The sequence below is a fragment of the Gouania willdenowi genome, chromosome 16, assembly GCF_900634775.1.
Source record: "Gouania willdenowi chromosome 16, fGouWil2.1, whole genome shotgun sequence".
Lineage (NCBI taxonomy): Eukaryota > Metazoa > Chordata > Actinopteri > Blenniiformes > Gobiesocidae > Gouania > Gouania willdenowi.
The window spans coordinates 37,390,198-37,510,582 of record NC_041059.1 but is presented as its reverse complement, the minus strand read 5'-3'; the positions used below and the strand labels follow the sequence as shown (position 1 = coordinate 37,510,582).

General features: G+C 38.3%; 4 protein-coding genes and 1 pseudogene across 5 annotated transcripts; 4 read left to right on the top strand and 1 right to left on the bottom strand.

Moving 5' to 3' along the window:
• The first annotated feature begins 7,129 nt into the window (after positions 1–7,129).
• Positions 7,130–18,812, top strand: hjv (hemojuvelin BMP co-receptor). Its single transcript, XM_028470901.1, has 4 exons — positions 7,130–7,247; positions 14,743–14,849; positions 15,777–16,312; positions 18,062–18,812. Exons 2-4 carry the CDS (start codon positions 14,777–14,779, stop codon positions 18,641–18,643), a joined length of 1,191 nt encoding a protein of 396 aa, XP_028326702.1. The 5' UTR covers positions 7,130–7,247; positions 14,743–14,776; the 3' UTR covers positions 18,644–18,812.
• A 6,922-nt stretch (positions 18,813–25,734) lies between these two features.
• LOC114478465 (putative nuclease HARBI1) lies at positions 25,735–26,965 on the top strand (annotated as a pseudogene).
• Positions 26,966–28,830: 1,865 nt separating this feature from the next.
• Positions 28,831–79,296, top strand: LOC114477963 (dolichyl-diphosphooligosaccharide--protein glycosyltransferase subunit STT3B-like). The gene is made up of 16 exons (XM_028470700.1): positions 28,831–29,367; positions 39,074–39,182; positions 40,235–40,522; positions 43,387–43,452; positions 43,815–43,914; positions 44,889–44,987; positions 47,293–47,439; positions 49,666–49,714; positions 54,785–54,939; positions 66,219–66,430; positions 71,523–71,710; positions 72,492–72,663; positions 75,387–75,560; positions 76,384–76,497; positions 76,577–76,786; positions 77,809–79,296. Exons 1-16 carry the CDS (start codon positions 29,093–29,095, stop codon positions 77,887–77,889), a joined length of 2,439 nt encoding a protein of 812 aa, XP_028326501.1. The 5' UTR covers positions 28,831–29,092; the 3' UTR covers positions 77,890–79,296.
• An 843-nt stretch (positions 79,297–80,139) lies between these two features.
• Positions 80,140–84,178, bottom strand: kiaa1143 (KIAA1143 ortholog). Its single transcript, XM_028470996.1, has 3 exons — positions 83,970–84,178; positions 81,261–81,408; positions 80,140–80,527 (listed from the first exon to the last, which is right to left on the bottom strand). The coding sequence occupies exons 1-3, from the start codon at positions 84,081–84,083 to the stop codon at positions 80,319–80,321; spliced, it is 471 nt and encodes a 156-aa protein (XP_028326797.1). The 5' UTR covers positions 84,084–84,178; the 3' UTR covers positions 80,140–80,318.
• A 4,266-nt stretch (positions 84,179–88,444) lies between these two features.
• Positions 88,445–119,096, top strand: LOC114478316 (palmitoyltransferase ZDHHC3-like). 2 transcript variants are annotated; one of them, XM_028471308.1, is made up of 7 exons: positions 88,445–88,542; positions 95,163–95,580; positions 97,754–97,878; positions 99,217–99,313; positions 99,772–99,853; positions 105,867–105,997; positions 118,370–119,096. In XM_028471308.1, exons 2-7 carry the CDS (start codon positions 95,233–95,235, stop codon positions 118,616–118,618), a joined length of 1,032 nt encoding a protein of 343 aa, XP_028327109.1. In that variant the 5' UTR covers positions 88,445–88,542; positions 95,163–95,232; the 3' UTR covers positions 118,619–119,096. The 2 variants fall into 2 exon arrangements, with proteins under 2 accessions (XP_028327109.1, XP_028327110.1); XM_028471309.1 differs by lacking the exon at positions 118,370–119,096 and adding an exon at positions 111,940–113,190.
• Positions 119,097–120,385: the final 1,289 nt, after the last annotated feature.

The following is a 120,385-nucleotide window of genomic DNA, read 5'->3' as shown; positions in this document are numbered from 1 at the left end:
CTCTACCCCCCACAATGCACCATTTATTTAAGCAACTGGCCATGCCTATCAATGAATGTGCCTCATATCCTGACCAAAATGGTGACTCTCCATAGTTTATGTGGAATAAATTATAGGTTTGAAATCATTCTGAAAAGTCCTTTAATGTTTTATACAGTAAACACATTTGTTGTTAAATGCATTTTCACAACAGCTTCCCTTTAAGGAGGCTTACCTGATGGTCGGATGATGATTCTGGTTCTAGGTCTGGTTCTGGTGAGTACCCCTAAGTCAGGGAGGCCGGGACAAGTGCAATATTGTAGTACAGACAACAATGCACTGCATCCTGGACCTTCCGGACCCCGGGAGGAACACACACACACACGCACACACGCACACACACACACACACACACGTGATTGGTTTAATCCTCTGCTCATATCGTGTGTTACATCTGAACATGTGATCACTTAAACATGAATTTCTGACATTTAATTAATCTTTTGAAGGTGTTTAACGCTCCCTGTGAATATAAAAGCCCATTCAACACTTTGACTTAAGGAGATTTTCAGAATAAAAACAGTTTCTGACGTAAAAAACAACAAACTCCAGATGACGACAACAGCAGCAGGTTTTTGTCACCTTTAAACACTTCAGGGGTTGTTGGAGTTTAATTAGAAGCGTTTAAAGCAGAAAGGAGAACTTTAGCACAGCCATTTTCACTCACCGAGCTGCCGTCGCCTCTGGTTGGAGTCCAGATCAGATCTCCCCTATTAACCAGTAACAAAGGCTGGAGCTGCTCAGTGAGGCGAGCAGAAAACCAGTGGGAGTTTAAAGGAACATCATCATCATCAAACCAACAACCTGCTGCACTTTATTCTGAAGGAGTTCAGAGCCTGCTGAATACTATGGGGAGCAGATTGTAAAGTTGCGCATGCTATAATAAACAGCAACTTTTTGCGACATTTAGAAAGAAACCACGTTCATAAAACATTACTTTTGACCAGATTTACAGCCATATTTGTGAAATTTGTGATTTTTTTTTTGTAAAAATATGTAAATGTAAATGTTAAATCTAAATCTCAATGTTAAATACTAATTCTAAATGGTACATTTGCGTATTAGCTGAATATTTAGTTTCACCCGTGACATTTAAATTTAACTTTTAACATTTAGACTTATATTTAACATTTAACATTATGATTTACATTTAAAATTTAGATTCAGATTTAACATTTTTGATTTATATTACCATTTCGATTTAATATTTATATTTAACATTTTGATTTATATTAACATATAGATTTCGATTAAACATTTTAGCATTTAGATTTAAAATTTAGATTTAGACAGTTAAACGGTTAATATTTAGATTTAACATTGACACTGTATTTTTATGAGAAAAAAAATCACAATTTTTTTAACTATTATTGTAAATCTGGTCAAAAGTTAAAAAAAAAATTAAACATGATTTGTTGCTAAATGTTTATTTTAGCGTGTGTAACTTTACAATCATATAATATAGCTTCCAAAGAGAACTTTTAATATTTGACTTTAGATTCTAATTGTTGTAACACAACAAATAAAATATAACAAAACAGATTAAAAGCATCTTAACATCTTAACTGTGCTGCTCCCTGCTGGTCATCTGATGACACTGCACGTTAGGGGCCATTCTTTCTTACTTTTTTCAATGCAGGAATAATCCATTTCGATAGATATTTTGAGGATTTTCTCTTTTTCATCAAAAAAACTCTGTGCAACGACAAATCAAACTTTTTTAATAAAGGTTTTAAATATACTGTTAATCACTTGCACACAGATTCTTCTTCTTTATGTAACATTCATTCATTTATTTATTTATTTACAGATTAGCCAAAGTAAAGAATTTATAAAGAATTTAATATAAATTTCAGTTTCAGTTCAACCAAAAAAGGAAATCACCTGACGTAGATTAATTTATAATAGTAAATATAACTAGAACTAGAATATTTGCATTTCCTGAAGAAATTGCAAGTGAGGATGCAGGTGCTGGCTTGTGTCACACTGCATTAGCTTAGTGTTAGCATTAGCTAGCATTAAAATTTCTTAGCATTAGCATAATCATTAGCATTAGCACTAGCTAGCATTAAAATTTCTTAGCATTAGCATAATCATAATCATTACCATTAGCATTAGCTAGAATTAAAATTTGTTAGCATTAGCATACAAACTCGTACTGGGCTTAACCTTAGACCTGTTGATCCCAAATACCTGTTTTAGATATTACCACTCACTCTTTCCCTATGTCCACAGCCATCACCATTATACCTAAGCTTCATACTTGTCACCAGACTGGCTTGATTACACAACACAACAAGCACAACATGCACAACTAAAACTTCACGTCTCACTTTAAAATAATCAACACCCTTTCCATTTCCTACCATGAGTGTCTCCTCCCTCCCCCCACCCTCTCATCTAGGTGTAACACTGCCCTCTCTTTTACATCCTCCCTATAATAAAGTATTTCTTACCCTTCCTTAGGGGGACCTGGTGATGGTCACAATTATGCAATAAAATAAATTCATTTATTTAATTGCAATAACATGCTGTCTTGAAAAGGTTGCACTTCTTGTATTGTTGACCTTTGACAACATGTGCAGACAAAAAAATGAAGGAAAGCTTTTAACTAGATATTTGAGGTGACATATATGGTGGTTTTGTACTAACCTCTATGATCTGAACAAGCCATCGGTAGAATTTCGAGTGGGATGGATACTTAAGTTCTTATGGCATAGCTGGGTTTGCGTAAATTGTCAGGGCAGTACGCTAAATGGGCAGAGCTTGTTACCAGGGCTCCTCCCACCGGACCCTACTGTGCAGCCTCTGGCTCCAAATGATGTCAAATTTGCAAGATGGAAGCTCCCCTAAGCGCTGTATTTTGGTTTGAAGAACGTTGAGTGGGAACAGCTACAGTGCACACCCACTGGTCCAAATGTCTCAATTACTGCCTGAAAATGTAGCCATGCTAATATTGTTGAAAAAGAACATGTTTATATCTTAAGTCTTAAATCTATGCTGTGTCGACTGTTGTAGTTTGATGTTTTAAAAAAAAAGCTATAATGCAAAATTCATTCACAGAGAGAAATATTAATTTGAAGAATGTCATGATGACATGATTTGGTTTTAATTTTAGTCCGTCTCTGCTTTTAGAGCTGTGCTTTCTGCACTTACAATAGAAAAAAATATTTATGTTATTGTTTATTTTTTTATTGAACTGAAAAGAGCACACCCAGAGTAAGTACATACTGTAAGTATGTTAAAGTCAAATAAAAGCAGGTTACTTACACAACTGCAATTTCCCCCTTCATATTATTATCGGCTATCGTATTGTGAGCCCCAGGGTTGGGGTCAGTTCATGTTTGAAATTACAATTATGCCCTTGAGGGGGGGCTGACTTTAGCAATAACTGAGGCTCATCACACATGCGTTATCGATAAAAGGTGATCTGGGGCAGTCTGGGGGAGCACGGCTGCTGTGCCTGGGGGCCGGTGGGGCGACTTGCTTGGTGCCCCAGGTGGCTGAAAATGTGGTTGTTGTCCTTGGACGGGCTACTGCTGGTGCTGCTTCTGTTCCGGTTCCTTCTGGCCTGGGGTCTGGTCCTTGCTGGCTCTGGGCCTGTCGGCGAGTGCCCACTGGCCCACCAAGGCCCCCTGGCCGTGTGCAGGGTCTCGGGCTGGGGGCTCTCTGGGCCCCTGGGTGTGAGGGTTTGGGTGGGTGTGGGTGGGGTGGTGGATGTTGGCGGGGGGCCTTGGGGTTGGGGGTTTGGGTCGGTGGCGGGGTGCACTGGGTCCTTGACTCCTTGGGGCTTTCTTGGGTGTGTATGTGGGGGCGGTGGCTGCCTCTTGGCTTGGGATCTTGGGGGCATCTGGGGGGCTGCTCGATCATGGGGGGGTGGCCTGGGGCTTCTTGGACCCTGTTCTTTCTGCTGGCCTGGCCGCATCTTCGGGCTCGGGACGGCTCTTAGATTTGCAGTAGCGGTTCTTCCACATACATTGGTCTACAATGCACTGGTCTTGGGCTCTGGGATAAAACTCGTATAGGGTTTAACCTTAGGCCAGGGGTCTACAACTTTTACTCTCAAAGGAACCATTTTGCCTCATCTCACCTGGATTAAAGTCCTCCCGGAGCCAAAAAATACTCAATGAAGACAATAAAGTGTATTAAATTCTATACAGTTAAAATTGTATCGAATAATGATTGATTTAATTTGATTTGATTTATATTGATCATGTAAATGGCAACTGAAAAACAGTTTAAAATAAAATAATGTAAATTGACATCAAGAAATAAAACACTATCTTGCATCTTCAAATTCTTACGCATCTAAGTTTATATGAGCGCAATGTTATATAAAGAAGATTTTTTTAGTTATTGTTAGGGGTGCCGATTTAAAAAAAAAAAAGGATTTTTATAGATGGGACTCTAGAGACCTGAGAGCTACCCTTGACGCTCACCATGGCTGGGGACGAAGTAAAGGCAAGCAGAGTGAGGGGCCCCAGGTCAAAGGACGACCTAAGCCACCACCTCGCTCCTGACGCCAGTCCGGGTCCGGCCTGCCGCTGCCTGGCTGGTGCACTTCTCACAGCTTGGAAGACGCTGGGTACAAGCCCTGGGTCATTTCTACAATGACCCAGGGGTATTGTATTCAATTTTCCCGCCATCCTCCAACCTCAAAGAATCCAACTGTCTTTAGAGTAGTGAATCCAAAATTCAAGACTGTGCTCCAGGATGAAATTTCTACTCTGTTGGAGAAAGGGGCCATCAGAGTAGTTCCACCAGGCAACAAGCAAGCTGCGTCCCCAAGAAGGACGGTAATCTCCGTCATATTATAGATCTGAGAGGGCTAAAGAAATATCTCTGACATATGCCGTGCAAGATTTTGACTGTCCTGAGGGTGAAACAGTCCATCTGCAGAGGGGATAGGTTTGTCGCCATCGACCTGAAGGATGCCTATTTCCAGATCCACATCTGAAAAGGGCATTGATGGTTCCTCAGATTTGTCTTCGGAGGCTAGACTTACGAATTTCAGGTCCTCCCATTCGGGATCGCGCTTGCTCCCCGCACCTTTATCAGGTGCATGGAAGGGGTTCTGTCACCGCTGCGACTGAAAGGGAACAGGATTTTGAGCTCCGATCTCTCTACTCCAGGCAGAGAGAGAACGAGGAGCGCAGACGCTCACTGGTATGTCCGGTAAGGGCACTACAGATATATATGCGTAGGACACGGACTAACCAGAGGACAGATCAGTGGTTTGTCTGTTTTAAGCCAGAGCTTATCGGTAAATCGTTGTCAAAAGCCCGTCTTTCCAACTTGATTGTAGAGGCTATCCAGCAGGTATATGTGGGCACAGGGGTCCCTTGTCCCTCAGGGGTGCGCGCGTACTCTACCAGGGGCATGGCAGCCTCCTGGCCGTTATGGCGTGCTGCATCTCTGAGCAAGATATGCACCGCTGTTACTTGGTCGGGCCCATCTACATTTGCTCGGTTCTCCCAGATGAACGTGGCTGCAAGCATGTCGTTCGGCGAGCGGGTGCTTGGTGTCACCCAGCAATAGTGTAATTTTTACTTTCTCCTTGTCCGTCAGCCTGACGTAGCTGTTCGGAGTGGCAACTTCACCTCTCCAGTCGAGCCTTATCGTCTTGCAGGGAATGCTGGCCTTGGTAGCGCCTGGCGCCTTGGCATCAGGCGGCAATGACCAGCAGTCAGCTGTGCTTGCTAACCTGGGGGTGTGTATATTTTGTACATTTGTATATAGTTTGTTGACATCCATGTGGTGATTCTTTTGTACGGAGCACTGGTGGCGGCAACGTCTCATTCGAAGGACACACAGTTCATGATATGGGCGGGTGCTGCTCTATCCCCTTGCAGTGTGTCTTACAGAGCCCCATACATATGAAATATGTAGTGGAGAGATATTCTCCTCACTCAGAGAACCATGGTTACACTCTGTAACCTCTTACCCTTTCTTAGGGAGGGCTGGTGATGGTCACAATTATGCAATTTAAAAAAAAAAATTATTTTATTGCCATAACAAAACATGCATTGCAAAAAAATGCACTTCTTGTTGTGTTGACCTTTGACAGCATGTGCAGACAAAGAAAATGAAGAAATAAAATTAAATTGAAATTGTCTTTAATTATCCATGTTGAATTACAATTCAGTCATGATTACCTGCATTTTTTTACAGTTACAACTAAAATTACAATAATTATTTTTTTCCCCTGAAAGTCAGTTATAATTAGGTTCATAATTAATTAAGCTCAAATTCTATTGATTGCAATGAATGAATCTTTAATAAATAACCTCATAAAACCTGACCTTGCTCTTGTGTTAGCTTTCTGTTAGCATCTGTTATGATAATTGGTTTATTTTGTCTGAAATCAGCTGTAAAATACACTAAAAATATTATCTACATCCATTATTATTATTTACATCTCCTGGTTACCCTGTTAGGCTTCTTTATACAGGAAAATATAGGTATTTATATTTTTGGTGTGGGCGTCTGAGCCTTTTTTCTGTCAGTATACCCCTCGATTAAATGTTTTTTTTAAATGGTAAAATATTCCTGAAGAGCACTAACAGTTAGTGGAAAACACTACATGTGTGTAAACCATAGAACTGTAACAGGTTTGCCTTTAAGTACATTGTAATTGAAAGTTTTAAATAATCTCAAAGCCAATTACAATTACAAAGTCAATTATCTGAACGATAACAACACCAAATTTTTTTTTAATTTTGATATTACAATTCTAATTACACAATAACTGTAATTCATGATCAATTATGCTATTACATATATAACTGACCCCAGCCCTGGTGAACTCTGTCTATGGTCCCACCTCTAGTATGTATATCTATGTGTGATAGTCTCTGTCCATAAAGTTAGAATCAAATATTTTTGTCCTGTGGAGCTCAGCTTCCCCGAAGCCTAAAATAACGCTGCACTCTGTGTGTGTGTGTGTGTGTGTGTGTGTGTGTGTGTGTGTGTGTGTGTGTGTGTGTGTGTGTGTGTGTGTGTGTGTGGGTGTGTGTGTGTGTGTGTGTGTGTGTGTGTGTGTGTGTGTGTGTGTCCCAGTTGTCATGCAGCAGGTGGTTGTGGGTGATTTATTTAGAATGGGCTGAAGCTCTGAGTCTGTTGCTGAGCGTGTGTGGAAAAGGCTTGAGATGGAGCAGAACGTTGGTTTTTGAGGACATGAATGGACGATGACTCAGGAGACACTGGAGGTAAATATCAATCAATCGATCAATCAGGCTATTTGATTTGTGTCCGATGATAAACCAACAACTTGCTGCACTTTTCTCTGGCCTGGTGAATACTATGGAGTGCCAATTGTAAAGTTGCGCATGCTAAAATAAACAGCAACTTTTGCGACATTTAGCAACAAACCACATTTACAAAATGTATGCAATTTGTTGATGTTACTTTTGACAAGATTTACAACAATATTTGTGAAATTTGTGATATATGTTTCTCATAAAAATATGTCATTGTTAAATGTAAATGTTAAATCTAAATCTAAATGTTAAATTCTAAATCTAAACAGTAAATTTGCATATTAGATGAATATCTAGTTTGACCCTTAACATTTACATTTAACATTTCGATTTAGATTTAAATCGAAATGTAGATTTAACATGTAGATTTAATATGTAGATTTAACATTTCGATTTCGATTTAACATTTAACATTTAGATTTCGATTTAACATTTAGATTCAACATTTAGATTTAGATTTAATATCTATTATATAGACTTAACATTGACATTGTATTTTTACAAAAAAAATAAAACAATTAAACTAAATTTAAACGTGGTTTGTTGCAAAAAGGAAACGCTGGAGGTAAATATGAATCAATGAATCAATCAATCAATCAATAAGCTTCTTTGATTTTTGTGTGACGGTAACAAATGTAGATCAATCCGATCAATAAGGAACATTCAGCAGGTTCTACTCTGCTCAATCTAAACCGGGGTTCTAAAATGGAGGTACATGTACCAGATAAAGTATGTGAGTACATCAGTCCCTGCAGGATTTTCACTTAACTTTCACTGATTTTGGGAATTTGTCGAAATTTTAGTGGAATAATTAAAATATAAAAATATAAAAATTCAACAATTTGAGATGAAATATTATGGATTTTAATTGTTTTTTTATTATTATTTGGAGGAGCTGAGATATAATTAGTTGGTAATTTACAAAACGTTTCATGTTTTTTCTGTCATTTTTACTTTCTCGATCGGGCCGAATTGCAAGCTTTAAAGGACCGGATTTGGCCCCCGGGCCTTAAGTTTGACACTTGTGCTCTAGGGGTACACTACAGGGCATAAAAAAATACTTACCTTTACCAGCAACACATAAAATGACAACAAACATGAGAGAAAAATACACAAGATCACTACAAAATTACACAGAAATAACAGAGAAACATACAAAACGACACAAGAAACAACTAAAAACACACACACGGAGATAGAATAATCTAACTAATACCAACAACAAAAACACACAAAATAAGAGAAAAAACTTACTAAATTATAAAAAGAAAATACGAACAACAACAAAAGATAAAAATGATCTTGATTAGAAAATTAACTGAAAATACAAGGATCAGTCTGGGTCCCACACCAGGAGGGAGATGACCGTAAATGATTGAAAAAAAATATAGAAATAAATCTATTCAGGAGGAACTCAATACTTTTTCATTCCACAAAATTAGATTCTTTAAAATGTGCGTTAGCTGAACAAAGGGGGTACTTACATATTCAACAGTAAGAAAAAGGTTTGAGAAGCACTGCTCTAAACTATTTTAATGTTATTGTGCCTCAGGGATAAAGACTATTTTATGTAGCACTGCCTTCGTTCCTCCACATCCTTGAAGACCTTGATTAGAAACAATAATCGATTAATTTTCTCTGCCTCGATTTATCTTCATTTATTTTATTATCATGCCTGCATTTTGTTCCTGTATAAAATATTTATATGCATGTGTAATTTTTCTTTTTTCTTTGCCCAATACGTATGTATTAAAGGGAAACCAATTGCTTGGTTGTATAAATGATTGGTCTTGTTTTTCGTATATTTAAATTTCAGCCTCAATTGAATGAAAGTATATATTTTATAGGATTACCCAAAAAAATCTATTGAATAATCCATCCATTTTCAGACCCACTGGTTCCTTTCTTCAGGGTGGCGGGGGTCTGCTGGTGCCTATTTTCAGCTCTTATTGGGCGTTAGGTGGGGGTACACCCTGGATACAGCACCAGTCCATTGCAGACAACCACTCAAACTCACATTCACTCCTATGTGTAATTAGCTTTATTGATGTAGAAGTTGCAAATACAATAAGAAAGAATAACTTTAAACTCTCGTGGAGGTCGATGTGTTTGACAAACTGTGATGTAGTGATTACTCAAGGAAGTGAAACATTCAACTGGTTTGATGAGGTTAAAAGCATCTGATGGTTGCCATGGTAGCACAGACTTCCTGTTTGAAGGTGTTTTTCTTGTCTGAAGGCGTGCATGGATCTGTAGTGAGATGGATGATTGTGGTGTCCAAATGATGTGCCAAAAGTCCCATAAGTGTTTATGGGGTGATTGGGGGGTCCTTCATCCCCCTGCTGTCTCTGGCCAGCACTTGCAACTTTACTGCCTCCGACCCAGTGGCAAGATGTACTGCTTTATGGCAGCCCAATACAAACTAATGCTAGATTATGACTAGCCCCGTGGCTGTTGTCTACAAAATTCACTTTTCTCAAATGGCAGAACCAGCAAAAAAAAAAGGCAGAGAAGACCTTTGACTGAGGAACGGAGAAACTCCATGCAGTGACAGCTCAGCAGCAACACACAGCAATCACACACACTGTCGTCGTAGTGTGTGTGATTGCGCAACAGGCACGCACACACACTCACACTATATGTGTGAAAACACCCTTAGTGTCACTGTTGTATTAGGATTTTTTCAGTGATCGGTTGTTACTGTCTTGGGAGAGCAGAGGTGCGCATGTAGCTGTGGGGTGGGGCAGGTGACGGGGGGGTGCAGAGTGTTTACGACATAACCAAAAGGGACCTTTAGTGGGAGCAATAAGCACAAGTTACTTAGTTCTGCTTTAAAGGTCCGGTATTTTGTTATTTTTCACCCATCTTCATTTGTTCTAAGAACCCCAAAAACATAGTATTTGAGGTTTATTTTCCCAAACTCGTCTGTTTTCCAGAGTTTTAGCCTACGAAAAGTCCGTTTAATGACGCTTCTAAAAACGGGTTGTTTTTGGTCCTTCATGCATATGCATGTAGACACTGACCACACAACAGCTGATCACTATAGTGATTGTCTTTTGCTATCCACACACTCTTGTTATTGTTTTCAGCCAAAAAACTGCACATTACAGTAAAACACATGAATATTTAAGCAGCTATTGTGATTGTGAGTCAGACAAACGCTGCTCCACGGTGTGTGTTCATCACATCAGTAGCAGTTTGAGAGGGAGGAGCTCACATTCTTGTAGGGTAGGAGGAGCAGGATTGTCAGGAGGAGGAGTTTCCGCCATTGTGACGTCACATGGCGAGAAAAATCCAACTCGTCCTCTTTGAGATGACTTTTTACAAAATGTGGAATAACAATAGCAACAACTTTGTCCCTCTGAATGAGGCTAAAGGAATCACTGTAGCAAAACCATTATAAAGTGCATTTTTCATAATACTGCCACTTTAAGAATAACGACAACATGTTTAATTAACTGATGATTCGGAACTCAGACACCTTAGACACTCTATGGGAGCACAAATACCACAATGTGACATGTGAAGTCCAAAAAGGCCACGCCCACATCTAAAAGGATATTAAGTGTGTTTGAGGCTATTATATAAAGAGTTTTAACGTGATTGGTTGGTGACGCTTTAAGCTCTCGAAGCAGCAGCAGTTTAAATTTAACACAGACACACACACACACTATGCCCCGCCCACTGACTAAACGTCAGCTGACTACTGTCCATCAAGTCAAGATTTTTTTTAAAGAACCAGTCAAACCAGTCACCCTTTGACGAGTATATATATAGGAGTGGTTCTCATCCTTTTCAGCCTGCGACCCCAAAATAAGGGTTTCAAGAGAGCGGAGACCCCAACTGTAGCTGAAGGTGGTTGAACACAGACATGAACATTGAAGAACAGTCATGTGGAGACAGGACCATCTATAAGGGGGAATAAAGGGGAGAGATTTTTGGGGTCCATCCATAAAGTCAGTAAAATGATGGTCCATTGTTCTATGAATCTGTGATAACCACATTTATTTATTGATCTGAATAATTTCTACTGTTATCCGGGAAGTTTATTATTATTTGGGTCATAGAATATTGTCATCTTAAAGATGTAAATCCTTGTTTTAATCAGAAATAAAATGGGTTAAAAGCAGTGACGTGCAGTCAGGGTAGGCAAGGTAGGCAGTGCCTACCCAAGGGTGAATTGATATTTTGATTATTTGTTTTGATTATAATATAATTATATATTATTTATTTTTCCATTTCTGATAGCATACAGTACCTATAAGTTTGAAAGTGTCAGTATTTTGTGCTTTTCATAGCCTAAATGAATAAACATCAATATTTCCTGGTACGGCTGAGATGCTGCACTGTCTCACTCTGCTGTAAAGCAGGAGGAGCAGCCAAGAGGGGGCCACATCCCCTCCCAAAAGTACATTGCTGCTCTGCCTCTGTTTCCGTAGCGTGTTTATGTGTTTGCTCATGTGCAGTCAGGTCCCCAAGATGAAAACCATTTAAGTAAAAAGGCAGCTCTCTACGCTGCCTTTGGATGTAACCGTGCAATGCTAAATGCTATATGTACCTTCACAGTGCATTAGTGAATTGATATCACGTGGCCGCTGCTGCTACGTTCTCTAGCTAGTGGGCGGGATAACACTACAGTCAGGATGACTGCACTCGAGACGATAAAGAAGGTTTCTTTTGAGGAAAAACAACAGCTTTTAAAAGATGTGAGACCAACACCTGAGTTACCAGAGCTTCAGCAACGATAAGGTCAGAAAATTGTTCATATTTTCCACAGTGAAAGGAAGGATTGACTTTGTGGATGCTCCTCACTGAATCTGTTCTGAGTTGTTGTTGTTGTGATTTTCTCCATGTTTCTGTGTTTCCAACACAAACAACGGATGTGCTGCCGTGTCATGAGATATATCTTGTTGGGAGAGTATGGAGGCTATATTAAATAATTGTTTATGTTTATTTAATGGTGTTTATGATGTTGATTTTGTTAGAGGCTAAACACTTGTTCATGTGAATCTTGTTGGGTTTTTTCTTTCTTATTATGAATTTTATATTTTGATAATCGCATTGAGATGACTTTGTTGGAAATTGCGTTATACAAATAAAATTGAATTGAATTGAATTGAATTGAATTGAATTGAATTAACACTTGCCAGCAGAAACATATGAAATTGTCATTGGTGTCATTGGCTAATGCTCACGGCACGTCACTGGTTAAAAGTGACCAAAAATGGTGGAAAAGGTGGTGAATATGGGGTTTTAAAAACCTCAGAAATTGGTTAAAAGTTGCAAATTAGAGTGGATAAAAACAGACAGAAAAATTGGCAAAAAGGGTTCAAAGTGCCAACATTGGAACAATTGGTAGGTTTAATTAGTTTAAACTGATAAATAATGGGTATGATCAATCGTGAATGTGAATAAGCATCAAAGATGGTCAAAAGAGGTTAAAAGTGACAATAATGGGACAACATAAGCAACATTAGGTGTAAAAGTGGTGGAAAGTGTTTATAAGTGCTGAAAATGTCTTAAAAGCTGAAAAAATGTGCAGACATTTGATGGAGAAGTGTCAGAAATGTAAGTAATGTAAGTAATGTTTTTTGCATTAAAAGGAGCAAAAAGATCTCACTACCCCAAGGTTGAGAACCACTGACTGACTGACTGACACCAACTATATATATATATATATATTATATCACATTGTGTTTTATTTAATTACATGACACCATATATTATATTATATTATTATTATAACATGTACATTATCTTTCATGTCATGCAACCAAACATGATTTAATCACGTCATGATATAATATCATGTAGGCTACATGACAACATATCATACTATCTTACATTGATGTTATATTATTATCTAATTACTCTTTACTCAAGGTCTGCTGTGTGTTTATCGACCATCAAACCTCTGATTGTACATTATTACATCGTTATTTTAGGGAATGATATTTGTATTTCAAATCAAACCCCAATACATTAACCAAGTTAATCTTAATGAAAGTTTAGACTCCACCTTATTCAACCCTCCCTACAGATGTATTGGAGGAGTAATTATGTACTATTTTATTGAAATGTCTAATAACCAAAATCATGGCCAATTCCAGGTTTGGCCATTCTAGATTTTGTGCAAAACTCGTTCAGGGTCTGTTGGAATCCCTGGCTCCGCCCCTTTCAGCTGTTTGTACAGCAGAGAAAAAGACAAACAGACAAGAGTCCAGGTTCCAACAGACGGAGTGATGTTGCAGAAACATGGAGGAGCAGAGCAGAGCGAGTCCTGGAGCTGTCGGTAGGCTGAGGATGGAACCATTCCACACCTCACATGGTTCAGTCCTGCAGCCGCACTTTATCTGCACCATTTTATCAGAAATAACAGATATAAATGATGACGACATTAATAAGGAGACGATCTTTGAATTTCAATGAATAATAGAGCAGGCCTGCTTCAGTGTGGAGGAGCAGCAGCTCTACTCTGAGCTCCATTAGTACAGAACAGAGCAGAGACATGGACATGGACACACTCTTTACTAGGTTAGTTGTCTTCACAATGTTAATTATGTTGTATTTACTTGGTCATGTGTCTTTACTCGGGTTAGTTACTTTACTAGGTAGTTCTTTTTAGTTAGCTTTCCTTACGATGTTATAAGTTTCCTAAGTTAGGTGTGTTTTCTCAGTTAGTTCCTATACTTGGTTAGCTTTTTAAGTTTGTTTTCTTTACTCAGTTTTCTTACTACATTATGTTAACCTACTAACTTAGTTACTAGGTTAATTGTCTTTACTCAGACAGTTTTGTTAGTTAGTTGTTTCAACAATCTTTTGCTTCCTAAGTCAGTTGTCTTTACTAGGTTGTGTGTCTTTACTAGTTTCTTTAGTTAGTTGTCTTTATGATGTTAAGCTTCCTAATTTAGTTGTCTTTGCTAGGTTACTTCATATACTTGATTCGTTTTTTGAGTTAGTTTTCTTTGCTTTTTTTTTCACTATGTTATTTTTCTTGAGTTAGTTGTTTTTACAATTTTATACTTCCTCACTTAGTTGTATCTACTAGATTAGTTTTCTGGAGTTAGTTGTCTCGGCTAATTGTCTTTCTTTGGATTTTTCAGTTGTTTTCTTCAACATGTTAGTTGACTTTACGAGGTTAGTTTTTTTTAGTTTGTTGTGTTTTCAAAGTCCAGCTGCTTAATTCAGTTGTCTTTACTAGGTCAGCTGTCGTCACTGAATTAGTTTTATTGGGTTACTTGTATTCACCTATTTAAGTTTGTTAAACTAGTGGTCTTTACTCTATCAGGGTTCCTAAGTTAGTTGTTGTTGAGATGTTAGTTTTTTTAGTTAGCTGTCTTTACTTTGTCAGATAGTTTCATATTTGATACTTTGTTTTCTTTGTTTGTTAGTTATCATTACTAAGTTAACTTCTAACCACTTCTGTCTGTGTTGCCTTTCCAAGTTTGTCTCCTGACCTTTGAACCAACCACCCGCTGATGGAGACTCGGTGTCCATGGAAACGCTGCATCCACTTCACCTTGCTGCTGGTCCAGCTGGGTTTACCAGCAGGTTAGTCAAAAGATAACTAACTTTATCCATTCACTGCAGCGCTCACTCACTTTGGACCAATCACTGTGGTCCTCTGAGCATCAGGTGATGGTTTAACTGGACTGGTGATCCTTTTAACTGGTGACTGAGTCTGAGTGTTCTCAGATGGAACTCATTGGTTAAAATAAAAGCTAGTTTCACCCAAACACCAGTGAACCTCCAAGCTGCTCATGTTAGATAACCCACAGTTGGAGGACAAGGGGTTTTTAAAAACATATTAATTATTATTAATATTAACAGTAAGATTTGCTGAGGTGCCATACAGAATTGAGTTAAAGTGTCACTTAAAGAGATCACTTTATGAGTTATTCATTGATACCTTGTCCTTCAGGGTGTGAATTCTTGTGAAACTATCTACTCTTCTATAGCAAACAATATGGGTACAAGTTTAAACATTTATTCATCAACAAGTTAAGTTCATTTACACACTAAAGAGCGCTACGCTCACTAAGCTAAGTATAAAGTTAGTGCAAGAGAAATTAAAACATAGCATGTGATTCAGGTGTGTGTGTGTGTGTGGCTATCGTGTGGTCAGTATGGGAATGAGAACGTGTGTGTGCGTTAAGCATGAAGTTATGTGTCTGTTGTTACTTTAAAGCCTGTTTACAGCCCAACCTGAGCCTGTGTTAAATATAGAAATGAAGACTGAACCCGACCAGGCCCATCGAGCCCCGACAAAAGATCTTCGGCTCTAGTCCTCAGGAAATATAAGATCATGGAAGTATGTTGTATGAAGTAGGTCATGACGTGTGCAAGAAATATGTACTTTTAAAATATGTTGGCGTTCGTCTGAAGCTCTGACTCATCACAATCGTCCAATCAGGAGATCTCAGCTTATTGTAGGCCAAGACGCTGTGACAGCTGCGAACGTTTGCTTCCTCTGTGCAGTGCTAGGTTCCTGTCGGATCCAGAGGTGTAACTCAGACTTTGTGGCAGCGACGTTGGACCTCGGCAGCAGCAGCACAGGCAGTGTTCCATCAACAGGGGGTGCCGCCCCCAACAGAGAGGCGGTGAATGCAGGTTACTGCAGCGCCCTGCGCTCATACGCCACATGCACCAAGCGTATGGAGCGAGCGTGTCGCGGGAACCTTGCCTACCATTCGGCGGTCCAGGGCATTGAGGACCTGCTGATCCAGCACCGCTGTCCCCGAGCCGGACCCACCGCACAGCCTAGGCCGCTGCCCCAGGGCACACTGTTTGGGGATGCCTGCCTCTACAACAGCAGCTTCCTCAGCAGGGAGGGCCGCCCGCCACAGTACCTGCACTGCGGCGTGTTTGGAGACCCGCACGTCCGCACGTTCAACAACGACTTCCACACTTGTGCTGTGCAGGGGGCGTGGCCAATCATTGATAATGAGTTCCTGTACGTGCAGGCGACAAGCGCACCGGCCAGTAAGGGAGTACACGCTACAGTGCTAACCAAGGTGAGTCCAATGACGGTGACCTGTGTGGGTTAGCTAAGGTGAGACAAATGAAGTTGATACAAGACATAACAAATCATGACAGAGTAAAAGACAATGAGATAAGACTTGTTAAAGAAAGATACGGTGTGACATGATACAATACAATTGACGATACTATTTATGCTAGGATTGACAGTTAATATACAATGAGGTTTACAATAGGATTTGCGGTGCATTTTACCCCTTGGTATTTTGATATGATTTGCGATTAGAGCTGCTGTGGTGGTTTATGATACTAGTTTATGTGTGATTTACAGAACGGTTAGTGATAATACAATACGGTTTACAATACGATTTATAATGCTATATACGGAACGGTTTGCGTTTCTGATTTACGATGTGATTTACGATAACAATAAGATAGAACACCATATGATCAGAGTGTATGCCTCTCATGTGCGCTTCATCCCTGTCTCTGAGTCTCTTTAAGTGAAGTGAAGGAGTTGTGAGCACAAAAGCAGAAACGGTTTTTCAAAATAAAATTAGCATATTTGGAAAACAACTGTATTCCTTTTTTGCGACCTGGTACCAAACGATCAAAAATAAGTTATAATGAAATGCTACAAGATGTGAAAACATTAGGGTTATAATGATTCGTTTTAGCAACGATTCAATTCGATTCATGATTCGTTGTTGCCGATTTGATTCAAGGACATTATTAAAAAATTTAGAAGGATTCGATCCAAAACGGTTTAGTGACTTGAAATCGATTCAGTAACTTTTTAGCCAAAATAGTGATGAGTGAAATAAATCCTTGAATAGACAGTACATTTTCATATATTCCTGTTGTTTGTTGTAAGGGAATCTTCTATGAATTAATTATGGAAATAAACAAACGACTTAGCAACATTTAATGGCAAATGTTGTTAAGTCGTTTATTCACATATTTGAATAAAGTCCAAACAACACTTCAGTTAAAATTAACAGGACGTTAACCTTTCCGCTCTCATTGTCAATGAAGATACATATTAGGTTTACCTGACTCTTCTGCTTATTTTTTCAACATGAAAATAATACAGTGTCAATATAAAAAAAATAAGTGCAACCAATATCTGTTCAGGTTAAATGAGCAGTGGTTGAACCTGATACTTTTCTTTTTCACACAAAGGTTATATTTGAGGCTTTCTACAGAGCTAATGCTAACGAGCTAATGCTATATGTGCTGCTGCTGCAGTGAACACTGTCAGAAGGTCCCGGTGGTGGACGGTAGACACAGTGAGCGACTCCTTTAGAATATCTATGTTTGTGTTAAAGCCAAAGTGTTTCACACACTGGACCCAAAGGTGGTTCCATGCATTTCTCGTTCTCCATCTTGTTTTGTTTGTAACAGTAACGTCTTTATTATTAAAACACATCCATATAAAGTCTGCTGTGCTTAAATCCAATGCGTTACTTCCGTGTTGATTACCATTGAAAATGATTTTAGGTCGATTAATGTCATCTGGATGATGAGGAGCACAGATCATTGTAGTTGGATCGTAGGAATATAAATCGATTCATCGATTTAATGGATGAATCGTTATAGCGTTAGAAAACATGAGACATATAAAACAATAAAAGATATGAAAAGTAATGTTATGATAAGGTTCATGTGCGTGAGCCTCTACGTCTTGGTTAAGAAAACTTTAGTCTAAACTAGTTTAGTGTTTGCCTTGTGAGAAAGTTTAAATGTTGAAAACTAAAGACTGAAAATGTCTGTCTTCCTGTCAGATCACCATCATCTTTAAGAACTGGCGTCAGTGCATCGATCAGCAGCTCTACCAGGCCGAGCTGGACAATGTTCCCGCCGCCTTCTCTGACGGCTCGGTCTGGAGCGGTGAGCGCCGAGGTCAGCGCAGCCTGTCGGTTCGCACGCAGAGTCCGGGCCGACACGCAGAGATCCACGCGGCTCATATCGGAACGCTGCTGGTGGTGCGTCAGAGCGGTCGCTCGCTCGGCCTGTCGGTCCGCGCCCCTCGAGGCGTGGTGGAGGCCTTTGGGCCGGAGCAAGACGTCCAGCTGTGCGTGTTCGGCTGCCCGGACTCGCAGAGACTCGGCGGGCTCCGCCCGCCTCCACCCGACACCGTGGCCCACTGCAGGGCGCTGCTGCCCACGCCGGACGTCTACCAGCAGGCCTGTGTGTTCGACGTCTCCAGTGGAGACCTGAACTCCAGCGAGGCTGCGGTCAGCGCCCTGAGGGACGCCCGGAGCATGATCGAGGACATGAATGCGCTTCACCTGTCGCCCGTTGCCTCGGCAGCTCGACCACGATTCGCTCTGCTGCTGCTCGGCATTCTGGGAGCTCTGACGTAACCTTTTATACACACACAGGACTCTGGCTCAGCACAGAAGACTCTCAACTTGTTTTTTTCATGAACAAAAGAAAATAAATGAATACGGGGTTGGGGTCAATTACATTTTTCAATTACAATTACAGCTTCAATTATCCATGTTAAATTACAACTAATTTACAACTTTGTTGACCGGCATTTTTTCCTATTACAATTAAAATGACAATTATTATTTTTCCCCTGTAAGTCAATTACAATTATGTTCTCAATTACTAAAATTACATTACAATTAATCAAAATTACTGAGCCTTTAATAAACAAGCCCATAAAACGTAACCTTCCTCTTGTGTTAGCATCTGATGATAATGGGTCAGTTTGACCCATGTTTTAAATCAGCTGTAAAATACACAAAAAAAAAATATTATCTATCATCAATTTGTTTCTCATCTCTTGGTTACCTTGTTTGGCTTCCTAATCAATAAAAATATTGGAATTAATATTTTTGGTGTGGGTGTCTGGATGTGGGTGACAGGTAGTAGGAAAACTTCATATGGAACATATTTTAATAATTGTTACAATATCTACGTATGTGTAAGACATACAGGGATGTCCAGAAGCGTAGGCGTCAGGCGGAATCGCCTACTACTCTCTTTTTGGCCGCCTTCTACTCTTAAACATGTTCATAAATGATTCCTTATCGCTTTAGCACCGAAAAAATATATGTAATCTTACGTGAATATCTGTAAAAGTCAGGTTTTTCTATTAGCTCTGTCTGCTAGCGCGTAGCATCTCTTCTTCACTGCGCAGAAAAACTGTATCCCAACCAAACACTGGATTACCAGCGCCCTCTGCTGGTCCAAACAAATATCTGGCGGCTGCAATTGAAGAAAAACAATCATTCTCTCGAAACATTTACCCCAATAACATAATAAATCTTAACATTAACAACATTACTGAATTCAACTAAATTAAATAAACATCATCTTTAAGAAAGATTCAACAAAGAAAAAAGTTGCTGGTAAAAAAAAAAAAAAATTATTCGCAAATTTTTTTAAAAAATATTCAATTTTTTTTGGAATTGAATATTAAAAAAAAAAATTAAAAAAAAAAAAACATTAATGATCAATATCATCATGAATCATGAATTAAAAGTCCTGCGCCCAGGGTGCTGGTTACTAAAATCACAAATTATGAATATTAATGGGCTTCTGTTAGACATATTATGAATATTAATGTACATTGATACTACTAAATATATTACCAAAACCAACTACAACCAAACCACACAAAAAGTATGTTAATCATGCAGATATGTTGCAGTGCTAGACAGCATTCTACAGAGGACTACTAAGAGACCAAGCACCCATACTACTGCCTTTTTTAACTGGAAAGAAGTAAACTGAAAATGATGCTCAATTCTTTGTCATCATTACCATGAATACCAGATTTCAACTTGTAAATGCATCAAAAACTAGATGAGAAAGTACATTATGCTAAGAAAAGTGCTACAACATATACAAAAGAAAAGCCACAATTACACTAATATAATGCACCAAAAGCCATTATTTTTGCACCTCCCAAGGTGTTGCGCATCATCGGCGTGCAGCGGCGGCAACTTGCTACGAGTCTTAGCCTTCTTCTCGTTTTTTTTGTAGCTTACTACTTCTTTTTGCTCTCTGGACATAGAACTTTAACATGGTTGAACAGCTTTGCGTTCAATTAAATTATAATTGATAATTTTTATACAATTTCCATACCAATTACAAATATCTGAACTCAATTACAAGGGAATATTGGGAAAATCCACATCCTCAGCTCATCAAATTCCTTTCAAATGTGGTTCCATTTAAAAAGATTTATTCCCATCAACATCAACTCCTCCATCAATCAGATTGTTAGATTTCTGAGTGCTTTTCTTTGTTCACTTCTGCATTTGCTGTGTTTTCCTGACTTTACTTCTGTGGTGCATTAACAACAGCCTCTCAGAAAAAATTTTTTCGACTAATTAACCTGGGTTTGGTGCTGCTTTGGATTTTGAAACCACTCTCTTGGAGCTTTGGTTCTGACGCTTAAATTGAAATGCTATTTTTTCATTACATATTTCATATATTTTATTTGTTTTAAATCTTCCTGTCATCATTGTTTGTGGGATTAAACTGTAGTGGGATTCAACTGTGGCTTTACGTTGTACACAGTATGAAAAAGTGAAAATTACACCAGTTTCTTAAAGTTAAGGAGTTTCTCATTGAAGCCAATATCAATCAATATCTGAGGCAGACGCTTGATTCAATAACTTACGATGGTGTATTAAGGCCAAATTTAATGGAGAAAAATATTTTAATAGAGTCAAAATTTCGACTTTAAATGTAATGCAATGGTTTAAGTCATACTTAGAGGTACAAAGTTATTTTGTAAGCATCGAAACTTTGAATCTGACAGATTACCAATGTCCTGTGGGGTTCCTCAGGGCTCTGTTCTTGGACCCCTCCTGTTTAGCCTTTATATGCTTCCTTTAGGACAAATTTTACAGAACTGTAAGGTTGATTATCAGAGCTACGCAGATGACACACAACTATATCTATCACTGAACCCAGATGACTATGGTCCCATAAAGGGTGTTGTGTGACTGCTTAGAAAAAGTAAACTGATGGATGAGTGAAAACTTCCTTCAACTAAACCATGAGAAGATGGAGGTGATTGTCTTTGGTAACAAGGAAAAAAGGACTGCTGTCAGCAATTATCTTAAGTCTGGATCTTTAAAAGCTAAAGACCAAGTCAAAAACCTTGGTGTTCTGATTGACTCAGATCTTACATTCAGCAGTCAGATCAAATCTATCACAAAAACATCTTCTACCACCTAAAGAACATCTCCAGAGTGAAAGGTTTAATGACTCAGAAAGATCAGGAGAAACTGGTCCATGCTTTTATCTCCAGCAGACTGGACTATTGTAATGGTCTTCTGACAGGAATCCCCCAAAAGATCATCAAACATCTACAGCTGGTTCAGAACGCTGCAGCTCAGACCTTAACCAGAACACAGAGGTCAGAGCACATTACTCCAGTTTTAAAGTCTTTACACTGGCTCCCAGTCAGCCTCAGAACAGACTTTAAAGTTCTGCTGCTGGTTATAAATCTGTGAATGGGTTTGGTCCAGAATATATCAGTGACATGTTAGTCAGGTATGAACCCAGCAGGTCTCTCAGATCTATGGACACAGGTCAGATAGTGGAGCCCAGAGCTCACAGTAAACATGGTGATGCTGTGTTTAGTTGTTATGCTGCAAAGAAGTGGAACAAACTGCAGCAGAGCTGCAAAGGAACTCTTTTTCTCTACTGCATATGATTGGGAGGAAGCTTTTTGGTCATGTTGTTGTTAATGTAATGTGTTTGTTGATGATTTTAATTGATTTTACTGATGATTTTAATTGATTTTACTGATGATTTTAAATGCTCTCGTTGATTTTAAGCTGTTGAATGTTTTCTGTTGCACTTTTTGATCATGTAAAGCACACTGAGTTGCCTTGTGTATGAAATGCGCTATACAAATACATTTTCCTTGCCTTGCCTTAAATATAATTATTTTCTCCATCAAAAATTGGCCCTAATCCTCTTCCTTTCTACTGACTACTCATGTTAGCTCAGATGTTTTTTTTGTTTGTTTGTTTTATCACATCCCTACTTTTTCATTGACCTAAAAGTGAAATAAAGAGGACATTTGTGGCTGTTTTGCTTCTTTTTATGCAGACTTTAAAATACTGGTACTTGTAATTTTGATACTTGAGGTTTTTTTCACAAGATACTTTTGATACACTAAATGTGAGCTGTTTTAAGAGTTTTACTCAATTGATTTTTTAAATGGGGACTTTTACCACAGTAATTTTCAGTTATTAGGGTCCAAAGGAGAAAATGGCCAGAAGGACCCTAATGTATTTGCTTAAATTTAATATTAATATTATTCAGCATCTGCCTTTGATTGCTAATTTGACCCCCTGAGCAAGCACCTCAGGCCTTGTAAAATGTTGATAACTTGGCACAATGAAAAAAATGTGCGCATTATAGACGCAAAAACGTGATGGAACCGAACAACCGGCAGGTTTCACCGATTCATACAAAATTCACCACATATATTATTGACCCTAAGATTAGCAAAAAGTTACATCATGACCCTGCCAAAAACCAAATCGGAAGTCAGCCATCTTGGGCCAAAGGTCAAAAATGGCATTTCGCCCTGGAAACACATTTGTTCAAATTAGTTTGAGGGTCTTCACCTGATTTGCTTCATACTTGGCCAGAACGCTTAGGATCCACTGAAGATTAAAAATCTTCAAAGAAATGTGCGTATCTCTAACAGTTTGGTCTTGGCTCTGCCACAAAGTTGCAATGCTAATTTTTGTTAGTACGCCACAATTTCAAAATCTCTATAACTCTGACACACAAATTTTGACCAGCTTCAAATTTCACACAAATAACATTTGCCAAAACATGAATGCATTAAAAAATTTCCCTTTTTTTGCTTATGTTTTTGACTGGCGCCTGTTATGGTCATGTTCACTGTTAGCAACGTTAACGCAAAATGGCTGCCCACTGCTCCTCAGGGATGGGTTAAATGCAGAGGACGAATTCCATTAATGTACTAACATTACATGGCCAATTAAAGGCGAAAGCCCCGATTTAATCTTTAATCTTTAATCTTTAAACAACTCTAGCGAAAAGATATGTCATGTTGACTTCAAAATGCTGTTGGATGAATCTCATAAGATGGGAGCAGGTCGCTGATGAAGAAAAAACAAGCTGTAATCAGTAGGAGGGGCCTATAATGTTAATTATAGAGCGCTTTTCACAGGTAAAAACCACAAAGTGGTTTACATAAATTTCAGTGTCATGTATCATCCCATCTATCTAAATGATTTATCGATTTGATGCACACACACTTTATTAGTTGACTAATGTCGGTCCATCAGATATAAATCTCTATGTTTCCTGGAGGATGTCATTGGGTAAATGAAAGGATTGCATCAATCCCTAAATATTCTCTTTCTCCTGTCAGCGTCACATCAGATCCACACAGCGATGTATTCACAGAATGATCCACCTTTTATTGAGCAGGTCATTTTCCAAGAGAACTGATTGGTCAGGAGGCGGGGCTTTCATACTCGCTCATATCATAGCCAGAACAAAACCTGGTCCAGACTAGGGGTCTCATTTATGAACACAGCGTACTTACAAAAGAAATGCTACATATAAGCAAAGTTTGGGATTTATACAAAAAAAAAACCAGAAGAGATAATGTGCGAGCCTCCACGACAGCTCTGACCCTGCCGTACGCACAAAATCATGACAAACGGGAAACTGTTTGCAGTTGTCCCGTTGCCTTCACATGAGAAATTTCCAACTGTGAGTGGCCTCACATGGGCTTGAGGGTTTTGGTTACGCCAGAGTGTGGTGCTGCTCTGCGCCACCTTCTTGACAGACGGGGTGCCTATGGGCATCGTTACATCCAGGAAGGTGATCTCCACGGATGCCAGCCTGACAGGCTGGGGTGGAACTCATGAGGGCAGGGCTGTGAGGGGTTGCTGGGATGCGGTCCTCCAGCGCGCTCACATAAATTACTTGGAAGTGTCAGCGGTGTTCCTCTCGCTGATCCACTTCCTTCCGTCTCTCAGGGGACATCATGTCCTAGTGAGGATGGACAATACCATGGCGGTGGCGTACATCAATCGTCAGGGTGGGTTGCAGTAGCGTCGATTGCTGTCACTGGCACGGAGACTGATCCTGTGGAGTGTTGGGCATCTCCTCTCGCTGAGAGCGACGCACGTTCCGGGGATCATGAACGTGGGTGCCAACCTGTTATCCAGGGGCTTCTCCCTGCGCAGCACGAAGGCTCCCCTCGCTGTAGACGCACTAGCGCACGGTTGGCCACGTGTGCTTCTTTACGCGTTCCCCCCGTTGGCTCTGATTCCCTCCACGTGATAAAAACCACCTGTGTCTTACTTGATTGGATATTGTACTGACAGTATTACCCCACGCCTCTGTATATAAGTATAATCCTAGTGCTTTTGGGCCTATGTTAGGAATCTAAATTGGATTAATCTCCGTTGCTTGAACTAACCAAACATTCCCAGGGGGGTATATCATCAAAGTGTTCTCAGTAGAGCCAGGTTTATGGTTTAAATGTGATAGGATGAAGGCACCAGTGGAGGAGGAGGAGGAGGAGGAGGAGGAGGAGGAGCAGCAGCAGCATCATCATCATCAGAAGATGATGACGCTGATGATAACTTTGATGAGGAGACTGTCTCTATTGATTCAAGAAGGCTTGAGGTATCATGTAAAACTTGTGGAAGTACTCATTCAGTCTATAATGATGGAAAGTCGTCATGTGGTGCTCACACAAAATGTCATTTCTGTAACCGGACCCAGATGGTGTACGAGGTGAAAGCCAGCCTGGAAAAATAGTGAGTATTAATGGAAGGATATTCTCATTATGCAGAATTCCCGTTGTGCTAATTGTCATGTGTTCACAGAGCTCACAGGCCATCAGACGCTCTATGCAACACATCTAAAGAGGGAAATTCAACTATCAGAGGTCAACAATAAATGTAAAAATAGACAGATGGCAGACGTCTCAGTGGAGTCTGAGATTAAAAGGAGGACACTTCAAAAATTAAATTTTGAAATAAAAAAACTTGAGAGGGAGGTGAGTTATGCCTTCAATGCACACTGTATGCTGACTGTAACACAAACAATGTATTTATCATTATTATGTATTTATTCTCCTTTCCTCCCCAGCTACAAGAAGATGAACAACAGTAAATAAAAGTTGACATGACATTTTGGTGTTTGCTTGTTTAATATATGCACAGTTAGGGCTACTGTAGAGATGAGACTTGCAATGTACCCGAAATGCAATTTCTCCAGAAATATCAAAACACTTTATGACACAAATTGAATAGTTGGAAGGTTGGAGGGAACATTTTAATCATTCTTTAAGGTAATAGGTATCATGATTAAATAACCATTTGTAGCTTGTGAGGCTGCAAAGGTGTTCCTCGTGACGTCAAGCAATCCAATGGTCTATAAGAAGGCCCAAAATCATGAGTTCCTTCCTGCTCTAACAATGGCGTGCCCATTTCTGGAAGAGATCATTGATGAGGAAGCACTCGTGCTCAGGAGAGCCTTCAAGCGGGAGAGGGTCTTCTGGGACAGGTCAGACCCATTGGTCTTCACTGACGACTACCTGTATGAAAGGTATAGATTTTCAGCAGATGGCATCCGGTACCTTTGCAGACTGCTGTGTCCCAGGCTATGATACCAAACAGCACGCAACCGTGCTCTGAGTGTTACACAGATGGTGTGTGTGGCCTTGTGCTTTTTTGCCAGTGGATGCTTTCTGTACTTTGTGGGGGATGCAGAAAGTTTGAACAAGGTCACAATTTGCCGCACTGTGCGCAGTGTGTATGTGGCCATTAAGTCGTTGCTAGGTGTCTTCATGTCGTTCCCTGGCCACAGAAGACTCCGGCACATCAAGGAGGATTTTTATAGGATTGCAGGTAAAAGACATTACAAATTACATGACAAATGTTATCAGTCATAGTAGGATACTCACTGTGTTACAGGTTTCCCCAATGCCATTGGCACGATTGACTGCACCCACATAAAAATAGAATCCCCCTCAGGTGCCCATGAGGGAGATTCTATGAACAGGAAATCTTTTCATAGCATTAATGCTCAGGTAAACATGATGTGCATTGATTGGTTTATGTTCAACATCTTATACTTTCAGATGGTCTGCAATGCTGACTGCCTGATTAGTAATGTTGTGGTAAAGTGGCCTGACTAAGTCCATGACTCCAGAATCTTTAGGTCCTCTGGCATCTATCAGCACCTGTCACAAGGTAAGCCACATCCTCTATAAATAACCACTTTTAACTACATGGCTGTGTCAAACATGTCACTCTATAAGATTGTAATTATGACATTTTGTATTCAAAGGGGAATTTTCTGGTGTACTGCTGGGGGACAGAGGTTATGCCTGTGAGCTCTTTTGCCTAACACCATTCACAGACCCACAGGAAGGACAGCAGGCCTACAACAATGCTCATGCCAGAACAAGGGCACGGATTGAAATGACCTTCGGCCTCCTGAAGGAACGGTTCCAGTGTCTGCTCCACCTGAGAGTCAGCCCAGACAGAGCATGTGACATTATTGTTGCCTGCGCTATCCTCCACAATGTGGCCTGCCTAAGGAAGGAGAGGCTCTCAGAGTGCCAACAGACATTGACTGGGACAATCCGGCCATCTTTCCAGATGATGACAGCGGTCGGCTGGTCAGAGACCAATATGTGTTGAATTATTTCAGTTAAGATCGATTTTGTACATTTAAGTTACATATTGCCTGCAATTGCAGAGGAATTTATGTTGTGTTTTATTGATTCGGCCTATTGTGTTATTTAATAATAGCAAAATCATTTATCTAAAATGATTGCAATTAATGATCACAAATTTTTAAATAATGACAGCAGGTCTAGTTAAATGTGATAACAATGTGTAGTGGGCAGTGGAATGAATATTGGTGTCCATTTGTGGTGACAGCTGACTCAGATAAGGGATAAGATTAAACAGATCCTGGAACTTAGCCTGGTCTGGAGCAGGCTAGCTCCACAGAATAAGTCTCCATGGTTACTTATGTCATACCATATCCCACTCTCCCCTATCCTACTTTTATGCAACCGGATCACAGATAAGTTGATCCAGGATAACCAACATATCCCAGCTTAATCCCTGATCCTACTTTTATGCAACAGGCCCCTGGTCGGGAGCAGGTTTGACCCACAAACTGTGTTACTATGGTAACCAAGGTGTTTTCTTGTTGATGAAATCGCCGTTCCATAGATCTGATTGGTCAGGAGGCGGGGCTCTAGGACTCGCTCACATCCAAGCGACCAGGCAAGCCGTTCAGTATTAATTGCCATAGTGATTAAGCTCCAACGAGCTTTGTAGGACAGCACACACTGATTAAATCCCGGAAGTTAGTGCGATAAGAGAGAGGGAACCAGCGATAAGAGGTCATCTAGATTTGTAGCATACCCCCTTAGAAAAATTGCCTATTTTATTGATTACCACAGGCATCTGTTCTGCTCTCTTGAGGAAGACTGGGTATCACCTGCTAGTTGAGTTATGGTCAAAGGATTACCTAATACATTTAAATTACTACAAAAATAAACAATAAAGGAAAACATCTTCAAATGTTTTAGTTTTTCCTTGAGGAAGGAAGACTAAACTATTGATATCCTTATACATTAAATGAATTGCTTTAATAACATCTTTTTTTATTTGTTATTTTTATTGACAAATACATACAAGAATAAACAATGTTGGCATTTTACAATTTACAACAAAATACCAAAATTATGAACTTGCAAAGGGAACAGCAACTTAAAGCAACTTATAATTTTCTCAATAACTCAAGATTAAACAGTATTATGGCAAACAATGATAGAGAACTAAATAAAACAATAAAACAAAACAGAGAATATCGTTTGTGCATATTTGTACAAAAAAGAAAAAAAGAAAAATCACATCAAAAATGTAATAATAGCACGCAAACATGAATCAAGATGCTATTCATTTAGAATAAAAAGATTTAAAAAAAAACAAACAAAAAAACAAAGCAAAAAAGAGTAATAGACAATAAAGTTCAAGAGTTCAAGGCAATCCTTGGTGCAAGAGGAAATTCAAATCAATTTTGACTATTTAGTTCAGTGGGGAAAGTATAATTTATTTTTTTGTGCTGGAGTATTTAAAGACTTCATCTAAAAGTTTGTATAAGAAAACAATTTTGAATACTGTACCAAAAATATACAATATACATTTATGTATTTATATATACAATATATAAACATCACATTTGGTTTGCAATAAAGATTTTTTGGAAAAAGCTTTATTCATTATTTCCGTTCGTTCCGTCCGTATTTCCGCTCACGTTCATTTATTTCATTGGCTCGCACCACGTCAGCGTCAGTGTGCTGTTCGCTTTCTATTGGCTCTCTCACCCGTCCATCACCCATCGTCTCAGGTTCCCCTTTAGTCATTGGCCGCCTCGCGCCTCAGTCAAGAAGGCGCTCTTTGATGAATGGTTTACTCTAGAGCAACGCCCATACTTGCTGTACATGTCTTGTTGTGATAGGCTTGTGGTTATTCTTGGCCCCGCCCCCTTACATGTACCGAGAAAGGCAGGAAGAGCTGATGGAGCCGCATGTGTCACTTCCAGAGGGCTGATCCTGTATGATTTCATGTTGTTGTTGACACTCCGCGGTAAACCCTGCAGCGGAAGGTGATTCCAGGACGTTTGGGATCTCAGTGGGTGTTTAGAGGCTGAAGTGGAGAGACGGTGAAGAAAGGAGGGGGACTTTTCGTCGTAGCGTGATCCGTAGCTCGCTTCGCCCGCCCTGCGACGACGGGACTGACGGGGGGAATATGGCGGAGCATCACCCGGCGTCTGAAAACAAGCACAAATCCTTGCTGAACTCTGGAGTATCGTATTCGGGGAACGGGCGCAGCAGCAGCAGCAGCTCGGTTCTGGCGGACGGAGGAGGAGGAGGTGGCGGTCTGTCCGGAGGCCTGTCTCAGCCGGCCGGCTGGCAGTCCCTGCTGTCCTTCACCATCCTGTTCCTGGCCTGGCTGGCCGGGTTCAGCTCCAGGCTCTTCGCTGTCATCCGCTTTGAGAGCATCATTCACGAGTTTGACCCGTGGTAAGAGTCCCCAGACCCGGGAGAGCAACTGACAGCTGCTGCTAATTCACTGTCAGTCACACTGTATGCTGATGATAATAATACTACAGTCACACTGTAGGCTAATGATAATAATACTACAGTCACACTGTAGGCTAATGATAATAATACTACAGTCACACTGTAGGCTAATGATAATAATGCTACAGTCACACTGTATGCTGATGATAATAATACTACAGTCACACTGTAGGCTAATGATAATAATACTACAGTCACACTGTAGGCTAATGATAATAATACTACAGTCACACTGTATGCTGATGATAATAATACTACAGTCACACTGTATGCTGATGATAATAATACTACAGTCACACTGTATGCTGATGATAATAATACTACAGTCACACTGTAGGCTAATGATAATAATACTACAGTCACACTGTAGGCTAATGATAATAATACTACAGTCACACTGTATGCTGATGATAATAATACTACAGTCACACTGTAGGCTAATGATAATAATACTACAGTCACACTGTAGGCTAATGATAATAATACTACAGTCACACTGTATGCTGATGATAATAATACTACAGTCACACTGTATGCTGATGATAATAATACTACAGTCACACTGTATGCTGATGATAATAATACTACAGTCACACTGTATGCTGATGGTAATAATACTACACTCACACTGTAGGCTGATGATAATAATACTACAGTCACACTGTAGGCTGATGATAATAATACTACAGTCACACTGTATGCTGATGATAATAATACTACAGTCACACTGTATGCTGATGATAATACTACAGTCACACTGTATGCTGATGATAATAATACTACACTCACACTGTAGGCTGATGATAATAATACTACAGTCACACTGTATGCTGATGATAATAATACTACAGTCACACTGTATGCTGATGATAATAATACTACAGTCACACTGTATGCTGATGATAATACTACAGTCACACTGTATGCTGATGATAATAATACTACAGTCACACTGTATGCTGATGATAATAATACTACAGTCACACTGTATGCTGATGATAATAATACTACAGCATTAGTCTAAACCTGTGGTTCCCAAACTTTCCACAGTCCGGTAAACCTTCAGACATTTAACCTAAAGCCATGTAAAAAACATAATAATGTAATGTCATATATAATGTAGCACTACAGTGAAATTTGTCTCTGGATTTACCTATCCTGTAGAGGAATAAAATATAATAATAATAATAATAATAATAATAATAATAATAATAATAATAATAATGATAAAGATTTAGAATATGTAAAATCTGTGTACCTTTTTATTATTGTGTTTTAAATCCATATCAAAATAACAAATAAACAGTGTGGTTATTTTGTTTTACTGACTTAGTGAAAACCAAAACAATTGCAGAAAAATAAAATACCAGATAAGCAGTGTTTTTCTGGAAAAAAAAAAAAACTGAAATCCACTGCACCTTGGTTTTCTCTGCACACAATAGGACTGTTTAGGATTTATTTGTATATAAATGTATATACGCATTTAAAAGGACCAACTTATAGTATAGCAGTAGTATGGGTGCTTGGTCTCTTAGTAGTCCTCTGTAGAATGCTGTCCGGCACTGCAACATATCTGCATGATTAACATACTTTTTGTGTGGTTTGCTTGTAGTTGGTTTTGGTAATATATTTAGTAGTATCAATGTACATTAATATTCATACTATGTTTAACACAAGCACATTCATATTTATAATATATCTTACATGTACCCTTACATTTGTGATTTTAGTAACCAGTACCCTGGACGCAGGACTTTGAATTCATGAATCATAAGGGTGTAACGATACACAAAAATTACGGTTTGATACGTACCTCAGTTTTGAGGTCACGGTTTGGTTCATTTTCGGTACAGTATGGAACAAAATGCTAAATTTGCTTGTTTATTCAAAACTTTTGTAAACCAACAATGTACTAGCGCCTTGCATGGCAGTCCTGTCCCATTGGTGTGTGAATGTGAGAGTGATTGGGTGAATGAGCTGATATGTAAAGCGCTTTGAGACTGTTTCAGTGTGGTGATAAAGCGCTATTTAAAATCAAGTCCATTTAACATTTAACATTATACAGAATATGACAATAAAGGTAAAAAAAATAATACAAAACTTGTAAAGTGCTGCTTGGTAATAATATTCTTAAACAAAAAATACATTAAATATTATAGAAATAAGCTCACAGCTTGTTAACAGCTTTTAACAAGGAGAAAGTACAGCACAGTTCCAGCATGTAGCCCTTGGTATAGACCTTCATATTTTTGGCCAGAAAAATGTACTTGTCCACATTGTCTACAGTAAATGCAGATCTGCTGGTAGTTACAAATGCAAAACATAAATTTTCTTGTCCATTCAAAACTTTAGTAAACCAACAATGTATTTAACATTATATAGAATATGTTAATAAATTAAAAAAATAATATACTTTTATAAAGTGCTTCCTGGTAATAAGAATAATATTCTCAAACAAAAAATCTATAAAATATTATTTAAAAAAATAAGCTCCTCACAGCTTGTTACCAGCTTTTATCCACTGCTATAAAGACTCTGATGGCAGTTGTTACAGCTTTGGCCAGATGTGAATTACTAGGCAAAAGCTGCTTGAATGCTGACGTCAACTGCATTTGCACTAAGGACGTTTTCTTTCTTGTCGCAGTGATTTTTGCACTCGGGTGGTGCCGTTTGAAGTGAGTTAGCATGTTCGTTGTGTTCCCGGAAACATACCTGATCTCAGCTGAACAATGTCGGCACACTGCCCTTGTTTTATCCACTTGTCTTTCTCCGTTGCAATATTTCACCCAGAAGCCGATGTCTTCCTCAACAGGAGACTTTGGCGACAGGGGAGGGTCCTCTAGCTCTGGTTTCTCGCTAGTGTTAGCCATGACGTACGGGCTGCACGTGTAGCTGCAGGCGGAAGTAAACAGACGCAACTTCCGTTCCGTTACGGGAACTCACCCTTGCACAACCCTGTACCTGAACCGAACATTCTGTACCGAAAAGGTTCAATACAAATACATGTATTGGTACGCCCTTAATGATTCATGATAATATTGATCATGAATGATTAAAAACCCCTTCAAAATTTTCTTTTTTCAAATTTGGTCTGTGAATTATTCTTACCAGTGGCGACTTATTTCTTTGTTGAATCTTTCTTAAAGATAATGTTTGTTTAATTTAGTTGAATTCAGTAATGTTGTGAATGTTAAGATTTATTATTGTTATTGGGGAAATATTTAGAGAGAATGATTGTTTTTCTTATTTCTTATATTTGTTTGGACCAGCAGAGGGCGCTAGTAATCCAGTGTTTGTTTGAGATGTAGCTATTCTGTGCAGTGAAGAGGAGCTGCTATTGCTAGCAGACAGAGCTAATAGAAAAACCTGACTTTTACAGATATTCCTGTAATATTACAGATATTCTTTTGGTGCTAAAGGGGTAAGGATCATTTATGAACATGTTTAAGAGTAGAAGAAAGTGAGTAGTAGGTGATTCTGCCTGCCGCCTACGCTTCTGGACATCCCTGCATACAAACAGAAGATTTGATTTTAAAACAGGAACACGCTGCTTATCTAGTTTTTTTATTTTTCTGTTTTGGTTTTAAGTCTGTAAAACAAAACAATCACACTGTTAATTTGTTATTATGATTTGGTTTTGAAACGGAATAACCAAAGAACGAGGGGTACATGGATTATGTAAGCTCACAGTAAAACATCGCATTCAAAATGATCACTTGCTTGATTTAATTAATTAGCCTACTGGCATTTTCTGTGAGAAACAATCTTTTATTTTGAAAAAATAAATCTACCATCTACCTTTGTTGATTGACCATATAGGAGTAAAACAACATATTCATCACCCTATAACTGTGAAATACAACTCACTGCAACTTTAATAAGAGTGAGGTTGACAGGATGCACAGAACTCTGCAATGTTTGGCTGAATTTGAGAGTATGAGTCAAAATCATTCTCCACACAAAGTATTTTTTCATGTTTTTTTTGTTTGTCAAAGCTGATAATCCACTTTCACTTAAGTACTTGGTGGCAAAGGTAGGGCCCTATAAAATTCGCGTTAACGGAATCGCGGACGGAATCACGGAATCGACCAATAAAAACATTTAAGGGGGAAATGGACAAAGTCGGCATGAAACACCGTCACTGTGGCGCAAAGAACGTTTTTTATAGGGAAATGTTTCTTTGGAGCGCTTATTAGGCGCACCGCCCTCTCTCCTCCTGTCCTGGCTGCATTAAACTCATTTTAAATCACCACAAACACCGTCTAAAACAACGCAAATCATCACTGACTCCTCACTACAGAACCTCTAGTGTAAGTTTAACTTTGCTTTGTCTGTAAAGCTCCGCCCGTGTTTCGTGTAGCGCAGCGGTGCTCCGTGAGAACGTGATTAGCTTTAATCATCTTCACCTGCTCAGTGTTAGAACTGTTATGCCTGGTTAACTAAGAATAACTCAGTCCGTGTTGTAGTTTAGTTCTTTATATTCCAGCTGTTCGTCTGTCTCGTAGGTTCACATTCACAGTCAGCAAGCTACCTCAATTACAACCGTTTCAGTGGGAACTTCCGGTTTACAAAATAAAAGTCTGTTGGAGCAACGTTATTAGAATGTTACATTCAAACATCTCATCAGAGTTACAGTAAAATGCATGTTGAAATAATGAATTAAAAAATAAAGGAATTAAAAAAATTAAAGTGGAAAAAACTGAATTTGAAAAAAAAATAAAACGGATTTTATAAGGCCTTACAAAGGGCATCAAGCATGTTTGGCTAGCACAAAGCAATGTAGCTCTCGTGATATTTTTGCTTTTTTTAATGATAGTTTCTCTGTCACCACTAGAGGGCAGTCTAACCGAGGCCCATATGTCATTTGTGTTAATGCATGGAGGCTCCTGACTGCTACATACCCCCATGACAATTTGTGTACCCCTGGGGGTTCTCGTACTTCACTTTTGGAACCTAGGGTCTCAGCTTGTGTTTATATATCTGAGGCATTACGTGCGATCGCATTTAATCACATGAGTTCCAGAGGTGAAAGTAACAATTATTTACGAAGTATTCATGTTACTGTAACTGAGTTGCTTTTATGGGTACTTGTACTTTTTTGAGTGTATTTCTAAATCAGTGGTTATACGTGTACTTAAGTATGTTGTTACATTTCTACCCTTACCGACCATTACTGAGTAAATTTTTCTGTTTTAAAATGATCAACGGACATTGTGAAACTACAAAAAATGAAATGACCAGGCAACAGACACTGTCTTCGGTTCAGGTTGTGGTTTTCTACCAATTAAAGTATGTTGTTATGCACACTTTTATAGTTCATAAATGTAGCTATACTTAAAACCTGAGACTTTTTATTTATTTTTAATTAAATTCTGATGCCATTTTATTTAAAAAAGTTGTTCATTTTGACAAATGTTTTATTTTATACAGATGTCTTTGTGGAAAATAAATTAAGTTCCAATAACCCTTTTCGCACTCTGGAACTGTGCATGTGTGACCTGTGGGGGGTCATAGGTTGAGAGGGTTATAAATGTAAACACACCTGTTCACTCTGTTGATATTTCCAACCTAACAGTGTTTGTAATGTTATTCCAGAGATTGTTAGTGTTTTAATTATGTTCATATTATTAATATTACACATATTCAGACTCGATGAGGTGTTCAGGGTTTTCCGTTGATGCCAATTTCGGCCAATCTGAGCACTTTTAAAAACCGATGGAGGCAGCAGTATCAAAGCAAGGCAGTCCCCTCGCTTCCACACCGGTGACCCCTGGTGAATAAAAACACTGACTACCTGGTTCTCCAGTGGGTGGATTAGGACTCTACCTGGGAATGATGCACTTATCCAAGCATTTTTATAAACAGTATCAAAGCAACAGACCTCCTCTGTTTCCACAGTCCTTCTACAAGCTTTTAACTTATGATTGTTATGTATTTTCCATTTTTACCTTTATTGTTGTTGGTTTCTTTTTCTGACTTGTGTAGTTGTTTTGACAACTGTAAAGTGTTTGAGTTTTTGAAAAGCTCTTATAAATAAAATGTATCATTATTAATGGTGGGACAAGCGAGAATTCCGAGTGTGAAAAGGACAGTATGAGTTCTCACTTTGAAAAGTTAAATTAACGAGGTACATCATTCACTAACCAGGGGCATGATTATTTTTATTAAGCTATTATTTATAATTCAATTTACAAATTTGAAGGAAGTACACAGGACGGACACTAAACAGGCCGATAAGTGAAACATTTTTGAAAAGTCAGGAAAAACCAGAATCTTCAGCCCGTGTAGAGGGCTGCAATTATCGATTATTTTAGTAATCGATTATTCTATCGATTATTTTAGTAATCGATTATTCTATCGATTATTTACATTTATTAATTGGATAGGTATTTTACTTATATTAAAAAACTAAATATCACGACTTGAGAGCATATTTTAAATACGTATAAAACAAATTACCACAATTTTATGCTTGCAAGAACATCAATACTGAAATGTCCTTTTTTTTCCTACAGGAGAGCAGTCGTTTAAATAATAAATAAATAATAAATACCTGAGTGTAGCTGAAAACTGAGTTTAAAAAAACAATACAAAAATAATTGGTGTAAGTATGACAATTGCACAACCATTGACATCATTTTTATTTTATATTTATACTGCCTTATGTCAAAACTGAAAACTAAAAAAACCTCAGGCTCAGCCTAAAACAATAGTTTAGGATTAAAACTCATAAGCACAGTAACAAAAGTTACCATTGGAATGAAAGTACATTTTGTGGAGTGCATATGAACAATGTAAGTAATGAATAAGAATACTGTTTTAAGAGGGTAAAAATGTGTGTGAAGTGGGTCCTAGATGGTAGTTCATATCGAGGACTGAAGTTGGTATCATTTGCTTGAAGCCCTGCCTCAGTCACTAACATAGTCAGGATACTGTTCGTATGTCCTGCTGCTTCCTGTGGTGTATGTGGACGGGTTATTCTCAAGAAGCTGTCTGTACGGGCTGAGATCTGCTGAATGAAAGGAGGAAAAAGTGTATATATATATATATATTACACACAATATAAGTGTACTTCAAAGTTATTGTTATTTTTAATATCGTGATTAGTAAATATGTATCTTTCATTTTCAAAATATAAATGAAAAGCTTTAACTAATTGTATCTTTTATGGCTTTAAATGAACTGTTAAGATCAGCAGCCAGCATGACTAGTAGATTATTAAAGTTAGCAACCAACCAGATTTTCCACCAGCTACATTTTTTCCATTGTAAATAAACTACATTATGAGCCACCGAATAGATTTAAGCATTCATGTTTCTTTAAATAGTTTTTATTTTAATTGATTGCAGAAACACATTAAAATGGTAAAAATATAAACATTTAATTTAAAAACAATGTTGTAACAATGCCTAAAAGGTGTAATATGGAGCTTAAGTGTGTCGGTGAAGTTAACCTTTTATAAAGTATATTATCATAACTTAATAACTTAATAAACTTAACACAGATGAAAATTGGATCCTGGAACACTGAAGTTAAAAAGATAAAATAGAAGTAATCAGTACTAAGAATTACATGTACAGTGGAGAAAAAATGTTTTACGAGCATTCATGCTTAATGTAAACAAATCCCACTCCCCACAAACTGTATAGTGAACATTTTAAAGATGAACAAATGATCGAATACCAGCCAATCACAACCTGACGTCATATTTCTTCTGCTTTTCAGATCCTCTTTCACCTTCATTTTCCCCTGAGTCAGCAGCAGCCTTCCTTTTTTGTAGTTCAGGTTTTTCAAAACCCGATAAATATCTCCACATGTTTGTTTTTCTAACTAATTTTACAACTTAATTTCAGCTCCTATTGTTTGTTTTGCGCCGTTCGGTTTGTCTTCTCCGATATCAAACCACAATCACCCTAACATAAGCACATAGACAATTGTTGTATGACACGTCAATGTGCCTTTTACCTTGTTTCTGGTTGTTTGGTTGTTAGATTTGCTGCTAGATGCTTTGTTGCCAAGTGCTGCTGCATGAATATCGTGCTACGTCTGGCAATGCACACATTGTACCACGTCTATGTTGTCAGTCTTTTTTCACTTAAAATGCTCCCAAACTTTTGACATTTTCTGTCGTTTTCATTGCTCCTTCTTGTTTTCTCCATCTTTCTCCATCATCGCTGTGCACTATTCCCAGCAAAACTCAACTTTGTTCCGACATGCCCACAGACGGCTTCGCCACTCTAGCCTTGCCCCGCTTCTGTTTCCGGCTGCTGCCGTGTGGAAACAAGCTCCACTAAAATTACGGGCACTACGCGCCGTCAGATTTTAATTGATTTTAATCCACCACATTATTTAAACGAGTCATTGAGGCAACAAAATAGTAATCAAAGCTTTTTTCTTTTTGAATTCATAGATTTAATTGATGAATCGCTAACTCTGCATTTCACATGAATGCGACCAGATGAAATTTTCACTCGCACACACTGACAATATATTTGCATATGCGACCATTTTGGGCGCAGTCCCAAGCACTGTGTCTGCAACGGAACCACGTCAAGATTTATTAGCAAAAATAAACATGGGGGGGTGAAAGTAACCAATAACGTTTTCCTTTGAGTATTGTTTAATTGAACTACTTTTTACTTGGATTTGACTATTTTATGTATGACTTACTTGTACTTCGGTACAATTTCAATCAAGTAACAGTACTTCTACTTGAGTAGGCAGTACTCTTCACATACCCTTTACACCTCTGGTGACTGTATGCTGATGATAAGTAATACTACATCATTAGTCTAAGGTTGTGTTTACATGTCTGAGGCGTTATGTACGCTCACTGTGCTCACATTTAAACACATGAGCTCCAGAGGTGTAGAGAGTACTATTTCCTACTCAAATAGAAGTTTTTCATTTTGGCAATATAGAAAATGACAATATTGCTTATGTGTGTATATATATATATATTATTATTTTTTTTTTATATAGCTGACTTTGTTTTAAATTACTTGTTTTAGGAGTCGTGACTTTCACTACTTCTCAGAACAGCATGAAAAACACAGTTAGATGGATTTCTGAGTGCGTCCTAACCCAGACCTCCCCCTAAACAAGCCACAGTACAGAACTCACTCACACATGCTGTCCCTTACATGAGAACAAGTCAAAAGTGGCTGATATTGTGCAACTGTTTAATAAATGTGCTTCTGTGGCATTTTGCATCAGCAAATTTAACCCAGAATTGTCTTTCTTCATTTTAATTGAAATTATTGAGAACTATATCATATATCGCCATTGTGTGAAAAAGTATTTAGATTGGTCTATATGGCCCAGCCCTACCTGCATTACGTCCAGGTTTGATGGGAAACCCAGTCAAACTCCTGGACAGGACGTGAAGTGGGACATTGGATGTCACCTAATAGTCTCAATGGATGTAACGAGGTTAAACCAGACGATTTAGGTCCAGATAAAGACAACTACCACCAAAGGTTGTGACTTTTTTTTACACTGTATTGTTTGTGTTTAGCTGTAACCTGGGTAACATTTAAAACTCTCAGCTTGTGGATCGGTTGCTTTGGTGTTTGTTTTTAAATGAAAGCATGGGTGGAGCCTCTTTCTGAAAGCGCCTCCGTTTGTTTCTTTATTCATGTTTTAGGTTCAACTACAGGTCGACTCACCACCTCACGACCAATGGCTTCTATGAGTTCCTCAACTGGTTTGATGAAAGAGCGTGGTACCCTCTGGGCAGGATAGTCGGGGGAACAGTGAGTATTACCTTTTACTGCTAGCCTCTCCAACTACAGTCTTTGGCCGTGTTGTGAATGTCACACTAACGTACTACTCATACTAAGTCTGATGTCATAATCAGTATGTAGTGCATTCACATTAGATAGTATGAGAAGATGAGCATGCAAGAAATACCCGGATATATGCGATATCGGGACACACTAGTCATACTCAACCTCCCCACCATGCATTGCGAGCGGAATGTTAAATGGTCTCAAACATCCTCTTTTCAAAACAAAAGCATATTTTTTGTCTTCCAGTAAACCCCATGTTGGGTTATGACCCCAAGGTTGCTCTAAACTTTTTGTTTGATTCTGATTTATATCTAGGATAACTACCTCATGTGCATTTAAAACAACATGTTTGTATTGTTTCACAGGTATTGTTCAAGGTTTTACAATAAGATAAGATTGGAACATTCAACATGTATAATGTCAGTTTGAAAAAGGCTTTTTAAAGATCTGTGATTGGCCATTAAATTGCTGACGGTGCAGCTCTAATCCAAATAAATGTGAAGTCTGCAGAAACCTTTGAACGATCTGATGTTTATTGTAAAATTGTAGTCGTATGTGGAACTTTTTTTACAGTGGTGTGTTTTGTTGTATCAATAACATAAACGTTAACGTCTTCCCCTTGCAGTCCTAATGAGCTGCTCTATGATTGGTCGGTTGGTAGCAAAGCCCAGTTTTTCAAAAGTAATCAGCTCGTAGTCTGGATAACGGATTGGATCAAATCTTGAAAATGGGTTTTTCAAAAGATTAGATCATGTAATCCAGTCTTGGTTTTGATCCGGATCAAACCTTACGTTTGGGATTGTCAGAATTTTTTAGTTGGATTGGGATTACTTCGATTCAAAAAATCTGGATTAAACTGATCCAATCAGAATGGTAGATTCATGCGTTCCTTGTTGCACATCCTGTTTGCTGGTTCTCGTTCTGGTTTTGTCAGAATGCAGGAGGTTGCTCAGGGTCTCCAAAGGCTTGAAGCTCCTTCATTGTGTGTGTGTGTGTGTGTGCGTGTGTGTGTGTAGGTTTACCCTGGCCTGATGCTCACTGCAGGCCTGATCCACTATGTGCTTCACTTGCTGAACGTCACCGTGCACATCAGGGATGTGTGTGTGTTCCTGGCCCCTGTGTTCAGCGGCCTCACCTCCATCTCCACCTTTCTGCTGACTCGGGAGCTGTGGAACCAGGGAGCGGGGCTGCTGGCGGCCTGCTTCATCGCCATCGTTCCTGGATACATCTCTCGTTCTGTGGCTGGTTCTTTTGACAACGAAGGCATCGCCATCTTTGCTCTGCAGTTCACCTACTACCTCTGGGTTAGACACACACTGTGGTCACATCCCTTTGTTAGTCACCACGTCCAATTGGAGCTCATTTATCACTGTTCATACGATCAGATCAGATCGTACGCTACGAGCACATCTGACGCCAGGTCTGACCTTGTGTACACAAATATGAGTGCAAATAAAGCATTAAACAAACCCCAGCTGTCATTTCAGCATAAGCAGACACCTTCAGAACAGATCAAAGCAGATTATTAAAACAAATTAAACAAAATATATATATATATTTTTTTAAAGCCCATGTTATTGCTGAGGAGGAGACATAGCATAAGGAACAATTGTTTCAAGTTTAATAACCAAACTCAACCAAAGAAAAAGGAAAAGAATGATGAATAAAAGCATGAAAATCATATTATGGGCTGGGCGTGTTCAAATTTAAATTAGTGATTTAATTTAGGAACGGTCCCCAAACATTTAGGATCTTTGATTCCAGTAAGTTAATTTAGTCTCTTATTTTTAATGTTCACATACAAAGATCCAAAACACTATGTTGAGGAAGTTTACTTTGATCTCCTGACATGTTTCAACTGTCAACTGCTGGTCTTCTTCAGAGGTGTCTGCTGATCACTTTGATGTGTCAAATGTTTGGACACAGTTTTGTACATGACTTCTGCGTAATAATTCCGGCAAACTTTTATTATTAATTAGTACAATTTAAACATGTCAAGAGATCAAAGTAAACTTCCTGAAAATAGTTAATCTGAATAAATGAAACCATAACACATTGTTTTGGATTTTTGTATGTGAACTTAGGACATGATGGTGATTTTCAGGACACATTGCCTCTCATTTATCCATCGTTTGTACGTTCAGATCTGAACGTACGACGTGCGTTTGACCAAATTCACGCAAGCCCCAGTATTAATTAGTTCTGACTTGATTTTACGCTACGATCAGATCTCACGTCTGGTCTGACCTCGCGTACGCAAACCTGCGTGTGTGGATTTGTGGTTCAGTACAGCCTATAGTGACTAAGACTGAATATAAAGTATTTAAAAGGGGGTATCATGTTTTTTCAGGTATATAGTAGCATTCTATAGCATACCCAAATAACTATGCTACACAAATCTTTTGAGAAAATGCAGCAAATATTAAAAAAAAAACTTAAAAGAAATTTCCCACTGTAGCACATGGTTCATGATGCCTCGATTTTTCTTCTGTCTCTTTAAGAAACTTAAAGCTTGTCTGACACGCCCATAAACACTCCCCCTTCAGTACTTATACAAACACACATGGATGTTGTTTACTTCTGTTTTTCTGTGCACTGTATTTGGATACTTTCTACATTTTTATATCGCTACAATACTCTAGAATGATTATCAAAGTGAGGAATGCTAACGTACGGACGGAGATCTCTGTCACCGACACACACGCTTACCCATGCTGCTGCTGCTGCTGCTGCTGCTGGCGCTATAGTCCAGAATAGGGATCACATTGTGTCTGTGTACTTTGAATCCACTTTCAAATAAGCTCTTGTTTTAAAGCAGTCATTTTAAAAGTCAGGAAGCTACTACGATGAGCAGAGTAAACCTTATCGACACGCACGTTACCTCTCAGCTGTTTGCTGTGACTGCAGCTGTTTTGATGTCGCTGGAAGCGGGGGAGGGGTACAAGTTTTATTTACATTTTTTATTTTAATGTGTACATCAATGGGTACAGACAACATACGCCATGGGTTTCTTACAAAAGTATTTAAAATAAGTAAATGAAAAGCTAAATCTGCAGAGGTGGGCTGAACTAAGGAAGAGAACATTGGAGGGGGAGGGGCTCTGCTGTGGAGCAGTGGGTGGTGACGAAAGGTGCGAGGCATCTCTAGGAGGTGGGGGCGTTCCTAGGAGGACTCAGGCATTATTACACCTAAAATGGATGCCGTCAGAGCTTTTAAAGATTACTCAAACATACATGAATGAACCAAGGCAACACTCAGGCATGTTTTTAATGAGGGAATGACATAGTAACATGATATAGTAACAAGATATATAATACCTCCCCTTTAAACTAACATAAGAAGACACACTTTTCTATATCGCGGTTCTATATGAACAGAGGAAGTATGTGACATGCGCACAATTATTTTTTCTGGAGTTATTGCCCTTGTTTCGTTTTTTTTACTCTGTTCGAGGTATCGTCAAAGGGGATGGCTTTTCTAAGAAAACGGTTCAGATAGTTAATAATTTTATATTCTGATGTGATAATCTTTTCTTATGTATACATCTAAGTTCTTAGATTTAGGACATTTAGGAAAAGGTTGTCAGTTATAATGAGAACCAATCTGGTGGGGGATGTTGATGACTGTCTTCTGGTTTTAACCTGTTTGGTACAACATTGCATTGGTGAATGGAGCGAACACGGACTTGGCAGAACAAACAAACAGAACAATTTCAACAGGAAACGATTCTAATCAATTCCATAACTCAAAATATATTTTTACTCAACGAAAAAAAGATCAGTTAGGCTTTACAGCAGAGGATGGTAACAGCGTACAGAAACACAGATTAATACAGCCCAGCTAAACGTTAAAAAAATAAATTAATTAATTAATCCACAACTTAAAAAAAATTGTACGCACGGTGCGTACAGGATTCCAGCTGGCGGCGCTAATGTGGTGAGATGAATGTTTCATAAGTCGCACGCTGGTCCTGTCGTACCAGGACCAGTGTGAACTCAAATTTACACCCGTTTTCACGTAAGATGATGAATGAGGTCCAATGTCATTTTGCACTGGGTTTATTGTTCAGTAATAGAGAATGTTTAGCTTCATTCTGCTCTACTTCCTCTGATGCTCCTCCCACTTTATGTCTGTGTCCTTGTTAATAATAAATGTGTGTGAACTGCAGGTGAAGTCGGTGAAGACGGGCTCTGTGTTCTGGGCGATAGGATGCTGCATCTCCTACTTCTACATGGTGAGAACCTGCAAACTCTACTGCTCACACACTTTCTGACCTTTCGTTTACCAGGGTTGGGGTCATGTGTGTTTTCAATTATCTATGTTCAATTACGATTACAGTGACCACCATTTTTTCCAATTAATCTGAAAAAAGTGTGTGCGTGCGCATGTTCCCTGATAATTTCAACACAACCCACAAAACACTTAAGAATTATTGATATCTTTATACAGATACTAAGAGGTTGGTTTTAGCCAATGAAATACAGCTTTTGTCTTTGGTGGTGCATTGTGGGGAGATGACTGTGATCATCATGTATTCTAAATGTTTACAGCCCTCTGTCAGTGTCTTGTGCTCTTGTTCAATCTGTTCTTTGACAGGTTTCAGCGTGGGGAGGTTACGTGTTCATCATCAACCTCATTCCTCTCCACGTGTTTGTCCTGCTGCTCATGCAGCGCTTTAGCCGCAGAGTTTACATAGGTGAGTGTCACACGCACACACACACACACACACACACACACACACACACACACACTGTAAAGTCATATAATTGCACAGGTGTTTGCTTTTACTGGAAAATGAATAAAGTACTTTTTTTTTCTTTATTAATGTCTGGTGACTACCTTGTTGACCATTTATGCTCTGGTTAAACGGCCTTTGATTGTGGCTGGTGTATTAATCCTCCAGTGGGGGGCAGCAGGGAGCAAAGATGGAAATCTGAGTTATGAGACCAGGAAGTAACAGGAACATTTTTTTAATTACAATTATGTCTTCAGTTATCCATGTTCAATTACAATAACGTTGAATAGCATTTTTTCCAATTACAATTATTATTTTCCTCCCGGAATCAATTACAATTAGGTTACAATTATAGATGACCCCAACCAAGCAGGAAAATTATCTCTCTACCTGACCAACATCATGAAAATTAACATCATGCTAGCAGCTAAATGCTAGCAGCTAAATGCTAGCATCTAAATGCTAGCTGTGAAGTAATAGCAGTTAAATGCTAGCAGTTAAATGCTAGCAGTTAAATGCTAGCAGTTAAATGCTAGCAGCTTAATGCTAGCAGTTAAAAGTTAGCAGTTAAATGCTAGCAGCTAAATAGTAGCAGCTAAATGCTAGCAGGGCTCATCAAATGTTTGTTCCAAATGTTGCACCATTTACTGGTTTTCCAACATCATGAGATATATTAGCGAGAAGCATTGTTGGAATAAAGAAATAATCTAACACACACACATCCTTACTTTTGGTTTATTTACCTAGTTACTAATAACTGGAAGTGAATATTCTGCTGATTTGTTTACAGACTAGATATTTTTTTTCAATAACAAACAAACAGAATAAATCTTTTTCTTAATTCTCCTCTGTTGTGCTCTTTTACTGTTGCCGTCACAGTGGTCAGATGTGTGTGTTTATGTGACCCAGTCTTGGTAATGGTTTTATTTCTGCAGCCTACAGCACCTTCTACATCATTGGCCTGGTCCTGTCTATGCAGATTCCCTTTGTGGGCTTTCAGCCAATCAGAACCAGTGAACACATGGCAGCCGCAGGTCAGTCGCCAACATCCAATGATCACTATTTGATAACTCAACTAATGTTGTATGTTGACTGTGTGAGGACTTTATGAAGGACAGTGGATTCAATGGGGTTAGACCAGGGGTGCACAATACGTTGATCGAGCATGTGTGCTGCAAGACTTTATTAATGAATGAGAATGGCACCGCCTCATATACCAGAAATTAAACCTAACAGTTCAGATTTTGACCTCACTTTGAGGGGGTGCTAGCGTACTAATTTTGTTTATTTACAACCTCCAATAATAAGTAGAACAAGAGCCTCCTACACCCACCTGACCAGGTACATTAATTACCAGCTTCGTCAGACAACCTACGTTGACTGGCACCGCTAGATGTGAGTTTTATTTTGGGTCTTTGATGAGAGATGTGGGATGATCTGAGATGTTGTTGGAAAACAAACTGCTGACACAGTTTTAGTTCTGCCATCATGAAATGGAAAGGCTACATTTTACTCCTTGTATTTTACAAACTTTATTTTCTAAATATTTTTCTTCATTGTATTTTATTAATATATTTTTATCAAACTCTTAAGTGTTACTGTTTCAATATTATTTTTGTATTTTCACACTTCACATGTAAACATTTTCTTTTTCTCCACTGTGTATGATGGAGAGGGAGATTTTAAATGTTTTACTGTTGATTTAATATTCTTATTGATTTTTAAACTGTTAAATGTTTTCTGTTGCACTTTTTAATCATGTAAAGCCTTCAAATGCGCTATACAAATAAATTGGCCTTGCTGCCTTGCCTTAGTATTATACAAATAATGAATGATTATTTATGAATTTTAATAGTAATAATAATATTAATAGTGTAAATATTCAAATCTAATTATTAATCATTTATTTCCCCCCCAAACACAGTAGATGATGAAGAGCTGTCAGTGGTGAAAAGTAGCTCTCGAGCTGAAAAAGTGTGTGCACCCCCGGGTTAGACAAACATTCATCTTTATGAGCTAATGATTCACACTAATCAATAATGATGAGGTCATGGGTTTTAGATGTTGTTTTAAAGAAACTTCTTTTAGACAAATATTGGATTTTGCGACTGCTTTCACATAGCTGGAGTGAAGAAAAATACTGGGAACATGTTTACATGCAGTTAGCGTTTTACTTTGAGAGTGGGAATGGGAAGGTGCTAATAAAGTGCTTTTGGCTCTAGTGCTCAGCGCTGGCTTTGGCCTCCAGGAGGTTGAGTTCCAGAGCTGCTGACCTAAAGGAAAGACTTTAAACACAACCTCCAGGAATTTACGGTGTTGCGATCGCAACTATTAATGCAAATTCAGCCAATCCCCTCGAATCACCGCAAACTTCCGCAATTTTAACCAATCTGACTAAAGATTCCGGTCAATTCGGCGGCACACAACGTGGCTGAAGGCTTTCAGCCACCTGGAATCCCCCGGTGCGACCGGAATCATCATTTAGTCTGGTTACAGACTGTGTCACAACAGCCAAACTGACTTTTTTTGAATAGTGGCGAACGTGTTTCTCGAATGCATAAGTTTAATGATCTCCTGCTGCTGTGGAAAGACTTTTACAGAAAATAACCTCATGAAACCTCTACTATTATAGATAATCTTTGATAGAGCTTCATTACAGGTAGCGTCTAAAAACATAGCAGTGGCCAATGTCATTGGTGCTTGCGCCCCCTGGTGGAATCTATTGTTAAACACATGAGACTTTTTTTCAGCAAAAGTGTTTGTAGCAAAAGTCATTCATGAGATTCTCACAGAAAAAGAATCATTGTTTATTTCAGGATTTTTTTTTTTTGTTTTTGTTTCAAAAACTTAAACTAATTCTTTGTTTAATATGCTCTGCACTGGAAACCTTTAAAATGTGATGGAAATAATTCATATTTTGTTAAATTATTGTGGATCTGAGCTCTTTTCTGTTATGAAAGAATTTTTTAGCAAATTGAACAATTTAGACAAAGTTATAGAAAATATTAACGCCTCAAAATGTTGCAACTTTTGCCGCAGTTTTTAGAAAAAGTTCCCACAAAATCAAGCATTTTAGGCCTCAATCATCACTGAAATCCTGGAGGGACTTTTTAAAACGGACTGTGTTAAACATGTTGGTCAATAAGATTTGAGTTTATACTAAAGTGTGTGTGTGTGTGTGTGTGTGTGTGTGTGTGTGTGTGTGTGTGTGTGTGTGTGTGTGTGTGTGTGTGTGTGTGTGTGTGTGTGTGTGTGTGTGTGTGTGTGTGTGTGTGTGTGTGTGTGTGTGTGTGTGTGTGTGTGTGTGTGCGCGCGCGCGCGTGCGTGTGTCCTCTGCAGGTGTGTTTGTGCTGCTGCAGGTCTATGCATTCCTGCAGTACCTGAAGTACAGACTGACTCAGCAGGAGTTCCAGACACTTTTCTTCCTGGGCGTGTCTTTAGCTGCGGGCGTGGTCTTTGTCTCCGTCATCTATCTGACATACACAGGTGCGTCAGCTGCAACTAACGATTATTTTTGTAGTCACCTACTCTTATCCTTTATTTTTTCGATTTGTCGACTAGTCACAATTATTTTCCTGTTTTAAAGCACATATTTTGCACTGCTTTTTAAGCACCTGCTTAAATCCATCCTGTGAACGTGTCCCTGTTGTACTGTGACAGCATGTTTTACACAGAGGAATTAAAGCAATGACATAAAACATGTATTTATACTGTAGTTGTTATATTTAACACATAAAATATAATTGAAATCACAATAAAATCATAAATAAATTAAATATCACAAACTTAGTGTGGGTTGTCGTGAACAAAGTAGTAGTAGTAAACAAAGAATGTAAATAAATAACTATAAAAAGCTGAAGCTAACCTGTAGGTTGTGGAGGTAATGAAGTTTAAACCAATCACATAATTCCTTTTACTTAAATCAAGTCCATAAAATAATAAATATCTTGTTTGAAAGAATCCTTACAAATTAAGAAAAGTCTGATTAATGTTATACAAATCACTAACTCACTGAGTGCAGTGTTAAACATGATTTCAGACGTACACACAGACCAAATAAAACCTATTATTAATTAATATCTATTAGAATCACAGACTGTTTGTTAACAAACACATTTGCATGTGATTAGAAATTAGTGATGTCACTCCTCTCTGGGTCCGTCTACAAACCGGGGCTCCACTGTGTTTCTGTTTGAGGGTACCTCCCTCCCTCCCTCAGTTTATCTCCATCGTGCTTTAATGACTGACAGCAGAACTTCAGAGTTTACACTTAAAGTGTTTTACTCATTTGTTTTTGGTGAAAAGTTCTGAAGCTTTAGAAACTTTAGGTCACGTTAAACTTCTTCAGTGTTTTCCTCTTTCGTCTATTCTTCTTCTTCACTGTTTACTTGCACAAAGTTGGTGGTGCAACACTGTCCCTAGCGGTCAATGTAAGGTACTGCAGCAGGAACTGGCCAGGGGCTGGATTTTATCATTAATTTACTAGATTAAATGACGCGTCAATAATTCAAATTTTACGTCGACAAATTTTTGTAGTTGACATTTTTCGATGATGTTATATAATCATTGCAGCCTTAAAAGTATTGCATGTGATTAGAAATGAAAGATTGTGTAAATATCAGTGGTAGTGATGTCACTTCTCTCGGTCCATGTACAAACGGGGCTCTGCTGTGTTTTTGTTTCGGGGTCTGCATCTCCGTCGTGCTTTTCTGTCGTGCTTTAATAATTGAAAGCTAAACTTCAGGGTTTACACTTAAATTTTTACACTGGTTTGTTTTTGTTAAAAAGTTCTAAAGCTTTAGAAACTTTGGCTTGCGTTAAAGGGGACATATTATGAAAAATGAGGTAACTTGAGTGTCCACCGGCACACAAACTGTGAAACAAACCCATCCAGTCCTTTGTTTGGTGGTCTGTGTAAGTTTTGCAACACAGAGAAAAATGCTCAGTTTCAAATTTTCTCAGTTTGTGATGTCACAAGTTGAATCAGGAAAGAAAATAACCTCCCTTCAGCTAGTCTCCGACACAGAAAGTCTTGGTTGACGTACTACTTTTGGAGAGCCTTCTCCCTCAGGGTCGGACTCAGGTTCATATTGATACGGCTGCATCGCTGTGTGTTCCCCTACGGAACAGAGGGGGGGGGGAGTAAAACAAAGCGCTCTGAAGGTTTATACAAGGTCATAAACCTCTCCTGTTGCTTGATTCATGTTATGTTTTGACCAAACTCCAGAGCAGATGTCATTTAGACCACAGGGAACTGTTTCAAAAGGTGAAAATTGGGTATAATATGTCCCCTTTAAGCTTCTTTGCTGTTTACTTGCACAAAGTTAGTGGGGCGACACTGCCTCTAATGGTCAATGTAAAGTACTGTATCAGAAAGAAAGCAGGAAGCTGCCGCATGCTGGATTTTATCAATAATTTACTAGATTAAATGACGCGTCGATATAAAATTTGCGTCAATGAATTTTTTTAGTCGACATAATTATGTTGACTAATCATTGCAGCCTTACAGGCGTGTAAGGCAGGGGTGGGCGGGGCCTCGACTGTTACAGTTCATCCAAAGTACTATTTCCTCAGATGGTATCTGAGCATCATCCTGTCATCCACTCTGTGACTGTGCTTCTCTTATGATGGATGTACTTCCTGCTGCATGTTGATGGTGTTTTCTGAGGATAAAGACACGGTTTCTAACCCATCTCTGGTGTTTCTTTTCAGGGTACATCGCTCCATGGAGTGGGCGCTTCTATTCCCTGTGGGACACTGGGTAAGTCTCAGAGCAGAGATATCATTGGTTGATGAGGTCACACTCACTTATCATCACCATCATCATCATCATCCATAGTCTGCAGCTGCTTTTTTTTTTAAATGAATTGTAAAACACTGAAGTATGACCTCGCTCACTCAGAACCAAAGACACACATCCCAAAAACCCATAATAAGACCACCCTAAAAAGATATAAAAACACCACCCCAAAAACCCATAATAAGGCCACCCTAAAAAGCCATCATAAGTCAATCAATCCAACCCCCCTGCTAACATTTAACTATATAAAGAAATGTAGTTAAATGTTAGCAGTGGAATAATGGCCCTGATGTCTTTGGGTTAGAGCTCCTCCCAGTAGTAATAAACACTGGCCCTCATCAACTGTGAAAACCGACAGGACCAATGTGTGATTTAAGAAACATTGGTATCTGACCAATCACAGCGTACCAATGATCAGGTGTTGACGAATCCAGCGGCTGAATTCAATCATTTGCTTGAAACACCCTCCTGTTTTGGAGGCCCCGCCCACTGAGGTCAAACAAGAAAGTTAACTTTTCCAAGATGGCTAGGCGTGAAAAAAAATCTCCCCAGTGGCAGGTCAGAGAAAACCTGGAGGTGTACGAACACTTTAAAGTCTATGTAAAGCAGAAGTAAATGTGTCATTGACCACTGAGCCAAATTTGAAAGATGAATAAAATCACTAAGTATATAACATTAAGTCTCAAAATCATGAAAAAACGAGCATTTCTTTGCTCTTAAACGCTGGGGGTGTGTCAGTTAGAGGCATGAAACGGGAAGTGCGCCGCCTTCGTGTATTAACCCTAACCCTGTGGGAGAGAGCAGTGTGAAAGACAAAAAAACTTAAAAAAAATCCAAAAGTGCTCGGATCGGGCCAAACGAGGCATTGGTGGAAAAGTCTGTATCTCTGCCAGGTAGAGTCAGAACTGCGGCCCCTAGAGGTGAAAAACCAAATCACTGTGCAAAAAAGTTGTAATTTAATTGAAAATTTGGCACCAGTGGACGTGTTTTATTCCTGAGTCCGACTATGTGGTATGTTTTCGGCTAGGGGATGAAATGCACTCGCTGGAGGCTGTGGAAGATTGGTTTGCTTCAGCAGCAGGGTTAGGTTTATGCTAATGATGTCTCCGTTATGTAACGTGGCTATGAATTCTGACCCACCCATTAAATCCTGGACACAGAAATTTTAAACACAGTGTGTGAAGCCTAGCTCCACACAACATTCTAAATGGTTGAATGGCTTTTTACAGTAGCACCAGCTAAAAATACTCCAGGTTCTAATGAGAAACCTTGTCCGTGGATTAATGAAGCTATTTTTAGCTTTTGGAGAAGCTGCCGGAAAGTGGAACGGTTGTGGAAAACCACTAAACTCGAGGTGCATAGACTCCATTTAAAAGAAAAGATACTGGAGCTAAATGAAATAATAATGCGTGCCCACTCTGCTTATTTCACTAATCTTGTTTTGCAAAATAAGAGAAACCCCAAGATTTTGTTCAATACTATTGAAAATCTTGTTGCACCCTCACCGTCCCATGTGCCTGTACACACACAGGTGGACTGTAACATTTTTTTAAACTTTTTTGTAAACAAAGTACAAGACATCAGGCCTAGTATCACTTCTCCCTTGGTTAGCTTGTGCACTGCCTCAGCCCGTGTGCTCATGGTCCTCCTTCACTCCTGTCAGCCTGTAGGATGTTCAAGTTTTAGTAGGAAAGATGAAACCCTCATCGAGCACTGTAGACATTGTTCCTACTTCAGTGCTTTTAAATGTTCTTGATGTTGTCGGTCCTTGGGTGGTAAAATTGCTAAACCTTTCACTTTTATGTGGCTCTGTCCCCAGCTTCTTTAAACAGGCTATAGTGAATCCCATTCTTAAAAAGCCAATCTTGATCTGGGGGAGCCTCTAAACTACCGGCCCATATCTAAGCTTCCCTTCATGTCTAAAATTATGGAGAAAGTAATTGCTAAGCAGCTAGCCTCATACATGGAACAGCATGATATTTATGATAAATATCAATCTGGTTTTAGATCAATCCACTCCACTGAAACTGCTCTTCTGAAAGTGTCTAGTAACGTGATGATGGCCGCTGACTCTGGTTGTTTCACAGTTTTAGTTTTACTTGATCTGACAGCTGCCTTTAATACTGTAGATCACAGTAGACTGGTTGATCGACTCAAATCTGAGATGGGGTTTTCAGGTGCTGTTTTCCAGTGGTTTACCTCTTATTTTAATGGAAGAACGTTTAATGTTGCTATTAACGATGTTATGTCTAATATGTCCAACCTGTCATGTGGAGTAGCCCAGGGCTCTGTTCTGGGGCCTGTTTTGTTTTTATTGTATCTGATGCCTCTTGTTCGGTTGATCCGTGGTTTTAAAAATGTGTCTTATCATTTTTATGCTGATGATATCCAGTTGTACTGTTCCTTTAATGACTCAGAGTTTCACTTTTTTTCTGAGTTCTTAGATTGTATATCCTGTATCAAAAACTGATGATCATTGTTCCTGATAAAAAGATCCCTCTAATTAAAAACTCCCTTGGTGATCAGAGCTCATCTGTGAAAACCAGCCTCAGAAACCTTACGGTTTTTTTTGATCAGTCAATGTCTTTGGAGCGTCACTGTTGTCAATTGACTAAAAACTGTTTTTACCACCTGAGAAATATCTCTAAAGTGAGGCATCTATTATCAAAATCAGATCTGGAACTGGTCATACACACATTTATATCATCACGTATTGACTATTTTAATTCTGTTTTTACTTGTCTTAATAAGTCGACCCAAAACAGACTCCAGATTGTTCAGAATGCTACTGCCAGACTTTTAACTGGTGCTTCCAGAACATCCCATATTACCCCCATTCTTGCTACTCTGCACTGGCTTCCAGTTAAGTTTCGAATAGAATATAAAATATTAGTTCTCACGTTCCGAGCGCTACATGGTCAGGCCCCTAAATATATCTTGGACTTGTTGTGGCCCTACACATCAGGGCGAAACCTTCGGTCTTCGGCGTTCCAGGCTATAGCTCCCAGACTCTGGAATAACCTGCACCAGTCTCTGAGGGAGCTCAGCTGTGTGGACACTTTTAAAAAAACTGCTGAAGACTTTGCCTTTCAGAAAAGCTTTTAGTTACTGGATTTTTATTATTATTGTCTTTTAATGTTGCTGCTCTTAAGATGTTTATGCACTTTCATTATTCTATTATGTTGCACTGGATGGATTTGTTGCACATTTTTACCACAACTCTGTATAGCACTTTGTGATTTTATCTGCAAAAAACGCTTTATAAATAAACTACTTACTTACATGTTTCAAAGGTAGGGTCGGCGATTTTCAAAAGTCAGCATGATTTTGAATGTTGCTTTCCCGACGGCTCCGCCTTAACCCCTCCCCCCACCCCTCTGTGCTCCATCTCACTCACATGCATGCTCACAGCTGCTGCAGTAGAGGAGCTCAGCGCATCGATGCGTTGTGTAGAAACTTTGTTGTCTCATGTCTCATTTAGCAGTAAGTAAACTAGGAATGTGCGATATTTTACTGTTTATGATTTATCATCAAAAATATTCTCACCGGTAAGAATATGTCATCCCACGATATAAACGATAAATTCCCATGTCCCTCAATTTAGCCAAGAATGCCCATAAAAACCGTGTTCCACGGGCCAAAACTGCCCCTGTTTGTTGTCAACTTATTATTCTCTGGAGCAGAACGCTGTTTATGGGAGCTCCGCAGCGAATCCTCCGTGGACGCGGTGTTAACCACGCCTCCCTCCCTCAGCTCTCACACCCACAGACGGCGGTGCTCGTCATGGCTACCTGAAGCTACCGTGCTGCGATACATCATGGACCACTACTTGGTTAAAACCAGATAGCCATCCAATAAAGTGAACCAGTCCAAGTTCCTCCGTCAGGTCCCCCCAAAGTTTCACAAACACGGGGACAGAAATGAACCCGTAGCAACGATCATGAACTGGAAACTCGACTAAAGCTAACTATGCTAAGCTAACCCACCGACACAGACCAAGTACACGTCTTACTGTCATAAAACCACAGAGAGCCATCGATTTGTTTATGGTCAGATTTAACACTTTTATGGAAGAATAAAATCTAAACATGTCACACGTTGTGTAAAATAAATGTTAGCATAAAAACTAATGTCACTATTAATCCGTCCAAACTTTTGAAACGCAATATTTTTTTATTGTATTTCACGTGTTAACAGACAAAGCTGGTCCCATTAGACTAATGTAACTATTGTGATTATTACACTAAATATACTGAATGATTAAATCATCAGCTTGATCTGGTTTAATAATAGGAAATCAGAGATATTTATCAATCACAACTCATAAGATGAATGAAACAAGATTCAGCAACAGTAAAAACACTGATGGAGTTATTTTTGCTTTTCATGTGCTTTTTTTTAAATAGAAAATAATTTCATTTTAAGTGAGGAAATAAATTAATTTCGTACAATGACACTAATAGTAATCCACATGCACTGATATATTCCGTAAAATATCAGCTCATGAACTCTTTGAGTCAGCAGTTATTGTAGCCTTTTTTAATATGTCTGGTGTTGATGTATTCACATGTATTTGTGTTTGTAAAGAACCTGTTTACACTTTAAGTTGGGAATTGTTTTATTTATTTATATTTTTCTTCATCATGATGTTTATCGTTATCGTGATAAATACCAGAAATTATCGGGATAATTTTTTTAAAGTCCATATCGCCCATCCCTAAAGTAAACAATAAACTTTACCATTATATATGTTAAAAAACGTGATTAAAGACTAATTTTTAACTCTGTCAGCAGTGACGCGCTTTCAGTGTGTGTTTAGAAAATGGCTAAAATTGCTTCACACAGTCTTAACTTACAAAGATGTAAAATTCTCCTTTTTCAATCATAAAGTCACGTATTGTTTGGCCTCTCCAGCCTAATTTATTTAGAAACGCTGTACAAAGCTTTCTATGAGTCATAACTTAATAAAACGTTACTTTCTTCATTGATATGTAACGTTCTTCTTATATTGTCGTGTGTTTTAATCCACAGTTATGCTAAAATCCACATCCCCATCATAGCATCAGTGTCGGAGCACCAGCCCACCACGTGGGTCTCCTTCTTCTTTGACCTTCACATCCTCGTGTGTACCTTCCCAGCAGGTCTTTGGTTCTGCATTAAAAACATCAACGATGAGCGAGTGTTTGGTGAGTAACAGAAAGTACTGATGGTTCTCCTGAGCACCAGGCAGATGGTCAATAAACTTCAGTCTACATTTCCTTATGTTTCAAACCTGCTTCTTTGAGTCTCCTTCAGACCTGCATGATGTTCTAAATGCTGAGGAATCCTCTGACGCTCTTTGAGCTGCTGGATGTGTGAAAATCACTAATGCTTCTTTTTATAAACACAGATCAGATTTACCAGAGGTGTTTAGTAACAAAGTACTTTTACTTCATAGCTTTACACCCCCTGGTATATCTAGATATAGAGTAACTAAACCCCAAACCCACGTTTTTCTGCTGAATACATATGTATTTGATTATTAAGTAGTGCTGTTTATTATCCTAGACCCACTCTTCACATTTTAGTAAAAATAATTAAATTTTGTGTATTTTGTTGTAAAATGTCAGATATACTGCCCTTTAATGGTTGAACACTGGCTATTACAATTGAATTTTGGTGAAACGAGAGATGCACTGAATATTCAGCCGAATATTGCAAAAAAAGCCACATTCGTCTGTTACGGCAGAATTTACGGTTGACCTCATTTGAGACATGATTCATTGCTCTGGTTGAATGATAGAATCCAGGAGAAGCATTGATGATTTAATAAAAAATGATTTTATTCTAAACTAAATAAAAGAATACAAAGTGGAACAAAGTGAAACAAAATTAGCGTCCGTCCAGGCGGACGTCCAAAGGAAGTGCCGCGCCCTGCTCCAACAGTTTCAAAGCTTAAGCTTTTTATACAGATAAGAAAAGGTCCCAACAGTGAGAGACAAAAGGGAGGGAGTCAGATGCCCATAGTGGCAATGTTGGAGGATGATGAAGATGTTATGAGAAGGTTTGGCTCCAGTCTTTATCTGTCTTGATAAGTGTGTACATCAGTGTATGGCCTTGGCAGAGACTGTGCTGCACTGAGAATAATACGATCTGTACTGTTTAATCATGATTCAGCTGTTCAAAAGTGTAAAGATTAATGGAGTCGTCATGTATTAAAACATGACAAATTGTACACATGAACATACATTTGAGGATATGATGATGAATATAAAATTTGCCATGACATTCCCCACTTTTGGTCGCCTCAACGACCAAATCAAGAAACAAAATTATTATATTCCACCTTTGCTGTCTGTCAGGGTTAACCATTAGCATCGTTATTGTCATACATTGGATATATTCTTCTTTTGTGAGGCACAGATATATCAAGAAAAATGTGGAAATAAACTTCTTCATCATTATTATTAATGGCATGAATCATCAAAAATCATCCTTTATTGCATCTAGATAAGCAAAAATCATCATTTGCATCAAGGACATCACTCGTCTTCATCGGCTGAGTTCAGTGGTAACTGGGGTAACCAATAGCTCCCTCAACCTAGCTATGAGCATTTGGTGTGGCTTATAAACAAAGCTAGGCCCTTGTTCTAGAGAGTTTTCTTGTGTGTGTGTGTCTCAGTGGCCTTGTCGGTTCCCCCTTCATTGTTCGGTCAGCCTCCGTCTTAGCATCAGCTGGTCTCGGCAATCATCTTGGATCCATGTCGCCCGCTGTGCGACCTTCACTGCCGTGTGGGTCGTTCATTTCGGTCGGCGTTGTAGATGATTGGTTGTTGTCTGAGGAAGGGTAGTCTCCACACACCTGGCAACCTCTCTTGGGATCGGAAGGTACCTGAACAGAAGAGGGGGAAAAACACCGAAACAGAACTCTTGGGATTGGCTGGTACCTGAACACAGGCGCGATCCCACTACTGAGGCTTTAGCTGGTACCTGGTACCTGGTAGGCTTTAGCTGGTACCTGGACAGAAGAAAAAGGGGGTGGGGGGGAAAAACACCCAAAATAAAATAAAATAAAATAAAATAAAATAAAATAAAATAAAATAAAAAATAAAATAAAATAAAATAAAATAAAATAAAAAATAGAATAGAATAGAATAGAATAGAATAGAATAAAAGTTTAGGGGTGTTAGGTTTAGTTAACTAACTAAATGAATAGTTAGTATGGCCAGGAAGGCAGAGACAGGTCAGAGGTCAGGATCTGAGAGCTTTTCAGATCCTAAAAGGTGCTGCTGCACAATCACACAATGGCTAGGTGTGGGTTAGTGAGCTTTTAGCCATGCTAGCTCTGTAGCCCATTCGCACGCGAGTGGGAAAATATGAGGCTGAAAGAAAAGCAGGAAGTATTAATTCAATTTTCTTTTCCTGGAGTAAGAAGAAGCATAGCTGGAGTTGCAGTGATTATCTGTGGTACATCTACTTACCTGGTGAGAAGCAATTTGAGAACCACTGTTTACAAGGACATGCAAGTCGGACGGAGAAGGACATGCAAGTCAGACGGAGAAGTGTGGAGTGTGATTACATGTCTTCTCAAGATGAATACATACAATTGGGAGACATGGAGATGTGAGAAAGCTAAATGAGTTTAACTAAATAAATAAATAATGTTATTTATTTATTTAAATTGTTTGTTTCATTTTTCGTTGCTATCTCTTATTTGTGAAGGAGAAATCTTATTCTATCCTTTATTTATTCTGAATAATGTTAAAACTCCACACCTATTCACATAGCCTAATTCTTTTATAGAGCTGAATTTGTCAGTTCATTTATTTCATTCATTTCCCTCATAATTATTATTTGAGATGTAATTTACTTAATTTTGAAGGTCAATTGGTGGCAAAAGTGTCTCCTATTCTGTGTCTGAACCAGAGTTTAGCAAGATTATTGGCCCTTTAAGGTTAGACAGAATTAAAGTTAAGTTGAGTCGAACAATCATATTGTCTTTTGCTCTCTGTGTTTATCCCATTCGTAGGGGTGACGAGCCCCAGCACGGTTTGGAGAGCTTCCTTAAATGCTTGGAAGTTACTCAGCTTTAAACTATCTCTTATTTCAATCAATTATCAAGAATTTCAGGAGGACCCTTTTTTAAATCTCAGGCGACCCAGATTGGGCCACCAACCCAATGTTGAGAACACTTAATTTTTCCCTTAAAAGTGTCTAAACCCAGTGAAGGTGTTTTATGGTCTTGCACGCTAAGTGCTGTTGGAACAAGAAGAAAATGGTTGGAGGGTTTTGGGGTATATTATTTTCCTATGATAAAATATAAATCAAAAATCAGAGGGACGTTGGCCCCTCCCTTCCCTTTTTTACATAAGAATACATTTGGATTCTTAAAACCATATGATAAATATCATTGGAAAATCACTTATCTGATCATTTTGGATGTGTCTCCGTTTTCCTCTCTCTTGTGTCCGCCTGCCTTTGTGCCCTCCAACCTCCTCGACCTCCTCCTCCTCAGCCTTAAAAGGTCAAAGCCAGGGTCAACTGTACGCTCCTTTTGGAAATTTGAAGATCTGTCCCCACTTTTGCAGTTGGATTGGAAGTCGCTGTAGTCTCTGGAATAGATATTATGTTAGAACATCCACAATATGTCATATTGTCACGTGTCTATTTCAATCTATTTCCCCTTTGTTTCCCAGTTACAGTTATGGACAATACTTCCCTTTAATTCTCATCCTTCATCATAAGAGCAGTGACCAGGCATGGCGGCTGGGGGAGGCAGGATCGGAGTCGAGAAGGCGGTGGCATTCTGTTAGGAAACACTCAGAAACAGAAAGAGAGGAAACCATTAAGACTTAACTGGATAATTTAAAAGATCTCTTTTCTTTAGTTGGATCTGATTCGTCTCCTTTCAGCGACCTGTATTTTGGAAAAAGCTACATAATAACAACAACTAAGACGAAGACATAGACAAGTGCACACCACAACGAGTATACACATATAACAACAAAAAACATGGACACTGAACATGAACAGTAAGGTCAGTCAAGGTCAAAGCCAGTCATTCCACTGAAAGTGGTATCATATATAAAAAAACGTCGTTTGGTGTTTTTAAACACCCAGAAAAAAAAACCCTTTAAAACCTGGTAAACTTTTTAGAAGGCCCAAGGCCTAAAACCATAGTTCTTTTAACAAGCAGCAGTGTTTTCTGAACACCCCACTACATAATTGGCAAAAACAGGGAGAAGATCTAGTGCATCAAAACCCAGGAGGAAAAGAAGGTGAAACAGAGGAACATGTGTGGTCAAACAGCCATTCATCGGTCAATCACTCAATGACACGTCCACGGCACATTCGCACTCACTCTCAGGCATACGTAACGTGTCATCATTCAGTCACTCATGCACCGCACACGTTCATGCCTCAATTTTCACGTCCATGCATTCACAAGGTTTTGCTGCAGTGTCTAAGTGGAATATAGGTCTCATCTAACCCACCAATGGCGATAGCCAGTCCACCTCGTCTCTCGGGGTCAATGAGCTCTTATTGCCCCCCCATGCTTGGCAACCTTTTAGTGTTAATTAATTGCTTTTTACTGGTATCGTCTGATTACTAAGAGGTACGCTCCTTTTTACTTCCGCCTTTGCGGAGTCTACACTTAGATTATTGCCCGTGTGGTACCGACAGTCTGCTCATCTGCTGATCAGGCAGGAATCGCACGGCCGTGTCTAACTCAACAAACTCAACAACTCTCGACCTCCGGCTTTGTAAAAGATAAAGCTGGGGAGAACTCTCAACCTCCGGCTAAAGCTCAACAACTAAAGCTGGGGAGAACTATGGGCACAACAACAACTCTCGACCTCCGGCTAACTGGGGAGAACTAACCTCCGGCTAACTGGGGAGAACTCTCGACCTCCGGCTAACTGGGGAGAACAACTCTCTAACCTCCGGCTAACTGGGGAGAACAACAATAAACACCAACTCTCGACCTCCGGCTAACTGGGGAGAACAACTCTCTAACCTCCGGCTAACTGGGGAGAACAACAATAAACACCAACTCTCGACCTCCGGCTAACTGGGGAGAACAACTCTCTAACCTCCGGCTAACTGGGGAGAACGCAGACTGTCAGGACTTTTATTGGGCATCTCTAAGATTGGACGGAGCACGCAACCTCTAATAACCCTCACTCTAAGGGAACGTAGAAATTTGTTCAGAACGGTCTTCGGTTACCAAGCATGTATCAAATCAGGTGGACCGCTATCCCCCAAAGAGCGCTTTCCCTAGCAAGGTTTATCCTTTTTCTGCACATTAAACCAGGACTTCTTGTTTGAAAAGTAATTGCCTATGTACTCATAGCAACTAATGGGACATTTTTTCTCAGGAAAAATTTGGTACCCCCCCATGCTGTCGAGTGGCTTTGGGCCGGCCAGACAGTCCGACGCGGTAAGGGGAGGCGCGCAAAATGAAAACAATGAATGTTGAACTAGGCTGTCTGTCGCAAGCAGCTTCAAAAAGGGTAAGGTACAGATTGTTTACGAGGGTATCGGTCAAAAAATGTCAAAATTTAAACTTGTTGAGGCTGCAGTCCTCAATCTCTGTCTCAATTTTCCTGAAATTGAGTAAAAACAAAAGAGAAAAAGAAGAATCGTTCAGAAATAACAAAGGAGAAAAACGTGTGAGCTCAAAAAAATCATGGCCAATAAAAATTAAAACTTCAGCTCCAAAAGCTGAGGCAACAGAGGGCTCTGTCTTCAGCGGATGTAACCATATCTTGCATTGTGGGGGGCCTCCCCTCAATCAAGAAAATAAATGAAAGAAAAGCAAACAAAAACAACCTTTTAGTAACACTATTTTCTTCCCCTTTGTTTGTTGTTTTCTCATAAAGGCCAAAGCAGTGTAAATAAATGAGCAACATAATGAATAAAAGCAAAGATAAATGATGGGCACACTTGATCTCATGTGGCAAACAGAAGGGTTCTGTGTGAAGTTCTGTGTTTCTCATAGTTATGAATGTGGGTGTGTGACTGTATGTCTGGTCTGTCTGCGTGTGAGAGAATAAATGAAAACAAAATAATCTAGTGCACAGTCAGAAGATAGAGGGGTTAGTATTGTGCGAAGGAGAAGCTTGTTGGCTATTTGCTAGTTGTCCCCCTCCATGCCAAAGTTCAAGGCTAAAGTGATTTAGCTCTGTGCGTGCGCGTGCCTGTGCGTGTGCGTGCGCACTACCACCAAAGGCTGTGGTGGACTTCTTGTGGCTTGGTATCCTTGTGGCTTTTGAAACAGTGTCTTTTTGGTGAAGATTTCCAGCAGACGTGTGACCAGTCTGCAGTTGCTGCCCATCATTCAGGCAGTAGTCGTGGCGTTTAACTCGCAACTCATTGGTGGGGGGAGTGTCCACTCCGACGCCCACAGGTTCTTTGATGATGGGGCATTGGCATGCGGCCCATTCGTAGACGATGAAGAGTTGACTTGGGACTGAGCGAGTTATTTCAGCATTGCTTTGCTGAATGGGAGTTGAGTCCTTGAGTCCTGAAAGGTCACACACCTTTGATTGTCCATTTCCTTCTGATGCTTGGTCCTTTGAATGATGTTGACATTCCATTAGCGTAAGAGTTGAAGGTGATTTCATTCTTTCATTGAAGATGTCGTTTCTTCAGGGGGCAACCACAAAGCCAACAGAAACTAACAATTTAAATAATAAAAAATGATAATGATGGTAACAGTAATATTAAAATAAAATAAAATGAAATACTGTATTCATCATAGTGTGTGTTTGAGTGTGTGTTGCCCATCAAACATGAAATCAAAATAAAATTTAAAATAAAAATAAAAATAGTGTCTGTGTGTAATGGCACTATTCTATCGGCAGGGGAGAAGTGAGAAATCACAATGTTGTGTCACAAGTGTGTAGTGCACTAAACTCTCTCTCTGTTGGGTGTGGCTCTCTGTGCGTGCGCGTGCCTGTGCGTGTGCGTGCGCCCGTGCGCGTGCCTGTGTGTGTGCTCTGTACGTGTGTGTGTGTGTGGGTGTGTGGGTGTGTGTGTGTGTGTGTGTGTGTGTGTGTGTGTGTGTGTGTGTGTTCACACGTCTGTTCTGAGAGAAAAAAAAACAAAAAACACAGCAGCTCACTGCGAGAGAACAACAAAACAAAAAAACCCAAAGCCGGCTCTCTCCAAAATGAGAGCCTTAAAGCCAAACAACTACAAAAAAAAAGAAGTAAAACTCACTGAATCATGATCTGAGTTCACATCATACCAAGATTGTATATGCGTATGCATTTGTTTATTGGATTCTTCATCTGTTTGATTCACTGAAACACAATTTAGGTTAGATTTGGGGTTTTAATCTTTCGGTACAGAGGTGAACTCAGATCATGGCACCGCTGGGATGTTTTGGAAACCTTGTTGCCCGTCTATCTATGGTCAGGACCTCACAGGCTGTCTGTGGGTGTCCGAACAAAACCAAAGTAAATAATGACCAGCCGTATTTTATGCCTAAACAAAATATCCGAGCCCGAAGAAAACCAGAGAGAACCTACAGCATTAAAAAGCACAGAACCTCAACCATTTGAGCCTTTCTCATGGCAGTTCACAGTGTCAAAACACAGAACAGCTGAGGATCAAAATCAAAGCTCAAAGCTGAAAATCAATACAATGCTTGACTGGTTCAAAAAAAAAAATCAACACAGAGCGAATATATATATATGTAAATGAAAATTTACATATATATATATATTTATAAAGGCAGCTTTACCTTAGTCCGAATTGGTGTTTGAGGTTCAACCGATGGTTCGTGCTCCAGTCTCTGTCCGAGGGGTGGACAGAAGATGGTCCTTGTTCGTCGACGCCAATTGTTACGGCAGAATTTACGGTTGACCTCATTTGAGACATGATTCATTGCTCTGGTTGAATGATAGAATCCAGGAGAAGCATTGATGATTTAATAAAAAATGATTTTATTCTAAACTAAATAAAAGAATACAAAGTGGAACAAAGTGAAACAAAATTAGCGTCCGTCCAGGCGGACGTCCAAAGGAAGTGCCGCGCCCTGCTCCAACAGTTTCAAAGCTTAAGCTTTTTATACAGATAAGAAAAGGTCCCAACAGTGAGAGACAAAAGGGAGGGAGTCAGATGCCCATAGTGGCAATGTTGGAGGATGATGAAGATGTTATGAGAAGGTTTGGCTCCAGTCTTTATCTGTCTTGATAAGTGTGTACGTCAGTGTATGGCCTTGGCAGAGACTGTGCTGCACTGAGAATAATACGATCTGTACTGTTTAATCATGATTCAGCTGTTCAAAAGTGTAAAGATTAATGGAGTCGTCATGTATTAAAACATGACAAATTGTACACATGAACATACATTTGAGGATATGATGATGAATATAAAATTTGCCATGACACGTCCTTTCGGTTTTGCAAGTTAAAAGCAAGGCCGAATAGTAGCGTGTGATGCAATCAAACAACGTGCAGTGATTTTGAGGCGGAAAAGTGTATTAGCGTTGCTGCAGAACCAGCAGCAGCTCCTCCTTTCCACACACAACATAACCACACTCTCCTTTTTCACTCTCTGTCGTCCGTCACCGCGTAAAAGTTAGAAACCGTCCATTTCCACAACCGAGTCCATTGTTAGCACTGTGAGCCACTAATATGTAAACAACCCCATTGTTTCCTCCCTGCACCACACAACTGCTACATAATGCTACATAAACTGGTGTAGCATTAGCACTTGGTGCTAACAGCTGATGTGTGTAAACAATGGGCCTGTGGCAGCAGAAAAAGTAGTGCAGTTTGCATTTACATATGGCAATAAAGTATAATATATATTCTATATTAAACCGCAGTGTTTTAGCTGTTAGATGGTTGGAGAGGGAGGAGCTCACATTCTAGGAGGCGTGTTAGTTGACATAACATACCAACGTGGGCAATATACAACTCGCCCATTTGGAGCTGACTTTTTTATAAAATGTGGAATAACAAGGGAGGGAGGAAACACAACTTTTTCAACTCTGTCCCTCTGAATGAGGCTAAAAGTATGTATATCACTGTAGCAAAACCATTACAAAGTGATTTTATTCATCATACCTCCCTTTTAACCCTCTGGGGCCTGATCACATGATTGTTTTAAAGCTCAAATAAAAAATTAAAAAATAAATAAAAAAGAGCAGCGTCCTTGGATCTCCGTTTCAAACCGTGTCGAAAGTGCGGATGTCAAAGTACAAACCTGTCTCTAAGTCATGTTAATAGGCCAAATAGAAGTGGAGTTATTAGGTGTTTTTTTGTGACATTTTCTTGAGCTGTCAGTGATTTGTGATTCATACTTTTTTTGTAAATAGTTGTACAAAATTGCCTGAGACATTGCTTCCATTTCACTGTAAATAGCTATATATAACTGTTTTTTGATTCATCTGTATATAAGTTTTTGAAATATGTATTTTAGATTTGATATACAAGCAATAAAAATGATTCGTTAAAAATGTTTGTGACTTTTATAGTAAAAAAACATAACTTTTTCCCACTCGAATTTTAGTTTTTGATAGTGGTTTTAGATCCACTGTGATAATACAGTATGTCATATTAAAGAAAATTTCTCACAGTCATATTTGGGAGGTTCTCCTGGAAAAAATGATACCAAACATGCAAGGCTTATGGATTTCCTTAAATGAAATATAAAGGTTAAATCAAACACAATGGGAAAAAAAACAGCAAAAACACCTTAGGCCACAGAGGGTTAATGCACTTTAGTTTTTTTGGAATGCATGTTTTATTTTATTTGAAAGGCTAATATAAAAGAAAAAAAATGGTGTGTTTTTTATGAAAAGCAAAGACTACTGGAATATTTAAAAAATGTCAGATTTTATTTATGCACTATTTAAAAAAATAGTGAAAAACTTAACCTCATTTGGTATTCGGCCAAGTGTTTATTTCATGGAATATATTTGTGCATGTGGGTCACTATTAGTGTTATTGTATGTAATTCATTTATTTCCTCATTTGAAATAAAATTATTTTCTAAAAAAAAAAAAAAGCACAAAGTACATTAGTGTTTTACTGCTGATGAACCTTGTTTATTTATCTGATAATGAGTTATATAAAGTTATGATTGATAAATATCACTGATTTCCTATAATTAAACCAGATCAAGCTGATGATTTAAACATTCAGTATATTTAGTGTAATAATCACAATAGTTACATTAGTCTAATGGGACCAGCTTTGTCTGTGAACACGTGAAATATAAATATTAATAGTGACATTAGTATTTATGCTAACATTTATTTTACACAACATTTATTTTACACAACGTGTGACATGTTTAGTATTTATTCTTCCATAAAAGTATTAAATCTGACCATAAACACATCAATGGCTCTCTGTGGTTTTATGACAGTAAGAAGTGTTCTTTTTACTTGGTCTGTTATTTATATGGAGTGGTTAGCGTTAGCTATTAGCCCAGTCTGTGTGTCGGTGTGTTAGCTTAGCATAGTTAGCTTTACTTGAGTTTCCAGTTCATAATTGTTACTACAGGTTCATCTCTGTCCCCGTGTTTGTAGAACTTTGGGTGGATCTGATGGAGGAACTTGGACTGGTTCGCTTTGTTGGATGGTTATCTGGTTTTAACCAAGTAGTGGTCCATGATGTATCGTAGCACGGTTGCTTCAGGTAGCTGTGATGAACACCTCACACAGACAGACGCCGGTGTGTGCGGGGGACGGTGGCGGTGTACGTCAGAGCTTTCGTAAACAACGTTCCGCTCCAGAGAATAAAAGTTGACAACATACGGGCAGGTTTGGCCCGTGGAACAAGGTTTGTTTTGGGGGGCATCCTCAGCTAAATTGAGGGACAAACGGTCCGTGGCCGTCGCTAATTTCCAACATGGGAATTTATTTTTTATATCGTGGGATGACAAATTCTTACCGGTGAGAATATTTTTGACAATAAATCATAACGATAAAATATCGCACATTCCTACCCTGTGTCATCTCGTTCCACAATTCCACAAATTTACTCTAAATTTCACAGAAATTGGTAACAAAATCAAGAATTTATGAAGTGAATTGAACTGATATTGAAAACTAGTGCATAATAATGTTAAAGTTGTTATTTTTCCACGTCTAAAATCTGTGGCCCACTTAAAATCATACTGGTCCATATTTGGCCCCTGAACTAAAATGAGTTTGACACCTCTGCTCTACTATGTTTATAAGTTTAAAAACATACTTCTACTTCTTTACTTTTATTTTTGCCACCTCTTTACTCGTTATGAATTAAAATTATAATTCATCTTGAATGAGCACGTACGAGAGAACGAAAGCAACAACAGTACGTCTGCTTTTACGCACACGTGTCCTCTTTTCATGTCTTTCACATTTACAAACTCATGACGATGTCTGGGTTATTGTATTTGCACGCTTAGTCATTTTTTTGAGGCACTGTATACAGCTCTGAGATTTATATCTGTCTGTCTCTCTCTCTCTGTCCATCATCAGTGGCGCTGTACGCCATCAGTGCGGTGTACTTTGCGGGCGTGATGGTGCGTTTGATGCTGACTCTGACCCCGGTGGTGTGCATGCTGTCAGCGGTGGCGTTCTCCTGCGTCTTTGAGCACTACCTGGGGGATGACATGAAACGACAGAGCCCGCCTCCAGAGGAGAGCAGCGACGAGGACGACAGGAAGAACGCCGGGAACCTCTACGACAAGGTTTGAGTGCTTTGTGAAGTGTGCTTCAAGTTTCCCAACATGCATTTGGAACCTACAAGGAGGCTAAATATCTCTGTTGATTCTCAACCTTTGAAAGTTCTGAAAACATTTTAAGTGAGAAAGTGACCAAGTAGAATATCAACATGTGCTCATTTCATCCATAAAACTCACAGAAACACATTTCATGCTGACATTTCTGAGATTTTTAGAGACCCTCCATTGTGCTACTGACAAAACTTCCTGTTAATTTCAAAACAAGAGCCCTATTTACAAAAGTATTGGAAAATGAATTAAGAGATACTTTTATTTTGAAAAAGGGATGTTTGATTTTTATCTTGAAGCTGGTCCCAGGACCATTTTACATTCCGCTTACAATGCATCATGGGGGCGATTGAGTATGACTACTGTGCAAAAAATGTCCCCATATAGTATACATCCAGGTATTTCTCACCTAATCAATCTTTTTATTAGGGCTGCAACAAACGATTATTTTAGTGATCGATTAATCTAACTTTATTTAATCGGATTAACGGGGGAACATTTTTTTAAATGGGAATAAAGGGAAACATTTTATTTTTCTTTCTTTATTTAACATCACAGTTAAAAAAGACAACAGTACAAAAAGTGCACGTGTTCTCATTTGAAATGTCCCAGAGCTGATGACATATCAAATCATAAATAATTAAAAGAGGTTTTTAAAGAAGTGCATAAAAAATAAGTATTTTGTTGCATAAAGGGACCTGAGATTTTAGAGCAATGACAACAAACATTAAATCCAAATCAAAAACTGTTGCCAGAACTTGTTTTATATGTAACGTTTCTAAACTTCGCAATAAGGTAAATACCAGAAATTAAATTAAAAAAAAAAAAAAACAGTACAAAAAGTGCATAACATGTTCTCAGTTGAAATGTCCCAGAGCTGATAAGATATAAAATCATAAATAATACAACAGTTTTGAATGGCTTTGCTTTATCAAACATCTGTAATAACATAAAAACACACAAATAAATGCTATATATAAAAAAGTTTTTAATAAGTGCATAAAAAAGAGGTATTTTTGTTGCATAAAGGGACCTGAGATTTAAGAGCAACAACAAATGAACATTAAATCCAAATCAAAAACTGTTACCAAGACATGTTTTATATAAAATCTCTAAACTTAAGATGTGTAAAATATGTAACTGTAATTGCACAACACAATGACACACAGACTCGTCCCACACGTTATCACTTACAGGTGAAGGTTCTCCTGCTTGACGTCTCTGCCTGCCAAGCCTCCTGCAGAGCACTTTGGAGCAGCTGGAACCACCTTTCACACTTAAAACATGACTTACTCGGGCACTGAGCTCTCCTTTGTGCTTTCCACTCCGACATGCCAACGTCTCAGGTGCTGCATCATTGTGGTCGTAGTCCCGCGCCATACTAGGTCCGACTTGCAAATGTTGCAATTTACGTGCGTCTTTATCGTTTAACGTAAAGTGCTCCCACACTTTCGTCACTTTGTTTTTGTTCCTTTTCTTTGATTCCGCCATCGTCTCATGCTCTTCTTCTCCTCTCCTGCTCTTGCTCCGCGCCGTCTCCGTGACATGGTCGCGCAACACGATGAATCGATGACTCAATTCGTCGTCGATGCATTTGATAATCGATTATTAACGATTACATCGATTCGTTGTAGCAGCATTACTTTTTATTCTATCTAATGTGAATGCACTACATACTCATTTAGACATCAGACTTGGTATGAGTAGTACGTTAATATAACATTTACAACACAGCCACTGAGTGAAAAAAGGATTACATGCAGAGCAGTGTCCCTCCAGGACTGAAGTTTTGACAAAGTATAATTGCGCTTTGAACGTGTTTCCATTGAAGGCTCTTTTGGAGCCTGGTAACTCCTGTGAAATCTCATCCCGTAAGGCTTCTCTGCAGGAAGACGGACGCTCCAATTACAATTAAATTACAATTTTTACCCTCAGAAAGTCAGTTACAATTACGTTCTCAATTACTAAAGTTCAATTACAATTAATCACAATTAGTGAGGTTGAAATAAATAACCTAATAAAAGTTATCCTTCCTCTTGTTAGCTTTCTGTTAGCATCTCTGCTGATAACGGGTCCTAAATCAGCTGAAAAATACACAATCATCTTTTACAGTGGGTATGGAAAGTATTCAGACCCCATTAAATTTTTCACTCTTTCATTGCAGCCATTTGCTAAAATCAAAAAAGTTCATGTTATTTCTCATTAATGTACACTCAGCACCACATCTTGACAGAAAAAAACAGAAATGTAGAATTTTTTTTGCAAGTTTATTAAAAAAGAAAAACTGAAATATCACATGGTCATAAGCAGTGTTGGGCGGTAACGCGTTACCGCCCCAACATCACTTTTTACAGTAACTAGTACTGTAACGCAATATTTTTCTAAAGAAATAACGCCGTTACCGTTACAATATGGTGCATTTGTCCGTTACTTTGCTAGCAGCAGTGTACTTCCTGTTTACAGTGGCGCCACATTTTTTTGCGGGACGCCGTGCCAAACACGGTAAAACAGTAGAAGAAGAAGCATTGTCAGCTTGTTTCTGTTTACATCACGTGCGCCAATCATGGCGAGTCAATGTGAGAACAGGACGAGCTTCTCAGAGTGGAAATACGCGCATTAGCTAAGCTAACGCTGCGACTGGATTTTAACGGACTGTGACTGTTATCCAGGAACAGGTCAGCCAAGCTATTGCACGGTATGTTGTTGTACATATGCAGCCTGTCGCTGCTGCTGAGTCACTGCTAACAGCAGCTCATTAGCCTGATATGTTTAGCATTGTGTAGCTGAGAAAAATGCTGTGAATTAGTTTTTCCACATTTATTTTTATAAGCATTTTTTACAGCAGAATGTGCACCTGGAATATGCACAGCTTACTTTACATTACTGTGCTAAGGCTGAAAAATTACAGTTTTAATTTTGGAGCAGCTGTTTTGTTGCTTTATATGCACATCATTTATGGTTGTTATATAGCACTTGATCAGCAGTGGATTATTATATTATTACAGCACTAATATGAATCTGTATGGACACAAATGACCCAAAATAAATAATGCATTCTTTAATTCTAAGTAACTCAAAAGTTACTTTTTCCAGTAAAGCATTACTTTTTGGTTAAGTGATCAAAATAGTAACTGAGTTACTTTGTGAATGAAGTAACTAGTAACGGTAACTAGATACTTTTTTTCAGTGACTAGCACAACACTGGTCATAAGTATTCAGACCCTTTGCTCTGTATTGAGTAGTAACTAGTACAGCCATGAGTCTTCTTGGGATATAATTCAACACGTTTTTCACACCTGGACATGGGGATCCTCTGTCATTCTTCTTGCAGATCCTCTCCAGTTCTGTCAGGTTGGATGGTGAACGTTGGTGGACAGACATTTTCAGGTCTCTCCAGAGATGCTCAATTGGGTTTAGGTCAGAGCCCTGGCTGGGCCAGTCAACAATGGTCACAGAGTTGTTCTGAAGCCACTCCTTTGTTATTTTTCGCCGTGTGCTTATTGTCATTGTCTTGTTGAAGGTGAACCTTTGGCCCAGTCTGAGGTCCTGAGCACTCTGGAAGAGGTTTTCTTCCAGGATATCTCTGTGCTTGGCCTCATTCATCTTTCCTTCAATTGCAACCAGTGAAAAACACCCTCATAGCATGATGCTGCCACCACCATGTTTCACTGTTGGGATTGTATTGGGCAGGTAATGAGCAGTGCGTGGTTTTATCCACACATACCGCTTAGAATTAATGCTAAAAAGTTCAATCTTGGTCTCATCAGACCAGAGATTTTTATTTCTCATAATCTGGGAGTCCTTCATGTGTGATTGGACAAACTCTATGCAGGCTGTCATATGTCTTGCACCGAGGAGAGGCTTCTGTCGGGCCATTCTGCCATAAAGCCCCGACTGGTGGAGGGCTGCAGTGATAGTTGACTTTGTGGAACTTTTTCCCATCTCCCTACTGCATCTCTGGAGCTCAGCCACAGTAATCTACGGGTTCTTCTTTACCTCTCTCACCAAGGCTCTTCTCCCATGATTGGTCAGTTTGGCTGGACGGCCAGGTCGAGGAAGAGTTCAGGTCGTCCCAAACTTCTTCCATTTAAGGATTATAGAGGCCACTGTGCTCTTAGGAACCTTGAGTTCTGCAGAAATTATTTTGTAACCTTGGCCAGATCTGTGCCTTGCCACAATTCTGTCTTTGAGCTCCTTGGGCAGTTCCTTTGACCTCATGATTCTCATTTCCTCTGACTGTAGCTGAACCTTAAGGTCTTATATAGGCAGGTGTGTGCCTTTCCTAATTAAGTCCAATCAGTTTAATTAAACACAACTGGACTCCAATGAAGGAGCAGAACCATGGATCAGAAGAAATTGAGAGCATGTGAGTTAAATATAAGCGTCACAGCAAAGGGTCTGAATACTTATGACCATGTGAAATTTGCAAAATATTCTACATTTCTGTTTTTTCTGTCAAGGGGTGCTGAGTGTACATTAATGAGAAATAAAATTAACTTTTTTTTATTTTAGCAAATGGCTGCAATGAAACAAAGAGTGAAAAATGTAAAGGGGTCTGAATACTTTCAGTACCCACTGTAAATGTAAATATTTATATAAATATATAAACAAATATCTAATTTATTTCCTATCTATTTGTTACCTTGTTAGGCTTTTTAATCAATATATATATAATATTTAATATAAAGGTTGATATGAAGCATATTTCAATAATTATTAACTCCATATGTGTAGAACTGTAATATGGTTCCCCGGTTTTGCATTAAATGATACTTGACAATTTTTATAGCATTTTCATGGAAATTACAATTACAAAGTCAATTATCTAAACTCAATTACAAGTTAATTATGATTACAACAGCAACTCAATTTTTAAATTATAATTATGCCATAATTGTAATTAATTATCAATTACGTGATTACAATTATAATAGTTTTTGAGGTATTTAGAGTTTGCACATTTCCATGGGTAATGGAAACACAGTTACAGATGATGGTTCACTAATAAAGCTGCGTTGTGGTGGTTGACGGTGTGTGTGCTCCTCTGCAGGCTGGAAAGGTGCGTAAACACACGTCTGAGCAGGAGAAAAGTGAAGAAGGTCTCGGTCCAAACATCAAGTCCATCGTCACCATGCTGATGCTGATGCTCCTCATGATGTTTGCTGTCCACTGCACATGGGTCACCAGCAACGCCTACTCCAGCCCCAGCGTGGTGCTGGCGTCATACAACCATGACGGGTGAGAACGCACACGGCGCCGCCATTAGCTTCCTGTTAATGGTTCACAGGGAAACTCTCAAGTTTGTCATTTTATTTATGGAAGGGTTGTGGTCGCGTAATTGATAATTAATTACAATTCTGATGTAATTGGAATTGGGAAAATCTGCTGCTTTTGTAATCGTAATTGAATTGTAATTGAGTTCAGATAATCGACTTTGTAATTGTTATTGGCATGGAAATTACATAAAAAAATTTACATTTACAATTCAGTATGTGGTTAATATTTATTAAAATATGTTTCAGGTCAACTTTTCCCACTACCTGTCACTTTTCTTCAGGATCATTAAAACATAAAATCTAGGGATATACTGACATTAAACTAGGCTCAGACGCCCACACCAAAAATGTTAATACCAATGTTTTTCATTGATTAGAAAGTCTAACGATGTAACCGTGAGATGAGAAACAAATTACATGATAATATTTTTTAGTGTATTTTAAAGATGATTTAAGACATGGATTAAACTGACCCGTTATCATGAGAGATGCTAACAGAAAGCTAACACAAGGATGGGCTTATTTATTAATGGCTCAGTGATTGTAATTAATTGTAATTGAGAACGTAATTGTAATTGACTTTCAGGGTGAAAATAGATATTGTAATTGGAAAAAATGCTGGTCACCGTAATCATAATTGAGTTGTAGTTAAACATGGTTAGTTGGAGACGTAATTGTAATTAAAAAACGTAATTGACCCCAGCCCTGGTTGTTGGTGCTACTTCTGCGTGTCACACCAACAGCTCTAGAAACATCTTGGATGACTTCAGGGAGGCCTACTATTGGCTGAGGCAGAACACAGACGAGCACTCCCGGGTGATGTCGTGGTGGGACTACGGCTACCAGATCGCTGGCATGGCCAACAGGACCACACTGGTGGACAACAACACGTGGAACAACAGCCACATCGCTCTGGTAAGAGCAGCACACACACACACACACACTCTGTAGACCTGACACTATCTGATGCTACATGGCTCAGGGTCAGCTCACACTTCCTCATATGAGATCAATATATCTACCATCTAAGGGTGTAAGAATACACTCAACCAGCATTTCCATTCAAATTTTTTAAATCCTCTTCAACCTCAACGAACCCGCTGGTGGGGGCAGCTCCAGCTTCCGTGACTCTCACGGGTCTTAATATTGTGAAGAATAAATTGACAAATTCTTTACTTCTCCATAATCCTAAAGGTGCTTTCACACCGAACGCGACGACAGCGCTGCAGTAGTTTCCATCGACCCTGATGTGTCGCTTGCACATAGCGGTGCTTTTTGGTCACTCCATAGAGAGAAAGAGAGAGAGGGTTAATCACTACTTTTCCTTCTTGCTCCGCTTTTACGGTTTAAATGATCAACATACAGAGATATTAAAAGGATGAGTTCACTCAGAATGTGTTATGATCAGTAGTTACTGTGGTTTTCCAGAAGTTTAATTTTGCCCCGATAAATTGAGGAAGCCGTACAGCCTCCACAGCAGTCGTCTGCACTGAAGCGGGAGGGAACAGGGAGGGGCTGCAGCCTCCTCTCTACACACAGTGAAGGACGAGGGTTTTGTCGCTTTAAGTCGCTTAAAAAGTTCAGATTTTTCAACTTTGAGCGACGAGATCGAGCGCGACCTCATCGCTCAAATTACACGTCATGCCACTTTAGGGGAGATAACTTGAGATCCCGTCATTTACATTGATTTTAATGTAATCGCGTTGCTTCATTCACTTCAGTCGCGTTCGGTGTGCAAACAACTTAAGAAACTCAGCTAAAACTGTAGCTAACCCACATCCAGAACAAAAGACCACAGCGCACACACACGAGGCCATTATGTTCAAAGAGGGGAAAGTTGACAACTCTGCAAACTCAGCCTTTTTCCACTGCTGTGAGTCACAAAATAAAAACAGAGCTCTACAACAAGACCCTACGTGAAACTATAGGCCGAGCTGAGTCCACTGATATACAAGTCGGGTATGTTACGTCCCAAAACACCGCCACAAACTCAAATTTTTCACGGAAAAAGTCTGCAATGATGACAAATGTTGTTGTTCCTTATCAAAAGTTGCTCCAATGGGCATAAAACTCCATATTTTGACAAATCCAAATCGTGTAGTAAGACAGATACCGCCATTACAAACATCTGAGCACTTCTCAGTCGACAAATCTGTCCAATGATGTGCATAGCGTTCGTGCTTAAAATGGCCAGTCCCTCCTTTACCCAGCTCTGATTGGCCAGCGCTAAAGCCACTCCCATAGTGTTTGATATCATCCATCACTACAGGCTCTCAGCTTTCCAACGCTGTCAAACATTCCGATTGGGCAAACCATTGCTGAACCAGACACATGCGTAACGCCACCAAAGAGTGGAACCAAAAACAGCATTACACATGGCACCGCAGAGACACGAATAAAATGGAAGTGTTTATTTTTTTCAAGCCACATTGCACCATCGAGTGGTCAAACATAAGACTAACAATGATTGGAATCAATTTGACTGATATATCAGTTACAAACTTGTTTTCAAACTTGTGGAAAACTTTAGCACAGTTTGGCACAGTGGCACAGTGGGCTTCCGCCTGAACTTTTTTGTACAAAAACACGTATCTTTGGCCTAATGTTTATTATTATCACCAAACTGTAGTTGATGTCCGTATATTCGTTCAATTAATTCTGCTTTTACAGCCTTCGATAATGATAATTGGCTTCATATTTTATGTACATTTTTAGGTTTATTTAGGCGGACTACAGATTTCTGTATTTGAAACATGATTTATTGTCACTCGGTATCATATATTTCCAAAATTTTACATCATCGGTAACCACTAAGGGTCCTACTTAATCTGAAAACAAATTAGCCATGTAGGTCATGTTGACGCTTAGAAAAATGTTATTTGTTATTAGTATGTAATTTTTGAAGAAAAGTGGCTGGGGCTTAAGAAGTTTTAAAAGAAACCCAAATCAAAGGGACATAATGATGCACTTCTTTTAACAGATGAGTCAAAATACAGATGTTTCTTCTTTTATTTAAAGTACTAATATATTTTCTTCTTATAACCTTTTTATTAACAAACTCATAAACCAAAATAAACTGCACATTTCTTAGTTTATCACCATGCAAAGTTGAACAAAAATATATATTTTCTAAAAACATATGAAATAAAAATATAAAAACATTTTGAAATCATAAATACAGTAGAAATTTTTTAGTGCAGCTAATATTCCTAGGTGCCAACTTGTGCTGCTTTTGGTTGCTCTAAAAAATCAGGAAAAGTTACAGATGCTGATGTAAACCTCTTTTGTTTATGGAAATAAAATAAAAAACTGTTTTGACCTGAAAAAAACCTATGACTGCAGGGGGCGACAGTTCCAACTCTGAGGTTTAGTAGAGGACAATGAAGCAGAGAAGAAGAGCTCTCCTAAGGAACCTTTACTCTCCCTTAACCTTCCTATTATCCATGTGGTTAATTTGACCCCATTCAATGTTTATCATTTAAAAAAATAATAGTTGACTTTATTTTTTTGCTTATATATATTTGTATGTTTCATAACTTTTCCTAATTTGATGGTACAATCAATTAAGCATAACATTTTCATGATGATATTTGTGTGTGTGTGTGTGTGTGTGTGTGCGTGTGCGCGTGTTCCTGCAGGTGGGCAAAGCCATGTCGTCCAATGAGACGGCTGCCTATGAGATCATGAGATCTCTGGACGTCGACTATGTCCTCATCATCTTTGGAGGCGTCATCGGTTACTCAGGAGACGACATCAATAAGTTCCTGTGGATGGTTCGCATCGCGGAGGGTGAGCACCCCAAGGACATCAGGGTGAGAAGTTCACATTGTAGCGTTAAAGTGTCTTTTAGTGAACGTTGACCATCTCAGAGAGTGACGCAAATGTTTCCCAAAAACAGTGTTTTTACATTTTTCAGCCGTGTGAAAAAATCTCAAGGCACACGACCAACTGAAAATGTTTGAAGCCTATATTAAAAATATACAGTCATTGTTATCAGTGTTTTTAATATGAATCAAAGTAACACAAAGAAAAAGGTTTTTGATGATCTTTCATATTTATTTTTTCTAATAAAAAGTGCAATGAACAATCTGTATTCATTCTTACCAAAGCGTCTTGAATACAATTTTTTTTAAAAAACATAATTTTATCATCTTTCATATTTTGCATAATTGATACAAGTCGTGGGATTGATAAAACAAATCATTAAATATGATTAGAACTACAATTCAACTTTATTCTGGTAAATATTGTTTTGTTTTATATAATGTATTTTTATATTATATTATAATAATATATATACTAATATTATAATATTAATAATAACAATAATAATAAAATGTTATAGAACTTTTGTTCTGTATTGATAACGTTAAGAGTCAGATTTGATCCAAAGGTTGTTATGGAGTGATTTAATGATCAAAAATGAACAAATTAAATTTATTAACATGAACTATGACAAATGACAAAAGTTGTGTGATCTTCTTTTTTATTATTTCATTTTTCATGGCAGTGGCATATTTGCAGATAATTGAATTATTTTTTTTAGATCAATTAGGTGAAATAATGACGGTAGATTTGAGCTCTTTTTCGTGCTGCTAAACTGATAGACTGATGTTGACTGATGTCTCCATCCAGGAAAGTGACTACTTTACCCCCCAGGGAGAGTTCAGAGTGGACAAGGCTGGCTCTCCTACGCTGCTCAACTGCCTCATGTATAAGATGTCTTATTACCGCTTTGGAGAGATGCAGGTTTGTCCAACGACGTGTGTCCCACTTATTAACACCTCCAAACATCACCAGTAACTGTGGGCTTTTTGTTTCTGCTCAGCTGGACTTCCGGACGCCGCCGGGCTTTGACCGCACGCGCAACGCAGAGATCGGCAACAAAGACATCAAACTGAAGCACCTGGAGGAGGCGTTCACGTCTGAACACTGGCTGGTCAGGATTTATAAGGTTAAAAACGAGGAGAACAGGAGCCGTGTGGAGCACAAGCTGCGCAGCACCGACGGCGCCAAACAGAAGTACACGTCCAAAAAGGTGCTCCTTTCTTCTTCTCCACAGAGTCCTTAGCTTTGTTAGCTTGTTAGCTTACCATGACATCATCACCTTTGTGTGTTCAGTCTATGGTTGTTTAAACCAGGGGTTCTCAAACTTTGCAGACCCCCAAATTAAAGGTTCCAGAGAGCGAGGACCCCCACTGTAGCTGAAGGTGGTTGAACACAGTCATGTGGAGACAAGACCATCTATAAGGGGGAATAAAGGGGAGAGATTTTTGGGGTCCATCCATAAAGTCAGTAAAATGATGGTCCATTGTTCTATGAATCTGTGATAACCACATTTATTTATTCATCTGAATAATATCCAGGAAGTTCAATATTATTTGTGTCATAGTATATAGCCATCTTAAAAATGGAAATCCTTGTTTTTTATCAGAAATGAAATGGGTTAAAAGTGAAAAAAATGGTGGAAAAAGTGGTGAAATGGGATTTTAAACACCATTAAAATTAGTTAAAAGTTGCAAAATAGAGTGGACAGAAACAGACAGGAAAAAGTGGTAAAAATGGTTCATAGCATTAATATTGGAACAATTAGTTTAAACAAGTCTAGTTCAAGTAATATGGTGAGAAGAGGTTCAAAGTGACAATAATGGGTCAACATATGGGACATTAGGTGTAAAAGTAGTGGAAAGGATTTTAAATGCTGGAAATGTCTTGAAAGTGGAACAAAAGTGGAGAGAAGGTGTTGAAATGTGATGGGGAAGTGACAGAAATGGGAGTAAAGTAGCAAAAATGCATTAAAAGGAGCAAAAATATGGTACAAAAAAGTGATGAAATAGGTTAAAATATGGCAAGTTTAATGTAGTTGCAGAAAAAAAGTAAAAATAAGCAAAAATGGGCTGAAATTGTTAAAAAAAATATTTAGTTTGTTGAAGGCATCTGGCGACCCCCTCCCAGTGTGTCACGACCCCAAGTTTGAGAACCCCTGTTTTAAGTGACTGTCTTTAGTGTGTTGATGCATTAGCAGCTAACAGCTGATTGTTGTGCTCATGTCTACGTCAGGTGGCCAAGAGGAAGCGTGGATACGTGAAGAACAAGCTCAGCCTGAAGAAGGGAAAGAAAGTGAGTAAGAAGTCGTTCTAGGCTCACCAGGACTGCAGGGTCAAATAATCTATCAACGACCAAAGGAATCCACCAATCAGAGCAGAGAAGAGACGCCACCATCATCCAGGAGAACAGCTGATCCCCCCACACCGTCAGGAGGACATGACCTTTGACCTTCTGTGCTTTTGTTTTTTTACTTGAATGTGATGGAGATCAATCTGCTCCTTGTTGTGAACTCAACGCCACATCAGACAGACAGCGTGTAAACAATCAGGTTAGAGCACAGCTGGTTCAAACTAAACACTGGAACTCCATCTCCCATCATGCAACAGAATGTAAAGCCATGGCTGCACTGCTTTGAGCACAAAGAATCAAAGTGAAGTTCTCTGAGGACTCAGTGAGTCACAGGGACTAGTTAGTGTATCACCCACCCACTTCATAACCAGGCCCACCTCTCTAAATCCCACCCTGCTAATTAAACCTCCAGGAGAATCTCCTGGTGACATTGTCCATGGAGCTTGCGTTGGTCAACTCTGATTGGCTGCTTCAGATCAGATAATGGACAGCAGTCAAAGTGTGGCGTATTTATTCCAGGGACAGAGTGCAGCGTCTTTTCACTGAGCTTCACTTCCCACGTTGAAGGTTCTTCCATCAATTGTAATGATCTGATCTGCAGGTTCAAAGGTCAAACCTTTTTCTCAATAAAGAGGTTTAAAAAAAAAAAGAAAAAAGCTTCAGACTTTTAATGCGCCCGAGAGGAACAGTTAAACAATCCATTAATAATCCACTGCTTTATTGATCGCTAACGGATCTATATGGTCTTTGACAGGATGTGTTTGTTCTTGTATTATGTTATGTGTTAAGATGCTAGCAGCAACGTCTATAATGTAAACAAACAAAGGTTTGTTTTGTCACATACTACTACTACTGAATAGTACTTTATGATGTAGTGAAATAGCATTTGGGGGCAGGGCAGCCTAATGAAGTCCATATTAGATTACTTAATAATCATTACTTAGTAAATGAGCATTTAACGACAACCTAATGCTATATAAACACAACCACAAAAACAAAGTTAGCTCGCTAGCATACCTCTGACAGTGGTCGTGACAGACTCTCTGCTCCTCACTACCAGACGTAGGTTTAAAATCCACTTTTTACGTTGTTCTGTGAACTTTACACATCTCTATAAAATCTATTTTACTTTTCTTGGTTAGAACAATTAGAGCAGCCGTAAACTACACAAAACATGGGCATTTTGAGACGACTGATTCTTAAGCTTCACTTCCTGCTTAATCTGAATTTAGCGCTCTCGCTTTGTCACGATGCAGGAATGTGACGTCATGTCATGTGAACTCAACCTATTTGAGCCCATTTTGGCTCAAATAGGTTGCCATATTTAAACCTATTTTCATCACTTTTTCTTGCCATATTTTTACTACATTACTCCCATTTCTGACACTTCATCCAATTTCAATACCTTTCTGCATTTTTTCCACTTTCAGCACTTTTCACCCTTTCCACCTAATGACTCACATGTTGACCCATTGTCACTTTTTACCTCTTTTTACCATATTTCATGCTTGTTTTTGACAATTTACTGTAACTACATTCACCATTTGTCATGCTCATTATTTGCAGTTTAAACTAATTGTTCAAATATTGACACTTTTCACGTCTGTTTTTGGCCACTCTGATTTGCAACTTTTAACCAATTTCTGTTTTTTTAAATCCAATTTCACCACCTTTTCTGGTCACTTTTAACTAATTTTATTTCTGATTAAAAACAAGGATTTACATCTTTAATATGAATATATACTATGGCCTCAATAATACTAAACTTCCTGGATAACAGTAGATATTATTAATCAAATAAATAAATACATGTGGTTATCACAGATTCATAGAACAATAAACCATTTTGCTGACTTTATGGATGGACCCCAAAAATCTCTCCCCTTTATCCCCCTTATAGATGGTCCTGTCTCCACATGACTGTTCTTCAATGTACGTGTCTGTGTTCAACCACCTTCTGCTACAGTGGGGTTCCCAGTCTCTGGAACCTTTATTTTGGGGGTTGCGGCTGAAAAGGTGGAGAACCACTTTTTTAAGTTACCGAGATGCGTTCAAGGTCCCTGGGAAACCCGGACAATTTTATTAATTTGTCAGATATCCCCGGACACTAGTCCTGCTCCTGGGATGGTCTGAGTAAAGTGTTCAGATTGAACGTCTGTATTTCCACACGTTAAAAGACTCTGAATCTGCAGTAACAAGAACGCCAGTACAACGTTTAGGCTCCACCTGAGAAGCTAAAAATCTTTACCACAATCATTACAGATACAAACAGACGAGTCCATCATGGTTACAACAGGAATCCTGGGTCAGATGTTGAGCAGCACGTCACACTGACGATGATGATGAACAGAAACACAAAGATCTCATCTCTGTCCTAAACCACATGAGAAAAGTCAGTCTTCCTCCTCTTCATCCTCTCCAAATGACAGGAGGCAGCTGTTTTTGATTTTCTTTCCAGTTTTCTCCTCTTTTTCCACTTCTTTCTCTCCGCCGTCGCTCTTCCTCTTGGTGCTGGAGCTCGCTCTGATGCCCTGGAACTTTTCTGCTGAGCTTTTGTTTGGTTTCTTGAAGACGATTTTAGCATCAGGAGATGCTTCGTTATCTGTTGATTTAGACACACGTCAGTCATTGTGTCAGAGAGATACAGAGGATTTACTAACACCTTAGTTTCAAACATAAAGTCTGACATTATTATGACCTGATATCTGTCATTAGTATGAATAAGGTTTCATGTAGACTGTCATTAAGTACCTTACGTTACCCTAAACCTTCGTTACCCTAAACCTAACCCCTCGTTACCCTAAAGTTTACCCCTTGTTACCCTAAACCTAACCCCGCGTTACGTTAACCCCTGGTTACACTAACCTCTCGTTACACTAACCCTTTGTTATGAAGGATTTCTCATTTTATGTTGTTGTCTTGTGTGTTTACTGTAATTTTATGTGTTTTTCAAGTCATTTAGCGTATTTTCCTCGTCGTTTTGTGTGTTATGAGCCAACTTGTGTATTTGTTGTGATTTTGGAGACTATTGTTGTCTATTTGTTTTTGTAATTTTATAATTTTTTTCTCATTTGGTGCTTCTGTTTTTTAACTCATTTTGTACATTTACATCAGGGGTCGCTCAAAATTAGAGTAAGAGCCACATGTGACTGCAGGGCCGCCAGTTGCCCATGTCTGCCCTAACCCTACCTAACCCATAATGCCAACATAGCTCCAAATGTGTCATAATTTAGTGAAAGACACTAAATGACACCTTATTAATGCTAATGACAGATAATGTCAGCCTTATGTATCAAACTTTTAAGTGTTACAGAGTGTTCAAAGCATGCTCTGACCTTTGTCTGCTTCACCTCCAGCCTTCACCTCCTTGATCTCCTTGACCTCCTCAGCCGTCAGGTCTCCACCCTGCAGCACCACCACCTGAGGCTGCTCGTCCTCTTTGTCGCTCCCGCTGTCGTCGTCCAGCTCAGGCATCACCTGACGCTAAAAAACAAACTATGTTTAGTCCATTAATGATGACTCCAATTTCATTTATTTCTAATCATTTAGTTCCTCAAACGTACTCCAAGGGTCGTTTTTTCCTTTTACGATCCAATCCCACGGCCTCAAAAAGCAACAACTCTCCATATTGGATCTTGAAACTTTCTTCCTTTAAAAAAAAAATAAAAAAAATATATTTAATTCAAATTGTGTTTATTATATTTATTCATAATACTATCGTTCAAAGAAAAACTATTGTTTTTGAACATTTATGAATTGTTATTTAATCGTCACATGTCGCATTACGATTAATCTAATAATCGATGTATTGGTACATTTCTAATCCATCCCCGTGTGCTTCAAAACAAAGTGATCATGATGTGAGTGGACCTCCACCTGGTCTCCAGCTAGTAGCTACTGTAGCTACAGCCACCAACAGGCCTCAGTAAGTTGGTCTCACACTGATCAGCAGCATCAGAGCACCCCAGGGAATGGTGTTGGGCCCCTCTTCTATTCACCGAGGGTCCTATTCTCCCGTCTGGACTTAAGTGCATTTTTACGCGCTTCTCTCCTGCGCGTAGTCTCCGGTCCAGGTTCCTGACACGCCCACCGGCGGTCTGAAGCCATGGAGGAGGACTGGGCCATGACGTCACGGAACATGAACTTTTCCCAACGCTTATAAATGTCATTGAAATCCGTGAAAATGACAAAGCGCACTTTTAATTTGAAACGTTGATAAACAATGTAACAGGTTGATATGATCAGATTATTGATCAGATTACTGCAGACAGACAAACGCGCCCTCAAACATCTGTGTGCAGTGCGCACACACACGAGCATCAGGCTAGTTAGCAGAGAGGCTAACGATACGTTTAGTCTCTTCCAAACAGAACAAATGTTGTAGTGATTTATCTGATGTTGAACTCCTTTATTTACAAACGTCTGAGAACTTTGGTGTAACTCCACCTCCGCTCTGCATCCAAACAACAGACAGGGCTCCTCCTCTTTTTGACACAACTCCTTCTGCGTCATCATGTTCTACTAGTTCTGCAGCTTCAGAGCTTTCTTATCCATTTACATCGTAACCATGGTAACCAGAGCGCTACTGTTTACCTTCACAGTGCAACATTGAAAAGGCTCCGGTCTGACGCGGCGCAGCGTTCCGAACTTTGTGTAATCAATATACCGGTACGGTGGTATATTAAACATGTTTATCATAACGAAAAAATATACTGGTATTTGGTATGAACCGGTATACCGCCCGCCACTATGATGACAATAAATATACATATACATCCGAGTCCTAATCGGGAGATCACGTCCAAGTCTGAAATCACGTGATCGTAGACATCCTCGTGGTCACAGTGCTGGTCATTATAGACGATGCCAGCCACCTTCTGCACACCGTCAACACTAAGGGTGTAAGAAAAAAACTATTTGGCAATATATTGTGATATTTCATCACGCGATTATCGTATCGATAAAAAAAATGTTGAAATTCATTTTTTTAATCAAGTTCTATTATAATTGTGCTAACATCTGTATAGCACGTAAACGCCCAGTCACTAGGTGTTAGTTGTTAAACTACCTCACTCCTCAATGCATTTTAACTGAAGCTGATTGCACTTTATTTTCATAAAACATACTGGACACTTGTAATTTGACAGTTTAATAATCATACCACTTGTTTTTGTTATTGGTTCTTGAATCACACTTAGTTAGCATTTACTAGTTACTTTAGAAATGAAATAAATTGTATTTCATACCATTTTATTTTATACTTTTAATGGTGAAATTTGTAGTTATTATTTAATTCATGTTTATTGTATTTTTGTAGTATCAGGATATATCGGGATAGTCGAGCCTGTTCACACACAGACTGATCCAGGACTAACAGACTGGAACACTCCTCAGGGGGAGGGGCCACAGAAAGACTAGGAGTCAACCTGCAATATGTTCTAGAGCTGGGCCATATAGACCAAAACTCATATCTCACCAATTCATTTTCAAAATGGCAATATATGACATGCATCTCAATATTTTTTTTAACTCAATAAAATTTTACCAGATAGACAATTCTGGGTTAAATTTGATGTAAAATGCCAATATGTGCCACTTTTCTCCTTTTTTCCTCTTATAAAGGACAGCAGAAGTGAGTTCTAAAACACGTATTTTAATACAAAATACGCTATAAAATAAAAATATATCAATGTAGGAGATATTGTAATTTTCTATATCGCCAAAACAGAAATCTCGATATATATATATATTGACATATTGCCCAGGGTATGTTCCATATTCTATATTTATATTTAACTGATTTATATTGAGTCTGTTTGCTGCTTTTTAATGCTGCTGGGCCTTTAATTTCCCTGAGGGAGCCTTTCCCATGGATCAATAAGGTGCTATCTATCTATATATATCTATCTATCTATATATATCTATATCATCAATGACGTCAGTGATTCCTCCACAAACAGAGATAATTCCCTCTTTTTTCCTTCTCCATTCATTTCTAACCATGTTTGTGTCAGTGTTAGCTGTTAGCTACACGGTGCTATTACCTTTGTGTCGACTGTCGGTCCTTCTTTAAATCCCACGTCCTTCTTAAACTTCTTGAGGAATGGAGGCTCCGTCGGTTTGACCCACGACACTCCGCTCGCTTTGCTCTTATTCATCTTTGTTTTTTTAAATATTTGTTTTCACTGATGCAGTGAGTCCGCTTCTTCTTCTTCTTCTTCTGCTGCTGCTGCTGCTGCTTGTGTTTAATGGCGGCTAACAAACAGCTGTAGTCGCATTACCGCCACCTACTGGACGGTCTGTGTACCGCAGACCTGGAGTCAGGACCAGGGTTGGGGTCAATTACATTTTTCAGTCACAATTACGGTTTCAATTATCAATGTTTAATTACGATTACAGTTACCAGCATTTTATCCAAATTATAATTAATTTACAATTATTTTTTGTCCTTAGAAACTCAATTACAATTATGCTCTCAATTACTAAAGTTCAATTACAATTAATGACAATTACTGAGCAGGCTAAACCGTGCAAGGTAGCCCTTTGGGGGGTGGGTCTAGACCCCCCGGGTACCTAGAATGCAAAAATTCACAAATATCCACCAGCAGGTGGCGCTATAACCAAGGTCAACGCGTTTTGGCCAATAACTCCCACACCGTTTGTTGCACATTCAAAAACTTCATAACCATAGATTCCTTGAATAGCACTGAATCACCTGGGATAGGCCACGCCCATTTCCGCCTGGACTTTTGTCGGAGTAAAATTGCAAAAACTGGAAAACCTACTTTTTCGAATTCCTCCTTGGGGTTTTGTCCAATCAGTGTGAAACTTGGCACGTAGAGTCTTCAGTTGGACATGATCTAAAGTTGATAAAATTATTTTGTTTGGGTAAAATATGCGCAAATTAATATTGAGTAAAATTTTCTAGCTAGCTATAAAAATGCGAACTGGTGCATATTTTGGTCAAAAGAAATGCTAACAACACCAAATTTGAGATCCTTGGTCATGTGACTGTGAGGGTATGCGCCAAGGTTGAATAATGTAGGCCACTAGGGGGCGCTGCAAATATAGGATATTTATATCTCTTAAATGGCAAGACCGATTTTTACCAAATTTGGTGGGAATTATCTTGGGTCGCTCCTGAGGCCTTATCTCAAAGTTTTTTGTGAATGGTCAAAGTGGGTGTGGCTTATTACATAATAACATATAAATAAACATTTATTTCAGCTGAATTATTGCGTTGAGGGCTGTGAAATTTACAGGGTAGATATAGAAGACCAAACAGACCACCCATACCAAAAATTGCGCCACTAGATGGCGCTATAATGGCAAACACATTTTGGCCTTTAACTTTCACATTTTAAGTCACATCTTCAAAAACTTCATATCCACGTGTTCCCTACATAAAGTCACATCTTCTGACATAGGCCACGCCCACTCCCATGGCATATTACTCTTTGTAAGTCACTACATATCAAAATCTACTTTTTTGAATTACTCCTTGGAGTTTTGTCTAATCAGCGTGAAACCTCTTCAGTTGAAGAGTCTTCAGTTGGACCTGATCTAAAGTTGATGAAATAATTTTGTTGACTCAAAATATGAGTGAATAATAACTGAGTAAAGTTTTCCAGCTAGCTATAAAAATGCATAACTGTTGCATTTCTCTGTCAAAATAAATGCTAACACCACCAAATCTGAGATCCTTGGTTGGCATGTGACTTTAAGGGTATGAGCAAAATTTTAATAATTTACGCCACTAGGTGGTGCTGCAAATATGGGAAATGGCCCGACCGATTTTTACCAAATTTGGTGGGTATGACCTTGGGTTGCTCCTGGGGCCGTATCTCAAAGTTATTTGAGATTGGTCAAAGTGGGTGTGGCTTATTACAACATAACATAAAAATAAACAAACTTTTCTTTCAACTGAATTATTATGTTAAGGGCTGTGAAATGTACAGGCTACATATATAAGAGCACACAGATCACCCATACCAAAATGTGCGCCACTAGGTGGTGCTATATTGGGTGCAAATGCATTTTGGCCTGTAACTTTCACACTTTAAATCACATCTTCCAAAACTTCATATCCACCTGTTCACAGCAAATGGCACGTTGGCCTGTGTCCTGACGCTCGCCACAAGCCCGTCACCCTTTGTGACGTACTTCCATGGGCTCCGCAAAACCTGGGGGCCGAGTCGTGCGGGAAGGCTTGGCCCCCTTTCATAACTGCTTGCAGTTCTAGCCTATTTTTGTTCCTATCTATTGGTTAACTTGTTAGGCTTCCTCATCAATGAAAATATAGGTTTTAATATGTTTTAAATGGTAAAATGTGGGAAAGCTTGATATTAAACATTGTTAACTACATATGTGTTGAACTGTACATAGAACTGTAACATGGTTGAGAAAAAAAAAACTGTGAATGCAACCATGTCGGAAATAAACTGAATAAATAAATGAAAAATAAATGGTTCCCCAGTTTGCATTAAATTATAATTTTCATGGAAATTACAATTACAAAGTGAAATGTATTTAACTCATTTCCAATTTAATTACGATTACGATAGGAGCAGATTTTTAAAATTACAATTACAATTATAATTACACCATAATTGTAATTATGTATCAATTGTGCAATTACAATTGTATTTGACCCCAACCCTGGTCAGGGCCCCATTTGGTGTCGTGAGACACTGGGAGAGGGTCGCCAGATGCCTTCAAGAAACTAATTTTTTTTTTTTTTTTTTTTAACAATTTCAGCCCATTTTTGCTTATTTTTACCCCTTTTCTGCAACCACACCAAACTTACCATGTTTAAACTTATCTTCATTTTTATTACCATATTTTTGCTCTTTTTAATGCATTTTTGTTACCCATCCATTTTCAAACCCACTTGCTCCTGTCTCACAGGGTCGCGGGGGCATTTTTGTTACATTACTCTCATTTCTGCTACTTCTCCATCACATTTAATGCCTTTTCTGCACATTGTTTCCATTTTAAAGACATTTTCAACACTTATAAAACCTTTCCACTACTTCTCCCGCCTAATGTCACATATGTTCACCCATTATTGTCACTTATGGACCAAAATTCATGTTTAATATCATGAGCAGTAAGTGATGGTGGAAGGTGAATACACCCCACTGACATTTGTCTCAGAGTCGTTCTGAGGGAGAGGATGGATGATCACTCTAACTGGGGTTCTCAACATCGGGGTCAGGACCCCATTTGAGTTTGCAAGACACTGGGAGGTGGTCTCCAGATGCCTTCAAGAAACTAGGAACAATTTGAGCCCATTTTGGCTTATTTTTTACCCTCTTTCTGCAATTTTAGTTGAACTATATTTAAGTATAGAAAATAGTTAGTTGATATTTATTGTGTGTAATGTGTTCATTTAAAAAATAACAATAATTTTAAATATTCTATGTTTAGTGATTTTGCTCAAAAGAGTCATGTAAATCATGTGTTCTTGTTTTGGACAAGGCTTAGAATAGAGGTAACCAACCTTTTTCGCGCTGTGACCCCATTTTGATATCACAAATGTCCAGCGACCCCAGAGACATTTTGTTTCTTCTTCTAGAAATAGTTTTTGATCATGTTTAATAAAGTCTGTTATACATTCAGAGTAGCCAGGATTAGTGACAAAGTGACAACATGCACCACCACAGATATTTGATGAACTGGATTTAGATTTGACAATGTAAAAGTACATACATCATTTGTTTGAGATTGTGTGAAGTAAAGAATAATTAAATAGTACTAATAAGAATAATTAAAGAAATATTATTTTAATTTATATTAGACATTTCAGGTGACCCCATTTTAATTCCAGACCACCCCACATGGGGTCATGACCCCAAGGTTTAAAAACAGTGCTATAGAATGCTGAATCTATGACTTATATAAAACTATCCAATCCTCGTGTATTTTTCCTGTAAAATGTATCTCTTTTGAAGTCATATTGTGTATTTGTGTTGTTTTGTGTGTGTGTTTTAGTACTGTGGGTTTGCTGAGTCATTTGTTTGTGGTATTTTTTGTGTTTTTATTCATTTTTGTTGTTATTTGCTGTCATTCTGTGTCGTTTGAGTCATTTTGTGTATTTTTCTTGTCTATTTGTGTTATTTGGAGTTTTTTTGTGTGTGTGTTTCTGTTGTCGTTTTGTAGTAGTTTTGTCTGTTTCTGGATTATGTTGTGTTTCTATTGTCTTTTACTATATTTTTTAATTTCTTTTGTATATTCTAGTTTATTCTTGCTGTTGTTTTGTGCGTTTCTTTTGGGGGCCGTATACAATCAAACCGAGGGTTGCATGTGGCCCCCGGTCCACCAGTTACATATATCTGCAATACAAAGTGCAAATTAAAAAAAACAAAAAACTGCACCATTCTTTATTATTTTAAACAAAGTTTTTTGTTCACTTATTATAGTAAATGAAGCAAACAGAACTTGAGCGTGTCCATTCTAGTGGCCTGTGGCCAAACGTGCGGTGACGTGCTATTGGCTGACTGTTTGCCTACGTCATGACGTCGTGCGGCGGTAGTGAAGGCGGAAGTCAGTACGGCGTCAATGAAGGACTGCAGAGAAGCAGCAGGCGGGAGGAAGTGAGGGATGTCTGTAGCTCAGGTCAGTGTCTGTGGTTTTTAAAGCTATGGTAACACGAGGCTGGTGTTTAAGGACGTCTAAGAAGCGGAAGTGGTTCCTAAGACAGATGTTTAGTGCACTAATCAGGGTTAGCTCAGGCTGCTAGCAGTTTGACAGCCAAACCACACGTCTGTGTTGTCTACGTAAAAAATAAAAATATAAACCAGGCTGTAAACTCACATTTAAGATGAACCTTTGACTGTTGCTGCAGTCTGACTCCAACAGGAGTGAATTACTTCTTTAAATGTATTGATTTATAGTTTTTATTTAACACAATTGTACAAAAAAACGTTTAGATAGTTGGTTACGGGAACTGACACGGGCCAATTTTGATAAAGAAAATAATTGGCCAAATCAAGAATGAAGTTTAAAAGTCAAGATTTAACTTGAAATTTCGAGAATTAAGCGAGAACACAATGTCGAGATTAAACTAGTAATTCACTCAAAACACAATATCATGGTAAAGGTCGAATGATTGCAAATAGAAAACAATCTACGGAGGCTGACCTGGGCCAATTCACCATATGGCAACAAACTATACAGTTAAACTATACTTCGAAGTTGGGTTTAATAACAATAATGAGGATGATGAGCGTTCCCACTGAAGTATATTCCCCAAGATGCATTTGAAACCTACAGTACACTGTAGTAGGGCTGCTCGATTATAGAAAACATAATAAATCCCGATTATTTTTGTCATAATTGAAATCGCAATTATTCATACGATTATTTGACAACCAAAAACGTATTTATTTTTTAACATAAAATATTAAATGTATTCTTTTAAACATAAATAAAATCCTTCAAACATTGAAATCAAGTAGCTGGGTTCTCGCCAGCACTGTTGAGCGTAGGGCCCCCTGACGTTGTAATTTTGTGTGTGTGGTCACGGTGTACCGAGGCTCATGGCGAGAGTAGAGCAGGGACAGTTTGTAATATAGCGTCTGCGGAGCTGTGTGTGTGTGTGTTTATGCTTGTGCTTGTGGGCTGTGTTTTGTGTGTAGTAGTTGAGCAGGCAGCGATATGTTACTGTCAGCGTTGACTCGGCTGTCTGAGTGGGTGTGTCAGGAGTAACACCCATAATCAAGGTATTTTTCTTATATCCCCCCTAGTGGCAGGTCAGCTGATGTGGTTCACGGCGCCTTATTTAAATGCTCACTTTGTAACTTTTTCACCACTAGGGGTGCTAGACCTGTAACTTTCATGTCAAGCACCCCTAGTGGCCACAAGCGCCGCAGCACTGTCGCAAAAATCAACATTCAGTCAGTCGGGCCAGCCTCCCTTCGTCTTTTGATTGTGTATGCAGACAGTAGTTGACCTGTAACTTCGGGATAAGGATTGGCTCTACGGGCTGGGGTGCAAAGCAGGGCTGGGCTTGCTCCGCGACTACAGTCTATGGGCTGGAGGAGCAGCCACCACCACCGCCCTCCTCTCTCTGCCACTGGAGGCCCGGCACTTGGCCCTCCTCGCCACATCGGTGGCGCTCCCCACAACTCCCTGGGATCTGACTTGCTGACTTCCCATACTAAAGAATCCACATTTAACTGAACTATTGCAGCGATTAGTGCACCATTAACCCATTACAAAACTACCATATTGTGCTCTTTTGGCTGTAAACAGAGGATAACTCGTTTTAGCTGCCCACAACAATGGCGCCGGGTCGGGAAATGCCCGTATGTTGTGACATCATGTTGGAACTATATATATCAAACCCTGTGGTCACGTGACTGCCATAAAGTAAAATGTTTTACAGGCATTCTCCAGGTCACATGACCTGGCCAAAGACGGTCCGTCTCTCCAAACTTACATAGTCGATATTTCAAAAGGGAAGCCCCTCTCGGAGCTTTGAGTTCTGCATATTGGCCTGAGGAATCATTTAAAATAACTTTTATGGGTCAACTCTTTAGGTCAAAAAGGCCGCGGTGTGCCTTTAAATGAGCATTTCTCACATTCAACATGGAGAATGCAGGAGAGCTGAGTGGGAGAAGTGTGAAGCCGTTGAATTGGAAGTGACAGTGCAATGAAGCAGCAGGTGCATGTTTTCTCTCTGCTCTGAGCCAATGACTGCACCAACACTATTGTTCTACTCAATAAATTCAATTTTGTTCATTTATTTAGGCTGCAGTTATTAATGAATATTCATGTATATTCATTAATGTTGGGACCTTATCACATTAATAGTGATTAATTACAGAAAAATTGCGCACAAAAAAGAACGCAGTTAATAGCTTTCCAGTAAATAGATTTCCCAGTATACCATAATACTGATGCACAAGACACAGGAAACCCTGAGAAGAATTTGTTGCTGTGCTTCGTGGGCGATAATTTTAGTTTAAAAAAAATAAAAATAAAAAATCACTGGTTGGAAACAAAAGCACAGTTGTGTGCAAATTGTGCAAAAAAGACTTTGCCGATCACCGGCGCTCTTCTAGCCTCAGCTAGAACTGCAATGCTAAACTCATAGAAGCTAGCACCTCAATGCTAAACATGTAGCAACTTGCACCTCAGTGCTAAACATGTAGCAGCTAGCACCTCAATGCTAAACATGTAGCAGCTAACACCTCAATGCTAAACATGTAGCAGCTGACACCTCAATGCTAAACATGTAGCAGCTAACACATCAATGCTAAACATGTAGCAGCTAACACCTCAATGGTAAACATGTAGCAGCTAGCACCTCAATGCTAACATGTAGCAGCTTGCACCTCAATGCTAAACATGTAGCAGCTAGCACTTCAATGCTAAACATGTAGCAGCTAGCACGGACAAAGCTCCTAGTGGGAGCACACTGTGTCTCTAATTCACACTGGACAAGATGACAGGGTCAGTGGATACATGATTGTAGTGGACAGTCGATCACTTTAATCAGGATGTGGGTGTGGCAAGAAGCAGTGCTACAGATAGCATAGTCTGACCAACTTATTAACTGCTGTGTAGTAGGGCTGGGGAGTATATCAAAATTCAAAATTACAATATTGCCTATATCAACACACACACACACATATATATATATACATATGTTATAGTTTATTTTGTATTAAAATACTAGTTTTATGAGTCATTGTTTTCACTACTTTTCAGAACAGCATGTAAAGCCCAGTTAGATGGATTTCTGAGTGCCAGACCTTCCCCTGAACAAACATCCACACGAAATAACTCTTTTAGAAGAAAAAGCCAAAAGTGAAACGTTTTGTTAATAAATGTGCCTGTGTTGCATTTTGCATATGCAAATTAAACCCTGAATTGTTTTTATAGTCAGACTTCATTTGAAATAACATTATTGAGATTTATATTGTATATCGCCATTTTGAGAAGAAATATTGAGATGTGAGTTTTGGTCCATATCGCCCAGCCCTAGTATGTAGAAAGACAATTTCATACTAAATTCTTCACCTTCATCAGTTGCTTTGTTTATTTCATCATATTTCAATCATAATATTCTTTATTCATATTACACATTATGTTAGCACTCAGTGATTGACATAATAAACACCATTTTGTTGTTTGAGCTGATTGATTGTTTTCATTGATTCAGTCATTTATCCAAATAAATTTCAATTGAAAAATGTTGATTCTCGTGTCAAATATTGTTAGGCCATTAATTAATTACAAAGTCTCTTATTAATTAGATTTTTTTTAAATTCAAGTCCACTTTGCTAAGTTCTAGCCTTCATCTCTGTGTGTAAAGCTGTGAGCGTTACCTCCTGACTACATTAATGAGCACTGTAAACAGGTTTGATAAATTTGAGTGCACGTATCACATCACATATTCATCAGAGGCAAACACACTAAATGCTTTGTGTGCACTATGTTGAGTGCTTTACAGACAAAATCCTATTACACCGTTTTATTGCACCGTTTATCAGCGCATGTAGTGACGTTCACACACTTTTGAACAAGTGCAAACCTTTAGTGTATCTGTGATGTCATCAGTAAAATACTGCAGAAGCCAACTTGCATATTTCTTATGTTTGTTTATTGAGTGAAACGTTTTTGTTGAGTTTAAAAACCTTTACTGCTAAACTGGAAAAGTGACTTTTAGTCATTGTGTTTGTTTTAAGGTTTCTGCTCAGTTGTAGTAAACACTTTTTTGTAAATTTTAATGCAAGATTAATACATTTAACAGATTATTAATTTCAAAGTAAAAAATAAATCCTTTATCAAACTAACCTGATGAATATTTCCCTAATTAGTGCTAAAAATGTACTGATACAACGTTAAACTGTCAGTGGATGTTTAGAATGTTTTAAAACAACAAAGAGTGTGTGCATAATAAATTTAGATACACTTGAGTCATTTTAAGTAACTTTGTTGCAAAGCCAATCTTTATGCCTAAACAACTCTTTCATCTGCTAATGTTGACAGCCCAGTTTAAGGTAAACCATTTCTGCTTAGTCATCTTGGACTAGCTTAGCCGTTGTAATAATTCAAACACTTTTACAAATCTGAAAAGAATGCAGTTTTCTTGCTGACAGCTAAATGTTTCCTGTAGAAAAAACACAGTGAGTGAGTGCTAAAAAAGAAGTTGTAAAGGTGTTTTTTTTAGACTAATCATGTGAATTCCACCTTTTAAAGAGATTTTCCACTGTTTTTATAACTTTGGCCTACGATCTTTACAATGTTCTTATTAGAACATCTATGCCAAACAAAAAACATTATTATGCATGTTGCAGCTTTTTCAGTTAAAATGACAATTTGAGCTGCTTTTGGTTGTTCTAAAAAACCAGGAAAAGTTAAAGATGTTGATGTGACCCTCTTTGTTTACCAAAAGAGGATTAAATCAGTTGTCACCCCAAAAAAATCTGTGACCGCAGGGGGCGACACTTCCAACTCTGTGGTTTTGTAGTAGACAATGAAGCAGAGAAGAAGAGCTTTCTTAAGGGACTTTTACTCTGTCTTAACCTCTTCAGCCCCACCAGACCTGCTCGCGGGGGCAGCTCCAGCCTCTGTGACTCTCACAGGTCTAAATGTTGTAAATAATTAATTAAATCACAGTTGTAATTTTTACTGAAAAAGCTGCTAAATGATCTAAAAATCAGCCTGAATGCTTCACTCTAATAAAAACAATGGGATGTTTACAAGCAGTGCGGCCATGTGACATCAATCACCTGATTCAAGATGGCAGAACGCTCTAATGGTGCATAATGATGGTGCATAATAATGTATTTTGTGTTGTACATACATCTCCTAATAAGTACATTTGAAAGGTTTTAGGCCAAATTTGTAAAAACAGTAGAGGTGTGAAAAAAATCCAGTTCACGATATATCACGATATATTGCGATTTTTTTATTTATTTATTTGTTTTTGTTTTTTTAAAGAATTTCTTTTTTTTTTTAATATTTAATTAATATTTTTGTGTATCTGTGCAATATTTCAGTGGTTACAATGCTTTCAATGTGTTGCAATGGTTACTTGATGCACTTGGTTTTATGGTGGCAGTGTGTAATGCCTGCAATAATTATGTATACACAGTAGGGGTGTACACAAAAATCATGGTTCGATACGTACCTCGGTTTTGAGGTCACGGTTCGGTTCATTTTCAGTACAGCTTGTTGTTTTTTTTGAAACTTTAGTAAACCAACAATGTATTTAACATTATACAGAATATGACAATAAAGTAAAAAAAAATACAATACTTGTAAAGTGCTGCCTGGTAATAATATTCTCAAACAAAAAATACATTAAATATTATAGAAATAAGCTCACAGCTTAACAGCTTTTAACAAAGAAAAAGTACAGCACAGTTCCAGCATGTAGCCCTTGGTTTAGACCTTCATATTTTAGTAGTAAACAGTAAACACACGCAACTTCCGTTACGTTCCGGGAACTCACCCGTGCACAACCCTGTACCCGAACCGAATGTCCTGTTCTAAAACGGTTCAATACAAATGTATTGTTCCCCCCAATGCACAGGTATTTTATTTTCATATAATCTGTTCAGATCAGTGTTTAAACTGATACAATAGGAGAAATTATTTTTCTTATTTTTGTGCCTTATCCTTAATGTTCTCACTTACAGTTGTTACAATGCCGTCATTGTGTTGTCATGGTTACTTTGAGACTTTTCAGTGAAAAGAAACTTGTTGCACTTTATTTTATGATGACAGCGTGTAACACTGCATTTTCTTTTTTTCAGTGAAGATGTGCAAATAATAATAAATATTAAATAGGATGTTTTGAAGCAAATAGTATTGACTCAATTTGTCCTGAATGATCAATATCTTCTGATGAACATATACAGCAACTTGATTTTTCATCTCTACGTTTAATTTTGATATTAACTGGGTCTAATATTGTAATATATCACGATAATATCGTATCGTGACCTAAGTATCATGATACGTGTCGTATTGCAACATTCTTGCCAATACTCACCCCGAAAAAACAGTGGAGGACCCTTTAAATATGTTCAGCTCTGCCTTCCTTAAATAAATACATGTACTTTGAACTAAATTTTGTGTTTTTAAGTGATTCTATGAAAAATAATAATAAATGTGTTTTCTTGCACATTCACTGGTTCTGCTTTGTTGAGAACTTTGTTGTTCATGTTTAAAGGTGCTGTATACATTAGATCTGACTTTGTTTCCTGATATACCTGCAGAATGCAATGACCATGCCTGAGGCCTGAAGGCTCCCTGGGTTCGGATGGTGGCAGGAGAAGCAGTTGAAGGATGAGGAGCCCGGTTCACAGGTGCAGGGATACGGAGCGTGGGCGGGGCCAGGCCGGAGCTGCTTCGGGAATGGGAAGCAACTGTCTGCAGCCCGAGCAGCGCATTCCCATCTCCAAAGACGTGATCACTGCGTCATCGGCCTCGGCCATGTGGTTCATAAAGGATGCCTGTGGCATCGTGTGCGCCGTCATCACCTGGTTGCTGGTCGTCTATGCAGAGTTCGTGGTGATGTTTGTGATGCTGCTGCCAGCCAAGGATCTGACATACAGCATCATCAACGGGATTGTGTTCAACTTTTTGGCCTTCCTTGCTCTTGCCTCACACCTCAGGGCCATGTGCACTGACCCTGTGAGTGAATCATGTTTACACTCATTCACCTACCCCAGGGGTGTCAAACTCATTTTAGTTCAGGGGCCAAATATGGAGCAGTTTGATCTCAAGAGGGCCACAGATCTTATGTGGGAAAGCAATTAATTTCAACATTATTGTGCCCTAGTTTAAACTTGTATGTACAGTATACATAAAATACAAAATATGTAAGACACCGACAATATCCAAGTAATAAGTGATAGATATCAGTCCCAACAGGGTCTGCACTTTACTTTTCCTAGATTTGTGACCAATTTATATTTAATTAAGGAAAATGTTATGCAATAATTTAAGGAATATTAAAATGATTTTGAGGTGGTTCTCCCAGTGTGTGATGCGGTACTCTGTACTCTGTAGTGTTATAAAGGAGTATATTTGCAGGTGCAAAGTAAAATAGCGTGTGCAATTTCCCTGGTTTAATTCTATGAGACATGTGCATGATGAATTTGTTTGTTTTTTTTACTCATTTTTATATTTTAGGTGTGTTTTTCTGTAATGTATGTTTTTTGGAGTCATTGTGTATTTTTGTATCTTTCTGTTGTGTTTTTGTGCATTTTTTGTATAATTATTGTTTTTTGTTGCCATTGTAGTGTGATTCTGGAGTCATTTTGTGTATTTTTGTATCTTTTTTGGTGTAGTTTTGTGCATTTCTGCATTTTGTGTATCAATATTTAGTTTTGTGTATTTTGAGCCATTTTCATATTTTTGTTGTCGTTTGGTGTATTTTTCTGTAATGTATGTTTTTTTGGAGTCATTTTGTGTTTTTGGAGCCTTTTTGTATATTTTTGTTCATTTGTGTTGTCGTTTTGTGTACTTTATTTATAAATATTGTTTAGTATTTGTTTTATTTTACTCATTTAGTATATTTTTTATTATAAATACCTTAAGATTTGAGAGGAAAACCGGACCCGGAAGTACCACGAAAAATAAAGGTTTTGCAACACCAAATAAGTCTAAAATAGTGGATACAAACTGTGGGGCCATGTGGTCGTCTTCTACTGATTATTAAGAGGTTGTAAATAAACAGATTGGTGCGCTAGCGCCCCCTCATACTGAGGTCAAAAGCTGAATAGGTTGCACTTCTGGGTAAACATGAATGTGCCGTTCAGGCGGAAATAAACTAAGAATAAACTTTTTGCAACACCAAATAAGTCCAAAATAACAGATGCACACACTCTAATGTGGAAGCTGTTAAAACCGATTCAGGTCGAACAGACACCGCGTTGGGGAGAAATTAGTTCCACAAATGCGCGCACAGAACTTCCTTGCTTTTATAGAGAGACCAGGATGACAAGAAAGTGACGTAGCAGCTCTGGTGAGTGTTTGAAACATCTAAAACATCTGACTGACTCTGCTGCTGATGTGATAAACACACACAGTGGAGCAGCGTTTGTCTGACTCACAATCACAATAACCGCTTAAATATCCATGTGTTTTACTGTAACTAGTTTTTTTGGCAGTGTGTGGCTAGCAAAAGGAAATCACTATCACTCTCAGAGCGTGAGTCATGAAAGTGACTTTTCAGAGACTAAAACTCTGGAAAACAGGCGAGTTTGGGAAAATTAACCTCAAATACTATGTTTTTGTGGTTCTTAGAACAAATGGAGATGAGTGAAAAATAGCAAAATACTGGACCTTTATCACTAAACCAAAGATGTAGCCCAAATTAAAAGAGCACTAAATGATTATAATGCATTAGATATAAACCAGGAACAAAATGTAACACACTAAAGTGCAAAAATAATGATTATGGCGTGTACTTCACATGGAATGGAACAGTAAACTTTCAATAGCTGACTTAAATAATTTCCTTTCTGGTTTTCTTAAGCTTTTTGGCACAGATTGTAAACAGTGTTTGGTTATTTCTTGTTTTATTCACTGCTGAACTTTTACATCTGCAGGTGATTAGTTTCATTTAGTTTTGGATTTATTCTGAAATATGATGTTACTTGTTCCCTGTTATTTTAATACATTTAGAAAAGTGTTATTTGTCAGGATTTTTTGGCAGGCAATGGGTGCAGGTGGGGCTTGAACGTTTACTTTTGTTCAAAGTGGGGAGCAGTAAAAAAAAAAGTTTAAGAACCACTGTTTTAATGAAGTGATTAATGAATTGCTTGTTTTGCTGATGTCATCATCTTGTTGTCCTGTTCAGGGAGCAGTGCCAAAAGGAAATGCTACCAGGGAATACATAGAGAGCCTTCATCTGAAACCAGGACAGGTGGTCTACAAATGCCCCAAGTGCTGCAGCATCAAGCCTGACCGTGCACATCACTGCAGGTAATAATAATAATAATAATAATAATAATAATAATAATAATAATGGCTTAGATTTGTATAGGTAGGCTGCACAGACATAACTCAGCTTTCATCACATGTGACTATGCTCACAGCTCTACTCACAGATGGCCCTGAATCAGGGTTGGGGTCAATTCTAATTGTAATTGTTTAACTGATAATTAATTATAATTATGGCATTATTGTAATTTAAAAAATCTACTGCTGTCATAATAATAATTCAATTGTGATTGAGTTTAGATAATTGACTTTGTAATTGTAATTGCCATGAAAATTCTATAAATAATTTCAATTATAATTTAACATAAAACTTGGGAACCATGTTACAGTTCTAGGTACAGTTTTGCACATACTGTATGTAGTTAACAATTATTAAAATATGTTTAATATCAAGCTTTACCACATTTTTACCATTTAAAAAAATAAATAAAAACTAAGGGCATACTGACACAAAAAAGGCTCAGACGCCCACACCAAAAATATTAAAACCTATATTTTCATTGATTAGGAAGTCTAACAAGGTAACCACTAGATAGGAAATACATCAGATGATAGATATTTGTTTTAAGTGTATTTTACCACTGATTTAGAACCTGTTAGCATAACAGATGCTAACACAAGAGGAAGGTTAACTTTTATTAGGTTATTTATTTCAGGCTCAGTAATTGTGATTAGTTGTAGTTGAACTTTAGTAATTGAGAATGTAATTGTAATGGACTTTCTGAGGATAAAAAATAATTGTCATTTAATTGTAGTTGGAAAAAGTGCTGGTAACTGTAATGTAGTCTAGCATTAGCAATAAGTTTGAAAATGCTGGAAAAGGTTAAAATGTGTTAAATAAGTTGAAATGGGTTGAAATCATTGTGAAAAGGTTGAAGAAAGTTCAGAAGAAGTTGAAATGTGTTGAAGCTAGTAGCTGAACATGTTAAAGGTTGAATAGTCAAAATCAGTTGAAGAATGGCTGGGGATGAAGGGGTTAAAAACTGAAATTTCCAATAGAAATTAATGGGAAAGAAAACAATTAATGAGTCAAAAAGTATAAAAGTTACAAATTATTAAAGCGATAGCATAAATCTCAGGAACTTTCTGAAGTTTTTGATAGCTTATTTGTGAAAATCGGACAAACGTAGGAGGAGTTAACGCAGACGGAAGAAAGAACGGATAACAATAGTGAGGATGCCTATGATTTAGATTTTAGTCGATATCTGTAAAAGGTTTAGTCGACTAAAATATTGATGTCATTTAGTTGTATCTGTTCTGTATATGAAATGTGATTTTTCCTTTTTGAAATTCTTACCCTTGACTCTTTGTTAACACCAGTGTTTGTAAACGCTGCATACGAAAAATGGATCACCACTGTCCCTGGGTCAACAACTGTGTCGGAGAAAACAACCAGAAGTACTTTGTGCTCTTCACAGTGAGTTCACTTTAATGTTCTGGACTCATTTAAAACTTCTCTCCTGAAATCTTCTTCAGCGAGATCGTCCACATATTAGTTCAATAAATTGTAAATCATTGTATGTCGTAGCATGCTTGTGACTCTTTACCCTGAGCCGTGGTTTCAGATGAAGTCGGTAACATTCTTTCAAGTCGAAGGTTAACATTTCATTGATGCTGGATTCAGTCCTCATGTCAGGAACTATCAATTTTTAAGGACTTCCTTTAATCTCCTGCTTAAGCTTTTTTTATTTAAGCTTTCTAAGAATTTACATAGTTGCTTTTAAAGAGATTTGTATGTATGATTCTGTCTATTGATTGACTTTTCTTTTAGATAAACTCAGGGTAGACTAAGGTCACTTTGCTACTCAGTTTAAGAAACATGTGAAAACATGGAAGTTATTTACTTGTGTCTGTTGTTTCCCTTTGTCCTACCAGATGTACATCGCACTGGTCTCTCTTCACTGTCTGGTCATGGTGGTCTTCCATTTTCTCTACTGCTTTGAAGATGATTGGACCAGTGAGTGTTTTTCCTCATTATCAAATAAATTATTGTATTTTTACAGAAGTAAATGCAAAGGCTGGAATCACATACAACTGTACCACGCTTAAGATGATAATTAAGTAAACAATAGTACTTTTTACCTCTCATATATAGCAAGATAGTAATTATTGGTTAAGTCATCAGATGGTCCAAAGTTTAAAGCTTCATTAAGACACTTATCTTTAAAACTATTTTTCAGAAAATTAAACAGAGTTTGTGTGCAAACAAACCCCGGTATGGTTAAAGCGAGCTAAAGAGGGCTGTTAGTCACACTATAAAAACACGTAACCACAACACTGCCATCATATTTTTGAAAAGATAACCTGCTTTTTGATTTTAAAAGAAAATGGCATCCGTACAAACCGTGAGGGACCACTGTGACAATGATTAGCCTCTCAGCTAATCATCCATTGGTTAGCATATACCTGCCCTAGCTTCATTAGCACGCTACAGACCTCACTGTCAGCTGTTTGGTAGTGATGTTCTGAAATGTACCAAGGCTACGAAGCGTGTCAAATAATGGAGGACGTTTTTGTAAAGCACACATCGAGGCTTGCTTCATTTGGGGGAGGAGCCAAAATGATGACGAGCAAGGCCTCCCTGCCTGGCTGTACCATGTGACTGCTTCAGGAAGTGGTTCAGAGTTTGTGGGTGGTCTGTGGTATGTTATTACTGATATCACTTTTTTGGCTTTTCTTCAATGGAATACTGGATAAACCCACTGATAAACGCAGCTGATACCGGGCAGGAGCGCACAGGTTCACCCAGTGTGCAACACGCACACAGATTAGCAAAGCACTGCTTTGACTGGGATCAGCATGGGAACGCAGTTGCATATGAACAGAGGAAGTGTGTGACATTATTTTAATCTGGTACAGCATTGCATTGGTGAATGGAGTCATTACCAGCGCTGTGTGAGGATCCAAAGCTGAACCAGTGTCAGCTCAGCCTCTACTGAGTCTTTTTAAAATATTCATTCATTTATTTTAATGTATTATTTGTTGCCTCCAGCGTGCGGACAACTGAGGCCAATAAATGACATATTTCTGTGTCTCTCTCCAGGATCTGTGCCCTATAATGAGGTTTAGTCACTGTGCAGTAAGCAAAGGGAACAGTGAGAGGGGGTGCACGGGCTCGCCAGGCTGACTTGTCCACTTTTTCTTGACCAAAATGTAAAAAAGTGTCTGTATCAAAGAGCAGGGATTTATGCGTTTAGGCTGTGGATGAGTAACGTTTCATTCAAACCATCATTAACCATTAGTTAAGTTAGTTAAAGGATAATGTCATTCAAACCACAGTCGGAGTTTGTTCCAATACAGAAACACTGTTATTCTCTTCCACAGAGCGATTAAATAAGCTCCTTAAATCACAGTTTTCACACTACCAAAAAGCAAATGTTTGTTTTCCTTCATCTCAGCTGTGAGGATGATGATTTTCAGCTCGGAAACATTCATTTTTTTGCCAGTGTTTGTTTGACCTCAGTGGGCGGGGCCTCTGAACCAGGAATATTTGAGGGCGTAACATGTTAATGACAGTCAAATTCAGCCTCAACACCTGATGAATTGTACGCTGGGATTGGTCAGATACCAATGTTTGATAAGTTTTCACACATTGTTAATAAATGAAGGCCGTAGCAGCGCCTCATTGGTCACACCCTCAACTTTAAATGAAAAGAATGGTATCCTATACGCCGGCAAATACGGTACATATTAGTATATTCTGGGTTTGTGGACAGGGAATCGGGCTCGTCTCTCCTCTTCTCCCCGTTTCTGTAGCTCAGTGTTTTGTTGTGCGTGATTTTTCACATGCTTGTATTCATTTGTAGTGTTTCCACTGTTATCTTGTCGCCTTTTACACAGCTTACACTTTAGCAGCAGCACTGACACAGACACAGACACGCACTGACAGGTCGCCTCTATGTTGAACCCACAGCAGTCAGTGAGCACAGGAGAGAAAACCAATATTTTTACACTGGTATCATTCAATACCAATACTGACATTGTTTGAAATGGCACACTATACACTACAAACTCACTAAGTATATACTGTCTACTGTATACTATACTGTAAGTATGATTAGGATAAGGGTGTGTGATCTGACAATATTAGATCGTTAAGGATTAAAACATGACGACAATCTCCCAAATCACGGCGATCGTAGAATCGTCTGTAGTTCACATTTTAACCCTTGCGGTGTCATGTCTGTGTCATATGTCTGTGGTCCATACACAGAACATGCAATGTTTTTTCTCTGCCAAATCACACCATTTGCTAGTCAACATGTCAGCATTACAGACATTACAGATTATTAAGCGCTTAAACGGGTCAGAAGTACGCTCCACCCCCTCCCCCCCAGTGTACGGACACAGAGTTAGCTGTGCTGCTTCTTCCGTGTTAGCGACTATCTGTCAGAGGGTCAGTGCAGATGTGTGTCTGTCTGTTAAACTCCATCAGTTCTGAGTGTTGAAGCACTGAAATATGTTTGAGAAAACACTGCATGTGTTTCTCTTCTATAACTAACTCTGTAGCTGCTGCTGTAGCTAACAGGGCTGTTTACACATTCTTAAAGAGACAGTGTCCTGAATGTGATTTACTTTAAAAACTACTTTCATCAACTCAGAGCTGCCCTGAAAAAAAGCAACATAACATAATTTAATCACATTTCAGCCTTAATGAAGGAAAAAGTCAAAAGTGACACAAAATGTTGTTTTTGTGCTGTTAGTGATTAATAAAAGGGTCTTTGTGGCATTTTTCTCATTATTGTTTTTCTTGTAAAACTATTGAAAATAAATAAATAAATAAATAAATGGCGTTTATATCACCTATTTCCATTTTGAGGAAAAATATAGAGATATGAATATTCAAACACTGCTTAAAGTAGGATTTTATTAATATGAGTGTTTTGCCTCAATAACAAATAGAAATCACTAGACTGATGTGCTGCCTTGTTATGTAGTGATGCTAATGCTAATGCTACAACACTTTAGTTAAAAAAAAGTAAAAAGACTGTGACTAAAATAACTTGTCATCCTTTTTGTTTGATGTTAATTATACTAGGAACCAGTTTGGTGAATTGCTTAAAAAAAAGATAGTTACTTTGTCCGAAATGAAATTATTCCTTTCTTCCATTTAGGGCAATGATTTTAAGAAGATGATTTGTTTTGTTTTATTGGTAAATAACTTTAAAATAGTCTAAATGATTTGAATGAAAAAAATCATGATAAAATCGTGATCGTGAATTCACAAAGAAAAAATTGTGATATGATATTTTTCCCATATCGCCCACCCCTAGATTAGGATGGTGAGCGTTTCCACTAAAGTATACTTCCAATTTTCCCAAGATGCATTTGGATCCTACAACGACACAAACCTGAAGGGTATTCCATAAAGCGGGTTATGTTCAAACTATTTGGGCTCAAATAGGGGAAACACTGAGTGTCCCATTCCTGAAAGCGAGGTATGTTTTTCTCTGAGTATGTAACCATGGTAACATTGAATTGAACCTGCTCGCTGGCAGGTTTTATCAAAGAAACTAGGGCTGCTCGATTATAGAAAAAGTTATAATCATGATTATTTCAGTCATAATTGAAATCACGATTATTCAAACGATTATTTGTTAACCAAAAAGTTATTTATTTTTTGTACAAAAAAAAAGAAATATTCTTTAAACATAAATAAAATCCTTCAAACACTAAAATCAAGTATCTTCACTTTTGCACAAAACAAAACACTTCCTGTACGTGTTGTGTCTTTGCTCTAAGTTTTCATCATCAAACCCATAGAAGAGATTTTGACTTGCCACTTGTTTTACACCAAGCGTTTTTGCTGCGTTTCTCCTGCTGTTTCAGACCACTAGCTACAACTTTCCTCGTGTTGGCCTGCTTTGAGAGGGGCGGGGTGGAGGGGAGGAGCTTCCATGTGCGTGAATTAAGTTAGTATTAATAATGTGTGTGCCAAGCATTATTCTTTGTAGATGTTCAAAATAGTGGATTTGTTTTATTTAGCAAATAAAACATGTAAAAAAAAAAAGATTTAAAAAAAAAAAAATATATATATATATATATATATATATTTTTTTTTTTATTCTTTTTCAATAATAGTTTTTTCTCGATTATGTTATTTTTGTAATCGTTGGGTATAATAATCGAAATTGTTATCGAATATCGATTAATTGAGCAGCCCTAAAAGAAGCCCTGGGTTTCTACCTGGCTCCGCCCACCGCTTCTCAAGAACACTTTTCTCTGAAACACATTTGTAACGTCACACACAACAGACGTGCTCACATCATTACAAATTATGTGCTGCTTTACTTTTTTTTTTTTTTTTGCAAACGGTAGTTTTCTTTATAACATTATGGATGCAGAGCATTTAGGGAAAGACACTGAGAGGTTGTTCTGCAAACCTATGGAGAATGTAAAAGGGGAAAATGTCAATTTAAAGGAATACACATACACGTTGTTTCATACTGTAATACAGCTCGATGTATGGACATCATCGTTTGAAATCTACTGTAGTGCGGCGAGTTCAGCCGGCTCTTTTAGAAGCATTAGGTCGGGCGCTCCAAGCTTAGTCATCTTTTTTATTACTTTTTTTGTATGTCAAGAAGACTCTGACGACTGCATTACATTAGAAATCATTATAAATGCGACATCAAGCGGCCGTCACTGTCTTTGTAGCCACTGTAACTGGGGCCAAAGACAGTGGAATACTCCATGAATACACCTTTTAAATTCTAACTATATTTTGAGTGAAATCCGTGAGTTGAGCATTTAAACCGTAAGTACAAGTGGGGTTGTCTATGATAAGAGCTGTAACCCTACAGTGATGAGCCCTCTCAGTGCAGCAGCCCTCTGCGGCTGCCCTGCCCCCTCAGACACATATTATTCACACTATTCCACGGTCATCATGTCACTGAAGTGATGAACCGACCAAAAAGCGTGACTAATCACGGGCGATTTAAAAGACTATAGTTGCTGAAGTGGCGTTCTTTGTGAACTCACCTTTAGAACAGGCTTATATCCCACAAAACCTGCCTATTTCATCCATCGGGGTGGTTGCCATGGTAGTTTGTGTTATCTTTACTCCATTGATGATGGCTTTTTATCACACGCGTGCACGTAAGTAACCCAAGGTTTACATTCTCAGGGTTGATTGACCCACTTCATACCAGCTGTAATGGAATCAGATACCTAGAGTTTCCCATCGTGGGGTATGTTGACCCGGATTTTATGGATAGACTCAGAGTTTGTTAACCCTCTTTTCTGGAATACACCCCTGAATCACACTGAGGCTAAATATCTCTGTTGATTCTCCACCTTTGAAAGTTCTAAAAAACATTTTAAGTGAGAAAGTGACCAATTAGATTATTAGCATGTGCTCATTTGATCCATAAAACTCATGGAAAACACATTTCATGCTGACTTTTCAGAGACCCTCCAGTGTGCTACTGACTAAACATCTGGTTAACTTCAAAACAAGAGCCTTATTTACAAAAGAGTTAAAAACTAAGACAAGAAGAGATGCTTTTATTTTGATAAGGGGATGTTTGTTTTTTAGCTTGAAGCTGGTCCCAGGACCATTTTACATTCCGCTCACAATGCATCATGGGACGGTTGAGTATGACTAGTGTGCCCACCGTGCACACTTAAAAAATGTCTTCTTACAGTATACATTCAGGTTTTCATACTATCTAATGTGGACACATTACATACTCATTTAGACTTTATTTTTTGACAAACCCTAACAAGGAATTACAGCTGTTTGGTAGTGCGTTTAATGTCATCAAATTTTGATTAGTTATGTCTCAGTTTGTCCGTCATTATGTGTAACTTCTCTAAAATGAACTTGGATAGTGAGAAACCTTTGTACTAAATTGATAGTGTTCCATGCATAGTGCTTGATTAGCCCTGGTTGGAGATTGTTAGCTTTGTTAGCATTGTTAGCACTTGTGCCCACACTCCCTCAAACATCTGTCCCTCCACCCCACCAGAGTGCAGTTCCTTCTCCCCTCCAGCGACAGTCATCCTCCTCATCCTCCTGTGCTTTGAGGGCCTCCTCTTTCTCATCTTCACCTCTGTGATGTTTGGCACCCAAGTCCACTCCATCTGTACTGACGAGACCGTAAGTAGCCCTTCAGTGGCCTTCCACTCCTAGACCTACTCCTCTTTTTTCTGAACTCCCTCCCTGCTGCAGCCGCTCTTTGCTTCTTTCAACCACGACGTCTCAGTTAAACTAATACAAGTTCAATGACATCTCATGTCGAACTACAACATGATGTAAGAACATTTTTGGCAGGGAGTATATGGTAGGGTAGGGTGACCATATTTTGAATTCCAAAAAAGTACCCGACGTTTTTTTGAATCTACCTTGTAACAGCAAAATAAAATATAATAAAAAGTTGTTATTGTTCATAAGGTTTAAAAACACATTTCTCTTTTCACAACAAAGACTTAAAAACACTCTGAAATCAATGGTGACTCAAGTCTATCACATTTATTATGCATTTTAACAATCTGTCCTTAAAATATCTCATATAAACCTTCTTAAAATCTCTCAATCATTGAAACAATATGAGAAACGACACCTCCTAGAAAGTAAAACTATAACAACAAACTCAAGGCTTACAGAACAGTAAATAATCATTATATATATACTTCAATAAATGACTTTTCCAATTAAATCCAACACTATTTGGACTCTTTTAATCTCTCTCTTTCTTGGACTTTACTCCTCTTTTTTTCCCTCGTGTGTGACGATTTTATCAAAACAAAGCGGCATCTTTAATGATTCCATCACGTTAGGGCTGGGCGATATACCAGTTTATACCGAATACCGGTATGTATTTTTGTTATGATATGAATTTTTAATATACTGCCGTAACGCTGTATTTGTTTACACAACTTTCAGAACGCTACGCTGCGCAACGTTTCAGACTGGATCCTTTTCAACGTTGCACTTCTAAATAGGAAGTTAAACAGTAGCGGTCTGGTGTTAGTTGTGGTGTAAATTATATGTGTAAATGAATAAGAAAGACACAATTGAAAGTAGGGATGTAACTATTAATCATAAGGCAGTTAAAAATTGATTCATGGGTATCACGGTTCACATCGATACTGTGAAAATTGAATCGCAGTACTTTTTTAAACAGCAGAGGGCGCTATATATTCATCCTTTTCTTGTCCAGAAGTGTTGACAGCGGGCGGAATCTGCTACTACTTTCTTTCTGGCCGCCTTCTATTCTTAAACATGTTCATAAATGATTCCTTACTAGGGATGTAACGATTAATCGTAAGGCAGTTAAAAATTGATTCATAGGTATCACGGTTGATATCGATTTTCTGAAAATTGAATTGCATTACTTTTTTTAAACAGCAGAGGGCGCTATATATATTTATCCTTCTCTTGTCCCAATGCTGAGGCGGCGGGTGGAATCTGCTACTACTTTATTTCTGGCCGCCTTCTACTCTTAACTATGTTCATAAATGATTCCTTACCCCATTCGCACCGAAAGAATATCTGTAATATTACGTGAATATCTGTATAAGTCACGTTTTTCTATTAGCTCTGTCTGCTAGCATAGCATCTCTTCTTCACTGCACAGAATATCTGCATGCCAACCGACCACTGGGTTACCAGCGCCCTCTGCTGGTTCAAACAAATATCTGACGTAAATACAGGGCAATGACTGTTTTTTTTTTTAAAAGTCCAATTGTTAAGGCACAAAATACATTTTCAGTTGCACTTTTAAAAAGAAAAAGAACTATTTTGCAGTTTTGCATTGTTTACTATAGAACCAGAATTTAAATTAATAGGCTTCTTCTTCATTTGTATTATTTATTTATTTATTTCATTCAAGATTTATTTTTAGTTTAATTGCATTGTTTTGAATAGTTTATCAAGGGATTCTTTTGACAATGAAAAATAAAAGGAAAATAGTACAGTATTTTAATATAAAGGAATATTTTTCAATCATCATTTGTCTACAGTCCCATTTTGTAAAATAAATTGAGAGAATCATATCAGGAGTTGAGTGAATCGTTACATCCCTAATTAAAAGCTCTGAAGCTGCATGTGAGCATGTGCCTGCGTGCGCATGCCTCTGCTACAGGAGAACAACACTCACGGACACAGAGGCACGGTTAGCTTAGCATGTCGGCAGTTTGGCAGTCATACACAAAAACAGAGCAACGGAAATAAGTCCTGGTGGAGCTGCAAACAAAACGCTACCTTAAGAAACCACCACATCACTGAGTGTGCAACATTTAAAGCTAGAAATCAAGGTAATGCTAAAGCTAAGCTAGCTCGGCAAAGAGCCATTGGGCTGCTGTTGTAAACTTGTATTACTACTAATGCGGAATTATTCTATAATATTCATTCATCATGACAGTAAAATAGACCATCATAAGTCAATCTACTGCAGTAATTTATCTCTCAACCAGTAGAAAATGCTGTGAACACCTAATTATGCATGAAAAAAATACCGTCATATACTGTCCAACCATTAGAATATTGAAAAATACAGTGATATGTGATATACATTTTTGGTGATACTGCTCAGTCCTACATCACGTCTGAGTAAAATTACTGTAATGACACCATATTGGCTTTAAAGAGCTACTATTTAACTTTCAGAAACTGGTGGAAACCCAGACACTTTGATTAATTTGTAAAATATCCCCAGACAAGACATGAAATGAGGACATGTCAGGGTAAGTCCGGATGTATGGTCACCCTAGTATATGGAAGCAATGCTCTTAGAATATCATACAGGAAGTTAGGCCCATAATCAGGAATGAGTGAGCACAGGAATAGTGCATGTTTAAGGTGACATGGTCATATGAGTTCTTTTTACTGACCTGGATGAATGTTATGCTCTAATGTACACTAATGGAAACGTACAACATCATTGTGACAATGTTTAACAACAGGTTGTGATGATGTAACTGTGCTCAGCGTCTTGATGGGTCCCCTGACCACAGTTTGAATCATAACTATAACATCAGCCTGGATGACATCACTTCATTATATACATTGTGCAGGTGTTTAATGCAACCACATCATGATGAATTGTGTTTTTACTCATGTGTTTTTTATTTTATTTAATCCTATGTCACAGAACACAGATTGTTTGATTGTTTTTTGAAGAGTTGGAGTTTCTTCTTCTACTCTGTTTTTATATAGTCAGCAATCAAAATGATTACTGTCACCAACATGAAATGAAGGTGGTCGCTCTGATTAACAATTCTGTTTGAAACTTCACAATTTCTCTAAAAACATGTAAACACTGCAGGTTAATGTCATCTTCTGTTTTACAGCATGATTTTTAAACAAGTTACACAATGTTCAAACTAACGTCAGTTTTAAACAAAGTCAAATTACACAAACGTTGCATATGAGACTTTCTTCACTGTATTAATATTGGAGGCAATCCGTGGCTAATACGTGTAAAAACTAAAGGTGTCCCCATCTGATAATGATATCCAATATCTGTCCATGAGCAAAAAAATAAAAAGAATATCATATTATCTCAGCCTGCATGTTAAATCTCTGATATAATATATATTGTTTTTATTGGATTTATTGAGTTTTTCAATGTATTTTTATAATTTATTTTATTCAATCAGTAGAATATAGTTCTGTTTACGGTTTAATGTCTGTAACCTATTGGTTGGCTGATGACTATTCACTGTTTAAGTAAAATCACTTAAAGCTGCAGTATGTAGACTTGTGACTGTGAGTCTTGTATAAAAACAACCATGCCCCCCCCCTCGCCCCCCTGTTCCTCACCGTTATCCTCGTGAACGCACACAACTGTGGAGTTCTTAGCTACTTGTTTCTCAATACAGATTAGTGACAAATGTCGGGACTTCATCTTGTGTTATTGGAGAGTTTTCTGATGTCATAGAGACTCTGTAGTTACTGTCCTGAACAACGGCTGCTGCTGCCGTGAGCTGAAGAAGTTTAACGTGACCTAAAGTTTCTAAAGCTTCAGAACTTTTCACCAAAAATAAACTAGTAAAACACTTTAAGTGTAAACTCTGAAGTTCTGCTGTCAGTCATTAAAGCACGATGGAGATAAACTGAGGGAGGGAGGGAGGGAGGGACCCCCAAACAGAAACACAGTGGAGCCCCGGTTTGTAGACGGACCCAGAGAGGAGTGACATCACTAATTTCTAATCACATGCAAATGTGTTTGTTAGCAAACAGTCTGTGATTCTAATAGATATTAATTAATAACAGGTTTTATTTGGTCTGTGTGTACGTCTGAAATCATGTTTAACACTGCACTCAGTGAGTTAGTGATTTGTATAACATTAATCAGACTTTTCTTAATTTGTAAGGATTCTTTCAAACAAGATATTTATTATTTTATTTTATGGACTTGATTTAAGTAAAAGGAATTATGTGATTGGTTTAAACTTCATTACCTCCACAACCTACAGGTTAGCTTCAGCTTTTTATAGTTACTTATTTACATTCTTTGTTTACTACTACAACTTTGTTCACGACAACCCACACTAAGTTTGTGATATTTAATTTATGATTTTATTGTGATTTCAATTATATTTTATGTGTTAAATATAACAACTACAGTATAAATACATGTTTTTATGTCATTGCTTTAATTCCTCTGTGTAAAACATGCTGTCACAGTACAACAGGGACACGTTCACAGGATGGATTTAAGCAGGTGCTTAAAAAGCAGTGCAAAATATGTGCTTTAAAACAGGAAAATAATTGACTAGTCGACTAATCGAAAAAAATAAAAGATTGATTAGTGACTACAAAAATAATCGTTAGTTGCGGCTCTTGTAGGGAGATTGCTTGGCGCGCAACTCTTTTTTTATGGAGGTCTAAACATTTTGGAAATGTATAAACCTCTGAAACAGTATTTCCTGTATTTTGAGATCCAAACTGTGTGACGTAAAGCTAAAGTTTCATTAATTTTATATTTTTCTATAGTTTTATTTAGTTTATTGTGTAGAACACTGTTTATATTGGACGGTGATTATGGGTTCAGTCCCAAACATGCTCAGCTTTTATACTCAAGTGCACCTGTAGCGCACCGCTGCATAGTAGTTTCCAGTGAAATCCTACATTTCCCACAATCCTTGGCTCTTCTGTGTAGTCCCGGGGACTCCTACAATCAACAATGCTGGTGAGAACCCTGCTCTGTTCTCTCCACCTTGAATAAGATTCTCTTTAATGAATCCCGTCTGTTCTCGCTCTCCCTCTGAAACCAGTATGTGGGGTGGATCCTGCTCAGTCACTGAAGTCCACGTGGACTCAAAGTGGACCTCCATGAGTCTGTTCCGTCAGAGTATGTTTGAGCCTATAAAACTGTTGCTTCTGTCTTCCTTTTTACGCTAGCCTTGCCATGTAACGCCGCGATGGGGACATCTCCTGCTGGAATGTCCGCCTTTGCACTTCACTACAGAGGGCGTGAACGCGCATCGCCTTTGTTGAGCAGCCAATAGTAACTCCCAAAACAGCTCATTGAGAAATCTGTCAAAAGATCTCTGATTGGCTAAAAAGTTACGTCATGCTCCTGGATTTCGAAAGCACAAATACAGAGCCAAGAGTAGGAGCAGAGGATCAGAGTCTTCTCAAAACATTTCCTATTATAATATAATAATATAATGAAAGGTTAATATAGATTTTTGACCAAATGATGCCAAAAAAAGTACATACTGCAGCTTTAATCGAGCCTTTTCTAATGTTCCACACTCAAAGAGAAGTGATAAAAGGCTGTAGGATTTATGCTGCTGTCAGATCAATATTGAGATGAGGACACCCTTAGTGATATTAGACAGAGAAGTAAAGGTGATGGTTCTCCATCTCTGCTGAGATGATCCAGCGTGCCAAACCAAACCAAACTCCTCTCCTTTTTTAAACTTCTTTTTGTCTGCAACTCGTGGTCAGGATACATTTCCCATTTCCTCAGAGAGAAGGTTTGAATGAGTACAACACCCTGAAGAACATGGACCATAAAAGCCTCTGAGATCACTCGGTGGGTCACCAAAAGCTCCGCCCACTGAAGTTTGGTTGTCTCTCGTTTCCAGGGCATAGAGCAGTTGAAAAAGGAAGAGAGAAGATGGGCTAAAAAAACTAAGTGGATGAACATGAGGGCAGTGTTTGGACACCCGTTCTCCTTTTTGTGGTTTAGTCCCTTCTCCACTCCTGACCAGGGGAAGGCTGAGACCTACCAGTATGTGGTGTGAGGGAACATGGACAGCTACTCCCGTACATTTGTGTTGCTCTCAGTTCTTGGAACCTAAATGTTGCCTTTGATGAGTCGAGTTGCAGAGGAAAATAATTGCATTCATTCTGTGATCCAACACTGTGATTGTGTGTGTGTGTGTGTGTGTGTGTGTGTGTGTGTGTGTGTGTGTGTGTGTGTGTGTGTGAGTGTGAGTGTGAGTTACTTCTCACACTAATGATGCTCCAGATCAAATACAAAAACTGCATTTGTTCACATAAATCAGGGTTGTCAAACTCATGTTAGTTCGGGGACCAAATATGGACCAGTTTGAGCTCAAGTGGGCCGCAGGTTTTAGGTGGAAAAAGGTCAAATTTAACATCAATCGTGCTGCAGTTTTTTATCATCAGTCCCTGCCAGAACTTCCCTTCAAAAATTCTTGATTTTTTAACCAATTTTTGTGCAATTTAGAGGAATTTTGTGGAATTGTTTGCAAGAAATTGCAAGATTTGTGGAAAAATTGGGAGTTCTTTCCACAATTTGTGCTTAAAAATGACTGCATTCAATATATATTCGATATAAAAAACTGCAAGCCCTTAAAAAAATTGCAGAGTTTCATTAAAGTGGTGAATTTGAGATATATTGGATTATTTGGTAATTTACACAATAATTTATGTTATCTCTGTCATTTTACTGTATTCTGCGGGCCAAATTGGATCCTCTAAAGGACCAGATTTAGCCCTCGGGCCTTGAGTTTGACACATGTGACATAAATCACTATGTGTTCTATCTGTAGGTTGACGGTCTGTTGTTTCAAAGTAATCACATTTCCAATCAATCACGTCTTGGATTTGGATCATTCATAAAATGTTTCTTTAAAATCAGAAAAAAATTAAATCACAGTAAATTGTAAAATCAAATCCTGGATTTAACCTGGAGTAAATACTATTAAAGTGAAAATTATTTTTCCCTACATAAAAGGAACCTTTCAAAACAATAAGCAATAGAAATAATAAATTCATGTTCATTATATTTATGGATATGGATCCCTTAAAGCAGAGGTGTCAAACTCATTTTAGTTCAGGGGCCAAATATGCAGCAGTTTTATCTGGAGTGGGCCACATGTTTTAGACTTTAACATTATTATGCTCTAGTTTTCAATATCAGTTCAATTCACTTGAAAAAAAAAAAAATTGTTAAAAAAAATTTGTAGAATTGTTTGTGAAAAAATGCAAGATTGTGGAAAAATTTAGTTCTTTCCACAATTTGCAATTAAAAATGGCGAATTTGAGATACACAGCTGGATTATTTGGTAATTTACACAATAATTCATGTTTTCTGTCATTTTTACCTTCTACTGCACTGAACTGGATGCTCTAAAGGGCCCAATTTGGCCCCTGGGCTTTGAGTTTGACACATGCATTAAAGGGCTGGGCTCCAGTGCTCCCAGATACAGTAATGTTTTCCCTGATAACTGCAGGCTGTCAAAAACAATGTTATTTTAAATCTTATTACAAATAATGTGTTGTAGTGAACCTATGTTGGCGTTTCATCTCATGTGGTCTGGGGTCATTTATTGTGCTGAGATAAAGAATGATGTCTAACAGAGGGAGGATAACTCTGTCCACGTGTATGTGTTTGCTATGCTATCATTGGTACACACAGCGTCTGAGACAAAGGAAGAGTCTGATCACGATCGTACAAGCCGAGGTTACGTGAAATAAAGTCTGATGACGTCAGGGATTCATTTGAAGTGTTTAAAAATAAAGCTGTGTGTGAGTTTAAAATGGTACGATAATTACTGACACAAACACACAAAAACCAACCTGAAATATTTCCTCACACAAGATAAAACTTTGAAAAACCATCTGAATGTTTTGGTCTCAGTGTTAAACAAACACATTGAGCCAATGGGACAACCCATGATGCTTTGGGGCAGTTCATGATGGCGGCCCACAGACTATAAAGCCTTTCTTTAAAAGAGAAAAGATTATAATATAAGACTGTACTTGTAACAGTGTATTTATTAGAAAATATATGCATATCAAAATGCATTATGCACTATATTCTTTTAATTACCTTTTAAAAATGGGACTAATTTACAGACTAGAGCCTGTGTTCCACCATCTTGAAATCAGGTGATTGATGATGTCATACGGCCCCACTGCTTGTAAACATCCAATTGGTTTCTCTTTTTAGTGACGCACTCAGCCTGATTTTTAGATCATTTAGCAGCTTTTTAATCATTTAGCAGCTAATTCACCCATCAATGGACGATCAAGTAAACACAGGAAGTATAATCCACATAAAGGTTTGCACCTCAGCATCGCAGCTCCATGCGCACGACCTGCAGTATTCCCCTTATATACTGCTAACATCCCACAATTCATAATTACATTCATACATCGAAGGGAATACAGTTTCAATGACACAACAGTGCTAACAAAATAATAATAAAATGATTTCATATCCTCTGTGATCAGGTTCTGCACAATAAATGACATTATAAAGGGTTTGGTTCACTCCTGCTTTACAGTTTTTGTCTTGTATCACAAACCAAGTTAAAAAGTAAAATCTTTTTTTTGCTTTGATGTGATGATGTGGGCGTGTCACACAGTACTGCACAGCTTCAGATTTTTAATGTCAAACCAAACACATTTTCTGCATTTCTGTGTAAAAGATGTCTGCTTCAGTACCAACATTAACACGAGTAGTAAGAACCTGAACAAAGCTCTAAAGTGCTTCATCCTCTGAATACGTGTTTGTAAAACCACCTTTTTTTTAACTAAAGTTTTTCTAACTATTCAAAAGAACTTTGATATGCAGGGAATAAATCCTTTTGCGCTGCTGAGAAGCGTTAGCGTGTTCTTGTGCATCGATGCCTATTGGACTTGTTTCTGATGATGTAACACAGACACTTTAAATCCCACCGTCTTCCTCTCCTGCATTTCCCTCCGTCTTTGTCTTTGACCTCTAACCTCTGCTGCCCGTTCTTTCCTCTGACTTGTCTGCACTGAAACCTTTTTATGTATGCATTTATTTGGCTGATAGCTCACTCTGCCAAACGTTTTCTGAAGCACACAGCCTTTTAGAACCTTACCAGAGGTAAGCTTGCCTAAAGTTGATGACGTTGGCTGCATGCAGGCTGCTGTCAGAGAGCCAGCCAGTGCCTCCACTGCTCTTCATCCCATTTATTTACATTTTATTTCTGTGTGTGATGATGATGATGATGATGCATGCACTTTTTCATGTTGCACGTCACTCATCAGGGTTGGTTTTTGTTTTGATTTTTTTATCTTGGGCACGTTTCTTTGACAACAGATCATTTTTTTGGTTATAAGACAAACCTGAGGCTGAGTCAGCAGTTTACTGCAGTCGTTAACAGTTACTATGTCTTGTAACGGCAACAAAGAAGAGTTTTTTGCTTCTTTAAACTCCTGTTTCTGTATTGTGATGATATGAACATAGAAACTGAGGGAAAACAAAGTACAGCTGTTAAAAGGAAGTTGTAAATGACGTTATTTTGATCAAACCAAACTATAGGGAATAGCTCTAGGGTCATCCCAAGTCATTTAATCACATTTTCAGGACATCCCACGCACTTCGTTCTCAAAATTTTGTGAAATGACGATTTGTAAACAACAAATGATAATAAGACACGAGGCAAGCTACAATAGATGCAGTTATGGGCCGATGAAAATAGTTTAATAAAAAAAAAAGTATTTTGAATTTCGAGAGACTCTTAAGAACCAACACATATATACTGTATATACGCTTCAGTCTCAAAAAAATTCAAAAATTACCAATTGTAATTATGAGACACAGAAGCAAGCTACATTATCTTCATATAAAAGATTTTCAAAATCAGTAAGTGATAAAATAACCCAAAGTTGGGATCCAAAATAAGTTACATAAAGAAAAAATGTTTATATCATAGGAAAGAGTAATCTTTATGCAATAGATTAAATCACAGATCAGATGTGTTCTAACATTCCCACATGAAGTTATGGGCCAATAAAAATTGTAAAAAAATAATAAAAATTTCTTCGAATTTTAGGAGACTATCACCCAAGAACCAATGCATACAGTATAAGTGACTAATCATTAGTGATGTGAACAGTCTATGTACATAGCTCAAAGCTGATCAAATTACAGTTGTTTACTGAAGGCCCAAACATGTTTCAGCCCAAAACCAACAAACTTTTTTCCAATTTTGAGGAGCTGGTGATTCCACCAGATATAATGTGTAGCAGATCTTTTTATATATTCTGAGAAAGTAGGTGGAGCTGTATTACTGTACCAAATTTCAGTTTCCTATGTGATGTAGTTCCTGACATATTGGAATCTGGAAATGGAAGAAAAGTAAGGCCACGTCTCATCCGATCAAACTAAAAATATACAGTGTGCCTGTTGAATATCATGAAACAATTGTTACATTTCTGAACTTTCTGAGGCTGATGCGAGGGCCATTTGTTGAAAAGACATGGAATGACGCTCTAGCTATTGCAGGTACAGTTACAGTCACCTTCTGGTGCTTAGAGGTGTGATTTGGAATCTAAATAGAGCAATTACATTCTACTGACATTGGCTACACAAACAATGATTTTATGTTAATTTGTTTATTCCCCCAAAAGTCTGAGGAAATAAAGTTGATTAGAGGAAGGAAAAGAGAGAAGCATCTAAGACACTGACTTACAGTAAGTAGGATACTTTATGGCAGGGCTGTCCTGATATCAACCAAAAGGCTTTAGAGGCTTTTCTAGTAAAATAAATGCATGAAATCAGAGGAGGAAAGACATGTTGGCAACACTTTATTTAAAGTTTTATACATAAGGCTGACATTATCTGTCATTAGCATGAATAAGGTGTCATGAAGAATGTCATTAAGTGTGGTTAGATAAATGATGACACCTTTGGAGCTATGTCGGCGTGTTTTGGGTTAGGTGGGGGGATCTAGTGGGGTTGGGTCTGTGGGACTGTTCAGTTTGGTATTAGGAGACAAGGCACGGGCCGTTGTATGTTACTCAGGTTTCTCTGTACCGTACACCGCTCATCAAGGAGATTGTGAAGGTGTATCAGTGTCAGGAGTGTTTGAGATGTGTCCAGAGACCAGAAGCAGGTAGACCATGTGCAGTCAGCCACAACTGAGCCTGCTTGGCTAACCCTGGAGATAGACTGTGTGCATTTAAGATGGGCATGGGATGTGGGTGTGTAGTGAATATTGAACAGGGTACAGAAGTACGTAATGTCAGCCTTATGTAGAAAACATCAGGTCAAGTGTTTTGCAATCTGTGATCCAGTGAACAGTGGGCTGACAGCTCTGTCTTATTGTGTCTGTCATGGTGGTCGTGTCAGTAGATGGTTTATCAGTGAGCGATGCGTTTAGCAGCTAGTTCAGCATTCCATCAGGAGAAGAGTGGGAGGGTAATACTTTATAATAACTATCCGTTATGAGTAGTTAATACTAGATCATTAATAAACTTTTAGTTAATCAGTTAAAAATTGCTTGTTAAATATTTGCTAACAGTTTTTACAATTGTCTTATAGATAACTTACAAGCTGTTAACAATTTATAAATGACATGTTAACTGTTCATGAATTATTACTACAGTGGGGAAAATAAGTGTTTGATACAATGCTGAAGTTTTCACACTTCCAAAGAAAGATTCCACAAAAACACATTGTATCATTTTCAAATAATTCATTTTCATTTTATTGCATAAAATAAGTATAAGATACAATAGAAAAAAGGAACTTAATATTTAGTACTGAAACCTTTAATAATTACAGATATCAGACGTTTCCTGTAGTTCTTGACCAACTTATCTATATAAATATATATATATATATATATATATATATATATATCTTTTATGTTAGTAAATGAGAAATAGTTGCAACTTTAAAATAACGTCTATAAAGTTTTAACTGATACTTAACAAGTCATAGTAGTAGTAGTAGTAGTAGTATTACTAATTTACAAGGTATAGTTATAAATCATCAACATACAGTTAACATGTCATTTATAAATTGCTATATATAAGGCACAGTTATGAATCCTTAACAAACTGTTTGCAAATTTTCACGAGCAATTTATAACACATTAACTAACAGTTTATTAATGATCTATTACCGACTTATAAGGACTAGTTATTATAAAGTGTCTGGTAGGGAAAGTGCCCAGATGTTGGTGTGTGGGTGCCATGCTTGGCTTCAGCTGTGGTTGCTGCATGCTCTCAGACCTCCTCTGCTCTGTGCTCACACCTAAAGCTGCACCCATGTGTCTCCTGCAGGGAATCGAGCGCCTGAAGGGGGAGACGGGTAAGTGGAAGAAGGTGCCATGCTGGGAAGCCATGCAGGTGGCGTTTGGGGGTCCCTTTTCCCTGTCCTGGTGCAGCCCGTTCACTGGGCTCAGCTGTAAGAAGAACCCTGAGGACCACGTCACCGTTCCACTGGGTAAGATCATCGAGGAGGACGTCATCGAGATCCCCCTGTCCGACCACAGCAATATGGAGGAGAGCTTCTTAAACACCACACATTGAGTCTGAGACTTTCTTCAGCAGCGAGCTCAACTTTAATCCAATGAAAACACTGATGTCAGGTGAGCAGACTCCGCCCTGTGAGTGCTGGAGAAGGTCTGAACTCACCTCGTGCCTTATCCATCCTAAACGTCTGCACTTGATTCACTTTATAGGATTCATCCTGCTTATGTTCATTTGCCATTTCCACCAATCAGAAGCTAGTACAGTTAATATTTACCCACCGTGAGCTGCTAATGGGTGCTTGGTATTATGGGACCAAAGGTGTTTACATTATTTTACCAAACTATGCTGTTAATTTTACATGAATAAATGGAAACATCCTGTTTCTACTCCTGCATTATTAACCATGTTTATATACTGTAACTGTTGGTCTGCATTCATGTCTATTATGTGTCATTTTTAACATATTTAGTGAGGATGAACTCTTCCTACACCGTTTGTCCGATTTTGACAAATAAACTATCAAAATGTTCCGAAATTGCCCGAGATTTATGCTTGTACTGTATCATTCTGAAACTTTTAAACTTTTTGAGTTATTCATTTTTTTGTGAAACTCCATTGATTTTTCAGCTCCGATCCCATGAGTGAACAGCTGGTTAAGCTAAAGGTGCTGCTTCACTTTTAACCTTAAAATCTATGCAACAAATTAAAAAGATACAAAAATGACTCACACAATGGCAACAAAAAACTAAAATTATACAAAAAATGCACAAAAATACAACAGAAAGATATAAAAAATACACAGACTCCAAAAAACATACATAACAAACACATTGATCAGGCTTATGTGCCATAGAAACCAGGGAAATCACACACATTATTTTATTTTGCACCCATAAATAAACCCTTTATAACACTACAGAGTAGGAGTATGTACACCTCTTTGTACATCCAACCTTCTAACACATACTCATTTGGCCATAATTGACAACTGTACTTATGCCCCCATTATATGAATACATACTTCTGACAGGCACTGTACTAGTTTTCTTAATTACAATTGTCATATTTGTAATTAATTACCAATTATGAAATTGCAAATATAACTGACCCCAACTCTGGTATCTGCTTTGTGTATTAAAGTGTGTGTAGATACCATACTAACGTACTACTTGCACTGTGACACCTAAATGAGTATGTAGTGCATTCATATTAGTTAGTATTAAATGATTGAGTAGGTGAGAAATACCCGGATGTATACTATATGGGGACGTTTAAGTATGCATGGTGGGCACACTAGTCATACTCAACTGTCACATGATGCATTGGGAGCGTAATGTAAAATGGTCCTGGGACTAGCTTCAAGCTAAAAATTAAACATTTTTCAAAATAAAAGCATCTCTTCTTGTCGTGTCACTTTTGTAAATAGGGCTCTTGTTTTGAAGTTAACTAGAAGTTTAGTAAGTATCACAATGGAGGGTTTCAGAAAATCTCCAAAATGTGGTCATGAAATGTGTGAGTTTTACAGATCGAATGACCCCATGTTGATATTCTATTTGGTCACACATAGTATATAGTCATCTTAAAGGTGTAAATCCTTGTTTTAATCAGAACTAAAATGGGTTGGAAGTGACCAAAAATGGTGGAAAAGGTGGTGAAATGGGATTTTAAAAACCACAGAAATTGGTTAAAAGTTGCAAATTAGAATGGCCAATAATGGACCGAAAAAAGGGTTCAAAGTGTCAATATTGACTTAAAAGCTGCTTATTAATGGTAAATAAGCGACATGACAAATATGGTTAAATTGGCATAAATATGGTGAAAAGA

Coding starts and splice junctions, on each gene's coding strand:
- hjv (XM_028470901.1), top strand. CDS start 14,777: ATGGAGACTCGGTGTCCATGGAAACGCTGCATCCACTTCACCTTGCTG. Junction 14,850..15,776: donor CCAGCTGGGTTTACCAGCAG/GTTAGTCAAAAG, acceptor TCCTCTGTGCAG/TGCTAGGTTCCTGTCGGATC. Junction 16,313..18,061: donor ACGCTACAGTGCTAACCAAG/GTGAGTCCAATG, acceptor TCTTCCTGTCAG/ATCACCATCATCTTTAAGAA.
- LOC114477963 (XM_028470700.1), top strand. CDS start 29,093: ATGGCGGAGCATCACCCGGCGTCTGAAAACAAGCACAAATCCTTGCTG. Junction 75,561..76,383: donor AGCACCCCAAGGACATCAGG/GTGAGAAGTTCA, acceptor GTCTCCATCCAG/GAAAGTGACTACTTTACCCC. Junction 76,787..77,808: donor AGAAGTACACGTCCAAAAAG/GTGCTCCTTTCT, acceptor TGTCTACGTCAG/GTGGCCAAGAGGAAGCGTGG.
- kiaa1143 (XM_028470996.1), bottom strand. CDS start 84,083: ATGAATAAGAGCAAAGCGAGCGGAGTGTCGTGGGTCAAACCGACGGAG. Junction 81,409..83,969: donor GACCGACAGTCGACACAAAG/GTAATAGCACCG, acceptor TTTGTTTTTTAG/CGTCAGGTGATGCCTGAGCT. Junction 80,528..81,260: donor TGGAGGTGAAGCAGACAAAG/GTCAGAGCATGC, acceptor CTAAATCAACAG/ATAACGAAGCATCTCCTGAT.
- LOC114478316 (XM_028471308.1), top strand. CDS start 95,233: ATGAGGAGCCCGGTTCACAGGTGCAGGGATACGGAGCGTGGGCGGGGC. Junction 99,314..99,771: donor AGTACTTTGTGCTCTTCACA/GTGAGTTCACTT, acceptor TTGTCCTACCAG/ATGTACATCGCACTGGTCTC. Junction 105,998..118,369: donor CCATCTGTACTGACGAGACC/GTAAGTAGCCCT, acceptor TGTCTCCTGCAG/GGAATCGAGCGCCTGAAGGG.